At 40.7% G+C, this 144179-nt stretch overlaps 2 long non-coding RNA genes across 10 annotated transcripts; one reads left to right on the forward strand and one right to left on the reverse strand.

Moving 5' to 3' along the window:
- Positions 1 to 23077: 23077 nt before the first annotated feature.
- Positions 23078 to 51367, forward strand: LOC118969184 (uncharacterized). 4 transcript variants are annotated; one of them, XR_012129375.1, is made up of 5 exons: positions 23078 to 28803; positions 31500 to 31566; positions 33721 to 38899; positions 39149 to 47722; positions 50168 to 51367. It is a non-coding gene; the product is annotated as an uncharacterized lncRNA (long non-coding RNA). The 4 variants fall into 4 exon arrangements; XR_012129376.1 differs by having other exon boundaries at positions 39149 to 39403; positions 39538 to 51367; XR_012129377.1 differs by having other exon boundaries at positions 39149 to 39403; positions 47439 to 51367.
- A 278-nt stretch (positions 51368 to 51645) lies between these two features.
- Positions 51646 to 87664, reverse strand: LOC118969278 (uncharacterized). 6 transcript variants are annotated; one of them, XR_012129372.1, is made up of 10 exons: positions 87555 to 87645; positions 86601 to 86700; positions 69936 to 70088; positions 65051 to 65094; positions 64461 to 64824; positions 64055 to 64166; positions 59645 to 59754; positions 54363 to 54522; positions 52864 to 52980; positions 51646 to 52350 (listed from the first exon to the last, which is right to left on the reverse strand). It is a non-coding gene; the product is annotated as an uncharacterized lncRNA (long non-coding RNA). The 6 variants fall into 6 exon arrangements; XR_012129374.1 differs by lacking the exon at positions 64055 to 64166; XR_012129371.1 differs by having other exon boundaries at positions 64055 to 64824.
- Positions 87665 to 144179: the final 56515 nt, after the last annotated feature.

Genomic DNA, 144179 nt, shown 5'->3' on the forward strand with positions numbered 1-144179 from the left:
GGTAGAGCAGCTCACACACCCTAGATAAAGCAGGATGTCAACATGATGCCTATGGATACAGCACCACTTTGCAATCATCAGGCCAGAGAACGAAGACAACTGCCAAAGGCTAAGGAAGATGTAGGGAACCAGAAAGAGTCCGGAGTCTTTTGTGGCATCACTGAGATCCAATCCAACAATTACCTCTGGACTTTTTATGAGGAAGAAATCATAGCTGGTTAAGCTACAGTTAGTGGGACAATCTATTATTTACCCCCAACCACACCCCTAAGGGACTCTACCTTATAGGATCACTGTAAACAACAAACAGAAGTCATTTGTGTCAAACGTTCAGCACAGGACCAAACGTAAACATTCAATAAGAGGTCATTTTTAAGAGCACTTGAGTGTGCGTGACATGCTGGTGGGCGGCAAGGAGTTCTGGAGCACAGGGTAAGTGAGGATTTGTAACAAGGCACCAAAGAAGAAAGTGAGAGCAGGACAGGAGGGACCTTGTAGGCCACATTAAGACAGAAATAAAATAAAACAGTTTCAGAGGGCAATGGACCTGCAGCCTGTCAAGGAGAGAGAATGGAACTTGATGGTGCCTCACAGTCTCCTGTTTCTCCAGGCTCCTGGAAAGCAAATCCTCTTGACCACCAGTCCTCCCATCTGACCCCTGACCCAGAGTCAGATGTGCTTCAGAATTTGCACCTGATTTGAATGCTTTGTAGGAACACATGGAGTCTCATGTAAATCATTTCCAGCTTGGCTTCTATTAATAATCCACTCTTACTGTGATATACCAAGGTTTTATGTTGCTGTGTTCTACCCTAATGGCCAGGTGCATCCCCCTTAAAGCCACTCCCCTGAGGTCGGGTCCCCAAGATTACTCCTGGGCGCTGAAGATCTCTTACTTCTCCCTGGTAACTGCCTCGAATACCTTTATTAATCACCAGCCCTGAGCTTCATACAGAGGGCCTTTCAGGGACCTGGCTAACACACATGGATCTGATCTGTCCTCTCCCCTTTCCAGAACTACTCTCTGAATTTTCATATGCCTAGAATAGCACCACCCAAATGTGTAATATGGAATGCTAATTCTTCAAAATATTATTAAGTAACTCATAAAACAGTATGTCATGGTCAACTCAGAAAAATATTAGGGTAAAGAGAGTTAAATCACTTTCCTATATGACTTGTCAGAGTTTCTATAATACTGTAGTGTTACACACACACAGACTGTATAGTACTTCGTAGTGGTTCCCACACTTTTGTCTGCAAATCTTGGCTCATGAATATCTCAAGGGCTAGTGCTTCATGAGACATGCTTTGAGGAATTCTGTCTTTAAAAAAAACAGACTTTTGAGTTCCCTCCCACAGACACCTTCTCCCTCTGTCACTAAACATTCTTCATCATTCAGGTTTTGCCACATTCCTGGTCCAGGACTGGCATTCACTTTTGTCTTACCAATGGGTTTCAGCCCCAGGCAAGTTTGCTATGGATTCAGTGTGACCAAAGAAAATGGACAGCAAAACATTCTTTGGGTGAAAGGGTTATACCCAACTTTATTTCCAGGTGGCAGGTCAGTCACTAGAATCCCATTCACTCAGAGCGAGTCTGTATGCAGCAAGCCGGTCTTTGCTTCTGCACCCCTCTGTCCGCACAGCTGCCCTCTGGGCCTCTCTGCACAGTCGTCCTGCACAGCCGGCCTCTGGGCCTCTGTCCTCAGCACTACCACCACTCCAGCCTCTGCTCTGCTCTCCTGCAGCCTTGCAGCCCTGCCACGGTGTCGTGTGCAGAGCACTGGGCGGAGCTCTTTTTATAGAGTCAACAGCCATGTATTGCCCACAGGTGTGCAGTGAGCTAGTCAACCATGGCCAGGTGAGAATCCTGGCCACAGGAACTCTCATTTTATCCACAACTTTTCTTCTCATAGCCCTTGAGCCACAAACCTAGAGTCCAGCCCCACTGGCCTTTGCCAATCCCAATTCAAGCCAGGCTTCTCCCACCTCCAGGCCTTTGCATACATTATATCCCCTGCCCAGAAAGTTCTTCCACCTCTTCTGCACCAGGGAACTGTTATTTACATTTCAAGACCTAACTTGAACAGCATGTCCACTGTGAAATTTTCCCCAATTATTCAGGGCCAAATTCATTACCTCTGTGCTCCAAGAGAAGTTTGCAATTGCTCTGATTGCAGCACTTATTACATCTGATACAGCTGTATTCTCACTTTCTTTCCTCTCCAAGCAATTCTTCAAAGTGGGTTTGTCCATAAATCTGATCCAAGTACTCAGACCTTGAGTACTTGCAGTTTTGTGAATGAATGAACGAACAACTGTCTTGAAGTCCACAGGGACTTGGCTCTGTATCTTCATCAAAGATGTTATGGATTAGTGGCGTACAGATTACCACTGCAGTTACCAAGATCCTGCTACAAGCCCAGAGAACAAAATGAGAATGCCAAGTAAACTCCTACAGCCCCAATTCTATTTTTGCTTAAAAAGAAAAAATTTCATATTTAATGGCTAACAAAACAGAACCAAGCAATTCCAGTTTAAATATAAATTAACATCAGTCATCTGTTAGTATTTTACATATCATGTGAGTAGTGGGGGTTATCTTGTCTGGAATCATTCTCTACAAGTCCACTCGCCAGTAGAGAAGCAGGCTCCTCACACATAGCCATGGAAACCCACCCCCACTGAGCACTTAAAGCTACCAATGCCAGTCAACTGCAAGGCTTCAGTCTGAGCCTCACCAGCTCCCCTGGGGGAGGGGGAAAGCTTTCCCAACCATTAACTCTGTGATGAGTCCTGTTTTAAGCTCCCCATATCACATCGACCACAATCTCCAGGCTTGAACTCCAGCCTCTAATTCTGCCAAGGGAGAAGCTAATGCTTCCTCAGTCATAACCACTGGGCTGGTAAGAGAAGGATAGAGTCAGTCCTGCCAGGTCATTTTGCTATAGAATCACAACTTCAAACATGCCAAGGGAGGGACTGGTGCTTGCTATTCATGTGGAGTCCCAGAACCTGGTTTCTCTCCCAGAGACAGATTCCCAGAACTGCTGGATCAAAGGATGCTGCCCTGTGGTGCCAGCAGTGGGCGGCCCAACACCTGCCACAGCCCCCGGCAGTGAGAGGTGTCCTGAGGCCACTTGCCCTCATTTGCACTACAAAACGTTGTAACACCTTCTGTACTTAGTGAGGAGGAGTGTAGTCAGTTCCTCTCTTCCTTGGTCAGAAGCACCAGGAACACTGAGGAAGTGGTAGCCAAGCCTTCCCCCCCAGACATCAGCACTGCCCCCCTCCCCCATGAGCTGGGAAACCCCCCCCCCAACTCCCATGCTCTACTTCACACTTGGTAACCATACTAGCTTTAACTGACATCCACAACCACCAGGCAAACACATCACAATAGAGCAAGGCTGGACCAGTACCCCTGAGAGAGACTGACAAACCCAGAAAATACCTGGATATGTAACAGGGAAGGAGCTGAATCACTGAGAGGGCAGACTGCACTTCTGGACTTCCTGGGCTTACTGAAAACTAGAGGGATTGAACTTCTTCACCTGGAGACTGATTTGTACCTCAATCTATGAAGTTGGACATTCTGGAGTCATGTATTTGATCCCTAAGAAATGTGATGCTGAAATGTGAGAATGAAAGTGGCAAAATAATAAAAGTGATTTATTTAGCACCTATGTGTTTCAGGTACTATACTTAGCATCACTAAATATTACTCCATTTTATTCTAAAATAGCCCTTGGGTCTCTCTTTCCCATTCTATGAATGGGGAAATTGAAGCTCAGAGAAGTTGTATGTTCAAAGGTAAAACAGTAGTGAGTGAAGATTGATTAAATGTCACATCTGCCTGAATCCAAAATCCATGAGCCTCCCTAAAATTGTAACTGGTAGTAGTCTGACACAATCAACTTATTATGACCTTCTGGGACGTGCACTAGCCACAAAATACAGCTAACCAATGCAAGAAGCAACCCTAAACTTAATCATTTTCCAGTTGACTTTTTATGTAGGAGATGGCTGTACATCATTTCCATATGTTAGATTTACATGAATCTGTGAACCAAACCATCTATATCTTTTTCAGCATAAAATTTTAACCAATGCTGTTTTCTTTTTTCTTGCTTGTAATCCTACCTTCCCCATTGATGAAAATTGGTGATGCACATCTAAATATGAACAGCAGAAAAATGAAGAAAGGGCAAGGGCAAAGGAAACCAGATGATCTCAGAAACAGGAAAAACTGGTCTTCGTGTAATTAGAAATGAATGAAAACTTCTCTACTTTTAGATAAAATACCTGATGTTAATGTGATTGATGACTTTTGTGAAAATAACATCTGTTTACAACCCCATGTACTTGCCTGTGCAGAATTTTTTCCACCATCCTTTATTCAGCTCTTCCATATCCTTCAGGATGTTACTCAATTATCTCCCAGATGTCCAAGTTGAGTCACTTCCACCTCCTTTATTTCTTTAGCTCCCTGTGCATAATCATGTCACTGCTATGACCAATAAGGTTCCTTTCTCTAAAATGTGATTTCCTTGAGCACAGAGCCTTGATCTTCATTGTGACCTTCTTCCCTAGCATGCATCCAACATATGACACCAGTGAAAGCTGGATTACCCAAGTTGGATGTTTACATCTTTATAAATAAGTGCTCAGATAAATGATATTTGGATGTAAGGTGATGGTTTAATATTTTAATCTGCAAAAAACTATACTTATAATGATAATATCCAGGCACAAAATACCAAGACAGCCCAACCTCAGCTTGTGTAAATTATAGCCATTAATATTGAACCAATTATGCCTCAGACACCTACCCAACAGAAAAATCAAGAATTTTTGTTTGACATACAGAAAGGTAACATAATTAAGTCCTAGAAACTTCTCAAATGATTTCAGTGGTTGGTGTCATTCAGCACATACTGGACTCTAGATATGCAGACTCTTTCCTTAGTTTTAAATGACCCTGAATAATTCTAACATCACCATTTCCTGATCTCCCTATTTCTAATTTCTCCTGAAATTTGTTTTCTCAGTCTGGGACTTATAGAGTGGTATGGCCTTAAGCAATCATTTAACATCACTGAACCTCAGTTTTCTCTGTGTGACCACCTACAAACTCTGCTTCATAATTGCATGTGAGGAGGCACAGAACTCTAGAGCGGGCCCTGGTTGGCAGGACCTAGGCTGGGATCCAGGCAATAGCAATCCGGTTCTGGAGCATCCAAATACAATTCATGTAGATCAGAGAATATCACTTTTGAATAACAAATCAAGTCCTTACAGATGGTTGAAAATATTGTATCAAATGCAAACCAATCAGAAAAGAGCCAATTTACTATTAATATTAGTAAAGTTGTAAATATAAGAAAGATCTGACCCTGTTGTGAGTTTTACCTTCAGTCGTGGAGTATATACAAAGAAACATGGGAAGCAGAGGGAGACAGGACACAAGGAAGTCAAGGCAAAGGATCCATCTGTCTAGAATTCCTGAAACTTAGTCTGAGTTAAAGAGTCCTCCTTCCTTCACACTCTCAGAGCCTTGGGGAGGAGGTAACCTGCTAGGATCCTTTCTGAAGCCTCGTTTTGCTGAATCAGTACCAGGTACATCTGAGAAATTCCCAGAAAAGTTTCTTTCCCATTAGTTCCATTTATTTCCCCAAAGAAAATGAATGTCAAAACACCAACAATTATTCTAAGGCCTAAAAGTCTCCAACAAGAGACCTTGCTGCTGCATCCATTGTCCTGAAACATGAATTTTATCCTGTCATGCCCTGCTCAGGGCCTTAGAACATCTCCTTCCTGCTCCCAGGTCGTGTTATTGAACATTCCATTTAGTGCATAGCCAACTGCTACATACAGGAATAACCGAGTAATTTTATTTTCTTTCTTTACATGTTTACTGCATACCTAGTAAGTGGCTGAAGCCATTTTGGGCACTAGATGGGAGGCATAGGTTAACCAAGTATGGTCCTTGCCTTAGAGAAGCTCAAAGTTTCCTAGAGTTGGCAAATGGGTAAAAAGTAATTACATCACACTGTGGCTAAGCATTAAAGATATATATGCACAGCATTTTGTGAAACTTAAGAGAAAGCATCACAGAGAAGACCACACACCAACTCGGCTTTCCAGGGTAGTGTTTTCCAGAGGACAAGCAGGGAGAGGGTACCCCAGGCTGAGGAACAGCAGGTACTATGTTGACCTAAGTAACATGTAGAAAACAGTGAGGAGAGCAGACTATTAATAAAACACAAAATAATATATAGTAAGTGCTAGAGACTACGTAAACATAAGTATAGCAGAAAGCAAGAAGGCAGGACCTGGGATAGTCATGTTATTCCAAAGCTTCCTCCAGTAGGATGGAGGAGGAAACCCACAGCTGCAGAGAGATCCTAGTCAGAGTCACAGCTTCACTGAAAAGTGTATTGTAGCCAGATTAACAATGCAGAAATCCACAGTGCTTCCCCAACCCTCCCATTAAAACAGATTCTAGCTTGTCTTCCTTCCCCATAAGTCCAGTGAAAGTCTTACTCTTCAAGACCTGCTATTTGGGGCTTTGGAAGGCAGAGTCAGGATGGAGCAGGCAAGACAAAGACTGGAGGCCCACACACTCACGAGCATGGATGAGAGCACAGAAAGGTACAGGGTTTCATCATCTTGACATTCTAGAAACCCCAGGAAAAGAAATTCAATTATTCTGAAACTATTGTTATACATTAGTATGTTGTTTGTATTTGTTTGATTTTTTTCACCAAAACACAGACTGGGCTATATGGGTCACGGCTTTGGAAGAATCATTAACTGTGACAGAATCCTATTAGCTATTAAAGATGAAATTAACCTCCTCACTTCCCTTACCTGCAAAATGTGAGCATGCATGTCTGAGAGAATTGATGAAGGTGAAATGAATAGTCAACGTGAAATTGTGGTACTCAAAGAGGAGACTTTGTTTTCTGCCCTATTCATGCCCTTTCTTTCAATTGTTTATTCATTCAAGTCATATATTTTGTTTACCTGCTACTGACATACCCTGTTAAACTATCTACATAAATTCTGCCAAATTGAGGTGCTGATGTTGTTTTAGTCTACTCAGCACCCTTTTCTCCCCACAGCTTTGAGATATAATTGACATGTAACATTAAGGCATATATGACTTGACACAGGCATATACTACAAAATGTTTACCACAATAAGGCTAGTTAACACATCCTTCACCTCACATAACTACCATTTTTTTTTATTATTATTATTATGGTGAGAACATTTAAAACCTACTTTCTAGCAACTTCCAAGTAAACAATGCAGTGCTGTTAACCATGGTCACCAAGCTGTAAGTTAGACCCCTAGAACTTATTCATCACATAACTGGAAGTTCATCCCCTTTGACCAGCATCTCCACATTTCCCTGTCCCCTCAGCACTCGGCAATCAGTATTCCACTATTTCTGGGAGTTCAACTATTTCTTATTCTATATATAAGTGACTCTTTTCCCCTTTATTAAGGTAACAGCTCCAACGCCCTGACTATAGGTGTGAGCATTCAGCCAGCCGGCCAGCCGTGATGTGTCATCTTGGCCCAGAGCTGCTCCGTGTGCACGCCTATCACCAGCTGGCCCATCACCTGCAGGCCTGTCAGAATGCTGCTTAGATTTTTCATGCTGTTAACTGGGAGAGAGGGTTTTCACTCAGAATTTAGGACTTCAAAATTTAAGCATAAGCAGTTAGCAGGCCTAATTCTAGCCACCTACTTAGAGAATTTTCAGAGAATGCAGCCAACCCATGGAAAGAAAATTGGAAAAAGAGTCCCTGGCCTTCCTACGGGCTGATTATAGGAGTCAATAAATGTAACCCTATTCGCTAAGCTAATTTGAGGTTGTTTTCTCTCAGATGCTAAATCAAAAGGAGCTCTAGCTGATGTGGTACCTCCCAGGACCTCCCCTCATTCCCTCCTCCAGGCCTCTGGGCCAGCCTGATCTCTCTCAGTGCCCGTGGCCCTGCTGCCCAGCCCCCACAGCTTGTTTTTGACAACGCCTTTCCCACTGTGGTGGGAGCCTTCCCCCAAACACAGTGCTTCTCACCACCCAAGGCTTTATCACTCAGCACGCATTATGTACTCAAAAATGTGTTGAGACAAATCAAATACTCTCATGAGCTATTAGAGCTAAAAAAGATCTTAGAGAATCAGTTGGAAATTCACCAGACACTCAAATGTCTAGTGACTTTTTTTTATCACTCTTCCCTGGAAGGAAGAAGAAGGTCATATAAATATATACAAAATGGCATACCAAAACTGCTCCTGTCAATGTGTATGAGTGCACCCAGACAGAGATTATTATTATTATACAGGAGCATTCATGGTCAGGATTTCTGAGTCCAGCTGTCACTCATGGGCTTCCAAGGCCTTAGTGTATAATTTAGACTTTGTGAATTCAGCAACAGATATTAAACCTGTTAGAAAAATGCATACCTCTTGACCCAGCAATTCCACTTCAGACAATTTACCCTAAGAATTTGGAAATGTTTACCCCACAGAGACTTAATGAGAATTTTCATTATAACATTGTGAAAAACTGCAAGGGATTGAAAGATACCAAATTATCTATTCATAGGCAATTGGTTAGAGAAATTGATGGCTTAATCATACAGTGGGATTCCAGATTTAAAAAAACATGACAAAGAAAGATGTTCATACTACTATTATTGAAAAAAAGTAGGTAGTAAAATGTTGTTTATATAGAATGTTCCCATTTTGTGTGTGTATATTTAATATACATAGGTATATACATATGTGAACATGTAGACACTGGAAGAATACACATCAAAATGTTAACCATGTGTATCTCTTATAACATTAAATGTGAGATTTACTTTCTCTTCTTTTGCTTATCTTTATTTTGAAAGTTAACCATGAATACATATGTTATGCAATGAGAATAATAAGAATTGTCTTTTAAATATATAGGATGTTCTTAGAGAACATCTAACCCAAACCCTCATGTTACAGAGGAGAAAACTGAGGTCCAAGGAAGTTATGTGGCTTGCCCAAGGTCCTATAGTTAGTGAATGGCAAAACACCCCAAGCCAAGGCAGAGTTCTTTTCACCAAATGGGGCAACCACCACTATGGGTACTGTGTTTGCGAATTGCAGGTGATTTCATTTAACTCTGCATTTAGAAAGGACTGTCCCAACACAAGCACACATATGAATGGGAGCAGTTGCAAACAGAAATGCACCTTGAATTGCATCTCCTACATTGGTTTCAGTATTTTAAAAAGTAGTGCTGACATTACCTCTTGGTACTGTACTATAGAATAGGATTTATTATGGAACTGGACCAAATTCTTTAATTAATAGGCCAAATATAGGTTTAATATTAGTGAAGTCATATTTTTGCACCACTCCAGTTCAATTCTCCCACAGCTTAATTTGCTACCTGTGCGATTTTAACAAATGGAAAGATTGTGTGTTCATTTATAATAATTGGTTATATGCTTCCACTAAGTTGCAAAGATTTTATGACAGTCAGGAATCATAACAGACCATGACCTAGAAGTTCAATTTCCAATGGTAAAACTCCCCTGACCAAAGTGGATGTTGATGACGAACTAATATGCTCTGTAGCAATCTGTTTGGAGCATTGAATTGACCTGTAAGTGGTCCAGATACTGCCTGACGAAAGTGGGTTTTATTATTTTCCATTAGCAGCTGCTACAGCAAAATGAACGGCTAGTCCACAAGGGAAATAAAAGTGGTTCCCTTTTCATGGTATCCTCTGCTGAGAATGTAAACAAAGCCAGCTCCCCTCTCCTTCCCGCTGCGCCACAAGGAAATTTCCACACTTCAGGGCCATGGCTAGCAAATCCTGTGCGAGTCCATGGCATCTAATTAAAGCTTAATAGCACTTAATTGAAGAATTTTCAGTGTACCTACTATGCAGTCAGCATTTTGCTGGTGTTGGCTCCCAGGAAAATGGGGAGATAATGCCGGGGAAGTACAATATTGGAAAAAATGCTCCACGTCCAGAATACCATCCAAGTCCTCTAATTGGTTCTTTTTCATTAAAAGAGTAAGTGCCTGTGTTGTCAATACTTTATATACATATATCTATAATTTCCCAGTGGCCTCACAAAATAGGTTTTATTCCTGTTTTACGTATGTGAGAAAACGAAACCTGGAGAGGTCAGATGGGCACAGCTGACAAGTGATAGCACTAGGCTTCCACCTGTCTCACTGGCACAAAAGTCTGCACCTTTAGCAATACCCTGAATTGATCCTCAAGTCCACAGGTCATGGTTAATGAAATGCGGTTTTATGTGGTGGGAAAAACCTGAAATTTGTTATCAGGAGACCTGTGTTGCTGGTCTCAGCCCGACCACCTGTGAGCTCAGTTTGATTTAAGGCAAGTGTCCAAACCTCAATTTATTTACCCATGAAAAGGATTGATAACACCTCCCTTATATATATAGGTAAAAAACATACTGATACACAGTAGAACCAACAAGTTTCTAATATTTAAACAATTAATTAAGTGTTCTGAAGTTGACCCTCCAAAAGGGGGGTGGGGGAGGCAGTTTTGGAATGGCAAAAAAAAAGCGTACCCTACAACTGGATTTTAAGCATCTGAAGATATTCTGTGACTAACTTAGCCTACTACATATAGATCTTGTAGGAAGTCTCTTTTGCCATTGTAGGGCACTACTTTATCCTTGATTCTTGCATTTATGAAATTGTTCCATCCTGTTTCTACAAGTAAACCACAAGGCTCAGAGTCTCTCCACTTTGGACATTCGCATCCTAAAAAATAATCTTGTTGGCAAATGCATACATACATGCATGTAAGTTAGGTAACAACCATTTAATAATATCATTTCTCCATAGGATTACATTTCCCTCCAGAGAAACAGAAGAATCTAAGGTGTTATACAATCCTTCCCCACCACACCCCCCAAAAACACCTTATACCCCTCCTCTGGGGTCTTCTTGTCTGCTAAATGAAAGCATCACTCAAAGTCCTTTTCTGAGACCTCTCTTCTCTTGCAACTGTCTCCCTGAGTGACTCTATCAAATTCCCCAGGCTCAGCACTCATGGAGTATGTGTGATCCCTAAATCTTTCTCTCTCTCTATAACCTTTCTCTCCCAGCTCCTAATCCGCATTCTTAGCTATCATCCAACCAGCAATAGCCAGACACATCCCTGATGCCCTAAGCACAGAACTGCAAAACCAAAACTTGTCCCCCTCTGGTCCTTGTTCCTGTTCAAGGTGTCACCAAATTAACAGACACCTTCACCTCTTTCTTCCTTCATGCTCTTTACTCAAAGCTGTCAATCCTCCCTGCTACCTATCCCTTCCTTTCCAGCATCCCTACCACTATTCTAAAAGCTTATTATAGCTCATCTGGACTCTTACCATAGGCTCCTGACATCCTTGCTTTTAGTATCTCCACCATAATTCATTTTATACATTGAAGACCAATTAATATAATTCCTAAAATATAGTTCTGATGTCTTTCCACTACTCAACCTCCCAAAAGCCATTGCTTGCTGATGGGGGACAGCACAAACTCACAGATGACGCTCCATGGTCCAGGCGGCACTGCTTCACTAGTTGATGGCCACTCCTCTGAACACCCCCATATTTCAACTAAATAAGACTTTGCAATTAACACAGGCCCTTTATTCTTCTTCCATTAGTTTTTTACATGCTATTCCCTCACCCTGAAGGCCTTTGTCCTCAATAAGGGATCTTTTAAACGCTTCCATGTTTGGGCCCAGCTCAAATGTCTTTTCCTGAGATGCCATCTCCCCCGCTTGCACTCTCACTGAGCTGTCTCATTCTCAACTGTGCACCCCCCTAGTGCTCAGCAGACTGCTCGAGGGGGACCCCCGGCGGAGACTCAGGGAACCCCTCATTTCAGCTCTGCCCTTCCCCATGACCCACCCCCTAGATTCTAGGCACCACAGCCTCGCCAGGCTCCCAATTCATTTCTCAGCCCAAGGCAACTTCCAGATTCTGCCGAGCTTCCCTCTCCCTTCTCTTGGCCTAGAAATTCTCCACGCAGGGAGGTGAGGCAGCCAGAGGGCTTACTCACCTGTCTGTTTCTCATCTCTCGGGACTACTGCTCTTCCTTACCTCATCCTGAAGTCTTGAAAACTGCTTTTCCACGTATTTGATCCATTCCTTCTGTTGTTTCAAGCAGTAGAGGAAACCCAACACCTGGCAGTGCCTCCTGAGTGGAGGCAGCATTCTGTCTCGGAGAGTCCCGAATGCAAAGATCCCTTTCAGCTGTTACTTGAAGGAAGCTCCCCAATGAGTTGGATCCAGCTGACAGTTGCAAAGATTCAGATCCCAGGTATGAGTAGACTTACATTGCAGAGAGAGCAAAACTAGGGCCAGTACCGTCGGGGGATGCCACAGGTAAATCATCAGTTACAGTTTTCTCCAAGAAAATAGTTCATAGCTAAAAATGGCTCAAAAAAACTTTTGACATGCATCTGGAATTTTCTTGAGCCTCCAAATCTGTGAGATAAATTCCTTTGTATGATCTGAGGACTTGAAGATGCATTTCCTTAATTACATAGAACTTTAACCTTCCAACTCATTATTTCAAATCACTTTCAGATGTGTGTAGGAGGTGATCATATTTGTGATGCATGTATTTTCAATGAGCCAGAATCCAGAAAACAAAAATATATCTTTGTATACAGCTGTACAATGAATGGAAACATTTCCTCATTCCTTTCCTAACTCCCTTCCATCTTTCTTCTTTCCTTTGCATTTTAGCTCCCAATTTTATCCCAAATTCTAATTCTTTAACCTTTTCTCCAGGCACACCTGGGGTGGTTATAGTGGTTGAGTAGCACAAATACCCCTCTCATGTTCCATTCCCATCTTCAATCAGTTTAACAAGTTTTAAACCCAATTTTTAACAGATGAAAACCATTCTCTCATCTACTGCTCTCTTTCTGCAAATCTAACAAGTACCATGGCTGACACTTTGAAGAACACAAAGACTCAGGTCCTCACGATCGTAGTGGGAAGACAAGGGACAGAGGAAAAGAAGGGTAACCAGCAGGAAAAGAGAGCCAATGAGACATTACAAATCACAACCTCCCTAGGGCTTCAGAGCATGGGTAAGGGATTCCACAGTGTCTCACCAGTGGGTTTCAGCCCCGGGCAAGTTCGTTATAGATTCAGTGTGACCAAAGAAATGACACTAGAATGTTTCTTTGGGGTGAAAGGGTTTATTACCTGGCTTTTTCTCCCAGCATAGGTCGAGCACTAGCATCTCTACCTCCGCTCAGAGCACTGAGCCAAACTCTCTATATAGTGTAATAATAGCTTATTGCCTAAAGGTGTGGAAGCGGTAGCCTAGCAATAGGCCAATTACATCATCAGGTGGTTTAAGTTCAGTGAGGATCCTGGCCATAGGAACCCCAGATTCTGCACACACAGATGAGCGTTTGAGGATAAAAAAAAAGTAACTTTCCCCAAGTTAACACATAGTGAGTGTCAAATTAAGATTCTAGCCCAATTCTGTTGGTTGGTAGAGCCAATATAGCATACTGTCCCCAATTCCTACATTTCTACTATAATTTGGACCCAACTCCAGATGGTGTCAACTTCTAGATTCTTCACATATTTGCAAATGACAGGTGTGCAGACTTCACAGTTTAGGTGCCCAGTTTTGATGCTTAGAGGAGATTTAGAATTTTTGCTTTTGGGTTTTCGGTGGTGGTATTGATGTTCTTGATGTCCTGAGTTTAGCTATGAACCTGGCTAAGCTCACCATATTTCTGGCTAACGTGTATTCATTTGGAGAGACTCCTCTCTCTTCTCAATTATTTAATATTTCTTGATTAATGACATCATCCCAGGACTGAAATGGCTTCACCCCAAGGCTGCCAGGCTCCTCTGAGTCAGGAATGGAGGGCTGAGAACAGAAGGGAGAATGTGTTGCCACTGGAAAGCCTGTGCAATGGTTGTTCATTCAGACTGACTGACTTGAGTAGATCTATGTTTCAGTTCTACTGTATAGTTTGCTGAGAATTTCAAGGGACAAATCACAGTGTATTTATTAAGAAAAAAAGAAAATGAAAGGAAGGAAGACAGAGACATTAAAAAGAGACAGAAAAGAAATATTCCTATTCAAGGTTTCAGATTAAAAGGGAAAATCCCTAGGATCAGAGCCAATTGTCATGGGAGACATTTTTCTTCCTGATCTATTTTTGGCAGTCAGTTCAACTTCATGCATCATTGTTTTACTTATGGCATGTACAGTAGCCAGAGAGAAACCCATAATATCTTTTCTGTTTGGTGGGAATCTTATATTCCTATGCACAGTGATAAATGGCCTCATCACAACAATTTTTTTTTCCTCCAGGCATCACAGTGTTTAAATATCTCTGAATCTGTGGGACACATTTTAAAAGAATAGGACTGTTTCAGCACACCAAACACAGGGACCCCGGTACAAACGAGCAGAGCATGAACAGCTGGAGCAGCATCATTTTTACAGAGGCTGTCAGTGAGTTCAGAGCCATGGAGACTGAGGAAGCTGAAAGAACAAAGCATTTCTAGGCTACAGAAGCAACCGTTTGGAGGGACATTTTTTCCTCTTCAAGTAAGAATTGTCCTCGGATATTTAACAGCAGAAAATCAGATTTAATGGGGGAAAAATAATAAAGTGACGTGAGTCAGTTAAGGGTTTTCACCACTTTACCCTCTATTTTCATTTTAACCTTCTGAAAAAGGCCACGTTTTGTGGCAGTAGCTTTTGCATCACATTAATTCACTGCTTCAGTGGTTTTTATCCTTTAGTAAAGACTTTTTCAAAAACTTGAACTCTTCACAGGAAAATATCTGCGACATTAGAAATTGGCTCACGTTTCCTATTTTTTCATGAAACAATGACATTTTTTCCCTTTGATGCTCCCATCTAACTCCACAGGAAATTTTACTACCAAGCCACTTTCATCTTTTTCCTGGTTTGAAGATAAATGATCCTTGGTCTCCTTTAGACCTGCATAAATCACAAAGCAATCTACTAAGAGATGCCTGTGGCAAGCAGCCTCAGCTAGAATCAAAAGGACAGTCAGAAATACCCATACTGCTTGCACAAGGAGTAACAGGGGCAGAGTAATCCAAATACTGCATTCCCTTTCCTCATACATACAAAGCATGGCACACAGGGGTTGCTGAGAAGCAAAAATTAGCTCATCTCCGACATAAAGCACCATGACACCTGCTACAGGAAATTCTAAGTTCTCTGCTCTTCTTCAACAGAACACTGACTGCTGGAAACCAAATTCTTACAAGGAATACATTGATCAAAAAATCCATTTCCTTGGGGGATTTTTAAATTATTTTTTATTGTGTATCTTATTAAACAGACAACATTAATGGGATACCGAGTAGAAAAGAAAAAAAGTTTCCCCCATAATCCTGTCATCCAATGAATTAAATTACTTCCATTTGCCTGGGCATATGCATCATTTTTCTACAAGACCTATTGAGGCAGAGATATCATCATTCTCTTTTTTCACTTAACAAAGGCACTTTCTTTGTTACACACATAATCTTCCTATTTTTCAGGGATGAAATTGCACCAGGTGATTGTACCTATATTTATTTAACTTGTAGCCACTGTGTGCTCAATATAATGCAAGTTGATGTGGAAAATGAAAATGATGCAGAAAATGAAAACTTTAAAAGACAGCCTGAAGGACGGTTACTAGCTCAAGCTCTGAGAATGACCTGTGAGTTTGAACCCTAGTTCTGCCATATTGGTCCAGGGACTTTGGGTTGATTACTCTCTGTCTCTAGGCCTTGGATTTCATCTATTTCTAAAAAATGGGAATGATGCTTAGATCCCCTTTAAAGGACTGTTGTGAGAAGGAAAGGAGACAGTGCATGTAAAATCCATAGCATCTGGCATGGCTCATTGTCAACTCAAAAAATGTTGACCATTTTTATTATTAATAATAAAGAAATCTATTTTTTAGCTGATACAACTATGCAAGAAGAAAAAAGAAAAATCCTTAAATGTACTGAAGGGGGGAGATCTGATCTGAAATTTTGCCTATTCTTATGAAACCTCACTACCTCTTTTCTTCACAGACACAAGGTTAACAGCCAAAGGGGAAGCAGGGCCCTGAGCTTTGATCTTGCATAATAGAGAGGAGGTCTATTGGCCCGTTCATCTGGAAAGATGCAGCATCAAGAGGGAAAACACATCAGTTAACTCCAACTGCCACATTGAACCACAAGGAAATTGAGTCCTTGAGAACTAAAGCGGTGTGTCCAAGTCTGCGGTGAACAGGTCTCAACCGCGGTTTCCCAGCAACTTTTACCTTTGTTCATTGCTTCCATTCTGCCGCAAGTCTGGCCCTGTTTACAAAATATTGAGGCTATCTACAGAAATTCATGTGGCGAACTTAGCTCCCCAGCCCGGAAGTCTTTCTGGGCCTTCTCACCTCTGTGGTGAGGTCGCCATTCCTGGAAATCCCCTTCTCAGCAAGCCCTCAGCCAGGTGTGTAGCGATGAGCTCAGCTGAGCCAAAAATTAATGATGACATGTTAAGGAGAATAAGTGAAATCTTTGAGCTCAGTCAAAATCACATTATCTAGAATGTCTTTTTCTTACATTTCAAAAGCATGGGACCATAGTGTTCTTTATTTGCCATAGTGTTTTTTTTCCAGTTGCTTTCTATATCTGTATGTGTATTTAGTTATTCATTCCTTTCCTCTGCTGGAAGAACTGAAATGTTCCTAACAGATTGTTCAAGATAGTTACAATTGACCTAAAACAGTAAGTGCTCACAGTTTCATAGTAAGGAAATCTTTTCTCAAGAAGACAACCAAGAGGTTTTCCTAAAGTATGAGTAAGCATCTGAATTACAGTTTATCTACAAATCTGTCACTACTGTTAATCAGGAAAAAAACATGTTTCTGATAAAGTTTGTCACCTGAAATAATCTTTACAAAAACTAGAAAGATCAAGCTGGCTTCCACCCAATCAGTAGACTTTACTCTGTTGGCATCTGTGGTTTTGTTTTTACCCATCAATGTGTTAAAAAAATAATAATTTTTTTTAGGTTATGTCCATTTTTGACAGAGAACTGCAAGCTATGTGAACATAAAAATGTAGGATTTTAAAGAAATCTAGCTTCAGAAGTTTCTAACATCCTGCATCCACTAACTCAAATTAGCTTAGTTGAGTGTTGCCAACTAGAAAGAAATGAATAAAAATGATATGCAATTAGCCCAGCTTTAATATGAAACTAATTGCTTCAAGAATGGCAGTAAATGCATAGTTCTCTGGAAGAGGCTAAATGTTACCAAAGGACAAAATAGCTCAACTTACACCAAATTTCTACAGGTTTTAAATTTGTGTTAGTTGAAGTAACAAGAGGTTTCCTGGGTTTACTTTTTTCATTTTAGAACAGCATTATATTTGTAGGAAAAATTTTTTTTTCTCACACTTGTACTTGGACAGACTCATTTCTTCTTCTCTTTCCATATCTTCCATATCATCTGCCATGCAGACTCGCCTATTTCTATCCCTGACTCATAGCGAAGGAAGAAAAGCTGTGCCTTATACATTATAATTATATTTATCCTATAACCACTGTGTGCTCAATATAATGCAAGTTGATGTGGAAAATGAAAGACTGCCTATATCTTGGGATTTACAATTACATTTCCTCAAGACGTGGGAAGGGCAGTCTGAGCAGTGAGCTCAGTGGAAAGTGGAGCAGGACAGCAGAAGACAAGCATGGAGGTCTCGGCCAGGCCCTCCCTTTGAGAAGCCAGTTTCCAAACCCTTTATACAAGCACCAACCAAAAGTAGCTACCATTTACTGAGCTCTTGCACTGGGCCAAGAGAATCACATGCAGTCTTTGCAAGAATCTGATAAAGTAGGAATTATCGCCATTTTACAGATGTGGAAACTGTGGCACAGACAGGTTACATCGCTTTAAAAAAGTGACAAAGCAGGAACATGAACTCATGACTCACATCATTGCCAAGATATCTTGACCTCCTATCTCTGCCTTTGTCCATGCCTCCAAAGTCCTTCCATCTCCAGAAAGATGGGGCTCATTATAAAGAAACAGAACGAAAAAGCTTGGAGCCAGAATGTAAACGTTGGTTATAGCCATCAACAACCTTGCTTTTACCATTATTATTGCACTGAGCTATATAATATGAAATGTTGTTGCCCAGAGTTGTACTAAAGATATATTGACTAAATATAAAACTAGCCCATTAACTTTTAAGAATTTTCATCTCCAAATTCTGTATGGATTGTGCAAATTAATTAAGCTGTGGTGCTATAAACCAGAGATAATCAGTCTTAACCAGCTGAAGAGCCACTATGTCATCCAATAGTCAGAATACCACCAAATAATTAAGCACATTTATGATAAAAAAAAAAAAGGCACATAAACATTTTATTATAAAATAACAGTACATTCATCCAAAATGGCTAAATAAAGGTTGCTGCCTGATTCTCAATATTTTTCAATTCATAAAAGGTCTGAAATTACTATCAGCTTTCCAGGGCCCAACAATTTCTCTGCCACTGACTAGGCAGGTGACCTAATATCAGGGAAAACATTTGCTAACTAGGTTCAAAAATTGATTATTTCTAAAGGATAATAATAATAGTAATAATGTTACTTTTCACTTCTTTAGTAGTTAAGAGTATGATTTTGCTTTTCAACAAACCTGGATTTATATGTCAGCTCTGTAATAGGGTAGCAAATCATTTAATCCCTCTGAGTCTCACCTGTAAAATGGGGGTACTAAGGACTTTCTCACAGGGTCATTGCAAAAATCACTTAAGGAACTGCAGTTGTCACAATGACCCTATGCAATAAAAGGTAGATATTGCTCAGAGGTGTTTATGGAAAATAGAAAAAAGTCATTGGGGTTTAAGGTTTGGATTTCTTGGGAGGACAAGGATCGGCTTGATATTTGCATATTAATTTCTGTCAGAGGTGCTTGTATTCAGTATTCATCCATCATAACCCCATGCCCACACTCTAGGTCATTAACACATATGGTTCCAGCTCTGGCATGAGAATGGGGATGATTGCTCAATAGGAATCCTTGTGTTTTTATGTTTTAAGTGCTATTTTTCCCTGAGGCGTTCAGCATGTCACTCTATTTCTAAAATAAGTGGCTCACGTGTCTAGGAAGCCATGTGCTGAGGCTCACTGTCAGAGATTCTTTTTATTCACAAAAAGGTCATCAACTTGGAGAGAACATTGTTTTCACTCTGGGCTGGTCTGCCTAACTACAAAGAGTTTGGGTACTTAATGGTGCTTAATGCCAAGCCCATTTCACCATTTCAGCCATCCTTTCACCATTAATTCACAGGATTAACAGGCAGGATTTTAATATGCTGCATAGGAAACTCCTCTTGAATCTCTAAATGTACTGTGTTTAGTGCCACAGGACATGTAAACTGAAGCACTGAAGAAAATACTTTTTTTGTGCTTCCATCAGGAAGGACTGTGATTTTGCTTTTTGGTCTCTTGATTGCTATTATTAGGACCCCTCTTTGCTTTACTGTCAAGAGTCTGCCCAAAGTAATTGTTCAGTTGAATGACAGTTCCCTTAGGAGCTCACCAACCTAGGCAAAAGGAGACACTGGCTTTTCCAGCCAGGGCTTTGCAGTGCTTCAGTGAGTGAGCTGCACAAATTACCCAGGCTCTCAGCCTCAGTTTCCCCATTCATAACATGGCAACAACACAAACCATTACCTTTAAGATGCTCCGTCCCTATAATTTTACTACCCTTCCTTTTCAAATTTACCACTTTGTAAAGTATTTCATTTCTCTAATGATGAATAATATGGAATAGAATTAACAACCGCTACCTAGAAGATATAATTAAGCTTGTTTATTATTTTCTGTAACTAACATGCAATGGATTTTAATTTTATTCATAATTACTAAGTTCAGGCTTAAAATATCTGTGCATTAAGTAAGAATATTGCACCATTTTTTTATAGTCTCTTCTTCTCATATTAATAAAATAACATAATAAAACAACACCCACACACATTATAACCTCATTCTATCACCAGGAAGCATAATTAGCAAATTAAAGAGTTGGACTTACACTTACACTTAGATTTCCAAGGTTTTGTTCTCATTCAAGTATAGTCCATGACCTAAAGCACAGTGATTATATGGTACTAAGTAAATAAAAGTATGTCTGCCTCTCACAATTATGTTTTTAATTCCCATTTTGCATTTTCCCATCTTAAAGCTAGATTTTGTTTACACTTTGACTTACTGAAGCTCTTTCTTAAATAGTATCTTCTGAAAATAGAAGCACAAACATACACATGCAATGCACAGATTATTGCCCCCTGAAAACGTCAGTTTGTATCCAGTCTTTGATGATGGCATGCAAATAGAAATATCCATGTCTCGAATTCCAAATATTTTATACTTTCCCTATTACCTTCATCAAAAAAAATTTTGAAAGAAAGGTTACCATCTTTAATCTGGTTTCTCTGCATGTCTGTGAAATAACAGGATATATAAATCAGTTTCAGAAGTGTACTCCAGAGAACACAGGGAATTCTGAAATGAGAGGAAGACTATTTCCTAGGGAAAGAACTCACTCAGATCTAAAGGTCATCTGGCCAATTCCATGCGATATAAATGTATTGTGGCTGGAATGCCACATTGGACATGCCAATCGAAGTTCAAATCCTAGCTCTGCCATTAGTGGTGTGAGATCATTTAATTTTTGCAAGTGTCCATTTCTTCACTTCCAGAATGGAGAAAACATTACCTACTTCCTAGGATTGGTGCAAAAATTAAATATACTGATTTACAGAACATGCTGGTATATGAAATCACCCAATAAATCCTGGTGGTTACTAATATTCTTTTTATTATCCCTGTTATTTCTATTATTATTATTATTATTATTATTATTATTACTATTATTAAAGTGGAAAGAATGTGAACCTGGGGGTGAGCGCACACCATGGTTTCAACCATGACACTCAAGCAGCAGCATTCACTTCCCTCAACAGGTCCTGCTGTGCCCAGGGTGAAGGAACTGGCGTTCAAAGACACACAGAAAACTACCAGTATTGAAGACCTCTGAGGACACCCAAAACAGCCTTCCTAGCTCTGTCTGAGGCCACAGTACTTCCTGCCAGGCCTGTTTTTGTCCTTCAACACATACTCCGTTTCTGTTTACATGCCAGCTTTTGTCACTGACTTTGTGTCCCTCCTTCATGAGTCATGCTAACACCCCAGTCCAGTGACAGGTAAGTTAGATAAGTCTCATTAAGTCACTGCTCCTACATTTGGGAAAAGAGGCCAATTAAAAAATGGGACTCAAGCAGAGGATAAGGGTTGAACTTAGCAAGTCTCACACACACACACACACACACACACATACTTGATTATTTTATCAAAATGTAAAATCAATGTAGTGGCCAGGAATATTTCTCATGAAATAGAAAAGATCAGCATATACTCCATGCAGTAAGCAAAGTATTATTTCATTAAACTTTTATTTCAGTTAAATATATGTGTGCATGTCTGTGAACATATGTGTAAACTGGGTTGCAACATACAATATGCCTCTTGTTCCCATTTGGAATAGAAGACTTTTAAGGTTCCTTTAACTAGAATGCGTAAGATTTAATAACTCTTCAAAGTCTGTAGGACTAGGATCAAAATAGCAGTAGTTACAGAGGCTTTGGTTTTATTGGGTTGATCTAAGGGTTTTCTTCCACTAAGAAAATTAATTTTCTCCTTATCCATAAACAAATGTGTTAGGAGAGCATAACCAGGATCTATAATCAATCCCCCAGGAAGATGAGAGGTCTTCTGGGAATAAGATGACAGGGTAAAGTAAACACAGAGATTGGTGCCTGAAGCATGCTTTGGACTCCTGACTCCATAGCCCACTTTTGTATGCACGCTCCGCCATGGGAACTGGGCCTGCTTGTGAAGACCTGAAAGATGGAGGTAGGAGGAACCGCTAGGGAGCAGGGGATGGGGCATTCTTTCCCAGGGCGCACACATGAATGAGATCACACACTCACATCAGGGAACCCCAAGAAGCCAGAGATGTAAGATGTGTCTATCCATCTGCCAAGCTTTTATGGTCCAATGGCAGCATGTGATGGGCCAGGGATAGAGCAGGCCTGTGATTCCCAAGCTTTCTGAAGCCTTTTTTTCATTCTGCTTCTCCAGGGCATAGAATAAGTCACTTCACTCTCCCCTTCACCCAAGTAGTTAATTAATTTACAATGAGAACTTAACTGTCAAGATGATCAGACACTCCAAACACTAGTTGGTATAGATTCTCCCTGTGTGAAAACTTAAATAGGAAGCTTCTTTATAATCAGAAAGTGTTTGGCAACTATAAAATCAGAGAAAGGGGAACTAGTTAGGAGGATCTTACCTATTGGTTCTCCAAATTGTCACAGTCTGATGGGGCCAAAAGGGCCCAAAAGCTGAGGTTGTAGCCCAGGCTCTCTCTCTCTCCCTCTCCTGTCTCTTTGGCTCACCACACTCCTATTAATATATTAGTTCTTCTAATGATGAAATCAGGTCAGCTAGGGTCAAGCTACCAGACCCCATTGTCCCACACAGAGACCATACTCAAACCTCTTCAGCTGTCCTCCCAGGTTTCCAAACAGCAACCGTGTATGTGCATAGAAACCGGCCAGTCCCTTTCATTACCACTGAAGATGGTTAGTCTCAATCATTATTAGTGAAAATTCCATCTAAACCCCCAGATGTGCCCCATAATTCAAAGGTATCTGAAGATACCTTTCCGTTATCACCATGAATGCAAAGCCAACAAGGAGATTCCCAAATTCATCATCTCCTTTTTATTCTACTTGGTCTTATTCAGTGGGTTGGTACTAAGGGGACTATTTGCTCTTAGTATTATTTAGGTACTATTCTAGGTTACTTTCTATAGAAATGATGTATTCATAACTTGAACATATGCCCTGAGAGAGTTTTACAATTGAAACAATTTTTAAATCAAAGAAATAAACACTATAAACCAAGCATAGCTTTTTAAGGAGCTTTCCAAGGTTTGTTGGAATTAGTCACAGGCTTAAGAATGCAACTGCATTATCATTTATTTAACATGAGTCATGCATGCTTTGCAGTCATCATTTCAGGAATAAACACATTGTATCTTCCTTTGTATGTTTTCAATATTGGCAAAGTCCTCTGCCTAAAGAATTTGATTATTAATAATTTTCAAGTCAAAACTCTAGACACAGTTTCTGAACTTAAATTTGGTCTAATTTTATGATTTCTTATAGAATGTTTTATCCAATCAAATTTTAGCCACCCCTTAACATTCATTTTGATGTTAAAATAAAAATAAAAATTTAAAATAAAATAATTATGACCCTCTGAAACAACTTTGAACTCATTTCCAATTACATAACTACATCCAATAGCACTTGAGAAGATTCACTGTCTCCCACTCCCTTGCCGTCCATCACCTTTGTGTTGTTCTCAGTTTGGCAGAATTTTATAAGTATAATATTTCCCAACTGTACAATCCAAAGACAGCACATGCATACATATAATTGTATTGAATGTGGGCTGGCGTGCACACATGTCCTCATTAGTCCCTGAATTCCTTTAGCGGGTGACTCAATTTTCGTGACACATGTTTTTTACTTGACTGTATCACTGCTCTGAGTCATTCAGTTAGTATTTATCAAATACTGAAATTTCTCAGTTATTTTATTGATTTGTGGAGATAATGGGTCAGAATATTTGAAACTGAGGCTGTCTCAGAAAAAGAGACCTATGATCCAGGAAAGAAGCAGGCGTCCCTCAGCAGGAGGGAAGGCGGAACAGAAGGCAGGCCCAGAGCAGGCCAGGTGCAGCGGTCAGGTAAAGACAGGGGACAGCAGCGATCATCACCATCAAGGTTACAGTTCTGGACTATGTACTATGCCCAGGAATCATTCTAAGGGCTTTCTGTGCATGATTTCATCTAACACTCATAAAAGCCCTGACAGAAGCCTCTATGAGCCCTGTTTTATTGCTGAGGAAATGGGCTGGGAGCGGTCCCTTGGAACTGTTAGAGCAGGGATCCAAACCCAAGGCTTTCCAACTCCATAGACAGTGCTCTGGGGTTAGAATCTGCCCCAGAGACCTCTGGGAAGCCTCTCACCTTCTGCTGTCATTCCAGCCTGAGCCCCAACACCAGGTTTTGCAGCTGTCCCCCTGTCCCAGTGAAGCCGGGCCTCTGGGTTCTAAAACCGGGGAAATGCCTGCAGTGTGATGGACAGTCAGGAGGCATCTTTCCATTTTTTCCTTTAAATAATTCTCATAACTAGTGCAATTTGCCATTCCTGTCTCCTCACACTTCCCCCACCCCCAACATGTTCTTTTTTGATTATTTATTATCATAATTAACATTTATTGGACGTATCACTGTGCAAAATGTGGAGGAAGCCAGACTCTCCCACCCTTTTGGCTTAAGATCCAAATATTTAGATTGTAAACAAATGTTTTTGGCAACTTAATTCTGTATGAAGAAATAGACCATTTGCAGGAAATGTCAGATGCTTATTTTATGATCAGTGCAAGGAGTAATTTGCCCTACACAAAGATTTGGACTTGGCAAGCAAGCCCTGTCTACCTAACCACATGTGAGGGAGGCAGGGACAATGCTCCTTCCTTGCCACAGTTGTTAGGAAATGGGTACTTTTAAATCTTGGTAAAATGCAGTGGCAGAAAGGTGCAGGATTGGGGGTGCTGGTGGCCAGCAAGGGAGCTGGGCTAGAGGTGTTAATAGAAGTCTTTGCTTACCCCTTCTCATAGTAATGGATAAACCCAGGCCACATATTAATCTGTGCTAAATGTGTTTAAGAGACACGTAAAAAGTGACCAAATTAGCCTACTTCCTCATCTTTCACAATCTGCAGAATAAGACTGCCAGCACGCAGAGGAGGTAACTCAGTCCAGAACATTGGCTTCAGAACTTTCTGCCTGTGTGACAGTTCTCTCTCAGACATAGTGTAGAAGCCCAGACCTGCAGTGTTTTCCATTTGAGAAACTGCTGATTTCATGTGACATGATATTGAAGACTGTAAAATTGAAGAGAACACTAGATGCCCGACCTGACAAAATTGTTCACTTACTAGCACTAAACCACCAAAATACAAATTGCATGAAGGTAGGAGAAAGTCACATCTCTGGGGTGACACTGCAAAATGGCCACAAACTTCCCCTGGAAGAAGGCTATGCACTTTCCCAAGTCAGAGAGTTGGAAGGTCTTATTAGTGACTTATGAACAGGCATGAGTGTTAAGTCTCAATGTGCGATGGAACAAAAAGGAATTTTCATCCATCGTAATGCTCTTGGTAGGTAGCAGAGTTGGGATACGATTCAGATTTGTTTTGGTCATTTAATCCAAAGCTCTTGACAACATGCCATTCTGTCCAGGCTTTTTTAACCCATAACACCAAAAAATGCAGGAATAAATATACAACTCTGGAGCAAACCTGAGCATCTTCACAAAGTCAGTGGGCCTAGAGATGAGGACACATGAGTTCCAGTTGAGCCATTAGTCCCCCACGAATCCCAAAATATCTCAACAGAAGACACTTACAACAGGGCTTATATTCAGCCAGCAGGTTAAGCAGCCCAGCCAGGGTCCAGTAGAACTAGCCAGAATCTTGATCCTATTTGTTGTTAGATATTTTGAATACTACCCCTACTTACTAAGAGATCCTGCAGGTACCAGAGCATCACTGAATTTATATATAACATCAATATATTTGCAGGAGGCAAAATCTGCAGCTTGTTGTGTGCAAATTATTCAGGTAATACAGAGAAAATGTTAAAATTACCAGAAGAAAGCCTCAGAGCCACCCCCTTTTAAGCTGCCTTAGTGTTCTTTTCCCATAGCTGTAAATTCTGGCCATGTAAGAACAAGAAATCTGACAAAAGGTAGCCTTTTTAATGTTTGCTTTTTAGTCTCAAGCAACAAGCTACACCACTATTGGAAGCCATTAAAAGGGCATGCTCTTTCCACCCTATTCATCACATAATTCTGGCCCCTGGTTTACTGCACTAACAGAAATTATAAAAAGGGAGGGTCCATTGGATTGCTTCACACCTGATGTAGAATTCCATTATTGTAAACCAGTTGTTCAATTGAGAAAAATCTCCCAATCTCTCAGCCTATTGATGAAATAATGAACTCCCACTGCTCTGCAATAAATATTGTATGTGTTGAATGGATTATAGGAAAGCTTGGAATTGTGCCCCTTGGCATGTGGCATAGTACAGCCAGCTTAAGTTTCCCCATCTCACTTTGCTATAGCAAAACCATAGTATTGTGATCTAAGGGCCAAAAGCTTTTAATTAGCTTTTACGAACACACCCAAAATATTGGCAAATGCCTCTAATAGCAGGGGGCCTTTAGAGTTGATGCCACATTTTGCATGAGGAAATATTAGTTTCTGCTGTGATATAGTGTTTCTGCCATGACATTTAGGTGATTTTTTAAAACAGCTACTACATAAATTTTACAGTCTCTGACTAGTACCATATCTTGTTCTGAACATAAAGTTCTCTTTTTCTTTACATCCTTGATGTTTTGTTGTTTTTTTAATGACATGTTATTAGTGATGATTTTCAGTTGATTAATAAATGTAATGTGTTCTTGGCACATCATGTAAGCAAGCTGACAGTGACATGCCCCTCTAAATCAGCTACTATGTGGCCTTGGGGGAGGATGAATAACCCTGTTCAAGGATGAAAGCATAACTTCTGTAAAAGGCAGTCTAACCTTTTACACCGTAACATGCTCTGATACAAAGGTCATAAAACTTTCTTATACATTTCAATTAGTTAATTCTAATTGCAAACTTACTTCAGTTGTGTGGAGTGGCCTGCTGAAAGATACAATGCTGCTTCAGATTTTCAAACCATCTCCTATCTAAAATCAGTAATATTGTACCTTTTCTTCTCCATGTAACTATCAAAGCAATCCCTGAGAAAATGGCTCAGGGAAAGACTATCTAAAATTCATTTCAGAAAAGATAGTGTTTCTGACTATTCTGGGAATGGGGGCATCGTTGCTAACTATCTGAGCAGAGCATTGCACAATATGCTTTGCTTGTTTTCTAACTGAATATTAGCCTGACTTTACAAACAATTCAGGTCTACAGACTCCAGTGAGAACCAGAAAATGACCTAAATACATTCCCTAAGCAAAGGAAGAGGAAGAAAACAGGAAAACTTGGCAAGATTTCTGAAAGGAAATGTTACTGTTCTCTAGTAAAAGAGAGTTTATAATGTGTAAAGAAAATTAAGAAGTGGAGTGACGTCAATGCAAAGAGATGGGGGGCGTGGTCTCCTGCGGCAACGCGGAGCCAGTCGGGAGATCTGGTCCCGGCCCCTCCCCTAACCGGACCTGCCATGCGGGGCAAATTATGTCCCTTTCTGAGGCTCAATTTTCTCATCTGTAAAATTCCCTAAGGTCCCATTCAACACGAACATGTTGAGGCTGGAAGTCTATAAAAGATCTGAGATGGCTTAAATAGGAGGCGGCGGCAGATGGTCTGTGGGGCTCACGAGCTCTGAGAAGAGTAATCGGAGTCAGGAAGTGGGAAAAGAAAAGCAGACACGATTCTACTGAAAACAAGTAGAAAATTTGAGAAGACCTGGAAAAGTAACTGAAAAAGATAACAGCTAATAGTAAAGCCCATTTCCAAAGGTGTGGGAAGAAAATTTGGCAAACAAAACAATAAATTATAAGGAAGAGAGCATGGCAAAAATTAAAATATTGCTCATTAGTATGAGTAGAAAAAAGAAAGAGAATGTCTAGTGAGAATTCAGGCCATCATATAGTCATACGGCCAAATTCTTAAAAATGGAAATCATATCTAATGGTAAGTGTGCCTCTTTTTTAATGTAAACTAATATCATCCTTTATTTATCTATTTGTGATTTGAGGAAGGCTGGGAGCTTGGTCTTTAATGACATGTAGTAGGGAATCAACATTACATAGTAAAGTGACAAGATAAAACATTGTCTATTGCTATAGACTGAAAGTTTGTGGCTCCCCAAAACTCGTATGTTGAAATCCTAACCCCCAATGTGATGGTAATAAGAGGTGGGGCCTTTGGAAGGTGATTAGGTCCTGGGGGTAGAGCCCTCATGAATGGGGTCAGTACCCTGATTAAAGAGACCCCCAGAAAGTTCCCTTCCTCCTTCCACCCTGGAAGGACACAGCAAGAAGTAGGCAGTCTGCAACCAGGAAAAGGGCTTTCACCAGAACCCCAGCACGCTGGCAACATTTGAGCTCCTACTTCCAGCCTCCAGAACTACAGCGGTAAGTGTTTGCTGCTTGTGAGCCACCGAGTCTGTGATATTTCATTATAGCAGCCCAAATGCACTAAGACAGAGACAGAGAGAAGTTAAATAAATTGCCCAGCCTCACAAAGCAAGTAAGAGACAGAACCAAGATTTAAGTGTGAGCCTCTTTGCTGCTGCTTTGACACAGATGAGACTTTAATATGAATTAAGTGTTGCAAAGGGAAGTAACCTGGTGCAGGGGTCGGAGAAGGACTCCCTAAGGAGAGGGCGTCAGAACTGAGACCTGAAGAAGAGCAGGAGTTAAGCAGGCACAGAAGCATGAGGAGCCCGAGGTGGGAAGCTGCTCCAAGTGATTATCAGATCATTATACTGCACTTGACTCAGAAAGGCCGCTGCACCATTATCATATACAGATGCCTAAAATATCAGTAAGTGCACTTTTAAAATTTATTTTAGTACTCCCAGTGGAATGCATTATTATCTTTTTACATAAATTCAGGATTAGACAACCATTTTGATCTAGGCTATCAAAACATTCTTTGAGAATCTTTCTGGGTGGCAGTGCCAGGAACCTGGAGATTCTGGAAAGAAGCTCTCACTTGATGTGAGCCATGGGACCAGGGCATTGGGTTTTCAAGGAGTTTGGCTGTTCAGTATAAAGAGGATCCAAATTATCTAGATGAAGAATAACAGGAAACCATATACCTCTGACCTTGTCCCCAGTCACTAGCTCGCTGCTCACTGAGGGAAGGCAGGCAGGGTTCTTAGTCCTGATGGAGCTGTGCTTGGTCATGATGGAGCAAAGACAGCAAATGAAGTGGTCAGCTTTGGCCACGCTCCCACGGGGAGCAGCCGGCAACAGTTTGATGCCATTGGCTGGAAGCACGGATGCCCGTGGCTGTGCCATGTCCACGGAGAAGGAACAAATGTGGCATCCATTTTGTGTCAGGGGCACACATTGAAAGCTGGATCTAGACCAGTTCTAAAATACATCTCACAGTTCTGGGTCCAGGACAGTTTTTCTGTTTTGCACTGTTTCTTCCAGAAACCATCCTCCTATTACTCAAAGAGAAGGAAAAGGTCATGTCCATAATCCTATTCCTAGGGTTCTTTTTAAAAAGGATGCAGTGGCTCCATTAGCCCAAGCATTCCTAGGAACCTGCTCCCTTTGCAAGTTACTCTTTAACCATGATTTTGCTTCCCGGGAATGAATTTAGCGGGTGCTGTGTGACCACGATGTCATTTGGGAAGGCTTCACACCTGTCTTCCACTGGCCCACCTCTGAGAAATAATGTGGGGTTGGAATACTCACCTGGGGGAAGAAGGAGATTCATATTTATTGCTGCCTACTTTGTAACTAGCTCTTTCACATATACACTGAGTCCTCACATCACCCCCTCAATTGGAGCCCCCTCTACAGAGGACACCAAGGCTCAGGGGCCTCCACCATCCCACGACTCCCTCGTGCTAAGTCACTTTAATAAGTGTACATTAAGAAAGGCGGGTTGGAGAGCATTGAGGAATGTTATCAGCTCTTTCTATGCTCAGCATAGATTTGAGACACATGGAGTAAGGTTAACAGAAGCGCGCTGGTGCGGCCCTCAGTCCGCCCTCTGTGGGGCCTCACAGACTGTTGACTACACTGTGAAATGGGTGGATGCACAGAGAGAGGCCAGGCTCTGACTTTCAGAGGTGTAACGTTTGTGTCTCCTCAGTGAGCTCACCCACCATTGCACACCCAGCTTCAGAAGTCCCCTGGAGGAGGGAAAGGTGGAAGCGATCTAGACTGAGATGGGGTGGCCCAAGAACATTGGTGAAAAACAGTGGGTGAATGGGCATGGCACACACATGGCACAGGGGGGGGAGGATAGCTTCCAGCGGGACTGAGGCCCCCAGGGCCTTCTGCCAATGAAGTGAGTTTGGGGAGAAGGTTGACAGGAGTCTTGTTTTCCAAAGGAAACCTGCAAAATAGATTTTAATTGCCCTGTTACTTAATAATGAAGAATAACCATTTATTTATTCCACATCCCAAAGATAAATAAATAAATGACCCATGAAATCCCTTGGAGTGGAACTTGGCCTCACCTATTTCTTTGCCTCTAGATCCAGTCTTCGGTTCCTTTTTTTCACTAACAATCTAACCCAAAGAAAACCTTGTTCATGAAAACAAAGTATTAGCAAGCACTGACTGTTGGTTAGAATTACTTTTTAAGCATATTCATATGCAACATTTATCTTCAACATTTTATTTCCAGGATTTTTTTTTTAAGAATAAGTACACACACATACACTGAAAGGCTGTGCCCTGTTTTTTTCTCCTTGGGCATGGGTGGCAGCGCCAATAATAGAAATCAGCATTAGGAACATGACTTTTCTCTTCACTGGGATCATAAACATGTTATAAGTAAATGCTGCAATAATGTCTTTGGACATCTTTTTTAATTAGAGCTGAAAGAGTTTTAAAAAAATAATAACCACCTGGCCATCCAGCTCCTCTTTGAAAGCTGAATTAAAATCAAATGAGAGAAATAATTAGGACAGCTGGAAATAATAAAAACAATAGATACCAGACACATCTTTGACAAAACACAACAAACCAGAGACATTACAATATAAAATCTTAATGGTGTCATAGCTCACTAAATCTCTCTCCTTTTTCCCTCCTCAATTCTTGAGCACAATGAAAAACATGGTGTATCAGCATACAAAGCCAAAAAGCAGTAACATTGTTATAGCCTGAATGGGCATGACAATAAACAGAGGTAGCTCTTGTAGAATATTGTATCTAAATAGACACAATGTTGCAATTTGAATGAATTACTCTTTCTTCCTTTTTGTTCCTTGTAGGAGTGCTGATTTTTACTTCTTGCAAATTGTCTGGGACTAATACCTACTTTTTTTAGACATGTCTTAAATTTGGTTTTTCAAATGTGGGGCTTATTTGGATTCTATTATCCTGATTCAGAATTATTCCCGAACTACAGCCTGCCTAGGTGAAAGACAAAAACAAAAACAAACAAACAAAAATCTCCCCTGAGATGCATTATGCCATTCATCTAAAATATAGAAGCTTCTGTAGTCACTGCTAATCCAACGAGCATCTTTTTTCCTTTCTCTTTTGCAGTGGTGTTCCCAGGAAAGCCATCGGCCAGAACGCCAACAGTGGTTTTCTTAGGGAAATGCAATTTCTGGTAATTTTTACTTATATTTATGTTCTTCCCTGTATTTATTAAAATTTTCATAATTTAAAGCCAAACATAATTCTTCAACCCAGAAATGCATTGAAGAGGGGGGAAATGACCCAGAGAGTCATTAACAACATCTATACTAATAGACAGTAAATATAAGCTATAGGCAATGGGAATGGAACGCACAGAAATGAAGTTCCCAGACTTTGCAACTCCATTAAAGTGCAAATCACTGCACTGTAAGTTAAACTGTAAGGTAGGAAAGGTTCCCAGAGCAAATCAGTCCTGCTACTGACAGCGCAGAGTGGAGCCTATACCTCTGTGTGGATCTGGAAATCAGGTTATCTAGATATTCGGTGAATGACATCCTACATGGTGGTGTGAAAGCCACTTCATCTCAGTCTCTTTGCCATCAAAATATCTTCTTTTCCACAGGCAAGGCTTCTGCTTAAAGTTAATGGAAACTGAGAGAATTGGGACATTTCTCCCTTCACTTTTTCTCTCTGTCAAACCAAGATAAAGGTTTTATTTGAACTTTTTTATTTGAAGAGAAGTGCACCTGAATGAAGTTTGGTCATGATCAGAATCTTAAGAATTAGAAAAATTCCAGACACCACATAAGTGATACAATGCCTTGAAAAATGAGGGAAATCATTCTGAACAAAAATATAGCTACATAAGCAGTATTCCTTGAAATAATGTTTCCCACATATGTGCCTTCATAAAAGTAGTATCTACTAAGGAGAAAATAATTGAAAGAAATTTTAAATTAAAGATTTAGTTTAATCAAAAGGGTTTGAGTCTTACATTTCAGTACACTGGCACTGCAATTCTTCAAATTGAATAGCAATAAAAAATTCAACCACTTTGTGTGTGTGTGTGTGTGTGTGTGTGTGTGTGTGTGTGTGTGTGTGTGTGTGTCCTGGAGGCTTAATTTGGCTATGACACCTTCTCAGAAAAATCCAATTTAAAGTCTTGCTTCTATACGTTTAAAAATTGAAATTTGGAAGGTAGAAGGGGGTAAGTAAAAAGAATATTGATTTTTTTTTTACCCAATTGAGCAATTTTCTAAAATTAACTAGTACTCTTAGATGAGTTGTTTAATATCTATGAACCACATAGTGGTGTTCACCATATATTTGTTCAATAAAATAATGAATGAATGATGAAATGCACTGCCACTAGATGACTTCTGTAAACTTCTATGACCTATGTGCCTCCCTTTAAGCCACAGCAACAGTTTCCACAAGTCAGTCAATGAGTACTAACACACCTAGTGTTGCCTAAGATAAATTTTCAAGAGCTTGCATGCCGTGTGAGGGAGTAAGTAAAGACAATATAGTTGATTTTTCATAAGGCTAAACATATTCAATTTAAGGAATCTCCTGTAGTCCAAGAGTAAGTCTTTTGTATTGGGGATGGTAGGAAAGATCTTTTCTTTCATGAAATGATTTAAAGAGTAGTCATTGCTGGAGGTTTTCAGGGTAACATCCACAACTTATGTCAGTCCCCAACTTTTTCTAGTTTTACTGCGCTGTGAACTCTCATAGTCTGAAAAGATTGACTTATAGAATGTACATTATTTCAGACATAAAACAAGGACTTCCTATTTTTCCATCCTAGATTTGTTATTCCTGGGCAAATAGTCTGTTAGATCTTCTACATCAAACTTTTCAAACTCTTGCATCTCCCACCATTACCCTCCTAAATGTAAAAGAGTAGCCTGCTAACCACTTTCTGCATGCTCACCATCCATTACAGGGAACATCATGGACTAATGTCTTGCCATTGATAGGCTTCTCATAGTCCCTTCTAGAAAACAGCCCAGTTCTAGGGCGGATGTCTAACCCATGGCCAGCCAATTCATTTTCTAACCGATTACCAACAGGATCCCCTCTCTCTGACTCTGAGCTAACATGCATGAACTTCAGTCGGTGTGCTTAATTCTAGACAATGTTCTTTCAGAAAAGGAACAGATACCCACTAGCTCAAGTACATAAAGGGAGATAGTGAAGGAAGGGGTAAAAAGTGAATTCATAGAATTCAACTGTAGTTGGGAATTGGAAATAATTTTTAAAAAATGAATCCTTTAAATCTTTTCTTATGTTTATGTTGACCAACTTTCCCTGTTCACTCATCTTTCCTGTGCCTCTGCAGGACTCCATTAGGTAGGCTCCAGAAAGGCTCACATGGTAAGGAACTCATATCTCCAGCCAATAGCCAGAAAGGAACTGAACCCTGCCAGCAACTGCATGAATGAGCCTAGGAAAGAATCCTCCCCAGGTGACTGTTCAGATGAGACTGCAGCCCTGCAAACAGCTTTCATGCAGCCTCCTGAGAGACCTTGGACCAGAATCACTCAGCTAAACTGATCCCAGTTTCCTGATCTACAGGATAAGTAATTGCCCTTATAAGCTGCTATATTTAGGTATAATTTGTATGTAGCCATAGATACAAAATTCAAGCCCTGAGACTTTCTGCCAAGTAATAAATTATTTCTCCTACCTTGATGCACACAGGTTGTTCCCATTGAGAGAAGAAAAATTCTCCTCCTTCCCCTCCCATAAACATTCATGTCAACACACAAACTCCCCATCTCTGGCTGGGGAGTAAGTGCTATAGGTAACTCACAAATATTTTCACTACACAGATGTATATGGTTCTAGATAGTGAAACCTTCAGAAAGTCACTGCTTCACTCTTTCCTTGGCTCCATCATTTTTATGTTCACTTAATTTGTTTGGAATCTTTCATGAGTCAATAGAAGCCAGAGAATTCTAAGGAAGAATTTGACTCCTCCCCTGGGCAGAATATTTAAGTCATGCATTATTGTTTGTTTTTAGGCAAACCAGTACAATTATGCATCATAAATTCCTTTAAAGCATCTGGGACTTCAGTTCAATTTAAAATCCTGTGGGGTTTATTACCAGAATGAATAATTATAAAATATATGCATGCAAATGAAGAGATAAAAAAATTAAAGAGCCTATAAAATTTAGCACACACTACTTGTAATTCCATGCCGAATTGTTGCAAAAGACAGTGGCTACACAATACCACATAAAAATATGGTTTATAATATTTATGACTTGAGAATGTACCTTCAATATTCTATTGTCATGAACGTATATTATAAAACAGAGTTAAGAATTAGTTTCTTGTGTTAATAGGAGGGGGAAGGGAAAAAGAGTTTACCAAAGCTGTCATTGGTTGCACTATCAAAATAAAGAACTTGCTTTTACCCAAATTGTGCAAGCACAGTGAAAAGACAATGAAGAGCTCATGAACATGGAGTTTCTCTACTTTTCATTATTTTTATTCTGAGAGTGCATTTGGAGCCAATCTAATTCAATCAGTATTTATTAAGCATCAAAAGTAATATGTAATAAATTTGTAAAAAAGAATATATTTGCTACTCTGTGGGGTAGGGGTGGAGGGAATAAAAATTGAACCTTACATTCCCTACCCTTGATGAGATCACAATCTGGAGAGCTTTGCATAAAGAATTTGAACCAGGACTGCATAAATTGTTGCAGGAGCCAAGTAACAGGCTCCCACCTCCGGACTCCTCTTTCAATCCATCCTTTACTTTGCTGCCTCAGTTAGTTACCCATAATAAAAAATCCACTTGTTCTGCTTTCCTGTATGAAGTTTTCCATTGCTTAGAAAATACACTCCAGACTCCTTAGTATAAGGCCCTTCAACATTTGATCTGAAACCACCTTTACATATTCAGATAACACCCTGGAGAAAAATGGGTAAGAAAAACATGGATTCCACTTGAAAAGACTGAGGATTCCAGTGTGGTTCTTCAATTAGAGTGCAGACATCCACTGTTTCTGCAAGACTCATCCCTTCCTAATTTCTACCTTCAGCAAAAATTAACTTCTACTGAACATTAGAGTCATGACGGCCAGGAAGCAGCTGAAGCACCTCTTGCAGGGACTGGCACAGTAGGAGGAAACAAAAGGGTGTGTTATTATGAAAGAAACTAACTGATAGGAGCATCTCCCTTTTCCTAATTCCTCCTACCCCAGCCCCAGTCCCCCAGAGGAGAGCTTTGCACTTCCGAATGACTTAGGTCTCTGTACACTTCACCCAAGAAGCGAAATTGTTCTGGGACCACTCCTGTATGTGGAGGGGATGAGATTTAGAGATGGAGAAAATTGCTTGGAATTCATTAGGCTGAAGCAGCCAGAGATAGCAGTGTGGAGAAAAGAGTCACGGAGCCTGAGAATGGGAAGGCTTTCCCTTTGGGTTTGAGTTTTTCAGTGGGTGGGGAGTTCACGGATGGTGTACAGACAGGCCCATCTTGCATGCTTCACTCCACATACTGCAGTATGACTGTATAGGGGGGCTCTCTGAGAGCAGCGCAGGTGGTGGGGCCCCCAGCTGTCAGTGAGCACTGCTGGAAGATCAGCCTCAACACCAGAGACAAGCAGGAAGAGTAAGAGTAAAGACAAAGCCCGCTGGACTAGTGATGGGCATCTGCTTCATCATGCACCATGAGCACCAAATAAATTCAGTTTCTCATGTAATCCCAAAGAGCAGAGATCTCACTCTACCCCAGTTAGGTGAGCTCAGAGCAATTTATATTTGATTTAGAGATTTAAGGAACATGCCTTATACCAGGCTTTAATATCTTTATATACCAGACATAGTTTGGGGGCTGTTTCCAGATAAGAATGTTCAAACCACTGTGTTTCCAGAATCCTATAGACATTTTTGCATGTTGAGCTCCATATGCATGGGTCTACAGAGAAATACCAGACTACGTTTCATGGAAAAACCCATTTCCCCATTCCTCCCTTATTTCTATAGGCCACAGACCAGATCCAGTCTGCTGGCTGTTTTTATACAGCCTAAAATGGTTTATTCATTTTTTAAATGGTTGAAAGAATCAAAACAAGAATATTTGTGGCATATGAAATTCAAACACCCAGTGTCCAGAAAATCAAGTTTTATTTGAACACCCCTGTCCATTTATTTGTTTCCCTTGCATCACCTATGGTTGCTTTCACTACAATGGCAGAGCTGAGTAGTCGCAACAGAGACCCCACGGCCCACAAAGTCTAAAGCATTTATTATCTAGCCCTGAACAGAAAACGTCTGCTGCCCCCTGCTTTGTACATGTGGATAGAGAGGTAATACATAATATGTTGGCAGGAGTGTGACATGCTTTATTAGTAAACCAAGAGCCCAAGTAAGGGGCAGGAAGCAAATTCAAGCCCTCATCTCAAGCCTTCTCCTCCATCCTGTCCTAAGTGGGGCAAGGGCAACAGGCCCCAGTATCTTCCTGGCTGAAAAGCTCCTATTCCACAGAAGGACTCACAGCAATGGAACAGACAGGGAAGAGATATGCAAAGAAACCAGAGAAGGACTAGACAGTTCGCAGGTCTGCAGCCTCTCCTCGTTTCAGTGTTAACAACATGTCTGAATGAAGAATGTGAGCGTTGCCAGAGGAGGAAGTCAGCCAGCCGGGGATAGTAAAGGAGTCTCCCAGCTGCTGGCCCATTAGGCACCCCCTCCCTCCTTGCCACAGATCATGGGAGCGGAGAAGGGGAACAGTTTTAGGACAAAATGGCCTTCTGACTGAAAAATCGGAGAGGATGACCCAGGGAGAGCAGCCCCCCAAGTGCCCAGGGTGCTTTCCAGACCTGAAATGGGATACTGGGAAGTGTTCTCATCAAGCATGCCCTCAGAGCAGAGCAAGCCCGGCATCCTGAGTTTGCTGGTGTTCCTCAGTAATTCTATGCAACTGAGAGAGCAGCTTTTTTAAATATTTGGGGGCAAGGGAGAGAATGAAAATGATTTGGCAGTTAAAATATATGCCTCAAGAAACTGTTTCAAACCATGTTGAAGTTTGTCCTGTTGAACAAAAGTATTAGAAATTGATAGGAATTCTCACTAATGTCACTTTTCCACTCCTCTTTTGACCATCTTTTGTTTTAAATTGAATTAGGCAAGCTGCTGATTCAGAATAACACCTAATTGCTTTGTAGTCCTCTCATTCTACAAACATTTATTAAGCACTTATTAGTTGCAAGGCACTGTGCCAAATATAAGCAGGAGGAAGCAAAGTGAACAAAATCAAGTCTCAGCCCCAGAGAGATTTGCATTTCAGTGGGAGAGGTATAAAATATGATTAAAACTAACAAATCTTTAATACTGTGTAGAAGCCATATAGGTATGTGTGCAGCTTAAATGTTAATCTGCTGAGACATTTGGCCTATGCAAAGTGAGACGCTGAGCCTGGGTAACTCAAACAAAATGAACCTTCTCCTCAACTAACTGTGTGCTCCAACAAGAGGGGTTTTGGAGCCAGGTGCCTTAAGTCAGGGCTTTTCAAAGTCTGGTTGGAAAAGCGCCCCCACCAGAATAGCCTGGGATGCTTGCTAAAAGACACCCCAGCATCTTCTCAGTCCTGCTGAATCCAAATCTGCAACACTTTGCCCCATTACCAAGCTCTACAGGTAGTTCCTGTGATACTTTCCAGCTTGAGACAAAGGCTGGAGGAGCAGTTCTAAAGTTTTGTTGTTTAGAATTGCCTAGACCCTTAAATCAATGAAATCCAAATATCTGGGGGGTGGGGGGTCTCCAGCGTCAGTATTTTGTAACACTGTCCAGGTGACCCCAGTGTGCCACCACATTTGAGAACAGGTGTTCTAGCACCACAGTGCTCATAACTGTACACAAAGAGGAATTGACTCCACCTATTTTAAGGAAAAAAACATGTTTCCTTTTCATTTACCTAAGTAGACCTCTTCATTTAATCATTCTGAAACCTATTTTTTTTCTTTTGTCTAATACACCCTCCAAAGTCTTGGTTGGACTTTATAACTCAAACTTGATCCATTAATTTAACAGGCGTGCAGGCACGTGTCAGGCACCATGTGAAGAACTAGGAGGGAAAAAATGAAAAATATAGCCGAACAAAGGTAATAGCCAAGCAACAATTTAAAAAATGCTGATATTCAGTGTGTCCAAGGGGCTCTTGGGACACGGGAATGCCCGACCAGTCAGGAGTCAGGGTGCCAATGGTCGGCTGGAGCAAGGTCACTGCTGAGGGAAGCAGGCCCGTATGCTGAGTGTTGGATGAAATTATCCCCACAGAGAAGAAACGGCCAGCTGAGCAGACATCGATTGTGACAGCACAGTCATATCTGAGTCATGTGGAATTTCTGGGGTATGACGTGGCCGTGAGGTGACTCTGAGCTGAAAAATAGCCTGGGCCACTCTACCCACCCTGCCAGCGCTGAGAGAAGCGCTTCCCAGCCAACAACAGACTACTGAGCCTCTGTCTCGCTGCAGATTAGAATCACTTGGGGGTATTTTAAGTAAGTTTAGCCCTCACCCCAACAAATTCTGATTTAATGAAACTCAGGCACCTCTATTTTTAGCCAAGCTACTCCTGTGATTCCAGGAGTGAAGGTTGAGAGTCACAGGTGGGGTGTTGGTGAACAGAAAGCCGTCCGCAGCCACTGGGTACACAACTCTCCTGGTGGGCTGGAGTAGGCTGGAGTTGGAGTCTGCATGCTGCCCCTTGCCCCAGCCCTCCTGACCTGTTTGCCTTCCTTCCTGCCCAGGCATGTGACCACTTTATTGCCTTCAGAGGGGAGAAACCCAGCCTGCAGGCTTCCCACGCCTGCTGCTCACCTTGCACAAAGGGGCCAAGGGATCGCTGGCTGCTCCCAGGTGTCAGGCGGCCACTCCCGCATTCCTACATTCCTGCATTCCACGGAGCACAGCGGCCAGCACACCGTTTCCTGGTGGACAGGGCCTGTGCTGGCAATGGGGGAAGCCCTGTAGTGCACTAGACCCTAGATGCCCCAGGAAAACATGTGAGTACTTGTCAAACGCCTAGACTCATGAATTCTACTATAGCACATAACAGAATTTCTCTCATCAAATTCAGTGAAATGAACTAAAACATTGTAATCAGATGCTTAATGAAAATTATGGACTATGTAAACAGGAACAGAAATGGTGAACCTGCAAAAGAAGGATGTTGGCCGGTCAGCTAAGTTTACACACCAGCTGAGTGACTCCCCAACCACTGTGGCCAGACAGCATGCGACTCAAATCTGTGCTTCAACAGAAGAACAAATTGCTACAACTCATAAATCTTCCGGGTCATCTGCAAATAGTTGAAACCGGGAATGTTAAATCCATGAATGCCAAGGGCGCATTCATATATCAAAATGAACATTTGTGTAGACAACATGAGTCCAAGTGAGAGAAATGTGCAGTTGCATTTATGTGTGAATGGCATAGATAAAAATCTATCCATGAGTCTCTGAAACAATAGCTCTATAGTCCCCCATATTTCAAAGTCAGCAATAGGTATAAGAAACAGATTTTTCTGAATCAAAATCAAGGCATGGGATTTGAGAAAATATGTTTTTCCAAGTCGTAAATGTATTTACAAAGAAGGGTTGCCCTGGGCTCTTCAGAGGACAAAAAAGCTACAGACAAGCGATGCTGACAGACCTTCATCCATCTGAAGAAGGTGGGAGGTCTGGTTCACACAGCACCTCAGAGGCCCGCAGGCTGCATCTGAGCGGCAAGCCCTGAGAAGCCCATGGCTGCCCCACAGGCTGCCTGGGGCAAGGGCCCGAGTCTGGAGAGGAAGGGCAGCAGAAGTCCAGGACCAGTCAGATGGAAGCCCAGACAGTGTCCTCCGCCAAAGACACCAGGGCAACTGCATGACTATCTAGGAGATTAGAATCCACCCCAGGGAGGTGGGAGAGGAAGAAGAAAAAGACCTGAAGGGGTGTTTTAACTTGAATGTGACGGAATTGTAAAGCTGAACTTGCTGAGAAAATTCTGAATTGCACTGAGTTTACTTGGAAATGACTAAATTCAAAACTCTGCTCATCCAGAAATCACGTTTGTATAAAAAGATAAGGAAGACAGTTGTACACATCCCAGTGTGTGATGGGGAAAGAAAAGGCAGTCCCTTGGATGGTGGTTATTCTCTCCTCAAGTAAGCAAGGCCCCTCTTCTCATCAAGGCCAGGGCAAGAGTGGGGGCCACTCCCTGAGATCTCCTCCAAAGCCACTGGGGCTGGGAGTGGCCAGGCAAAGGCCACCCTCACAGGCAGGCGTATGTGTGCATTCACTCATTCACCTACCCAACAACTGTCTTCGTAGAGCTCCATGCCCTAGAGCCTTGGATTTCTGGATCAGGAAGCCAAGGGAAAGTTTGGGAAGCCAAGAGCCACAACACCAGACTTTGCTAGGTGGACAGCCCCCTTTAAAAACCTTCCTTAACAAAGACGGCTTTTTTATTATTATTATAAAAGCAGGTATTGCCATGTGTTAGGGAAATGAGCACACACACAACCTTGCACAGGGAGTAGAATGAAACTTGAGTGGCTTTTCTGAAAGGTAATTAGATAGTACATATCAAAAGTCTTTAAAATGTACATACTTTCTTACCCAGAAATTCCAGTTCTAGGAATTTGCCTAAGGCAGTAATTAAAAAGGTCGATATAATGCAGCAATTAAGAGCCAGTCCTTGATGTCAACAGAATCTGGGTTCAGGTCCTGATTCCACTGATTAGCTGAATGAAACTTTGGACAAATTATTGCATGTGTACTTCAACACTGGTGAGTGACACGGGGAGTACAGTAAAGCCATAGCACAAGGCTGGTCAGAGGTTAAATGAACTGAAATAAGGACATGCTCACACCTGCGTGCTTGGCGAGGTGGGAGCTTAATAAACATTCCTGCTGTCCTGGATGCCTACTGTTTTCTATACATAGAGATGATGTACAAGGATAGTCATCACACTATTGTTTGTAAAAGGGAAAAGATAAAGTGCAATGAAAATATTTAATAATAACTGATTTGGTTAAACAAATCATGACACATCCATTTAATGAGTATTAAGCTGTCCTTCAAAAATGCTATGGAAATGTATCTATTGCAATGCAGATGTCCACAATGTATCATTAAGTGAAAAAATAGATTTAGGATGCACAGCTTAATCTGCTTTTTTATTAAACATGCATATATGTGCATAGAAAGATATATAGAAAGATGGACTCTAAGATAATAACACTGTTGTCTATAAGTGAGTGTATGGATTTTTTTAACCTGTATTAACTTTGACTCTTTGTATTGACTATGTATTGCATTTATAATAAGCAAAAAAAAAATTTTTCTTTTTTTTATGGGAGTATCCCTTTTAAAATGAAAATGCTCCTTGGGAGGCATAGGTAAATTTTATCAAGTAATTATCAAAATCAAGATGATCCCTCACAGAAGAATTGCAATAAATAATGTAGAAAGGGTGAGGGGAAGAGAAAAAAAAATCACTCTCAGAACACCACAGTAATAGTTTACTGCAGGCAAGATGCAGGTTGATGGGTGCTGAAAGGCGTGGGTGAATTTGAGCAGTAGAATATTTGCGTCATCTCAGAGTATCTCCCTCAAGATAGTTATGCATAACCCAGGGGAAAATAGTAGCTCTACAATGGAGAGGACTGGCAGACAGAACCCTGACCACACCATCAAAGCTGGCATCGCCAGCAATAAGACACGTCAACATCGTGAACCCCGGATACGACGCCCTGCATGAAAAGCGCATATGGCTTCTCTGGTATTCTGCCCAAAAGGCAGGACTTCCATCTCACCGTGAGAACACATCGGACAAACCCAAACCGAAAGACAATCTGTAAGACACCTGACCAGTTCTCCTCAAGAGTGTCAAGGTCATGAAAGACAAGGTGAGGTGAAGAAACTCCTAGAAACTGGAAGACACAAAGGAGCTGTGACCCTCCAGCGTGAGGTCCTGGGCTGGCTCTTAGGACAACTAAACAACTACAGGACACTAATGGAGGAACTGGGGAAATCCAAATGAAGTCAATGTTGAGCTAACCAGATTGTCTGAATATTAATTTCTTAGTTTTGATCATGTTTATATGGTTAGGTAGGAGATTAACATTAGAAGAACCTGGGGGAGAGGCATATAGGAACTCTGTACTATTTTTGCAGTTTTTTCTGTAAGTCTAAAATTATTTCAAAATAAAAAGTTTAAATGTAAAGTAAGACTGCCCAAGCCCAGGTACTGGGGTTAGGCATTATTGGGAAGTCCCAAAAGGACCCAGAGGAACAGTCTCCTTCTCATGTTTAAATAGAAAATACGATTTTTACAACTTGTTAGGTTAAAATTAAATTAAAGCAAACATAGGGGAATGTAGGTATCATATCAGCTTTCAGGACATGACCATAGATAACATTCACAGATACAATCAATATTCAGCATTTCTCTTTTAAATTGTCACTCTTCAAAAGACTTAATTTTGCCCCATTCCAGTTAACTGGTTCAATTTCTTTTTAACTCAATCAGCTCTTTTTTTTCATGTCGTATCTGTGAAAATACAAAAATTAAAATCAAAGTCCTTTGAATATTAAATACCCCAAAAGTGTCTTTATTACTGGTCATGTCTTTTGCTTGCCTTTCAAAATCAGTTAGGAAACATTGGTATCCTCAGTGCCTTCTGAATTGGTATCCGCTGTAGAAAGGAAACCACCAGTCTAGACAGGGTAGTAGACATGCTTTCCAAGGGAACAGAGAGTCACTCTCCCAATCCCAGCCTCTTGGTAATTACAACAGGCAGCACCTGCAAATGCAATTAAATATCTTGGTGTTTATTTATACTACCTCATTAATCCTTAGCAACAACTGTCCAAGTGGTCAGTATACCATCTCCATTTTACAGCTGACAAAACTGAGGCTTAAGGCAGTGAATTCATTATTCTCTAGGTCACAGAATAAGTGGCAGAATCAGGTCTAAGGTACAAGATACATTGTGATTTATTGTGTGTTTTCAAAACTTTTGTAAAAGTTCATTGATGAATACCACGAGTATTAGTCTACCTGGAAACTTCTAGAATCCAAAACTCCTGGTTGAAGAAAGAATGTCTATTGCATGTAGGAGCCTGCAGGCATAGATCACCCTTTCAACCTTGTGTAGGGTATCTGAGATTACACAGATCTGATTAGAACAGGGCAAACAAAAACTGTACCATGCAAATCAATTCAAGCACCAAGTAGAAGCTTGCCAATGTAGAATTTCTCCTTCGCCATACAGATTCATTTTACATTTTAGTATGCAAAATGTCAGTTAACTTAAGGTGAAAACTGGATTCCCTAATCACTGTAATTCCATATGTGGAGACTGTGACTGGAGAGAGTGTACCACCTCCTTGCGGTCACTGTCCTCCCTGTTCTAAACCATCCCCTACACATCTGCCAGATTAATCTTCTTAAAATTTTAATTACTTCATTCCTCAGCCGAAAAACCTTAAATGGCTCCACATTGTCTTTGAATTATTGTCTGAATTCCTCAGCAGTCTGGCTCCAATCTCTCTTTCCAATAAAATTTTATCATCAGTTAGGATAATTTCCGTAACAACTAACAAAAATCTCAACTCAAACTGGCCTAAACAGAAGGAAATTTATTTTCTCATACAACTGTGAGGACAGAAATAGGACAGGCTTTGATGAGACTTAATCCTCAAAAAGCCAGGTTCTGGCCCCATGTCCCGAGGATCTGCTTGCTTACTCTCACCCCTTCTCCCTCTCTGTCTCCCTGCCCCACTTCCTCCCTTTCTCCATCCACTCATAGGACATTCTGTACACAAGTCAAATGAAAACACAAATCCTTGCTTTCCCACTTGGTCACAGAACATCCTCCCCACCATTTCTATCCATCCTTCAAGGCCCGCATCTTCCATGGCCCATCCCTGCTTTTCCCAACAGAGAGTCTTGCCCTCTTTCCCTGTAATTTTATTGCTCTCCACACCTGTGTCTTTGGCCCTTGCTATGACCTTTTGTGTAAAGTAGACACTCACATCTGTACTTTACCTGCTGTACTAAATAAGCTCGTTCACAGCTGAGTCCAAGTCAAGTCCCTCTTTCTATCTCCATTTCCTGACTAGCGCTTTGTACAGAGACTCGCAATAAATGAGCCAATCAATCAACAAACATGTCAACCTTGTGGGAAAATCTGTGCAGTTATTTGTCCTGAGGCTCCATGTCTCTCTCATTTGGTGGTCTTCAGGGCCTCAGCCATGTAAGAGAAGTTTTTGTTTTTTAGTTAAATGTGCAATTCTCATCAAATAATAAAAAGGATTTTCTTTCTCAAAAAAATCAAATTTCACAAAAACTCCTAAACCTTGGGTTGCAAACAATCAAAAGAAACTCAGGTTTGGAGGAGGAGGTTCCTGCAGAAAGAATGTTGAGCAGAAGAGTTTTTCCGTCTTAAACAATCACAGGGCCCAGGAGAGGTCCACCTCATGTCAGTGGTATTTCCTCTGTGTTCCCTACTCACCTCACATTATCCTTGTCTAAGTGAAACATCAGACAAAATCAGCTCTCTCTTGGTATTACTTCATTCAGAGGCCCAGAGCTTACCTGCTCTAAGATTTGCCTGCCCTGCAGTGGAGTCCCAGAGAAATCCTCAGGGAGTACGGCCGAGGGGAGACCTCACACGGTCACGTCAGTCTCTCCCTGACCACACACCCACCCAATACCATTGCTCATACACACCGCACTGGAATCTGTATTAGCTCAGAGAAAATCAGGCACTAGTTTCCTTTAGTTAATTACAACAGCAGAGAAGTCAGCAACAGGCAACTTGACGCCTGAGAGCTCTGAGGCAGAGGGTGAAAGTCTGTTTCATGGTGAGATGAGGTCTGTCACCAGATGAGGTCTGGTTTGGGATTCATTCACCCACTCATCCTAAGATATTTAATAAGTGTCTGTTAGGTGTTAGGTACTAGGTTACTAGTTATAAGCTTTAGACTTCTTTTGGACCAGCTAGAAAAGCCAGCTTTATCTTCTCCCGAATCCGCTCCCTTGTCCATGCCCAACAACTCAAGCTTTCCTCGAGGTGAGGAGCTCAGGCTGAGGAGCCCCCATGGAGGTTCTGCCCCGGGTCATAGGGCAGATGTGGCCAAGCCTCACCAAAGGCTGTGGTTTCAATAAGCCAGATGGCCATGCCCCACGGATCGCTAAATTTTGGGTGGGGAGTTCACCCTGTCATCCCTTGTGAAAAAGGCTGTGAGAACATATCATTTATGACTTGCAAATAATGCCTTATTCTAGAACATAGGCCAGAGAAGTCCTTTGACTATGCTGAGCCAGGGTGGCCATCCTAGCACCAAATTTTGGGGGTCTCCATGGTGGTGGACAGTGGCTCAGAAGGCAACTGCTGATGGAGAAATGGCTCACTCTTCATCACTCACTCATTCATTCATCCAACATACATTTATTGAGAACCTTCCAGTGGCCAGGTTCTCTGCCCACTAAGACATATAAGAAATAATTACCACATGCTAAGATCAGTGCCACAATAGAAATAAGCACAGAGTGGGAAGCAGAGGAAGGAAATGACAAACTCTGCCCGGAGTGTGAGAGAAGGCTCCGAGAGGAGGTGACATGGGATCAATTAAGCATCAGAGATGTTCCAGCCAACAAACCATTCCCGAGCATCCAAAGCAAATGCAAGCATGAGCAGAGATATGAATGGTTTTACTTTTGATAAAGGAAGAGTTGGGAAAAGGTCGAGATTTTTTCAGCTACATACTGGGATAAAATCATTGCATGACAACAATTCAGGTTGCTAATCACTTTATCGACAATAACTTCTTTCCTGGGGCCCTTCTGTCTCCTCAGTTCCCTGTTGTTTGTGGGTAAATATCCACCTGCTATTTTACAGTATTCCTGCTTAAATTGGCAACCAGCTGCCTCTAGGAAATAAGATATTATGTTCAAGTATAACTGTTTTTCCACCCCCATCTTATCACTGAGAAAAAGACTGAGTCGAGAAAGTATATTCTTAAAATAGCTTCTTTTAAAAATAAAACCATCAGTGTGATATAACAGTAGTGCTGAGAATTCATCTCTTCTAAGGTGTAAGCTTGAGGTAGACAAAGCATCCTTTGGTGAGTTTTAAGACATTTCACAAAGCAACAGGATCAGACCTAGTCTAACATCAGTGATCACTTCTCAGTCAAACTAAAGAATTAGCTGCTGAATTGCCTCTCTTGAGAGCGTTTTTATTTGAAACTTTTATGGCCGTTGGAACTTTTGAGACTCTTCTATAGCAAATTGCCATGGTCTGGGAGCTGAAATTTTTGGACCAGCTGGATGCTGCCTGTCTGCTCAGTAGAGTGCTGGTCGGATATGCCAGAAAGCAGGAGCACTTAGCAAGAAGGCCATGCACTTCTGATTGGATACACACATAAATAAGACCACCCTGACTGGTACAGGAAGAAAAACAAAACATCTAGGCATCCCTGGTCAAATAGCAGCCCAAAAGGAAAGGGAATCCCTAAGCCAAGAATAGGTGGTAGAATTTCAGGCACGCTGGTCCATGCATGGAGTGGAAGAGATTTGCCCAGGAGGTGGGGGTGGAGAATGTGGGGTAGGATACTGTTGTGTATAGCCTGCCAAGCGAACCCTATTTCACAGAGGCCCTGTCACTTACATTCGTGTTAACAGGTGAAACAAATAGTTAATTTTTTCATTCAGGAAACATCAAGATTGTGATACAGGCAAAAAACAGTATCTTATAGATGTAGCAGATTAAGGCCCAAAGAAGTTTGATGGCCTTCTTATAGTCCCAAAGAACTTAATAATGTAAGCAATTGCATAGTAGCAAACATTTCCAGACCGAAGGTGAAAATTTCCCTGCAGGCAGCTCTGATCCACAGCATTTTTCTGAACTTGAAAGGGGACAACAAGATATGCTTTATAGAAGCCCGTCTCTATTCCCTCCAGGTCAACATAAAAGTCATAACAAATCATAACATTTTGAAATTCAAGAAAATCTAATAAAGTTCAACTCCTCCTTTTCACAGATGAAGACGACAAGGCCTCAGGGAATACAGTGGCCTCCTTAAAGTGACCCAGCTATCAAAGTATATGAAAATGCTAAAACTTTCACCTGAGTCATCTGATCTCAACTTGATATATCTCCAACTCAAAAAAAATAAAAAAAGATAATAAGCAACAATAATAGAAATAAAATTTCCATTTATTCAAAGGTAGGGAACATTCATCAGCCACTACAATTTCATGGAAATACCAGCCTTGCATTTATCTTCTTGAAGCTATCGACAAGCCCAGGTGATCATTTCCCTTGGTGAGTACCTGCTATATATGGCTAGGATTTGTTTACTGACTCTAATGGGAGCCTGTAATTCTTTACTGACTCTAATGTAACTCTAAGCTTTCCAGGAATTGTGCCATATTCAATGCATCCTTCTCCTTGTTGGTTTTATAAATTCACAAGGTAAATTAGAAAATATCTTCCTTCTCCTACGGAAACCTGAGATTGCTGCTTGGTATATTTAAAGCACTGTGAGGAAAAAGCAGGAATAAATGCCAGATGGAGAACAACCAGGCCTCTAGAGGAATTCTCTAAGCCCATGTGTACTTCCTACATGCTCTACTCTACTGCTGCAACTCAGTGTTTGCTCTTGATTCTCACCTGTTTCCATTTCCTGGCACCTGCTTCCGGGTCTCTGCATCCACGAGAGCCTGTCCTAGTTGGACACACTGGAGTTGTTATGCTTCCATTATCTTGAGCACATGCCCACTTCCCTTTCGGCCACCTTCCTCAACTCCCACTGCCTGCCACAGACTTCCAGTTACCACTCATCCTAGTCTGTCCTAGGTATGAGGGACAACTAAGCTCCTGGAGCAGAGGTTCACACATGGATAAGATTTCCTGAAGTAAGTAGTTACTTATTTTTTTAATTGAGTCACCACATTTTAGTGGTGCCCCAAAATTACATGTTCAAAAAGCTACTACCACTTATTAGCTATTACCATCATTACTTTATTTAATGAATGATATTTCTTGCAGGTTCTCGGGGTTTTTTTAATAAATTGTATTTTAACTCAAAAAGAGTAAGAAAAGCATTAGCTTGTTATTTAAAATTAACTTAATGAAAAACTGAATATGCTGTCCTTCATTTTCTTATTTCTCCTCAGTTGAGTGAAAATTTCATCACAAAGTTTAGGGGAATGCCACAAACTCAGTAATCAAGATAAATTATATTTTAATGAAACCGAATTAATGCAAAAATCCATCCATTTTGAGCAAAGTATCACAATCATCAATAAAGACATGATCAGTATTATACTGAAGTTTCCTTTTGCTACAACACCAGCAAGGCTCTGCCCGCACTGGCTTGTGACTCAAGCTGGCAACCATGGTGGGGACAGTAGCAGTTAGATGGTGTTCACATTCAGCAGACAGTGCTGTGCTGACTTAACACAGGGGCCACAAGGGTACTCTCTGTCCCTAGTGTGGTCTACCAGCTCATTGATATCTAGTGTCTCAAAAGAAGGCATACTCTCAGGGCCCCTGTCAGGGGTGTAGGTTGGGCAAGGCAGACTAACCAGGGTTTTCCTTATTTAAAAAAAACTGATGAACTTCTTGAAGAATGAAGGGGGATGTGAGAACCAAAAACTCAGGTCTGAAAACTCTTCAAGGAGGAAAATAGGGCTGTCCCTTTAACACCTGCTGTGGGTGCCAAATGGATAAAGTGTCCATTCTGAGGGGATAAAAAGGGTCAAGCCCATGAGCTCAGGCTAGGGACCCTCTTTGGAAGTCAGCAAAAGGAGTCAATGCCTTAAGGTGGCATTCTGATTCTCTTCCTGCCATTGAGGGAAAAAAGAGGCATATAAAAAGCACACTATATCTCCCTGAGGGGTGTTGAGACTGTATTTATTGAGCACTCCCAATGCTCAGCACTTTGCAGGTATTATCTCAATTCATGTTGATAACATTGCTTTGAGAAATGCATTATCCTTTTTTCATGATAAAGAAACTAAGGGTCACTAAGGGTCATAGTAGTAGAGCTGGGACTTAAACTCCCGGGAGTCTGATTCCAGAGCCTCCATGCTTAACCACTGGCTAAACTGCCAGTGAAGGTAAGACAGGTAGGAAACACATACCCAAAATAATATTGATGGAAGGGTGTTTGAAGAACATGCAGTCTGTCAGTTCCTCTAGACATTTCAAATTTCAGCCTTGGATCAAACAAGAACACTAGCGAGCAGTACAGCCATCAGCTTGACATTGAAGGACATTATAAACCACCACTGAAGGACAAACAAATCTCACAGAAGATGCTGTTGAAGGCATCATCCACTGCCTTGACACAGCATCTTCCTTAGCAACACCCAAGGGCAAATACTTCCTGTTACTCTTAGCATCAGGAAAAGCTGCGTTCTCTTCAACAGTCACTTGGTTTGTAAATGCAAACAGAGCAAATTCTGCTCCTGTTTGGTGTCCATCTTTGTTATGGCTGCTAGGAGTTGTTAAGCCAAATTTGTATCCCACATCTAGAAACTCTCCAGAGCTATATACCCCTAACACACCTTTTGGTATATACTATGCTCACATCTTACTGTATTAGTTTCCTACCTATAATCTCCTGTGTTCCTGATTTTCACAGCTATTTATCTTTTCCTTCATTTATTACACTCTCTCTAATCTCTTATGGAATGAGGTGTATAAATGAATAATAAACAGTTTTCTTTTTTTTTAATTAATTGGAAATGACACCTATTCAAGTCCTTGGATCCCAGGTCAGAGGAAAGCCCCGACTTGGTCAACCAGGTAGTGCCTGTGGGACCCAACAATCAATGGAAGCATTGACAACACAGCACCCAGCAGAGCTACAGTATAAGTGGAAAGGGTGAGTGATGGCAGTGTTCATGTTCGCAAAGAGAGGAACATGAGTACTGCCCCAAAGAGCATTTGAACCACTCTGGGGACTCTACCAATGAGAAAGGGAGGACTTCAGAGGGCTGGGTTTCCATTCACAATTCTGGTACAGGCTCAAACCTGAGACTTCTGTTAGCAGAACCCACATACTCTTGAGACCATCATTCCAGGCTACAGTGTCCTGTAAGACACGATTATGTACATGAAAGATTGAGCTGTGTTTTTGCACTGGTTTGCCTCACTAGTTTGCAGTTTGTAGCCCCAAATCATAATTGTGCTTTTAGGTACTATGTTTATCTCAGGTCTACAAATCACTGGGTTATTTCAGTTTTGAGGGAGCCCTCAAAGCTACCAAAGCTATTCAAGGCACTCAAATCTTTAATTGTTGATTCAATGATATTGCCCTTGCAAAGCCAGATTGATTGGTCAGTTCCAAATAGAGAGGGATGCCAAAGGGGAAGGTAAGTTTGCCTAAAGAAGAACCACATAAAAAGAGTTTTGATCAGAGCCTTCCTCGCTCAGGGTGCAGAAGCAAGTACACTCTAAAGTCTGCATTCAGTGGTCCCCCACCCCCACCCCCACTGGACCCTGACTGACAGAATGATTAAGTCATGCCTGTGTAGGGGCTAGAGCTTAATGATGCATAATCATGTCAACACTTTTCCTAAATGATTATACCTGCCATAAGAAAATGCCCTATGCTAGATTGGAAATATCTGGAGAAGATTTTCATGTCTCTGAATCAATCAACCAACTAACAAGTATTTACCGTTCATCACCCATGAGTTCAGCACTGTGACAAATTTGTTGGAGAGGACACAAAAGAAACCAAGACCTGATTACCGTCCTCAAATAACTTACTCTTCAACTGGAAAGACAAGCCAGTTATTAAAAATTAAAGTATCTTTATTATCAAAGCATTTGACATTAGGGGTAAAAGCTTAAAAAAGGAAAGAAAGCACTGAGAGTGGGGGGTTCTTAAAGCAGAGGTAGAATTTGAGCTGACCTTGAAGAGGAGGTAAAATTTAAAGAAGAGCCAAAAATGAGCAAAAGCTCATTCCAGGTTGGGGAGAAGGGAAGGAAAGCTGAGAGCACAACCAGCCATGGTAGTTTTGGGGCTGCCCCTGGAGTCCTGCCGTCACTTTGGTTGGCTTAAGAGACACTGTCAGACACTCCAGGAAAGGAAGAGCATTTCTCCCGAGACCACCCAACCCATACAGCTGTGCAGGGGCAGCTCCAGGTTTCACTTTCCTTCTTTACCAGTTGGACTTCATTTGATTCCTTTCCCTTCCATGTGTGTCTTGCCTTCCCAGTTAACTTCTGAGTTAGAATTTTGAAAGCACATTTATTAGGGTTTGTAAAGAATGTTCAAAATAGAATTACTATGTATTTTTCAACAGCAAGCACTGCCCTTCCAGAGAGCTCTGCTGCAAGGAGTACCGCGCGTCGCGCTCTGCAGTGGGAAGAGGGTACACCTTCCAGTTAACAAATTAACACAATACGGCTCCATTTGCCCCTCTGCGTCTGGCCACCTGGGACATCTGCGTTTTCCTTGGAGATGACGATGGAATTCTCTTAAGGAATGGGGAACACATGTATTCTTGGGGATGCGGGCAGGGATATAAGGGACTCAGAGCCAGTCAACATGCAGTCCCAAAGCAGCCAGCGATGTTCCTGGAGCACTGCGAGCTGGGTGGAGCCTGCGTTCTCCCGCCAAGCGAAGGCCGTCAGGAAAACCCAGAAGGGGCAGCACATCCTGTTTCTTCGTAATGACTCTTCCACCGGATTGTCTGAGACATTTTGCTGTCCTGAGGATATAGGGCTTGTTTCTCAGCCTTTTCCAGTTGGGCTCTTCATTGCTTCCTGCCGGTTTCTATTAAAATGGTTTACTGGGATCCAAAAGCGGCAGCTTGCTGCATCCAGCTTTTTATTTCTTTTCTCCCACTCCCCTCTTCCCCTTCCGGTATTCCTAAATCATCCACCATTACCCAGGGGATCCCTTCCTGTAAGTCTTCAGAGAGAAACAATTCCTGGGTTGGATAGAGAAGCAAAGCATTATGTGGCTCTAACTCCATCTCAATTACTATTTGGCACTACATTTTATGAGTGAGAAATGCAATAAAGCAGCAATTTCTAAATTTAGCTAGCATTATGTAATGCAATAATTTATTCCATAAGACTGTTGTTGATATATCACCTGAACTATTGATTAGTATGAAAAGGCAGTGTACAGGAAGCCATATAAATCAATCATTATTTAAAGTGGTTAATCAAATATCTAATTTGTTTCCATGACTTTTCCTCCAGTAATCATGCTGCATTATCATACAATGCACCTAAGGACTGTAATCCAAATCCACAAACTAACACCAGAATACCACCTAACGAGAGAGGCAAAGAGATGACTTTCTCACCCTATTGTTTGAAATGTTGGAAAAGGCAATGAAAGTAGAATAAATCATATTTTTCTTCCATACATCTATCCTCACTTTGCTCTCTCCCGGAATAACAATGAGCTGACACCACTTAAGGATTACAATTACCTGTCATCATCATCACCATGTGATGAGGAGGCTACTGCCCATTGCAAACGCTGCTTCTGAAAGCAAAAGATGCTCTTCTCAGAGAATTTTTGTTTGTTTTTTTTGCTTTATAGGCTCCTTCAGGCAGAATGGGGCAGACAAAAAAAGAGATGGAAATTCAGTCAGGAAAACAATTAACCAGCACAGCTTCACTGCGCAGTAACATCAAATCATACAGCAATTAGAGCTCTGCAAAACCCCCATTTGGTTGCATGCACATTTAAGGACGAAAACTGATATGTACACTGAGCTAGCTGATGCTGGACTGCAAATGAAAAAATCAAAGAGGCAAACATTGGAAAACCTCATTCTCTGCCTAATCACAGCTCTAGAATGGTGATTTGAGCTAACAGTATTTCTAGTCTGTACATAAGAAAATCCATCTTCTCTCTCTTCAACCTTTGGTAGATTGCCAGAGAATTATCTACCATTCTTTTCTCACACATTGAATATAAAAAAGTTAATGTTCGCTGAAAAAACATACTGCACTTGTTGACTAATAAAGGGGTTAATTAGTCCATTGTCCTCACAGATTACCAAAGCTTCAATTGTTAAATCGGGGAAAGCAATAACTAAAGCTTTCCAAAAAGCAAGACAACAGTGCTTTTAATAGTGGAAAAATCTATAAGTCTTTGTGTTGCTGAGCTTTACTACACAAAAGAAGTTTACCTTTATCTTGTGAAAATGCCAGTGTCAATGTCATAATCTACAAAATATTCATGTTTTCTTTCCATATTTTTCCTAACTGATGTTTCTCTCTTGGAAAGATTTTGGTACAGTAGGAGCTAATTTGTAATACAGTAGGAATCTCCCCAAAAGAAGCAATCCACAAAGGCTCATTTTTCCTTGTCTGTTTTGGGAGGTATTTCTGTCATTTGACCATGAGTTGAAAAAAATAATAAAGTGATTAAGACATCTGCCTCCCTTACTTTTTTAAATAAATTTCATTTTAGAATAATTTTGATTTACAGAAAAGTTGCAAAGGTAATACACAGTTTCTGGATATACTTTACTGAGTTTCCCCATTTTTTACATCTTACATTACTATGGTACATTTGTTTAACACTAAGAGACCAGCATTGATAGATGGCTATTAACTAAACTCCAGACTTTATTTGGATTCCACCAGTTTTTGTATTACTGTCTTCTCTCTTGTTTGGGATCCAACCTATTGGTACCACACTGCATGTAGTTCCACGTCTCCCCATTCTCCCCTGGCCTGTGATGATTTTTCTTTCCTGGTTTTTCATGACCTTGACTGTCTTGAGTACTGATCAGGTATCCTATAGCATGTCCTCCAATCTGAGTTTCTTTCTTTCTTTTTTTTTTTTGCTCTCATGCCTAAAGTGGGGTTATGGGTTTTTAGAACCCATATGGATATCAGATGCCCCTGCTTTGAAACAACAATAAGGGCAATTCATCCCCTTATCACTTCATATCAGCGGGTATGTGGTACCTACCTGACGTCACAGGGAACAATAGCCTTCATCCTTGGTTAGGGTAGCATTTACCAAGGCTCACCACTCTAGATTGATTGTTTCTCCCTTTCCTTTATTTATTCTTTGGAAGAGAGTCACTAAGTCCAGTGCACACACAGAAAGGGTGGTAGGTGAGAACCATCTGGAGAGGGAAGTGTCTACATTAATTTTTTTGGAGGGGGGAGTATCTAGGAATTATACTGTAAGAAAGACTTGTATCTTCTCCCCAGTTTATTTATTCAATCAGCTGCTTCCCTTAATTTCAAAATAAGACAGATCATTGAAATGATGGACATCTTCACTGTGCAAAGCACTAAGAAAACACATTAATTTTAAAGAAATATTTCCAAGGCCTTTTCAACAAACCAAATATAATATTCATTTAATATGCCCAACAGAAAATGTACACATGAAGTTATACACCCACTCTCTGACTTCCAGCAGAGCTCAGTGAGCACTATACAAATCAATTTATCCCAAGCAGTTTATGAAGACAAGCAGCCATTTAAAACTTCGAAACATCTGGTTCAGCAAATATTCCTGTCACCTCTCAACCTTACTCAGCTACATAATTATCTCTGCAGAGGAAGCAGGTGTCCAAACCCTTGTTTGAAGGCCCCATTTGGCATCTTCTGGCTCCCAAAGACAACATGTGGGTCATTTCCTGTGTCAATGATCTCCATCACAACTACTCTCTACCTTTCTCCAGTCATTAGTTATTACTCAAGCCTTCAGCAAACATTTGTTTAGCACTTACTATATGCCAAATGCTGTGCTGGGTATTGGAGCACCAAATGGAAAGGAAAATTACATTAACAAATAAGCTTAGAGAATAGCAAGTTGTATATGAGACACATCAGTGGGGTACAAAGGGGACAGAGGAGGACTAATCCATTTGCCTGAGAGGGGAAAGAATGAATGGCTGAGTAAAGATGCTGCGGAAACCGGGTCCCAGGCATGATGCTATGCTAGAGAAGGGTAGGCCATGTGAGTGAAGGATGACCTAGGTCAAAGCAGAGCCTTGAGCAAAAGCACTGAGAACTTTCAAGAGCTGATGACATGAGATCACACACCTTCTGTCACCAGGTGATCAAAGAGATCATCTCTTTCTAAGAGGATCCTTGGAAAAGTCCTGTCCCCTGAAAGAGTCCATGGTTTGCTTGATCCTTTCAGTGGTTTAAAGAACAGAATAATTGACCAAATGATGTATGGAAAGTACTTTGACCCTTATTCTATGGACATGCCACAAGATTACACCTTACATCTCACCCAATGCAGAAGAGAAGGAAACAGAATAAGACACATATTTACCCAACATTAATCAAGCTTCTGTCATCTCTGAGTACTGTACTAGGTACCTGTATATGTTCTCTCATGTTTTGAGAGAATGTTTGTTGTTATTATTATCATCTTTTTACAGATGAAGAAATTCAGTCTTACAGGGTAACGTGCAGGTTAGACACCGGAAAGGGGTGAAAAATAAGGTTTGAATCCAGTTCTGATTTTGATTGAGCCTGATTTCCCCCTCTGATATTTCTTTTCTTTTTGGTAGGTGAAAGAAAGATTTAGTAAGCAAAGGGGACTTATATTTGAGGCTTGTCTTGGGTACCTGCAATTCAATCAGACCTCCACACCTGCCTGCAGAATCTTAAGCATAATTAACAGGGTTCAGTCACAACTGTAGTCCAGACAGTCTCAAATAGATATAAATCTCCCAAGGCTATGTCCTTGAAGTGTCTCCTAGTGCGCCAATAGTGGGCAGGATGTACATTCCAAGCACAGGGGAGATGGGTAAGAAGCCTTTGATTGCCCGGGTCCAGCTACCAGGTCAACCAGTGGTCATGTCCTTTCAATGACCTTCAACACTCGAACCCTCAAGACTGTTTACACATACCCCTCTTCCACAATGTGCAGTGAGCCGTCTGCAAGGGGTTTCCTTTGGGTGGAGGTGGCTCATTTGGCGGCTAACAGGCTACACCAGAGGCAGATGCCCCAGCAACAACATAGGCATGTGCAAAAGAAAACACAGATTGTGATAATGATTCACAGGGTAAGTAACAATTTTTCCACCAATGACCCCATGATTCAAACCACTGTTTTACTAAGTGCCCTAGGCTGGGGTTGGATCACTCAGGAATGCTGTGTCCCCATGTGATTTAATAAAGACAACACATTAGCAGACTCATCAGGAATGAGCGCACAGCATTCTGCATGGATGATGGCACAGGTGTCTCCTTGCGGCAATAATAACGTCCAAGGCCATCCTGTTTCAAAGGACAGCTTTTCTCATTAGAAATAGTTCAGAGTTCAGTAACGACAGGCTTTGCCGGCTATCATCTAAGGCTTGCTGTGTGAATTTAGTAAAGGCTTCTCTGTGCTCCAAGGTCCTCCAGGCCCAAGGAGGGAACAAACACAGCTGTCAGATGGCCATACCAGTGCAAAACTACACACCCACCTGGCCTTGAGGAGAGGGAAACGGGCAACCATCCAATCATCATTACTGTGGGGCAGATTCTCCCCTGAGCCCAAGAAAGCCAGGCAGTAGCCCAACCTCCCAGGTAGAAGCCACAGTCAAAGATCCTTGTCACACAACCAGTGGGCCCGGTTCAGGCTGCCCTGTCAACATCTGGGCAGCACGACCAGTCAGTGCCAAAGCTGTCACTATCCCTTAATGTGACAGAATGCCTGCGCAGTCCCTGTGGTATCCATCCCACATTCCCGGTACCGTTGGATTGGTTCTGTTTAGAGTGACTTTTCTGTCCTAACGCTGAGGGACCTGGTGCTCAAAGGTCCATAGCTTGGGGTAACCCACATAAACCCATCTCCAACCTGAGCGTGGCTGCTCATGGCTCTGATGGTGGTATTTTTCGGACCCTGTGTCCCATCGGCAGTTTGATGGCTGCCTGTGTCCTTTAATTGACAGAGAAGGGGTACCCATGCCCAGTGTTTGTGATGGCATGTGCAATGGGCCAGGTTTGGGGATTGGGACTGATGATGTCAGACAGTGAGGAGGACGCGTTCTATCTTGTTCTTCCTAATTGTGCTGATCAGGGCCCCCCAGTCCCCTCCCTAGAGCTAGGAAGCCCACTACGGCAGTCCCACCAAGCCCGCGATGGGCAGCCACCCACATCCTCAACAGCTGGATCCTATGCTGAGGGATCCATGATACCCACAAACCATTGCAGTACTGGAGCAAAACCATGCACATTTGCATGTTTATTTTCTACAAGGTGAGAGTACAGCAGTTGCTGCCACTGGGCCTACAGAAAGTGATGGGGGATGACAATTAGGGGAAAAAAATCAGTGTGAGGTTAGCAGGACTTGAGGAAATGGAAATCTGGAGTTCTGAGACCAAGTTTGAACAAAGTCGCTACACTTTGGCTCAAATATGAGTCAAACACCTAAGATCTAAGACATATTGATGCAGGGATGAAGAGGTGGGAGCATGACTTTAAGAAAAAAAAGAGTCAGTGGGAATAAGAAACAATGGTGACACTCAAATAGGCTGAGTGTCATGCACTTGAAAAGTCAAAATTAAAAATTCTGTCTGACAACAAGTCCAGGTAAATAACAGCGGGTCTCAGACCACAGAAAATAAGGCTGGTAGGAAGAAGAGAAGAGCTGCTCCCTGCCCACACCCCAGATATACGAGGGCTAACATGACAGGGCCTAGTCTCTTTTCCCTGGGTGACTGCCTTCTTTAGAAACAAAGAAACCCAATAGCAGTATCAGTTATTTTGAAACAAAAGTTAAGAGGAACAAAAATAAGTTAAAGAAAAACTAGAAGCAACCATATGTAATTATCTATATCATTTTTAAAATTACAGGGGACGCTCTAATAGAAGAGGGCTACTACAAACACACCCCCTCTTTCCCTGCCTTAGTTTGTAGTCAATCAAGATATAGACCCAGGAGTTAGAGAGATAATGAACATTTTCACTGAGAAAGCAGATATGGGGGAGTCCAGCGTAAGTCAGCAGTGGCCATGGACCTGCCAGCGCTCTGCCCCAGAAGCTGGCTGTCTCAGGGGCAGGCAGGGCTGACCATCTGCAGGCCTTCAGCTGGGGGGCTGCTCTTAAAAGAGGAACCAGAGGATGTGCTGTTTGCAGAAGGGGACAGATCCCATGAGATGGGTGAAAAGGGCTACCTCTTCTCCTAAATCCACAACTCAGGTAAGCATTAATCTGAAGAAAAGCCAGGTGCGGTACTCCAGTAGAGGTACCCCCCCGCATAGAAAACAGGAAGCGTAGAGAATGAATGTTCTCCCAAAACTAAGCACAACATCAAGACACAATCCTTAAAGAACAGACTGAAATATTTGACTGGATAAAAGCCATAAATGTCTACATGTGAAGAAGAAAAACTATATATGTATATAATTCTTGTTCTTCACTGTAGTTAGGGTCTATAAAGTCACCATGAGCACTGAATCAGCAAATACTGAAGCATTGTTCCTGGGGAAAACACAGGGCTGGGTTCCAGCAAGCCTCTGATTCTAATGTTTTAGTCACACAGTCAATACATAACCTTATTTTGTGTGTGTCCTACTTAAAGACACCTTATTTAATATACACTGTTGATTTACTAACACTGAATTCACAGCCAACAGCGCTATAACTCATGCTGCAGGAAGCTTATCTAACACATGTATTTTCTAAGGCACATCACAGCCATCTTGCACTTTGGGACACTACACAGCACTGCAGCACTGTCCTTGGGGGCCATTTTGAATAGCAAAATTGCAAAAAATATCCCACAAATATGTGAAAAACATGATATACTAAATATACTGTTAAAAAGCCACTTATTTGCAGCAACAGAGCTGAAACAAGAAGGCAGAGGACTGTCTTGTTAGACCTCAGCTAGGAATGTTCATGTCATGCAATTGCAATTTGTTCCCACTCTGTGCATGTCTACAAATGATCTCAAAACACCACGAGTATTGATTTGGGGTTACAAGTAAATTTTAGGGAGTATGCAGATTTGTAAACACAGAATCCACAAATAATGAAGATGGCTGCACACATACACTTCAAAGGCAAATGAAAAAATGAGAATTCCTTCACATATGTCAGATAAAAGATGTATTAATTCCTACATAAAGGTATTTTGTAAATTAAAACAAAAAGGCAAACATTCCAATAGGAAAAAAAAAATCAAAGGACTTAGGCAATATATGCTTAAAGAAAGACACATAATTTCTAGAAAAAAAACTCTCTGCAACTTTTAAGTGAAACACAAGCCCCTCCTTCATATACACTTACACGCTGTGGACAGGAATAGAGCTGGGCATAACCATTCTGGAAAACAGTGAGGCAAGGCTTTAGGAAACTCATCTCATTTAACCCAGTAATTCCAATTTCAGTAAGTAATCCTAAGGAAATACATTATTAGAGATAAACAAATAAATAAATTAGCGCAAAGATACGTTCATTGATATTCTTTTGCACATTGTTTATAATATATATAAAGTGGGGAAATCTTATATTTCAAAAACAAAACACCAGTTAAATAAATAATGATATACCCACAGAATAGAATACTATACAGACATTAAAATGATGTCTAAATATGTCTCAATAAGATGTTATACATATATACAATAGAATATTATTCAGCCATAAAAAAGAATGAAATCTTGTTATTTGCAACAACATCCTAAAGGGTATTATGCTAAATGACATAAGTCAGACAAAGACAAATACCATATGATTTCACTTATATATAGAATCTAAAAAACAAAACAAATGAAGTCACAAACAAAACAAAAATAAACTCATAAACTCATGAAGAGAACAGACTGGTGGTTGGGGAAGAGGGGTGGATGAAATAGGTGAAGGGGATAAAGAGATACAAACTTTCAATTATAAAATAAATAAATCACAGGGGAAGAAAAGTACAGCATAGAGAATATAGTCAATAATATTGTAATATCTTTGTATGTTGATAGATGGTAACTACACTTACTAGGGTGAGCACTTAATGTATTTAATTGTTGAATCACTATGTTATATAATTGAAGCCAATGTAATGTTGTGTGTCAACTATATTTCAATACAATAAAATACCTTGACATGACACATGTGTACTTTCCTTCTGTAATTTTATTTAATTAAAAGACACATATTGTCATCGAGAATTGTTCTCAATCTATAAGTGAAAAAATATTATAAAACAATATTCACACTATGATCTCATTTTCGTAAGTCTGCAAATATATGCACTAAAATGTTAAGAATAAACTACATCTTAGGGATGAGAATATCAGTATTTCTTAGAATTTCTTGTCTCTCTTTTCAAATTATTTCTATGATTACTACATACATCTTTTGAAGCAAAAATGTTTAACCTTAATGTCATATATCTGCAATGATCTCAGCATCCTTGATTTAAAAAGAAAGCTGGTCTTTTCTTCGGTGCTTCCAAGGAACTTAAGCATTTATATTTTTTCAAAAGAATTGGTAGCACTGAATAGATTAATAGGTTTGATAAGGAAAATAACCTTTTATGGCTGGTTTATGAGAAATTGTGTTTCTCTGTATATTTTCTTTCCTGCCTTCAGACATATGCCCAGTTCCCTTGGATTTCAGCTGCAGAAGCTCAGGCAGTAGACTGAACTTCACACACTCACAGGACAACACACAGGTGCCTTTACATTGTCAGCGGGATCTGCGCACTCTCTGCGCTCCAGGGCTTTTGTCGTTTTGCAGTGCGCTGCTGGCAGCCCTTCTCTTCAAGGCTATCGGTTTAGCTGTTGGGGAAGGTGTGGTAATCAAAGATGTCGTCTTCCCCTCTCACCATATGGAGCTATTGTAGAGAGTTTATGTCCTGCCATTTCGCTAACTATAAATAGAGCCATGTTGTTCTCTCTGTGATGTTAGAGTCTCTTTAAAATATAATGGCTATATTTTTTGCAGATATTCTGATTCCTGCAGCTTCTCCTGTCTCTCAACCATGCTGAGCATAGTCTGTGCCTTATTTTCAAATCTAGAGTAGTCTGCTCTCCTTATGACAATAGATGTTTCAGGGATATGGCTCCAACTGGTCTCTAAGAACAGTGAATAGTCCTTCATCAACAAAATCTTACTGAGTAAGTCTGGTGAGCACTGCACACTGTGAGGCAGGGATCATGGGGAGATGTCAGCCCTGCCGGGGAGGAGCTCTTTATCCAGAAGGAGCTAATCAGCTCCCTGAGTTGACATCCTCCATCCAAAGGCATTCTCCCACCAGTCCTTCTGTCCCCCTTGTTTATTGTCCAGGGGGGCATATCTCTTTCTATTGAGAGACTGAGAACTTACCTCAGGTTTTTCAGAGCTAATGTTTATCAGAATAAACACACTCAGATCTGCCTGTCATATCCATGAGGCACTTGGGCATCTTCCTCAACTTCCTTGACCCAAAATTCTCCACTTCTAAGGACATTTTAGGCCCTGGGTGTGCTCTTCTCTTCAGCATGCTAAAAGCTTGGTGGATACTGAGTGTATTGATTATTTACAATGGAAGGATACTGAGAAATTTTCTCTCCAACTATACAGTAACCGGTGACATGTACCCAGAGCTGGGGAAGTCAGTGTTTGTACAATATTATATGTTGTTGAAGAAAAATAAAGAAGCAAATAATGACATTGTAAGATACAGTCTCTGTGTAACTTAGAAGAATAAGAATGGCTTCAGAGTCAGGCAGACTAGGTTTCATTTCCTGTCCCACTACCCACTAACTCAGTGGCGTCAGGCTTGCTACTTAATATTTCTGAGCATAGTCTTATAAATGAAGAAGCCAATGAAATAACGCCAACCTGACAGAGTTGCAGTAAAATTAAATTAGATAATGTATGTAAAGTGTGCTCCATTAGTCCTACCTCTTAAAATTGTGAATGACTTTGAAAGAGAGTAACTTTCTGCTTCACTGGTATACAGCAATTCATGTATTGAGCAAGGTTTACTGAACTGCTACTAAGAGCAGGCTGATATAATCACTGGGGGATGAGTGAGTGTGGTTAGGGGTGGGAGGAGGCAAAGAGGAAGTAGTCCCTGTGGCACTGAAGTCAGTCTCACAGTCCAGCAAGAAGGGACAGGCATATTCACAGATAAACATGGTTAGTGGGTAAATTCTATAACAGATGTACTACAGACAGAAATTTACAGCAGGGGTTGATTAATGTCTGATCATTCGGCATTCGGAGGGGGCAAGGCTTCAAAGAAGAGACAAAGTACGGGCTGAATCTTAAAGTGTTATTAGGAGTTCCCAGACAGAAGCAGAAAAAGAAAGACTCAAAATTATTTGATCATGAAAAACTAATGGAAGTCCCCACTTTGGCAAATACCCACATGGTAAATACTCAGTGGTAGATACTCAGTGAGTATTTAATAAGCTTACCATCTAAACAAGGTAAAAACACATAAAGGCACATAGAAGGAAATACTAATTTCACAAATCTCAAACCACTGATACGCAAAAAATAAAATCTTTTTCTCCCGTAAAGCCTATCTTTGTTTCTTTGTCAATCTCCATATTTTTTGATGCAAGAAATGTGATCTAGTCACTTCTAGCTCATCACTTGCAGTTAATTCCATATTGTTTTCCACAGTCACTTCAGGAAATGACTGCACATTCATCTGTGCAAAGGATGCCCCTCCCCCATCCTTTTCCAAGGATCATTTTCTTAATCTGTGAAATGGGGCGAGTTACACCTACATTAATGGAAGTTTTAGAGGCACTGCTTGTATGTCTCATAATACTAAGCACAGAGTATGTGCCCTGTATGTGAGGCCAGTAGCTATTCTCCCCCTTCACACTGATCTGGACCAAGGACACTCTTGGCACCCTCTCAACCAACTAAAAAGAATTACTTTATACAAGGAAAATACATCATAACAGGTGGTAGAATGGTATAGAGAAATACACTCACTCTGATAACTGAACCCTAAACCCTGTAATTCTCTACAGCATGAGACTCTGAACAACATGCAGTTGTATGTACAGTTCCATGTACAACACCCCTCGGCCAAGCAGAGCCTCACTCACCATCGCTTGGAGGAGACCTGAAGCCACTTTTTTAAAGTGCAGTACAGTGAAACACAAGTTTGCTCAGCACTTCTCTGGATAATGATGAACTGTGTATCAGTAAAACTTCAACCACAGGTATTTTATCTGATCAATTTTACTTGATCCATTTAATACTTCTAAGGAATACCTCATGGTCAAGAAGGCTTTTGAGATTCCCTGAGTTACTTAAACAATCTGAACCCAGGCAGTCCAATGTTAGCAGAAATAAATCAGTACACGGTCACTGTCCAGGATGCTGGCCAGAGTTCTGTGGCAATGCTATCAGATTACCCTTATAATTGGCAGAAACAGTACCGCTCAAAGATAACCCTAGACTGTATTAACAAACATCTATGCAAACTATTTGTTACCTAATAAGGAGAGGTTCAAGGGAATAAGAGTCATAGAATTACTTTGCAAGCTTCACAGTCTTCAAGTAACCCAACTATGAGGTCTGTTCTGTGACCAGGTGGTCGAAGACCTAAACAGAGTCAGTAAGGTAATGGTGATGATGATTAGTGAGAAGAGTGGAAAGCAGAAAATGAGCACCAGCTGACAAACCAGAAAACTCCACCATTTGTGTTTTCTTCGGTCAGATCATGGTAAAGAGATGACTATAGGGATTTACCAAAATAATATTAGAACTTTAGGATTTCTCCAGGTTCCGTAGAATTAGGGACCAACAGGCCCAGGCTTGAGAAATCTCAGGTATGTAAGTCTTCTGTGGTTTCACTGAGGTCCTGTTGAAACCAAATTAAGTTGTAGGATGAGGTCTTTCTTTATTTGAATGATCCATCCTGTCTGGCTCTTCCTTTTCTAGATTATTTTTTTCTAAGCCTCAGAACCAAAGGGGGAAAAAAAAGGAACCAGTGCCTAGCTCAGGAGATGTGCCTGCTGAATATCCAGTCCTTCCATTTCAACCCAAAACCCTAACAATAGGATCATTTGACATTTGACACAGTTCTTTCAACCCTCTCTGCTTCTCATCTGTTCAATGGAAAACAAACACTAAGTGCTCCAGAAATCAGACTTACTCAAATTTTCTAGTAACTTGAGTCCTTAGAAAACAATGCAATAGCTTTCACAACTTCCATGTTTTTTAAAGGCTGTACAGCAAGAATCAACCAGTTCTCCTTTTTTTCTCTTTCTCCCAGACATATGAAGAGGAAGAATTTTAAAACAGAAAAAAGATTAAAAGCAAAGTCTGATCTATGACCCACTTACAACCACTATTCCTTACCACGGGGGTTAAGTACCTACCTTCATTTGCTCCTGCCTGTTAAGCTTGTTACTATATTACCTGATAAAATTACTTCTGGATTAAAGTAACCATTTTGGATATGGAATTTGGGTTAGAATAATGGCACCTGCAAACATACACACATCTGTAGTAACAACCTATGAAAAAAAAAGAAAAATAGCTAAATTCTTCACCTAAAGAAAAATTTGTCCAGCAGTGCAACTACTTGCAAGCTATGCTGAAAGTATGTCCAGATATTCCTGTAATTAAAATGTGATTCTGGAAACATCATTAGTACCATTTATACCCGTTATTGCACATACTAAGAGTTAAAATATATCAAATGTTGAAATATTAATGTTAACACTTTCTAAAAATCCATACCTGCCTCCTGTTAATTCAGGAGAGTCATGTAGACCTCAGACAACCTGAAAACAAAAAGAAATGCCAGTCGTCAAACTGAACCGTATTCTTGGTTGCCACACTTTGAAAACAGACTCAGAATCTGATCTCCAAACATTTTACCAATCGGAAGAAATAACAAGGAATGAAAAGAATCCTTTTTAGGAAAACATTGTCCAGCATTCTCATACATATGTGTATCTTTTAAATACTAAGAAAATGAATTTGGGCTATAAGAAGTTTGAATATAATCTATCATTTGTGTGACAGAAAGAAAAATTACTTCAGCTATTTCCAAAAATTGCTAAGTTCCATGTATAGGAGTTAAAAATTAATTTTTTCATTGAAACAAGATCTTAAAATAGCAGTTAGTCCTCCTAGACAAGCCTTCAGAAATCAATTTACCTTATCATATTGTTGAACTATTAGATATTTAAAAAGTATTAGCTAATGCTACCATATTTATCATTGCAATAGCATAGTAGCTACTACAATATTATCAAATCTCATGGCATAACTGGGCATGAAAAGTTGCATTGTAAATAGGACACAATAGACTAAAAGTAATACCAAGCATCATTTTTACTTCTAGAAGGCATATGTGGGTGATATTCTTTTTTCAAGCTTTTGCATTTCTATTTCTCTCACCTAGAAATGATTAGCTGGGTATTAAAATTCTGACTAATACCCAGAATTTGTCAGTACACAACTATAACCCCTCAAACCCCATAGACATTGTTTTATTGCTTTTAATTTCTTACCACTGGAAGATTGGAAATCCAAGGCAGCTTGCTTTTTAATCCATTGTTAATAAAATGTTGTTAATGCTGTGGCTGTTTGATGGAAGGAGGAGTGATGGCCAGATATAGGTCAGGATGTCTGTAGCACATAGTGTAAGAATATATCTGTGTGTTTGTATTGCAATTTTAAATCTGCAAACTCAGGTCTCTCTTCAGTTAAGAAATGTGATAATCACACTATATCTTTAATTATTTTCTGTTCATTTCACAAAAGGATTTTAGCAGAGAAGTTACATGGTTAGAATTTTTTTGTGAGCATTTCTGTGCAGGGAATGGATTTTGAACAGGACAAGATGAATACTGGAAAATAGATTAGAAGTCTCCTAAAAAACATCAAGAGTTGCAGAAAGCATTTCAAACAGAGGAACAGAGAAAAAGAAAGAGACAAAAGAAATATCTAAGAGGTAAAAATCTGAAACTACATAACTTAGTGATTAACTGAATATGCAGAAAGAGAGAAAAAGAAAAATTTGGAATGAATGTTCACATAATGTATGGGTGACAGTGTCACCGGTACCATCATTAATTATAATTGGGCATACAGGGGAAGGAGCAAACTGAAGTGTCCATGTGTTGTAGCTATCTATTGCTATGTAACAAACTACCCCAAATTTCAAGGTTTTAAAATCACAGTCATTTTTTTATCTTGTCAGTCTGTTATCTGGGCAGAGCTCAGTGGGGAAATCTCATCTATGCTCCCAGAGGTGTGAACTGTGGCCGCTTGACTGGGAGCTAGAGAATCTACTTCCAAGATGGCTGGCTGCTACTTGACATTTTTACAACAGGTTATCTGGCTTGCAAAAGCAAACTTTCCAAAACATGAGAAGGAGAAGCTGTCAACTTCTTAAGGCCCAGGTCCAGAACCTGACACCATGCCACTTCCACTGTTTCCTATTGGTCAAACAGTCACAAAGCCTGGACTCAAAAAGAAGGGCATAAACCCCATTGCTCCAGATGAGGCATGTCAAGTAATTTCAAGGCCATGTTTTAAAACCTCCACATTGTCGGACATCCTAAGTTCCACTGTGGGACAAATAAGTAATTAAACATACAAATGTTAAGTTTAGGAAAGAGGTCAGAGACATACTAACTCAGGAATCATCTATCTATAGATGTAAAGAGAAAACACAGTTCCTGTAATTTTAATGAAGGTTAAGTTTTAGACTCCTTACTTCCAAACTGAAGACCTGTACCTAATTTTGTATTCTTTTTCTTAGAGACCCCAAAATTGTATTCATTTCAGACTCCACAAAACCTGGATCTACCCCTGGGTGATGTTTAAATCTTAATAGTAGATAAGATTATCTGAAGAGACTATATAGAAGGAAAAGAACAATACATTAAAAATGAAAACCTGAAAATGCCAATATTCATAAGGTATGAGAGAAAGAGGAAGGAGTTTATGAATGAGATTTTTAATATGCAGAGAGATAGGAGGGGATCAGGAAGAATTTTGTGACAGAGGCCAATGAGTAGAAAGTTTCAGGAAGGAGTGGCTGGTAAACAGTCTCAAAAAAAGGCATGAAGATCAAAAGAACTAAAAGAAATCTTTTTAAGTGGCACAATGGAGAGCCGTGTGCAACCTTGTCAAAGCTGCTGGAGGGAAAGCAGAAGCCACCTTTCAGTTTGTAGAGAGTCAATGTTCATCAAAAAACTGGGACAGCAGGAACTGTGGCTGAAAAGGCATTTGAAATAGGTGGAGGAATAAGAGAGGCTGGGAAGTAGAAAAACACAACTTCCTGAGACTGTCTTAAGTAAAAATGCAAAGCCTGAACAGTGTTATAACTCTTGAAGAAATTAAAGCAATATTTTAAAATATTCCCACAATGAAAACACTAGGCTGAAATAGCTTCATACAAATTCTCCCAAACTTTCAAAAAAGAAATATCTTCCAAGAAATAGAAAAAGAGGCAATAATGCCCCCAAGTCATTTCAAAAATGAAACAGTGTAAATAAAAGACAATATACCATGACCAAGTTACTTTTAACCCAGGAATGCAGGGATAGTTCAATATTTGAAAATCTATGATACAATTCTCAGCACATTAACAGCTTTTTAAAAATGACCAATTTAAATGATGCAGGAAAAGCCTCTGATAAAATTCAATGCAATACAAACTCATAGAAGTTGATTGTAAACTCATAGAAGTTTGTATTTCAAGGCTAGAAGCTCAGTAACTCACAGGAAATGTTGAAAGAATACTCTTTAAAATTAGGAATGAGACACTATGGTTACTTCTTGTCAACACTGAATTAAAGGTTACACTGATATCAGATACCTAATGAAACAAGTCTCCCTGGTTTCCTTGATAAGCCTACCTCAGCTGGCTTTGCTAACTCAGTGTTTGCCTAATGCCCACATGCACTTCTTCGTTGGCATCTTCTCAGCATGGGCTGCACAATGCAGTCGCCTAGTCTAAGTCTCCTGATGTCTGAGCACCACCCCTAGAAAGTCTTATTTGATTGATCAAGAGGATAGGACGGGCATCTAGACTTTCAAACTCTCACCAGGTGACTCTAATGCACAGCTCAAGTTGAGGAGCACACAAGAAGGGCAGAGAAGGGTTGGGGAGGGAAGAGTGGAGCAGAGATTCTCAAACTTGGCTGCACACAAAAATCACCTAACCTAAGAAGCTTTCAAAGATCCTGATACCCATTTGGAAACTGGAGTTATAGTTTGTCCAAGAAAAGGTTGTTCCAAAGGTCTATAGCCTTGTTGTAATCTCTGCAGCAGAGATGGAGGAACCAGATTATCCTAACCTGACTCCAGCTGTCAAAACATGACAACCATTCTTGGTCTGAGCCCTTGTTCCCAGAAAATTAATCCCATTATAATTTGCTGTTAATGTGGATTTATTTGCCATCAGGTGTGTGAATGCAATGCCCAGCCAGTGTGAGCAGCTCCCTGAGAACTTGAAATAAAAGGAAATGCAGTTGTATTCAGAGAATTAAACCATAAACTCTACCACAGTAAAGGTGTTCATATACCATATCTGTAGCTATAAACTAGAAAATTGCCTGTAAATAAATGTATGACTAACATTTGGAAACATCTAAAACTTAAGTCAAGGTAACTTGAGTGTAATCTAAGGGAAGTCATACTGGAATGTGATTGTAAACTAAAACTGGCTCAGTTTTATCATATCTGTCCAGAGAAAAATTGTAAAAACAGAAGGGAAGTGGCAAGTGGGTACATAGAAAAGTCAAGTCTAAAGATCTGAAGGTTGTCAGTGTTTATCCAGCTCTGTCCAGAAAAGAGGCATTGAACCTATATACCACATGTATGTTGGTTGTGTAGAGATATATCTTATTGTAGGCTGGTATTAGTAACATCAACTGACATTTACAGAATGCTTACTATGTGCAGAGACCTGTATTAAACACAGTTTTAATACTTCTATAAATCTCTTCAGATTGACATTATACCCATTATAAAAATCAAAACACAGAACCTCAGAAAAATCAAGGTCGCACAAGTATTACCTGATGCATCTTTGATTCAAATCTCAGTGGCTTGAATATAAGAGTCCTGCCTCCACCACTCTGCTAAGCTGCTCCCCTTGCCTTGAAATATCCCTTTAAGGTTACTTAACTTCTTATGCTCTGGTTCTTTGCTCAACAGACAAGATTTTAATCATTAATTAGGATTCCAACATATGCTAATTCTAGAAAGAAATCATTCCATTACAAATGTACTTGCTTTCTCACGTATACATCATCTTTCTTGAGTTTCATAAAAAAAAACTTAAAAAAACTATGTATCTAGATCGCATCCTATACCTACTTTTAAACCAGAATCTCTGATTCAGTAAGATCTCCAAAGCTTTGTTATATGCAGCCAAGGCTGGGAACCACAGGTCTCTACTTTCTCCCTAGGTGATTTCATCAGCTCGCCTGGATTCAATTACTAAACATATGCCAATGGCTTCAAAATCTGTCTATCTTGCCTGTAGTTACCTTCTGAACAAGAATGCTTTGACTCCAACAGCCAGCTCTACCTCTGCTCTTGGAAGCACTAAGGCTCCCCAAAGGCTTAGAGCTTCTCCATCACAGTTGTGTCCACATACCTGATTCTTCCCAGTAGGCAGCAACCTCCACAAGGATATGATGAGAGGCTGTCTGTGAGGACTGAAGCAGAGTTTCTCAAGTCTCCCTTAGATGTAAATAGGAATGTGTCCATATTATTGGCATATCTTGCAAGTGGAAATTAAGAGCCATGGCTAAGAAGAGGAGAGGTACAAAAACAAGAATCCAGGAGAGTGGTGATATTACTGATTTTTAAAGGTTTCTGAGGGCAAAATACAGGGGGGGGATAGGGGTCTGATTCCAATGAAATATACATTAGAAACAAAACATCACTCCCCCCTCTAGAAGTACGAACATGATAGCAGGAACAGAGTCTGTCTCAGGTCCCATCGAACTCTGAACAACATTGCCCAGAAGTGACTTTCCTCACATTTTCTTTCCTCCTTTCCTATCAGTGTAAAAGAGGTAAAAAGGGACTCCCCTGACCCTCACTGGTGAGAAAAGAAATCTTCCCACAGCACTGAAAACCACATGATAAGAAGGGACTTTCCTGCCTAAGTGACAGGATGGGAATCCCCTGCCATAGAGGCATCTAGAAAGTAAGGGATGGCCATCACAAATGGGGTAGATAACACCCAGCCAAGGAAGCCAATCTTTTCTCAGCTCGATCTGTACTTTTCATAAGCTATTTCATTGAGTCTGCATTATTACTCCAATTTTGCAGATGAGAAAACTAAGCTTGTCCATGGTCACCAAGCCAGCAGGCGGTAGAACCCAGGTGTCAGCCCATATATATTAGAATAATTTCAGAATCATTTCTGTTTTCTCCGTGTTACAGGGCACTATCCTGTCTCTGTTATCCACTTATTTTAGAGTTATTTTCCCCTCTTATTCCTATAGTAAGAGCAAGAAGCTTCAAAGAAGGTGGTTTTAAAGGGAAAATTCAAATGACATGGTAAAGGTTGAAAAGTTGTTCTCAAAATGTTTCCAAAATATCCCTTAGTATCCTGAAATAAAAATGAAGCTCATCTTTGATCTCATATCGAAAGTACACAGAATATTACCATGAATTGTTTCCATCCACCACTACCGAGATGGAGGAACCTGGCATTCATGCCTGTAAGCAGTCTGTTACCCCGACTCTGGCCAGCTGGGGAGGCCCCGCAGCCTCCGCCCTGGGGCACACACTGCCCCACCGCTGCCTCAGGTTTCACCAAGCAAAGGTGAAGGCATGTAGCAGGTCCAGTGGCCCTTTATTTGGCCCACCAAATAAAGCCACCTTTTCAGGCCTTCTTAACTGGATCTAAAGTACAAGAGGGCGTCGCTTGCAAGTAAGCAGAAGGCTCTGCATGTCCGGACAAAGCCATGCCGACTCCTCAGTCGCTTCAGCTGGGATTACTCCCTGACTCACTGCTATGCCAATTTATTTTGTTGCTTATATTCATTAGATTAAAATGATATAATTAGGCAGCAAAATGTGGGCTTGTTTGGTGTGCAGCATCGCTCCTGCGTTTTTTGGTCACGTCCCTCTGTTTAAACCTCAGGGGGAAAGGAGACTATTTTTATTCCCATAGTACCTTTCTAGAACAAATTAAATATTGTTTTCTCTCGCTGCCTACTTCATGATCTCACTGCTTTGGGGCTGCATAATGGGAAAGGAACCATTTTAGTAATTGCCATATTGTGACGAGCCATGGGGAGTGTTACAGCTACTGTGTCACAGCACTTAAGTTCCAGTTTATAAGAATAAAAATAGTGATCGAGGGGCATTCACCAATGTATTGTTTTTCATGGTTGGCTCAGTGGTTGACTAAAATGGCCAACGATACACAGAAATAGTCTAAACCTTCATTTCTAATCCATGCACATTTCAGAAGAAGCAAAAGTGAACATAAGGGAAAAATACAGAATGTTCCAGTGCCTTATGAACAACTGGTGCTCAAAAAAATAGTTGTTGATTTGATCTTTAATATGATTTAAGATCCAGCTCTTTTCCAGTTCCCTCAACATTAAAGACTAATGCTTCTTAATGAAAGCAAGTTCTCCATTCCCCAGTGGTCCCCTAGGCACCCTCCGAGCCCCCATTCATCTTTCCACCACCCCGCCTGTCCAACCCTGTAACTAAAATATCATCTTCTTTCTGATTAAGATCTCATACTTCATCATTTAGCAGCTCCTGAAAGCCTACGTTCTCCTGAGAAATGCCTTTAATCTATCTCCCTACATACACACCCTATCAGGTAATTCCTGTGATTTCTTTTCTCACAACACCCCACAAAATTTATGTACTTCTTTACCCATGGGTAACAAAAAATGTATTCTGTATGTTTGTTCCTTGTTCTTCAATTGTTTTTCCCCATAACTATACAGGAGGAAATACAGTAAGAAAGCAGGAATCCATCTGCTGTGTTACAGAGAATCTCCACACCCAGTTTAGCATCACCACCTACAGTGTTAGTTGTATGGCATTTAAGAGAGGCTAGAGACTGAAAACTTGTTATTTCAGTATCACAAGCAAGAACAAGGTGTCCCTGCCTGCCTGTCGGTCCTCACTGGTTTTGTAGGCATAGGTCACCCTCATCTATGCCCTTAAGAAATTATCAGAGAATGGCTGAAGAGAGAATCAGGCAGAATAATCACTTTTTAGAAATGTAATTCACTCATCATACTCACCATATCAAGAATGCCATTAAGGGGCTCCCTGCCCAAACCAGCCAGGTTCTAGGGCTTTCACTTTGTTGTCATTGTTGTTCTGCTACATTACCTTGAGCTTTTATAAACTCATCTCAGTCCTTTCCAAAGTGAGTCAGCTTCTTCCGTCCCACTCGTGAATTGTGCGATTTATTGGGATCCAGGCCGAATGGCAGCCAGATGAACAAAGTCCCACATACGTCTTTTACATGCCCAAGAGGGGACCTGCCTGGTGTGCCCTGACCATCTGCCATCCACCCATCCATCCACACAATTATGTTAATAGCCTACAGTGCATTGCCTTGGGCATCAAGGGTACCATCTGAAGCAGGGCAGGTAAGGGCCCATTTTATAAAAATTACCCTGTAAGACATAAGCCCCCTTCCTGGTCTCTAGACAAAGTATCAGAAGAAACATAGCTGTGTCCTTTTATAGACTTTTTATCTTTATACACAGCTTCATTGGGACTATATTGGTTCCATTCATTAGCTCTCTCTTCCCCTCTGCAACATGAAAGAATCAGGCAAAATAATACCACTGGTTTGTACAAAGTGCCCACTTCTAGACTCTATTTCATAAATCTATGCCCAGCTCACATATGTGGGAATAGAATGTGACCACAAAGCCAGTCAAAACCAAGAGACATGTCCCAAATTCAACTGGATAATATTTTAATATGTGTAGAAATTGTGGATTGTCTAGAGAAGAAATGTGTTAGAAGAATGCATGATTCCCTCCAGTTCAAAGTCCTTTAGAGTGAGATGCAAATACATTTACATATTTTAAGAACCAAAGAAATAGAAAATCCAATCAAGCACGGTTGCTAAGCCCCTTCCTTAGCTTGGTACAAGTACATGGTACAGATTACATATCTAAAAATCTTAGTTAAATAGCAAGACTTTGTTTTAGCTTGGTACAGCTAGATCCTGCAGATTATACATCTAATGATCAGTTAATAACAGACTTTCCATATAAAAAAAACTAGGAAAATTTAGTTGAATCCAGTTGATATCTGCTATGAGATCACTCCATATGGGAGCCATTTATTTAGCAACCATGAAAAGGGGCTGCTCAATACCATTTCAGTCCTAGATGAGGACTTACTTATGCCCAAGCCAGGGTCTCCAGTCATTAAACATCTTCAAAAAGCTGAGAAGGCAAGTCTCAAAATCAAGTGGTAAGGGAACCCTCAAAATTCATCAGGATAGCACATTTTTTCCCATATGGATAAACATCTTTAATTCCCTGGAATTTTTTTAATTTAATAATTGTTCAATAAAATCAAATGTGTCATAGGTATAATTTTATATTAAGAGATATGAGTATATTTGGAACTTAAATATTCACATGAGAATTTGGCCTCTTCAAGTAATAGTTCCCTTGTAATTCCCATCTAAAATACACAACTGAGTTATTGGTTTAAAGTTGTAATTGTAAAAATACTACAACATTGGAAGATTTAAGAGATTTTCATGTTACCATATCTGTGATATGATTTGTTAGATTTATAACAGTTACTTATGCACTTAGGAAGGGTTTGTTAGTTAAAGTAATCAGTGTCTAAAAGGAAAATCAAGCATATTTAATTTTAAAGGAAACTTTTAATGTTTCAGTTTATTCAGTTAAGCTTGTAAATGGAACAAGTACTAGTCAAAGACCCCCTTAAAAGTGATGGTTAAAATTTACTGGATTTGTAAATAGAAAAATAAGATTTTAAAAATTGTTAACTGAATTTAAAAGCTTAAAAAAGAGTTACATTCATGGATTTATAACAATTAATTATTAATTTTTAAAACAAAAATTCAGTAATCTCTTCTGCTCACAAAAGCTATGTTAAAGGATATTTTTAAAACATTTAACAACATCCTTGAGAACTCAGGGCTTGAACTGGGAGAAAGAGTTATGCTCAACAGAAAAGGCAGAAAAAAGTATATGCTATATGGCTCAGAGTTAACACTAAATCAGACCTTTTCTGTTACCTTCTGTTATCTTCCAGTAAATGCAGGAGAAATGCTGCAAGATAATGTGCATGAAGCAGATCAGAATTATTTACCTATTTATTGACTGCCTACTCTGTGTTTAACATTATGGGAAAATACCAAAGTATATGAAGTTTGTTATCTAGTGAGGCAGGTAAAATGCACAAAACTGAAGCAATTAGAGAACAGAATGATTCCGTTCAATAAGCAGTTCTTGAGAACCAGCCTTGCAAGAGATACAGTGATTGGCTTGGGGAGGTGGTGGGGAGGGGTTGGGCTCAAAACAATGAGCTTTATAATTAAGTGCTAAATTGCATATTGCCAAAGTCAAGTGAGAAGCATTCAAAGAGAGATACCACAGTATATTAGAATAGCAGAGATTTAAAGAGGAGGAAAGAATTGATCTGGGCTTTGATGGATGAAAAGGACTGAAATAGGAAAAGGTGGGCAGGACTGGGAGGGAGGGAGCGGTGCTATGACCCTGCAGAGGAACAACAAAGAAGCCAGCAGAGCAGAGAGGCTTCATGCTGAGTGATAGTGGCAATAGACTATGGAATGATTTCTACATTATACGAGACTAAAACAAGAGTTACTAGTCCAAGTTACTGAGCACCAGAACTAAAAACAATAACTGCCACCAAGATTTGAAAGAAGTGTCATAACATAAGATAAATCAACTGTCATAGCAAGGAGCCAATAGATACTACTTAAACTAGATTAATCAAGAAAAAATATATAAGCATATATTTTTAGACTTTTGGGTGCAACTACCAGAGGAAAGAAAGTTAGAACAGCTTATCTGTGAGAATGGAACTAAGAATGAGGAGGGCGGGAGTTGAGAGAATGATGCTTTCATCCTAAGCACTTCTGTTCTATTTGAATTGATATCAGGTGAATATATTAGTTTGAGCTAAATATGAAAATTCAAGACAAATAAACTTTGTTATTAGGCCACATTTATTTGACCTAGAAGCACATTTACTATGAAGCTAATAAAGCTTAAGCTTCAAAGCCCCTCACTTGCACCAACTCCCCTTCCAAGACCTACAGCTAATTCTGTAATTACATATTTTCTATTCCTCTTTCTCAAAAAGAGTCCCCCAAGTCATGTAAGCTTCAGGCCCTGGCTGGCCCTGGTGAACTAAGACCTTTTTCATTTCTTACAGTTTCTAATTTCCTAGAACAAACCCACTCTTACCGTGTATTATATCACTTTTAATCGAGGTGCATGATCTTAGCTATCCTAGTAATTTTTTTCAAAATAAAAGCCCCTTCTTGATTCAGAAAGCAATATCAAGGAACTTTGATTTTTAAACAGGGAAATGACTCGAGGGAAGTGGTGATTTACAAAAACATTCCCTTCACATAGTTAGATTGAAACTGGAAGAGACCAGAAGCAGAGGGACCAGTTGAGAGTTGTGGCAGCAATTGGCAAGTGAGGTATGATGAGTTGAACTGGGTGGTAACAGAAAGAATGGAGAAAATGACATAGATGCAAGAGGCATTTTAAAACAGAATTGATCAGGCCTGGTTACCAGCTGATAAGCTGCCCCATAAACAGCAACAGTCAGGGTACTTCCAAATTGCATGTTGGGAGAGAGCCTGATTTTTTACTATCCATTTGGCAGACTTCTCATAGGCTTTAACCAAAAGTTTGATCAATAAAACCAATTTGAATGAACACATCCTGCCAGTCATTGTGTAACTCCAGCCAAATATTTATGGATGGAGTTCTATCAGCAAGGTTTAAAACCATGAACTTTATTTTAATAAACAATCATGAACTTTCTAGCTCTAGATATGTATTCGTATTCTGGCACACAGCCCTCAGGAATGTGTGCTGGCAAGAGAGGCTAATAAATGGATTCAATTAAGATCCCCGACAGTCCTTGGAACACGGGAGTTCTCACTTCGACACAGTTTCTATCGCTGCCCATACTCCTCCTGTGGCCGACTGATAATAGTCCACATACTGTAGGAGGAGATGCATAACAAAATTATTCTATGATGGTAAAGCCATTTGACACACAACAAACAAGTTAAAGAATTTTGTGCGAACATCAAACTATTTCTTATTGCCCTTGTGAGCTAGTACTATTTTTTTTTATTATCTCTACAGCTTATTTTGGGTGGTGTGTATGTAACTGGGGGATTCTGAATTCATAAACTGTCAGTTCCTGGATTTCTCTGTGGAAATGAGAATTTAAAATCATGTTTATAGGCAGCCAAACCAGCACAGCTGACCTGGAAAGTGAAGTCAGTTAAATGATGCACCGGGGTTGTTGCCTGATGGGTTGATCTGACTGCAATGCATCTGAGTAGATTAACAGCCAGGCCTGAAAAGGGGAAACTGCTTTTTCCTCATCCTCCAGCTGCACCACCCCCCACTCTACCCCAAGGTTGGGATTTTTTTCTCTTATAAATAAAGCCTAATGCTCTACCCTTTTGTCTAAAAATAAACATATTAGCTTTTTTGATGGCATAAATAAGGACTAAAATTCCACTTACTACTCCAAATGCCTGCTGAGTACAGAAAGTAAGTTAAGATGTGGAAATACAGAGCTAGGTATGTGTAGTGCTTTCCTGCAACAGCTCCAAAACTAGTGAGTAAATTAGACAAACAGCCAACCTGTCTAGGCAATGACAGCTGTCATCAGTTTCCAGGTTCAACAGTTCCACCAGTATATAAAAAGAAGAGGGGAGACGTTCAATGCACCATAAATTTTACTGCCCTCTAAATCCCATCCTTTGGGACATTTTCTCCCACCTTACCCTATTATTTGTCCCCACTCTCTTCACATCATTCAGCTGTCTGTCTCCATTGGCTTCTTGCCACCAGCACCATTGTAAACATGTTGATGTAGTCCTCCTCTTTAAAAAGCAAAATCAATTCCTCCTACAACCACTACCCTTGACAATTCAAACTTCATTAAAAAATTGTGTCCAACCACGGCGGCCTCCTCACCTTCTCATCCACTGGGAGGTCACACCTGCCCCTACTTCACCCCAGGATGGCTAGTTCTCCATGGCTAAATCCAGTGGCCTTTATGTCCGTGATCGCTCAGCAGCTTTTACTACTGGTGAACTCTCCCACCACCCTTAACTTCCTTGCAAAAAAAATCGGTCAGATTTTCACTCTTCTCTGACTATTTCTTCTCAATCTCTTTCGCTGGCTTGTCTTTGTATTAGTTTAATGTGATCCCTGGGGGCGTTTTCTGGCTCTCTTCTCCATGCACACAGTCTCCAGAGATCTCATCCTTTCCAAATCAGTCACCAGATCTACATCTGCATAACTGTAACTGGTTACAGTTTCAGAACCACAGATCCAATGGGCAGCACCATTCATTGGAGAAGCTCCTCAGGCATGGGTCTGAAAACAGGCTCATGTTTCCGCTCAAACTCGTTTTCTCTCCTGCGTCTATCACCTTGTTAGACAATGTCACAATCTACCTAGTTTTGCTGCTCTGAAGAACACTGTTGCCAGTATGGGCAAAGAGTTTGATGTCTTAAACGTTGTTCTCATTTATCTCTGTTCTGATCCAATTAGTCTAGATTCATTCCTTTCATCCTATTGTTCATGTAACTTTCAAAGTCAATCATGTTAGAAAAATAAAATGTCTCATTAACTACTTTGGAAGATATATAACAGGCCTAAGTGGTTCAGAAATCGTTTAACAGAATAGTTCAAAAGATATTATTAGTCTTTAATCTCTTGCTGAAGTGCCACCAGAAATCTAAATCAGTGTCTTGTATGGACCAGAAGGATTAGATGGACTACTATTTGGGATACCTTAACAATACCCTAGAAAAATTTATTCACAAGTAATTACATACATACTATTTTATAAGTAGATCTATACTCAACTTCTGCTCTTCTTTATATAGTAGGAAATTGTGCTTAATTAGTATTGCAATGGTCAGTCAGGCAAACACAGAGCAAAGGATGGCTCAAGTGTTTGGTTTCAATACTTTCTGAGACTTTCTTCACCTGAAGAATGGGATAATGACACCTACCTCACAGGCATGTTGGGAGGATGTACTGAGATAATGTGTGCAATATGCCTGGCATATTCTGGGCACTCAAATATTTCAACAATTTTTAAAAAATTTCCCACGATTCTCTTTCCTTTATTTTGAGGCAATTTAAGGATCCTGGTGCAGAATGAAATACATCTAGGAAAAAATCCAATATGATTACAGATCAGAACTATTCCAAAAGACCTGCAGGAGATTAAATTAGGTTTTAAATTATTTCAAGTGTTTCAAGTATCCCAGACATAATTCTTCAGGTGCCCTCTATAATGGACCCAAACCACTACAGCACCTTCAGAGTGGACCTGACTTCTTGAAGCCTACAAAATTCTCACTGGTAAGATTAGGTTAAATGGCCAGGCGCAGTGAGGACTGGCTTTCCCTCCATAGGTAACCACCTCATACTGAATTTCTCATAAATCCTCAGAACTAAGAAGGAGAATTGAAAGAACGTAGGGGATAAAGGAGGACTCTCAAACATTACCAGCTATCTGCTCTAAAAATTCTTATCTTCCTTTAAGCTACCTTCTTCAAAACAGCAGCAAACTGGGGAGATGGTTTATGCAATGAGAGAAGGGGAAGAGGTAGAGGGGTAGGGAGACAGCTGACCACACCTAGGAAGGAACAGGAATTGTTCTTTAAATCATTCCAGGGGGCGCAGCGTGACAGTGAGCCGGAGGGGAGCACGTTCTCACCAGACTCCCAGTGAAACAGAAAGAACCAAGCTCATGACATCTTTAGTTATAACTGTGTGAAAATGTGAAAAGTCCATGTTACTGGTGCTATAATCCAGCTACAAACCCCCAGCAACCTTCACAAGGAGCGAGAGGTTCTCAGCAAAGATCCCTTCACAATTTCTTTAGTGGAGCCCTGACAGGGAGCTCCCACAGAATGGGTCACAGATATAACTGGGCCTACAGTTCATACATAGTGAACATGTTATTAATGTGTTCACTGGCAACGTTGACCTCCTGGTATTTCCCTTTTACTGAAAAAATCCAGGTCTGACTTTTTTCTAGGACAGCCATCTTCAAACTGGGATACCCATACGCATCCGCTGTGGGTTATGAAGACTGTCCAAGGAGTACACAGAAAAGGATAGTTTTAGGAGAATCAATTTTCCCAACTTCTATGAGTACTAGCTGAGAAAGAGCCTGATGTCAAGGTGACTTACCTCCTGTTTTCTCACTTTACTAAAGAAATGCATACCAAATGTTATTCAGCCATAAAAAAGAAGGAAATTTGCAACACGGATGGACCTTGAGGGCATTCTGCTAAGTGAAATAAGTTAGACAGAGAAAGTCAAATGCAGTATGATCTCACTTATATATAGAATCTTAAACAAAACAAAACAAAACAAAACTGAGTTCATAGATCCAGAGAACAGATTGGTGGTTGCTGGGGCAGGGGAAGAAGGAATGAGCAAAATGGGTGAAGTGGGGGAAATAGGTAAAAGCTTCCAGTTATAAAATAAATCAGTACTGGGGAATGTAATAGACAGCATGGTGACTATAGTTAATAATACTGCATTTTATATTTGAAAGTTGCTAAGAGAGTAAATCTTAAGTGTTCTCATCACAAGAAAATAATTATAATTATGTATGGTGATGGATGTTAACTAGGCTTATTGTGGTGATCATTTCACAATATATACAAATATCAAATCATTATGTTGTACACCTGAAACTAATGTTTTATGCCAATTATATCTCAACTTAAAAATTAGGCAATATAGATAAGCAGGAATATAATAAATAAGTAAATAAATAAAATTTCCAGTACCCAGAAAAAAAAAAGAAAGAAATGCATTACTTATACCCATTCCTAATCTTACTGTACTCACTGCCCACGGCAAGAACATCTGCAGCACAAAGCAAAAATTAAGCCTTAGAGTAGATAGAGAGGAAGCAAATATTTTTAAAGACCTGAAATAAATACCTTTGCTAGTCAGGTGGTATCTTAGTTCAGACTGCTGTAATACCATAGATTGGGTGGCTTATAAACAACAGAAAATTATTTCTCACAGTTTTGGAGACTGAAAGTTTAAGATCAAGGCACTGACAGATTTGGTGTCTGGTGACAGCCTGCTGTAATTCATAGATGGCCATCTTTTTACTGTCTCCACATGGCTCAAGAGGAAAGGGACCCCTTCTGGGGTCTCTCTTATAAGAGTACTAATCCCACCCCTGAGGACTCTATCCTCCTGACCTGACCACCTCCCAAATGACCCACCTCCAGATACCATCCCATTGGCGATTAGGTTTCAACATACAAATGGGGGTGGGGGTATACAAACATTCAGTGTACAGCAGGTGGCTTCTTAGTCTTTGCTTCCCAGAAGACTGAAACAGGATCCAATCATGGCTGATTTTTGTCAAGTCATGAGGTCTTTGGCAAATGATTCAGTAAATGAAGAATGAAAGAAGAGCAAATGAATTTGGAGATGATACTGCTTTTAAAAAATACTTCCATTTCCATTTACTTGTTTACATGGTAACATTTCTTGTGTGCACACAAGTCGTTGCATAAACAAAAAATTGGAAATAGAATTAATGCTCATTCTAGCAATGGGTAACAGTATTCATCCATGGATACATATACTAATTGGAAGAAAAGCCATATTTACTTCATTAAGATATAAAATCAATAAAAGTTAATACTTAAAGCCATATAACCACACAGAATTTTAATTAAAATTTATATTTATTTACTTGTCTCTATAAGGATAGCTGTATGAATTCAAGGAGGAAAAAAAAAACATCTAAAAACCTGCCAGTGTTAAAGAATTTCAAGCTTGTTAATATATTTTTTAAGTGAATAATGATGGGTATCTGATAGCTGTGGTATTTACATCCCAGTGGATACATTTTCAAAAATGATGTAACAGTTTAATTCTAAAATATCAATTTTTGCAGTACACTGGATATTATATCCTTTGCAACAACTTGAATTTATAATGCAAAACTATAGCTGTCATTTTTAAAAGAAGCTGAGGCTGCATCATATTTCAACATTCTATTAAGGATACATGAATAACAGTCTAAATATGAAAACTATTATAGAACAATAGTCCCTAACCTTGTCATGAGGGACCATCCCCTCTAAAACATAAAAAAAGACAAAGGGGAAAAAAGGCAGTTGCAGTTTTACTTTCTGTATCTATTGACCAAGAAATATTAAATAATAAAACACTAGTAGTAACACCAGTAACACTTGTAAATTATTAAATTTTTATATTCATCACAAAAGCATGCATGCATCTAAAGACTTAACCTATTACAGACTTAAAGTGCATTATCCATTATAATCAAGAGAGAATGTTCGAGGCACCCAAGGATCCACAGAAACTGTTCTAACACCACAGCCTCCGGCCTCAAAGCCACATTGCCCCAGCTGGGTCCTTTGACCTTTGCAGAGTGGTCTTTCCCTGTGAGAAGGTCAGGAAAATACTCACAAGCCCATTTCAAAGGGACTACTTCAGAAGGGGTAAATAGATTAAAATGCCTTTTGCAGCCAAGCAGGTAGCTGCCTAGGGGTGAGCTGGGCTGAAAAGGGGCAGTGGCACTGTTGACATGCTTGTGTTGCCAAGAGCTTTTCACTTAGCAGGAAAAGCTGGATTTTTATGTGAAATCTCTGGGTTTTCAATCTGATTTTTTTTCTAATGGGGCCTACCTCCATTGTGGAAAGCAATATAGAGGTTCCTCAAAAAACTCAAAATAGAAATACCATTGACCCAAAAACTCCACTCCTAGGAATTTACCCTAAGAATGCAGCAGCCCAGTTTGAAAAAGACATATGCACCCCTATGTTTATCGCAGCACTATGTACAATAGCCAAGAAGTGGAAGCAACCTAAGTGTCCATCAGTAGCTGAATGGATAAAGAAGATGTGGTACATATACACAATGGAGTATTATTCAGCCATAAGAAGAAAACAAACTCTACCATTTGCAACAACATGGATGGAGCTAGAGGGTATTATGCTCAGTGAAATAAGCCAGGTGGAGAAAGACAAGTATCAGATGATTTCACTCATCTGTGGAGTATAAGAACAAAGAAAAAAACTGAAGGAACAAAACAGCCGCAGACTCACAGAACCCAAGAATGGACTAACAGTTACCAAAGGGAAAGGGACTGGGGAGGAGAGGTGGGGAGGGAGCCATAAGGGAAAAAAAAGGGAGGCATTACGATTAGCAGACATAAGATAGGAGGGGCGAGGGGCACAGGGAGGGCTGTACAACACAGAGAAGACAAGTGGTGATTCTATAGCATCTTACTATGCTGATGGACAGTGACTGTAACGGGGTATGTGGGGCAGACTTGGTGATGGGGGGAGTCTAGTAAACATAATGTTCCTCATGTAATTGTAGATTAATGATAACAAAATAAATTAATTAATTTAAAAAAATGGGGCCTACCTAAATACAAATGCGAGGTGAATTCAGCCCTCGGGCCTCCAGTGTGCAGCCTCTGCTCTAGTGCTACTACAGAGCATCTCCCAGATCCAAGGACTGTTTTATTGCCTCCAACAACCAGCTGCAAATAGCAACTGAGAATGAAATTTAGAAATACCCATAGTCATATGAGAGAGTAATTTTGTGAATATGATTTTCTGAATCTAAATTTTTAAATGGGGTTGTATATTTACATCTGCTTTTCAATATACTTCTCTAATTTTTTAAAACAAAAATTTCAGTCGTCGATGGATTGGAAAACTCAACCACACATAACTAAGCATGGCTGTGGTCTTCATCAAAGCCAAAGGTCTATTTGAAAATGCTGTCTTTTCTAAATCAACATTAGGGCTCATAACTGAGTGTCAGTTGCTGGAATCTTCACACTGAATGCCTGAAAAACTCAAGCCTGTGAATTAAAATGCACCCAGTTCTAACCAGCTGACATTTATTTGACAGTAAAGGCCTAGAGAGTGAACTTTTTTCCAAAGGAAAGGCGGAAAGAGCATGTCACTCTGCAGGACCGTGGCCAGACCCATCAGGCTGCCGTTTCCTCCAGGGCCAGCTGGGGGCAGAGGGGCCTGACGCCATCAGTCACGTGTTCTTCCTGCTTCCCCCAGCACCGGAGCACCAGCCCAAAGGCCCTCTCCTCAGGGTAAATGGCCTGCTCTCTGGCTCTGGCGGGGCGTGTCCAAATCTCCAAATACTGTACTGAGCTCCTCCCAGGCCAACACTCCTGCTTCTCCACCTCCAGCATGCTTCCTTTCCACTGAATTCCCCTGTTTCGGGTCACACATTGCTCCTTGCTAGACAAAGGTGTTAGCCATCTAGTTCTGGAGCTTTGATACCTGGCAACCAACTTCCTACCGTGCAGCTTCTGCCTAAGCAACCCACCCACCTTCACCCTCCACGGCTTAGGCCAAAGCTCCAGGATAGATAGTGGTTGCCAGGTATGAGTCTCAGCATCCAGAATGAGGGGGCTGATGCCTTGCCTAGCAAGGACTGCTATAACAAGTAGTCATGTCTAGGAGGGGCTCAGGCAAAGGCAGAGGGCCAGCAGATGAGGTAACAGAAGTGTGTGACAAGCAAAGAGACAAGCTCCCAGGTCTGCACACTAGTCTCTGCTGAGCTCAGGGAAAGCCCCTGAGCAAACAGTGGGTGGGTTTGCGGTGAGTCCTCACCACTCCCCTTCTACAGCTTCAAGCTTCACAGACCCAACACCGCCTGAACCATCTGGGGGGCTGGTATACCGGGCCCTGCCAGCTGCCTGTGCATAGGAAAGGGAACATGTCCAGGGCAAGGCTGGTTGGGGAGGGGTGTAGAACAGGCCTGGGGAGGTGGTTTTAGAAGTACAAATCTCGTGAAAGACCATCTGGAGGGAAGTGGTCATAATCTGTACAAATTCTCCTGAAATGATCTAGTGCACTAGGAAAATTGTTACATTGATGAGAAACATGGCTGCTTTGCTTTCTCCTTTGGAGGCCAGAGACTTTTCTATCAATCAGTGATCTCTCCCTGCCTGAGGTACAGAGGGAGCAGATGAGGCCAGGGAAGAACTGCTCTCCCCCTGTAATTCTCCAGTAGTCAAATTGGGGCTGTCTGCCATTTATTTCAATTTAAGACACTAAAGAGAATTTGAATGAATCAGCCTTGCATGTGTGTAAAGAAAGAAATAGCCTGTTGGGCCAAACAGAAAAGGAACCGTGTTATGTGAGTAACTGAGCTTTACGTATTTTAACTGAGGTCTGTGTGTGTGTCTGTTTGTGGGTGTGTGTAAACAGACCAAAAGTACAGTAATCCATACAATTAGTTATTTAAGCTATTACAAGTGCCATTACAGCACCGGGGAGGGAAAGAACGACTGAAAATCATAAAATTATTTTTACAAACTCATTCTAGGAAAAGGAAATGCCAGAGTAGTAAGATAAGGAGTCTTAATTAACAACAAATTCATCTATTTCCCTCCTTCAAAATGAGACTCTCTTCTAAGGCAATTTGCTTGGAGAGCAGTTTGTACCATAAATCTGGGACATGTTTTTATGTGTGTGTTTGCTCCGCATGAGGCTTAAGAAAAACACAGCAACCAAAGCAGCCAGTCCAGCCCTGGAGGAGGGACCTGGAAGACCTAATCACCCTGATGGTCATTACATAACAGACAATCGCACACACAAACCCCAAGCGTCGCAAAAGCATCAGACTTTGGCTTCTAGTCATAAAAGACGCCTTTTTTTTCCTTCGTGAGGATTACTAAAAATGCTTCTTAAAGACCAAATGAATGTCTTTGGTAGAAATAGAGGTCACTTAAGAATGATTTATAAGCGCACCCCAACCCAAAATGAAGCCTGTATGCATATCTAAAGTGATCTGTTTTTAGTGCAGCAAAAGCTCCTAATCTGTTTCTAATCGGTGTCCTGAAGATGCTCCCCACAGGGAAAAAGTCCTGCCTGGGGGGCAGCCGCCCCTCCCGAGGCCACCCAGCCCTGCGTCCAGGTCCCAACCGGAGTGCTCCTCTCTTAGATAATGCCAGGTACTCTGGAAAGTAGCCGTGTAATAATACACAAACCCCTGATGATGTCAGCGTGTTATTGACTTTCCAAGTCTGAATGACTGAGCAGAGGAGCGGGGGTGGGGCGCGATCCATCCGGCAGCGCAGGGACCGGCCAAGCGAAAATGGGCTCGCGGGCCCGGCGGGGGAGGGGCGGCTCGCAGGCGCGGCGGCAGCTCGGCACTCAGGCTCCGCCACGGCGGCGTCGGGGTCGCTGCAAACGAGCCCAGGCGCGACTCCCGGCTCCGGCTGCTCCGCTGTTTGCGTGCAGACACTCCTCAGGTAGACAGAACTGAGGCCGGCCCTTCGCCCCCGTCCACTGGAGGCTTCCACCACGTGGCAGAGCCGGGTTACAGAACGGGAGGTGAGGGCGAGAAGGGGGACGCCTCCCTGCCCCTCCCCCACCTCCCAGCGGCTCTTCCTCCCAAGCTGCAGTACGTTTCCAGTCCTGGGGGGTCATTTTCCCTGGTGTATTTCTTTATGCAGAAGGTCCCCTTGGAAACTGCACCCAGCGGTGGTGACATTTTATGGAACGGATTGGCTTCCTTTACGGCAATGGCTGTGGCAGTGGCAGGTGCAGAGCTGTAGGTTCCCATTCTCACCACCCAAATTGACCACAGGGCAATCTGTCATCCTTAAGACTAGGTGTGAACCGGACTGGGTTGCCCTTAAATGGAATTGCTTTCCACAGCCAGGGATCTGGAGGGAAGCTCTCCAGACTGGGGCGTGGCATTCCTCACCGGGCCTGGACTTTTCTTCCAGGCTGTGTAACCCTGTCTCCCGCACTCCCTTCGGCCCACCCGGCTTGCGGGTCGCACCTTTGGGATCAGGCCCGCAGCTCTGCAGACTGGCGGAGCCCCCTTGCGCCCTGCACTTGCCTGTGGAAATCCTCCGGGTAAGTCCAGGCCCGGCTCAGAACCTGTGCCCCACCCCCACCGCGAGGGCCTGGGCCTGGGCCTGCTCCGAGCTCGGCCACTCTCCCCCGGAGCTCTGTCTGTGGACGCACCTGGTGGCGCAGGCGGCACAAAGGTCGTTTCCAATACTCCCCTGCCACATGTCAGCTGTGCAAGCGTGGACAGGGTGCTCAACCTCTCTGTATCCAACATCTGTAAAAAGGGCATAGTAGCAATCCCTTAGATCACTTTTGTGAGGATTAAATGAAAGCTAGGTTTCATAGGGACTACTTTTTTCAAATATTTCAGTCCTTTGCCTTCATTAGTAGAGTTACACTTGTCAGGCCAGAGCCCCTGTAGTTATTTCTGAAAACAGCAGAAATACTGGGTCCCTTGCTTCCCCCTACCCTGCTGCCTTCGTGGGGCCCGCTGCCTGCCCCCTGCCAGTCCGTAGGATTGCCAGGAGAGCCATTTTATTGCACGGGTGAGGATGGGAGTGGGGAATGTGCCTCTGACCTAAACAGGACCTTTCGCAGCTGCTTCCCAAATCCCTGCGTTCTCCGCCTTGCCACATGAGATTGGTCCAGAGGTGAAGAGCTGACACATTTTAGTCCAATCAGAAGCCTTCTTGGGGAATTTTGGAACTGAAAGTGAAAAAGTCCATTTCTCCCCAGGGCTAACAGCCAGATATTATAAAGTTGGGAACCTTCTGTACAACCATGTTTCGCACCATGCTGTGAAGAGGCTAATCTGAAGACAGAGGTAGAGGCAGAGACAGAGACGAGACAGATGGAGACAGAGCTGAGAAGCCAAGAGAGGTCTGATGTGTCCCTGCTATGGGCCTGCCTGCCCCAGATTCCTGGTGACAATCCAGTATTTTTTTACAACAAATTTTCCTTATTAACTTAGTTTGCATTTTCATTACTTGGAAACAAAGCAGTCTTATTTAATACATCACAACGGCATTTATTCGTCTAACATGTACAGTATCTTAGTTGAGTTCAAGACTAACTCCCCACCCCCTACCATAAGCCCCAGAAGGCAGAGCTGTGTCTTTTATCCCCTACCTTATATGCGTCCTTGCCTCACAATAAGGTGCTCCATCAATGCTCTTCAGACTGAATTAAGCAAGGGGTGAGCGGACAGGAAGTGCCCTGGTGCCTGTTGGAACAAGAACCTTCAACTGATTCACTTAAAGGAAAAACATCGCCTATTGCTGCATCTTCTTTAAGCCCATTTATTTTGCCCTAGTGGTAATTAGGGTTTATTCGAGTGAATATTTCTGGGCTCAGAGAAAAGAGAGGAGAACTTTATCCCCTCGTGTGGATAAAAAAGAAAAGAGAAGAAACTTTATCCCCTCGAAATTGCATTTAATAAAAATCTTGGAGAAAAATGAGTGAATCGTCAGGCTTAATAACTCCCTCTGGGTTATTGTTGGAGAAAGGCTGAGGAAATGTGCAGTATTCAACATTTATAGGACAGTGGATCCACATGTTATCTCAGAATAAAATGCTGTAGTGATTTAACCTCCTTTTTCCCCCCCTCATTTATTTCCAAAAGGTTTTTTTCCAGCCCATGAGTCACTTCCAGTCAGATCCAAAGACAAAAGCGGGCTAATTGTGTGCCAGTGAGTCAGGTTCCCACCCTGCCTTATCATGAACACGCTCTGGAGCTCCAAGAAGACAGAGCGCTTCTCAGCCTATGAGGCACTGAGTGGAACCTATCATACTCCGCTTCTGGGCAGGGCTCCTAGGGAGCAGTGCTGGCCCTCCCACTCCTCCTGGCATCTGGCAGCAGATCTCCCAACTGATAGCACCTTAGGGTGTCTCCTTCCCAGGGTTATTTTCAATCTTGAACTTTTCATGCAAGCTACCCTGTTCCTGCCCAGAAATAAAAAGGTGAACATAAAACGAGTACCAAAACGTCTAGCCATCCTTCAAATAATGAAGGAGAAAAGGCAGAAAAGAATAGCTACTAGACTAGCTTCGAGGGCTCCGGAAGAGTAAGTGCTAAGACTGATGATGCTCAGTCTCAGTCCCTCGCTTTCTTTCAGCAGCATTTACCTAGTTGACTGTTTCCAACTTCTTGAAGCATTTCCCTAGAGGATTCCTTGATGCTGTTTTCTTGTTTTCCAACCAGCTCTCTATTTCTCACCCTCACAACATCTCCCACCCCTCTTCTAGGTATCTTTCTCTTCTAGATGGTGGTACTACATCCACCTGACTCCTCATGTCAAAGAAGCAATCCTCGGTTTGTTCTTTTCTCTCGTTTACCACATCCAATGCATCAACCTGTTTACCTCCAAAAGATATCTCCACCCATGTACTTCTCCCTATCACCACTGCCACCATGCACAAAGCCACCCCCATCTCTCCACACTCAACCCCCTGCCCAGGCCTCCCAGACCTTACCTAATCTGCTCCCTTTATGCATTCACATCACCTTCCCTCAGCTCTCCCCACTCTAGCCACATAAGACCTCTGTTTCTTCTTCTACTGCCCCACCCCGTCCTACTTTAATGCTCCTGCTCTTGGAGCAGATTTCCTCCACCTGGAAGACTCCTCTGGCCCTTCTGCAGCTGGTTCCTCCATATTAAGTCCATTCTGGCTGCTATAACAAACATACCACAGACTCGGTGGCTTACACACCAGGAATTTATTTCTCACATTTCTGGCTGTTGGGAAGTCCAAGATCAGGGTGTCTGGTGAGAGCCCACTTCCTGGTTTGCTGACAGATACCCACCTTCTTGCTGTGTCCTTACACAGTAGAGAAAGAGATCATCTCTCTCATGTCTTTTCTTATAAATGCACTAAACCCATTCATGAGGGCTTCACACTCATGATCTAATTACCTCCCAAAGGCCCCATCTCCAAATACTCATGTTGGAGATTAGAGCCTCAGCATTGACTGTGGGGGGTTACAGACACTCCGGCCACATTAGTTTACTCAGATCATGTCAGTGGTCACCTGCCTAGAGAGACCACCACACCTCACCTTCTCTCGCATCACCCAGTTGATGACCTGCACAACGCTTATCATAATCTGTAGTGATCGATTACCTCATTTCTTTATTTGTTGGCTTCTGTATTCTCTATGTCCCCATTGGAAAATAACCTCAGGAAGGCACAGATCTTACCAGGCTTGCTCACTGAGCTCCATGATCAGTCTACTTCATAGCAGGTATACACAGTAAGGCCTTTTTGATGAATGAGTGCAGACAGGGGAGAAAGTTCAGTGTAGACATAGATAAATCAGCCCCTCAACAGTGGAAGTTCACTAGGGAGACTCTAGAAGCATCTCAGAAGGGCACAAAGGCCTGAGACCACCCAGTGTGTTCATGGAACCCTGTCTTGACCCCACTTATCCTCCAGTTATTCCTTCTTTACTATGCTTCCTTTATTACTAAACGGGGCTCAGAAGAGTAGTCGTGGCTCATTGTCTTCAACTCCTCTTCTCCCATTCTCTCCCACTTCTCACCAATTAGACACCTGTGCCCCATCACTCCACTGAAATGCCTCTTCTTGGTGTTACCAACAATCTCCATATTGCTAAATTCAACTGTCAGTGTTCAGGCTCATCTTAGTGAGTTTAGCAGAAGCATCTGATATCACTGATCACTGGTTCCTTCTGAAAATACTTTCTTTACTTGGCATCTGGGGCACTACCCTCTACTGGTTTTTCCCCCTTCTTCCTGACTGCACCATCCCAATATCCTTGCAGCCTTCTCCACTCTGCCATCTTTTGTCTTCTGAATGTTGAAGCACTCCACATCCAAATCCTGTAGGCTCTATTTTTAAAATAGATTCCTAATCTGATTAGTTCTTACCACTCGCTTCCACGGCTGTTGCCCTGGTCTAAATCATAATCCTCTCTCACCTGATTATTCCAACAGTTTCCCAGCAGGTCTCCCCACTTCTGCACTTGAAACTGTTCACAGCACAGCAGCCAGAGGGGCCCTTTGAAAATATAAATCAGGTCATGTCACCCTCCTTCACAAACCCCTCCAATGGCTTTCCATTTCACTCAGAGTCAAAGCCAAGTCCTCACAGTGGCATGTAAGACCTGACCATATCTCCTTATATTAAGACCCAGCCCTCCCAATTTCCTTCCACTCTCTAGCTTTCTCATTGCATTCCCGTGGCAGGAGTCTCTTTGCTGATTCTCAAATATAATAACCATTTCCTGTGTCAAAACATTTGAGCTAGCCATTGCCTCTGCTTGGGAGACCGTTCTCCAAGATGTTTGCATGGCTGGCTCCTATGTCAGCTAGCTATTTTTATCATGATGCTCCATAACTGAAACAGTCCCTTACCTTCTCGGAGAGGCCCAGCCTGACAGCTATATAAAGTGCAGCCCCCATTCCCATTCCCAGCACAACTAAGGCACTCTGTCTTGCTCTATTTTTCCCATAGTTCTCATCACTTTTTCAAGTGCTATATAATGCTTGTTATCTGTCTCCCCCTACAATGCAGGCTCTGTTTTATATTCCCAGCACTGAGAACCGTGCCTGATATATTAGTAGGCATGCATTAAATATTTGCTGAATAAATATGGAATTTGAGAATGAAAGTTTGCAGACTGGAGCCTAGAACTGTGCAGAAGAGTGGACAATAATCACAGCTGAGACAACTGGAGAACTAAGTGGAAGCCATATATTTCAAAAGCCTTGTAGGCTGTACTAAGTTATTTGGATGTTATCTTACATGCAATGGAGTAGCACTGAATCCTTTTAAGCAGTGCACCCTCATGACAGTGAATGTGCTTAAAGCAGCTCTGGAGGCATTGTGGAGGGGAATAAGCTAGAGCCTGGTGGCCCAGAGCCCAGATGGCAGGCAGTGGGCAGTTGGACTGATGACCAAGAAGCCTTGTCTGAGCCTCTCAATTCATTATGTGAGCAGTTACCAACTGCTCACTGTCCTACCTGACAAGGGTGCCCCCTGTGCACCAAAAAGAATAGCTGGAACTCAAATGATGAAAAGGATGCTCTTTTAGCCAGACTTATTTCACCTAAACCCAAAACTACGGTAGCACTTGAGTGTATATTGTAAGAATAAAAATCACTTACCCTTACATAGCACCACAGAGCTTACAAAGGATTTTTCCAACTATTTCATCTGAAAACTCAAAGACCCAGAGTACTCTAGCCAGTATATTTAAGTATCTAGCCATTTCACTGGTTAAGAAAGGAAATAACACTTATGTCCTAAAATACATGAGGGAACTTTTCTGGTGAGCTGCTAAGATTATAGTTAAAACACAATCTGGGGCACTTCTGTTCTTCTGATGAATACCAGATTGGACCTTAACTTTTCAAAGATTGAAGGTTAGTGTTGTTCTTCACCCCTATCCCATAGGTTCTTCAGAATCCATCAAATGACTCTCCTCTCTGCTGTTTAATCCCTTGACGTGCACAGAGACACACACAGAGGCCCTGACAGGTAAAGTAGGTGCTTTCCCCACTTACTTCTGCAGAGCATAAGTAATCGCTCTTTGCTTCCCCTAAGCCCTGAGAAAGCATTCAGGCTTGTGAAAATATTTATAGGGCTGTCAGGAGTTCCCCTTTAGTCCCCCTAACTCTCTGCACATCCCTGAGAGGGTGTGTTTCTACATAAATAGTCTTTGTATACCCTACATGTCTTTCTTCCTTGGCAGAAACCCAATTTGGCCATGACTGTACTTGAATGTTCTGGCTCCAGAGATGAGTTTCATATAGATACATAGATGTTCATAGCTGGAAGCAGCTTTAGGAATTGCCAAGTGAGTCCAATGTCTTCAGTTTCAGGATGATAAAACCGAGGCTCAACTAGCAAAGAAGACAAAGGAAAAAAACAGATGCTTCCTAAGCCGAGGCCATGACCCAGAACTGTGGCCAGCCATGTTCCACATGGGGCTTCCAAAAGCCTTGGAGATGGGTGGATTAGCCAGGGTTCTCCAGAGAAACAGAACCAGTGGGGTATTCTCCAGAGAAACAGAACCAGAGGTTTATTTTAGAGAATTCACTTAGGTGGTTATAAAGGCTGGCAAGTCCCAGATCTCCAGGGTAGGCCATCAGACCCGAAACTCAGGAAGGAATGATGTTGCTGTTCAAGCCCAAAGGCCGTCTGCCAGTAGAATTCCTTCTCGCCCGGAGGAGGTCAGTCTTTCTGTCTTCTCAGGGCAAATCATAGAATAAGGCCAACCTACATTTATGGAGGGCAACCTGCATTTCTCAGCATATAATTCAGATGTTAATCCCATCCAAAAACACCCTCACAGGAACATCCAGAATAATGTTTGACCAAGTATCTGAGTGCAGTGATCCAGCTTGGTTATCACATAAAATTAACCATCACAATAGATTATACCATGATTTTACAAATATAGACTGAAACTGTTTCCCAGAAAGTTTGACTGACTTGTTCAAAGTCACCTCTTGATTAGCTGGGACTAGAACTTGGGACTTTTAAGTCCTAGAGAGTCTTTTTTCTGCTAAATTATGTTGTGTTCTGCAAGGTAAAGAAGGAGAATAACAATTTTTCCATGCCTGATGTCCTACTACTTGCTATGCTCTGTAGTAAATAATTTACATAATAGATCACCATTGTATAGACGAGGAAGCAGAATCTTAGAAAGGTGAAATAAGGAGTTCAAAGTCACAAACAAGCACTGGTAATGCAGAGATTTAAATCTAGGTCTATATGGTTCTAATACTTCCCACCATCTGGCATTGTGTAATGATGTTTTCTCTGTGACTCTGTCTTTCAGTTTGGTGGGATATAATTTCTCCCCAAATTTTTAAGAAATGGCCCAGAATCTTTATCCATGAAGACCAATTCCTCAAGTTCAACATGAATTTTCAAATTTCAGGTGTGTATACAAGGAGACTGATTTAAAATAAAAAATATGAACTGTGCCACAGCAAAATTATTGTGATCGCAGTTTAAAAAGCTACCCCAGGCAATAATACACTCATTCCATTACTCAAAATTCTTTTGTGGCTCCTCTTTTGAAATTGCCTGCAGGTCTGTATCACTTGTTTTTCTGAAATAGTTCTAATGCGGCCAAATGTTTGTCATTAGATCTGATTTTTGGGAAACAGCCCAAAATTATTTCATGCCAAATCTGGTGAATGAGGTACATGATCAAACTAACCCAGTTTAGATTCAGAGTGAAAATATCAAGTGTGACCATAAAAGAATGAGTGATTTTTTTTACATAGCTAGAAGAGTGGCTTCAAAGGCAAACCAGTCTCATTTTGAGCAGTAACAGAAAAGTTGGACTACATGTTGAAGTTAGAGAAAGGGGTCTCTCAAGTAACTACACAGGACAGACAATAATCTTTCTGGTTCACCTTATTTCATGGTCTAGCCTCATTAAGATTATTGTAAAAATAATCAATGTCTTTAGAACTGTTTTGGAATGAGACCCTCTATACACTCACTGGTTAGTTTTGACTAGATGAAGACAACAATGTCAGGAGTTACAGCTTAGCAGTCATAGTTCAGAGAAAGTGATTGAGAGTTTGCCATTATTTTTTCAAATTCTAATGATGCAGAGAGCTAACCAGACAAAGGTTATCTCTAGAAAATAGCCTCTCCTTTTGCAATAAGAACTGATATGTCTGAGAGAAAAGGTCTCTCCTCCCAAATGCAAATTAGAGAACCATAGGTCTTCGAAAGTTTAGAAAGAACATCTTCCTGCTGTACAGCTGTCTCTTAATGTCCCCTCATAACATCCCTTGTAACTTATACGTGCAAGTCCCCTTAGATTCCACACGTAATTAACATGGCAAAAATAAGGAAAGTGAGCCTGAGGCACTCTTAAATTTCATTTAAGAAATTCCATGAAGGTGACTGGGGGAGGGGAATGTAGCCCTCACTTCCACAGTATTCCCAGCTGTTGAATTTTACATGAATTTATAGAGATGTCCTCAACCAGTCAAAGGGTATTTATTGAGTGTCTGCTATGTTGTAGGGCACCGTAAGTGCTGAGGGAGCTGCAACCTGGCATAAAACAGAAGTCCACTCATTCATGTTACTGAGGTATAATATCTGGGTGTTAAGAAGGGAAGAAATGACTGAGCAGTTGGAAAGGATAGAAAAAACTTAGCACAGAGGCAAGAAAGGTGCTGTCATGAAGAATGGCTAGGGATTCAGGTCTTGGGAGTTGGGGGTGTCCCAGTCCAGCTATGGAAATGGACAATTTGTAGTCTGGACAGCACGTGGAGACTGGTCCGGGAAGACATACCAGGTAGCCCCAGAGTGGAAGCCTAGGAGGCTCAGAAAGCGTTGGCCATTCAGCATACATTTAGAGAGCTGATGCCATGTTTCAGGAACCATGTTAGGCACTGAGTGACTACAGGCATCTGAGGAAAGCCTTTTCTCCCCAAAGTAAAAGACAAGGTCATCAGCTGAGAATATGGATTGGGGAATAAGTGTTGGGGCTATTTAATTTCATTTTGAATAGGTAATGCTTGTATATGGTATTAAATAAAAATGGTGTGAAAGGACAGAGGAAAAAATGTCCCTTATTCCTCTGTCTGCCAGCTATCTTGTTCCCCTGCACGGAAACAAGACTCCTGGTCAGGACGGCCTCTGAGCAGAAGGGGGCATTATGTTAATCACAAAGAATCAGAAGGTTATTGGGGCACCTAATTTTTTGATCCTGGGCATCAGCTGACTTTTTGCCCAGAGCAACAATTAAGAGAATATTTAAACCTGTTCCTGTATCCTTGATATTCATAGGATTTTACTTTTCCACAGATTGGTATTATAGCTTTGTTCTGCTTCTTTAACATATTAAAAATACTTTGCAGGACCACTTCACCCAACACCAGTTACTACCTTTTTGGTTGCCCTGGGCCAGTCCCTAGGATGCCCAGAGCTCAGTCACTTCTGGCAGAGTTCTTTCTGAGCTACATGCTGGGAGGCCTGGAGTTCTGGAAGCAAGTGGACATGGACTGGTCCCTTCTGGCTGAGTCCCAGCCCATGTCACCAACGAGAGCCAGGAGAGGGTGGGGGAGTTCTCAAGGAGTTTGCTAGGATGGCTCAAGCACAGATTTTCCCCTCTGCTTCCCAGAACATGTTGTGGAACCAGAAAAAGTCAGGAACCCCCAAATATATACTCACATCTTACAGTTTTATCTTGTCATTATTAAAGAGGGTACAGGGGAGTACCTGAAAAAACATAGGAAGAAGCTGTCAGTTGAAATAAAAGGCCATGTATCTTTCTCTCTGCAACTAACAACTTAAAAAAAGAAAATCTATAAACATTTGTTCTGCCTGATGAGCAGCAGGACAGATGTTCTACATATAGAAAAGACCCCTCTAGATAGTTTAAACAGGAAGGAATGAAAAAGATTATTGAAAATGCTAGAGGTAAAGCTCTAGGCCAGATGTTCTTTAACTTTTGTGACTAAAACTCACAACTAGAAATCCTTTTTACACTGTGACTCATAATACATAAACGTATGTACACATATGCATAAAACTGAAAATGAGTTGCATTAAAAAAATTAACCTTTATTAGGGACAATGTACTTATATAGTTTTTCTATTCCATTTTATTCTCCCATCCCTTCCCTTTCCTTTCAATGCTTGTCCCAATGCACTAAATAGATGTCATTTCCTATAGTTTGAGAAACATTGCTCTAGGCTGATCCCCAGGCACAACTTCCAGACCCAGAACCAACTGCAGCTGCCACATGGGAGAAACCTGCTCCATTGGTTCAGAAGCTGCTGAATCAGGAGATTTCCCGTGAGATCAGCAAGCCACAGCTCAGCGGCTAGTTCCAGAACCAGGCCACCTCCACCACAAACCTGCATCTCTCACCTCTAAATTAAAGTTTCAAAGGAGTTTATCTAATTGGTGGAACCCTAGCTGCAAGGGACTCAGAGATGTAGTTTTAGCTTCTGAGTCTCAGCACGCAGTGAGATTTTTAGAATGAGAATGAATGAATGGTATTGAGTAAGCCAATGCTTCTGCAAGGCTGAGGGTACGCATTCCATACTTCAGCCATCTGCAGACCTCTGGGCCACCTTATTCCCTAGTCTTTACAGGGAGAAATTGTGAGTCCAGGGTATTCTTAGTGTCTCTGAAATTTTGGGAGTCCAAAAACTCTATGACCCTGGAATGCACTGAGCACACTAAAAAATAATTTTAACCAGTTTGATGGTGTAGATATGGTCATTAATAAACCTGCTTGCTTATCTGTAGCCATTCATATTACATTTGTGTTTGTGTCAAAAAAATTTGGGACTGAACTTTAGATTTAACTTGAAAATAGTGGTTTCACATAAACTTGGACTTCCAAAGAGATGCATTCTACATTCACAAATCATTTGGGTAACATTTATCAACCACCATTCTGTGTTCAGTATTGTTCTGGGTGCCACAATTTACAGTTAATTAACTTGTGATCTCTGCCCTCAAGGAACTTAGCGTCTGATGGAGTGACAAATGCATAAATCACATTAGTAACATAGTGTGACAAAGGTCAGCCTGGGTCAGTCACAGGCTGCTCAGGGAATAGAGAGGAGAAAGACTTGAACAAGAATGTAGACTCATGGAAGAATTTTGGAGGTAATGAACCCTGAACTGAGTTTTCCAAGACCAGAAGGTGAAGAAGCAAAATATGGAAATACCAGGCAGAAGACACAGCCCAGCAGCACAGGTTCATGAAACACAGTGCAGAGCGTGAGGGGGTCTATACCATTCCACGTGACTGAATGAAGGTCCTGTGAGGGGACATGCTGGTATATGAAGCTGGAGAAATAGGCAGGTAGACCCCCGGCTATGCCTACTTTGCTAAATAAATATTCAAAAAGTAATAATAATGATTAACTTGAACACTATAGGATTACTGCCTCTGCTTTGCTGTTGTTTCATGAGATTTCTAGTGAAGAACACATGAACTTGGTGTTTCTTCCTCATTTATTTATTAAACGTCCTGTACTCAACATTGTTAACTATATTGGGGGTGGTGGGGTTGGGAAGCATGTTACATGGTCATATATTATGCTGCAATACCACACCACATTTTCCTTCTGGAAAATGGGTCATTTATAACAGCACTATTATAGGTAAGTGAATGGTTTTGTAGGGTATTCCAAGGAATTCATATCTACATATAGTTTATAAAAATACTCTTAAAAGAACAAATAAGTGGACCCATTTGTAATTGTGCTCTTGTTATCAGTAAGAAAATTTCTTCATATAAATTCACAGTGGTCACTTCTAAAGAAATGCTCTAAGGCTGAACTCTTTTATATTAGCATCATAATTTGAGACTGCCTCCTGAGCTCCAAATCACTTAGAAACTTTTTGCCAGCTCTGGAATAGATAACAAGCAGGGTAATAGTCATTTAATTCCTTTGCACAGTGATCTGCTGGCTGAATATGAATATGCTTCAGAGATTCTCTTAGGACTAGCTGGGGAATGAAATCAATCACTGTGCATAAATTACAAGAAAAGTGCTGTTGGTGTCAATTACCTAAATTCTGTGAATATAAGTCTTCTAATTTCCTGCTAAATCAGTAATGTTACCAGTCTCAGTCTCTGATTTTAAACAGGACTGTAACCACAGTTGCTAGGAGTTGAATGAGAGCAGACAAATGTGAATAGTTAATGAGTCATACCAACTAATAACAAGTTGAAGCCATCGATAACAGTGATATTATAACACAGCTCTCAAAGCTCCACCCTGATGTCTGCAAAAGAAGAGCTAATTCTGTTTCATTTTTAAATTGTGCCCCTGTACCCTCTGTAAAGCCATTTTGTACACAGCCAGTGCCAGGTGAGTATGGGGTGTTCCCGTTGTAATAGTGAGTCCCTCTCTTCGCCAAAGATAATGACCCTGAGTTGGTACAGGACATCTTGGCTGCACTATCCCTCATAATCTACCCACCCCCAATGCTTGCGGCTACATTTCACTGACTCATAATTTCCAAGTATGATCAGCATGCTAACAGGAAAGATCCAGTCACTGGGCAGAGCAGCAGCCCTAGAGAGCTGCCCGGGCCTCGCCAACAGCCTCTGCCCCTACTGATGGCAAAACACAAATAAAGCCAAGGACGGGCACAGCAGCAACTAGAGCCCCAGAGCATTTGAGTCTCAGCCCCTGCTTGTTTCACTGCTTGCTCAGCACACCACACATCTCCCATTACCCACCCAACTGATGGGGGGAGGGCGGCTTTATTTACTACTTGCCTAGTGGTTTGCTTCCCATTCTCCAAAAATAATACAATGAGCAAGTGGTATGCCACACTAGGTAATACTACAGGAATCAAGCTGGCTGGGAACCAGGCTGCACCTGTAAGTTTGGACAGACCTGGATTCGAGTCCAGGGGTGTCACGTCCTGATGGCCAGGTTGGATTTTGCATGCATTGCAGCCCTCCTCCTGTTATGAAACAGTGTCTTAGATGGCACACAGGCTACACTATACAGCCAGTTCTTGAACAGGAAACCCAACTCCACCCTTTTACTTTCCTTGGTAAAGCTTTATCCTCTTTGAGTCAAAGAAATCCAACTTCCTAAACCACCCATTCTTTTCAATTTGCGTTCTTCTGTCTGTCAGCATCTTGCAAACTTAAAGGTACCTACAGTTATCTAAATCCATTTTCCAGTGCCCCTTTATTTCCAATTTCACCCACAAAATACTAGATGAATGAAGGGGATTCCTATGACAAAGGATAACTAATAATGAGTCAATTGTCAACCGGTCAGAAAAACCAAATAGCTGAATTCTAAATAGATTTAAGGAACTGATAGGGAGCTCCAGGGAAGTGGTGTCTTACGGTTGTAGTTAGTCACGTGGTCAGCTCACCTCTTGCCTCATAGACATTCTCAGAAGAGAAGTTTCTATTAGTACTATGGGAATTAAATGCAAAGATGAATGAATGAAGAAAGAAAGGAATGAGTGAGGGGGAGAGGGAGAAAGAGAAAGAGAGAAAGGAAGGAAAAGAAGGAAAGAAGGGAGGGAAGGAGGAAGGCTGGAAGGGAGGAAGGGAGAGAGCATAAAGAAATAAAGAAAAAGAAAGAGAAAGAGAATGGATGGGATGGGATGATGGGATGGGAGGAAAGCAGCCCAGGTCACCTCCTGTCTATGTTGTTGCTCTGGGAGCATTTGGTAGAACTGAGGAGGATTAAGAATAAGCAAACTGGCAGGTCTCCATGTATGTCTAGGTTCAGAAAAAGCCACAGCAATCCTATACGTGGCCCTGGTCTGCCTTGTATCATGAGGGAAGATACTATTGTAAATTAAGCTGAAGTACTTAAAATTATGGTATTCATTCTACTGTATAAGGATTAGAGAGATACTGAGAAAAACAAACTCAACATGCACCTACAGAAACTGGGTCACAGAGAAGTGGAGGACCTGTGGGAAGTCACAGTCCTCATTAATCACTGACTAGAAGCAGGGTCTACCAGTCCAGGGCCCCTGCAATGCCTTACATGGCTTCCAGTCTAGCCATATCTGGTTTACTTTACAGATTGTCAGGTACTTAAATGCTGATTAATTATCTATTTTCAACCTCTGTGACTGTAAATGAGATTAGAAAGGTAGTATGATAGGAAATTCAGTGGTGCATCATGTGATAGTGAGAGAAGAACAGTACTCATGATAAAATCCTTCTGACACAAATAACTCAGCAAGCTGCTGAGGAAGGCCAGGTCTGTACACACCGTGATGTTATTATTAGCCAAGATTCTAGCTGTGTTTATATTTCCAGTCAGGGGCAAAGGAAAAAGACACTAAATTCCTCAGGAAAGATTTACCTAGCACATAGTCTTTCACTCCGAAATCGAGCTATTTCCTGTTTCAATACAAAAATGTCATTTTTTGTGAAATGACCTTTCCAGAAACATACCTTATCAAGGAATATTTAAGATTTTCCGATATAAAAAAATGCACTGATAGATTCATCATAAGCTTTTCCAGCGGCAGGGGAAAAAAAAAGAACTTCATATACTCAAAAGCCTACACTTACTATCGGGAATTATTATGTTGTGGTTATTTCATCCTCTTTTACCTGAAGGACCATGTGAAAGTTTTTCCAACATTTCAGATGGATTGAACACATCTCAGATTGTGGCAGCTTGGTTCAAAGTCTGAAGGAAGAACGGGGTATTGCTTGAATTGACAAAGGAGGGAAGGGCTCAAAGGTGAGGTAGGAAGGAGGGGAGCCAGGCTGTTCTGAGCTGCTCTGCTGCTAGAAACTCAGCCAACTTTGCACAGCTAGTCCTGCCTTGGGCCTTCCACATGGAAGTCAAACAAATGAGTGCACATTTCTAAGGAACAGTAACATTGCTCATTAACATTATTCTTGTGCTTGCCACATACTAATTCTAGGTTTGAGCATTTCTTCCTGTGAGAGCAGGTCCTGTTACTCTCCCCATTTTATAGACATAGGATCTGAGGCTTAGAGAGGTAGGGTTACTTGCCCAGGGCACACAGATGGCAAAGTTAGGGTTCAAGCCCCACACTTGCTACAGACTAATGGAAGTTAAGTGGCATAGCCTTGAAAAGTAATACTTTTGGCAGTGCTTTTTTCAACGTAAAGAGGAGTGATTGGATTATCTAGCTATTGAGGACATCTGCCTCATCAGTGTGATTTACAGTTTGAAAAATTTGAAGATTATATTTTTTAATATAACGCTGCCTGCTGAAAAAGACACCCTAAACCTCAATAAATACAATAAAAGCTTAATGTATTTGCTCATGTCAGAGTCTGTTGTAGATTAGTCATAGACTCTACTCTTCACAGTCATTCAGAGACCCAGGCTCCTTCCATATTGTAACCCTGGACTCCCCCAGATCCCCCAAAGTCCTCTGAGTTCAAAGGGTACCTGGGAGAAGAAAGTGAGAATGGTGGAAGAGTGGGCCAGGCCTGTTCATATTTCATTGGCCCAAGTTAGTCACATGGCCACACCTAACTGCAGAGACCATCGGGAAACGCAGTCTAGCTGTGGCCCAAAAAAGCAGCAGAGAGTGTGGATTTTGAAAAGCATTAGTAGCCTTTGCCTCAGGAACCAGTATCTTCATTGGGTTATTTAATTCCTTCTCCCTCTGCTGCCCAACAATTATTCTAAAAAACAGTTTTAAGGAATAGTAGCTACAGAACATTTCCTGAAGGACACATAATTTACTGTTTTCTCAGCACTGCAGCTTATACTTAGATCCATTGTTTTGCTCCCATACTCAGTATCCTGGAAACACATTTTCTGACTCGCATTAGTTGCTGTGCCTCTGGTTTGCACTGAGGAATACAATGAGAAATAGCTGTATGAAATCCACTGCATATTAACTGAGAGGATGTTACTAAGAAAACAATTTCTCTCCATTCTTAATATGAGTAAAAACTACACTTCTCTTGAACTGATTTTTTTTAATTGTATGAATATTCTGAATCTTAGGATAGATCATCAATCCCACTTTGCAAAACTTAGCAAACTCAGAGCCAAAGTTGACACCCTTCTGCAGACACTGAACAAGAACTCAAGAACTTTGTAATATTTATTTCTGTGTATAAATTTTTATCATTTTGCTTCAAAAACAAAACTGTTTCCCTTCCCCCCAACTGTTCCTACTGCTTATTATTTATTTTTGTACTTTGTATATAGAGAGAACCTTGTGGTACAAAATAGGTAAAGCACATGAGTTTGGTCATATTTACAATTTGGAATCTATTCTAAATTCCAGCTTAGTTATGGGGGTTATTCAGAAAGACAAATGTGCTAAGATATTCCCCAGCTGCCAGACTGCCTCAGCACACAGGAAACTGTGAGCAGCTGACCCTCCAAGCTGATCTCAGGTCAGTGGCATTCTTAGTGGTATCCCCACAAAGTGAGAGATCAAAAGTTCTGCGCATAGAACGTGTGGAAAAACTGCTCCCTTAGTTGGTACCTTTGCTTAATGTGGAGCTGCGAACACATGGAGCCTGTGGGAATCATTTAGTAATTGACCATATGCTCACATTGCAAATCTACCAGGGCCAACTAGCCGAGGGACCTTGAGCACAGCCCTTAGCCTCTCTGGGCTTCTCATGTCTTTAGCTGTAAAATAAAAAGCACTGGACAATTGGCCTCTTCTAGCACAATAAATCTGTGATGAGTTATTTATACAAATTAAAAGGATTATGATTTCAAAAATTTCCCCAAGCACTTTAGAAATCAATGGCAATATGTAGAGAAAAAAGAGCTAGTGGGCAACCCACAAAGGGTGAAGCAGGCTCATAGTAAAGGTCTTTAGAAATCACTGTGGCAAAATGTAGGGGCTTCTTATTGTTCTGTGAACAATAGGAGGTCACAGTTCCACCATACAGAGGTAAAAGACGCATTAATGTGAATTTGAGTTTGGCTGGGGCACCTGGACAGTTAATCCATCTCTCGGCTTCAGGAAGCTGATACTCCTCAAAGAACGCTGTGGCAGAATTCACAGGGCAGGCTGGACATAGAACCGGCTTGCTTCTCCATGGGCTACAGAGAGGCTCACACCAACCCAGCACAACCTCAAGAACCATCCCAGTTTCCTGATCGCCCAAGTCAACATGAACAACATAAAGCATCCCCCAACTGCAATCCAGGGAGTGTGAGCCTGCCTCACCGAGTTGTTGCTCACAGTTCAGGACCTTGTGCTGAAAATGCATTTCATGGTGAAACAAGGGATTTCACCATAACTACTCTTTGGGCTAACGGAGGGCAAGCTGCAAATGCTTCCTGTATGTATTGTGAAACCCTGAGTTGACAGAGAAGTTCCTCATTGCTCTCTCAATTTCCCTTCCCCCATGACTTCCACTGGCCACACAAGCCATTATCTGAGGCAAGCAGGCCAGAGCATGATGTTGTAATTTTTCTTGGTTTTTGCTTCTAAATTAGATCTGCTTGGAAAGAGAAGATTACAAACTTATTTAAATCTTGTCTTGAATCATGGAGGAGCTCTCTAATTTTTTTCATCTACTGGCTAGTTTTGTTGTTTGTTAACAAACTCATTGTTTGAATGTTCAAGGGACAAAAACAAAGGGAAAAGAAAAAAAACAGAAACAAAACACCCTAGAAACTGGGCACTTAAAACAATAAGAACTCGGGAACTTGTGGTTTGATACAAATGCACTGAGAGAGAACACACACTGCCACCCTTAAATTTCACATATGCAGCCAAGACTAACCATCCACTTGGATGAATAAATATTGATACTACTTTCTTTGACTCAAAGTGTATGCATTTAATATTCTCTTTGGCCTGACCTAACAGGAGAATTTCTTTTTCTTTTTTTTTCAAAGTAAAGGTGTGGGAATTTCCCAACCACATTGTTCCACTTCATATCTTCTTCTTTCTCTTCTGATTTTATTTTCACTGAAGACCAGAATGAAGACAAATGCATGTTATTTGGTAGCCTGAGGGAACTAAGGAAAACCTGATTAGGGACTGCTGCCGCAAGGCATGTGTCTGTACCCACCAGGACACCATGTTTAGACAGTACTGACTAGCCAGAGTGTAGGCTTAAAACATCCACTCTCTTATAGCTGTCTCATTATTTAAGCACAGCTATAAAATGTCCAATGTAAGAGAGTAGTTGCCTTACCTTTAGTGAAGGAAAGGGGAAAAATATGAATATGCATTTGTATTTGCTTATATTTGTAAAAAAATATTGGATGCACAAGAAACTGCCAAACTTGTTTTCCTGTGTTAAAAGAAGGAATAAATGACTGTCTTCCCATGATCAACAGATGATTTTTGCCTGACCTCTATTTCTCCAATAATAAATCTATTGTCATGCGTTTAATTAGAGAAGACTGAACTGCCCCAAAACTTAGACTGAATATACACTCACCTTTCCCAACAGCATATGGGTGTTTCTCATTAGTTTCATCAATGCCATGAAAATTCCAAAACGATACTGAAGGAGAATAGTATTTTTACCCACTACCACCTGAGAAATTTCAATGTACATTGTTAATTCACTGACACTAGCCACACAGCAAAGCGAACATGGCATTTCAAAACTGAGAAAATTAAGCCTCATAAGATAAGTTGGTAGGCACAGCTCCCCAAGTCCCATTTACACATCTCATTTGTTAAATCAGATTCCTCCCAGAACTCATCTCTCACCAGAGTTCATGTTTCATTGCACTTTGGTTTGCACTTTGGTTTCCTCAGAGTTATGGATCAATTTGCAGCTTGTACAGAATTTCCTATGCATTCTCTCAGCGAACCTCAGAGCGGCCCATGCAGCAAACAGGGGTGCTGCTTTTAATGCTGTTTCACAGATAAGAGCACCAAGGCTTGGGAGATGAAATAGCTCATCCCTTTGAACCAGACACAAGTGGTGAGTGGCAGGCTGGGGCTCCCCCCTAGGTTTTCTGAGGCTACGTTCCACTGAGCAGGAGCCTCAAGGCCTCAAAGCTACACACTTGATCAGGGAGTTTGCCCACTTAGCCAACTTTCCATCTGACAAATATGAGAGTCCTTTTAATGTAGTATTGAACTCCTATTAGGTGCTTTACATTGTACCAAAGACAAATTCTTACCAGTGAGTCATGTGATGAAATGTTAGATCTCTTTCCCCTCTCCTGCCTGGGTTCCCATTTCATTTTTTTTATTGTTTTTATAACTTAGGTTGTATTAGAAATCAGGGGAAGGTTGAAACCAGGTATATGGTACCCAAGGTGTAGAGGGTGGAATGCAGCCCCTCATTTCCAGGCTTTTACATGGAAGATCTGATGATAGGAGGGATCATGTCACTGTGTCCTGTGCAGTGTCACTTGATTTTCCTGAAAACATTTGTCCTTGCTAAAAATGGATTAGAGGTTAGAATGCAGGACTGGCGGGCAGGATTTGTGGTTTCTATTATTAGCCCCACCACAGTTTTATCACACGAGGGTGAGCCCTAAGCAGCATGGCTCACTGGAGAGAACTGCTGGGATGCCAGCCCCAGGCATCCCATGAATGAGACACGGTGAGCACCACAGTGAGTGTCAGCTCATGGTGATGGTGCGGGGGACAATGTCACCAAATGTAAAGGTTGTAGTGTCTAAGTATATGAGTCACCTCTGTGCAAGGAGAAGTACAGAAGAATCCTATTAGGCCTCTCTCCACAAGTTTCTATGGTGGGAACAGAGCCACTCTTTTATGAAGGCCTGCTCAGTGAAGGGGAAGGACCCAGCATGCCTCAGAGTCTCTGCACAGACCTATAAGCTTCCACTCAGTGACAGAGAAGGAGACAGAGAGAGAGAGAGAGAGAGAGAGTGTGTGTGTGTGTGTGTGTGTGTGTAGCCAGAAGAAAACTGAAATTAAAATTAGAGAAGTAGGGTGAGGGTGGTGGTGTGTTTTCAGATGATTGCTGGTATTTCCTTGACTTCAGATATCATAATCCAGTCGGGTCCAAATAATTAGGTAGGAAAGAGGAGAGGAAGCATCTTCTCTATACTCAATGCCGAGAGAGATACTACAATAGCCTTCTGAGTTTAAAGGGATGAACTGAACCAAATACATTGAAACACATTGCATCAGTCCTGCATTGCTTCCAGACAACATAGCCCCAAGACCTCTCCTGTGGGCACATGTGCTCAGTCCTAACCCAAAGCCCCAGGACCCAATATTACTTCAGGCAGGAGAAACAAAGTACAGTGGTCCTGGATTCCAAGTCTCAGCATCTATGGCTTACTCTGGCTCCAACCCATCTTCATTTAATAACTGTGCTTTTTACTTTCACCATCGATGAGTCCACTGTGACTACTGTGCCAGCTACCTGGACTTCAGGATGTTGCCCACATTCAGTGTTTCCATTCCTGGGTTCTTCCCACTTCTAAGGAAATCTTGCTCTAGAACTAGGCCTCCTCCTAGAGCACACAGTGGGCACCTCTCACTCCCAAGCGATGACCCCATCAGTGTCTGCCCTATTTAGCTGCACTGACCATAGTGACCCCACCTAAACTCGGTTATGAGGTTCTGACACTTAGGCGCTTAGCAACTGGCCCTAATACAAGAGAAAGTCTTCATTCTTTTTCAAAGATAAAATTTTAAGACAAAACTAGTCATGACTTTGTGGATGTGGAACAAATCCCTTGAGGAAAGGAGGTGAGTCCTGAGGCAGCACGGGGCTGGTCCTCAGCAGATGCCTCCTCTCTGCTCTCCCTTCAAGATGGCAGGTGTCAGGGACAGAATGTGTCCCTCTTGAGTTCACATGTTGAAGCCCTAGCCCCCAGTGTCATGGTACTGGAGACAGGGCCATGGGAGGCAATTAGGACTACATGAGGCCATGAAGGTGTAGCCTCCAGGATGGGGTTAGTGCCCTTCTAAGAGGAAGAGAGCAGAGCACACTGTCTCTCTCCACACCACGTAAGGATACAGTGAGAGAGTGGCCATCTGCCTGCCAGGAAGCGGGCCCTCAGACACTGAATCTGCCAGCACCTCTGTCTTGGGCTTCCCAGCCACCAGAACTGCCAAGACTGTGAAAAATAAGTATCTGTTGTTTAAGCCATCCAGTATATGGTATGTTGTGAGGGCAGCCCAAGCTGCTAAGACAGTGGGGCCCTCAGAAGGCCCTGCTGGGAGGAGTAGGAAACCTGGGCCCTGGCTCAACCACTAACCTGTCGCCTGTGCCACTGAGAAGGTTTGATTTGCTTCAGTTCAAGGTGAGGTACAGCTGCAGGGTGGGAGTGTCTGTTGAGCACATGCACTGATTCGTTTTTGAAACCTAAAAGTTTAGTGGTTTGATTTTTATGCTGTATCAAAAAGTTGCTTCTCTGTCAAAACTACTGTGTATATAGTTTGCCATGTACATTTTGTACACTATCTGTGACAGCCCGGCCTCATGCCACTGTAAGTCATCTACTCTGGTTCCAGGATAAAAAGCAAAGAACCAGCTAGGAAAGAGTCAGGGCTAACTCTAGAAGGGGGAGGATACAGAAAGGTAGAGGGTCCAAGGTATGGGACTGTATTTGTAACTGTGAATACATTTTTCCTTGATTCTCCTTTTTTGTACTAGTAACATTCCATTCAACCGAAATTAGTATTTAGTGAATAATAATCATGGGTCAGGCTCTTGGATAGGAACTGGAAATGAAATGATAAACAAGATTGCCATGGTCCCAGGCTCCAAAGAGCACAGAATCTTCCAGAGAAAATACAATGAAGCATATAAATCTAATAGGACACTAGAACAAATGGTTCTAAAATTCAAGTGGAACTACAAAAGACCCCAAATAGCCAAAGCAATCCTGAGAAGGAAGAATAAAACTGGTAGGATCATGCTCCCCAATTTCAAGCTGTACTAGAAAGCCATAGTAACCAAGACAATTTGGTACTGGCACAAGAACAGACCCATAGACCAATGGAACAGACTAGAGAGCTCAGATATAAACCCAAGCATACATGGTCAATTAATATATGATAAAGGAGCCATGGACATACAATGGGGGAAACGACAGCCTCTTCAACAACTGGTGTTGGCAAAGCTGGACAGCTACATGCAAGAGAATGAAACTGGATTATTGTCTAACCCCATACACAAAAGTAAACTCGAAATGGATCAAAGACCTGAATGTAAGTCATGAAACCATAAAACTCTTAGACGAAAACATAGCAAAAATCTCTAGAATATCAACATGAGCAACCTTTTTTGAACACATCTCCTCGGACAAAGGAAACAAAAGCAAAAATGAACAAATGGGACTACATCAAACTAAAAATCTTCTGTACAGCAAAGGACACCATCGGTAGAGCAAAAAGGCATTCTAAAGTAAGGGAGAATATATTTGCAAATGAAAAATCCAACAAGGGATTAACATCCAAAATATATAAAGAACTCACACACCTCCACACCAAAAAAAACAAATGACCTGATTAAAATATGGGCAGAGGATATGAACAGACACTTCTCCAGAGAAGAAATTCAGATGGCCAACAGGCATGTGAAAAGATGCTCCACATCACTAATTATCAGGGAAATGCAAAACCACAATGAGATATCACCTCACACCAGTTAGGATGGCCAACATCCAAATGACAAACAACAACAAATGCTGGCATGGATGTGGAGAAAGGGGAACCCACCTACACTGCTGGTGGGAGTGTAAATTAATTCAACCATTGTGGAAAGCAATATGGAGGTGCCTCAAAAAACTAAAAATAGAAATACCATTTGACCCAGAATTCCACTGCCAGGAATTTACCCAAAGAAAATAAGATCCCAGATTCAAAAAGACATATGCACCCATATGTTTATCACAGCACTATTTACAATAGCCAAGATATGGAAGCAAACTAAGTGCCCATCAGTAGATGAATGGATAAAGAAAAGGTGGTATATATACACAATGGAATATTACTTAGCCATAAGAAGAGAACAAATCCTACCATTTGCAACAGCATGGATGGAGCTAGTGGGTACTATGCTCTGTAAAATAAGCCAGGCAGAGAAAAACAAGTACCAAATGATTTTACTCATTTGTGGAATAGAACAACAAAGCATTACTGAAGGAACAAAACAGCAGCAAACTCACAGACTCCAAGAAGGGACCAGCAGTTACTAAAGGGGAGAGGTGGGGGAGAATGGATGAGGAGGGAGGGAGAAGGGGATTGAGGGACACATATGGTGTGCTGGGGGGCAGGGGTCACAGGGAAAACAGTGTAGCACAATGAAGACAAGTAGTGACTCTGTGGCATCTTGATACCCTGATGGACAGTGACTGTGGTAGGGTGTAGGGGGGGACTCGATAATATGGGTGAATGTTGAAACCACAATGTTGTTCATGTCAAACCTACATAAGATTGTATATCAATGATACCTTAATAAAAAATATAAAATAAAATAAAGTACATAACTTAAAAATAAGTAAATAAATAAATATAATGGGACATATTCTATCTCAAAGGCAGAATCCAGCAGAGACATCCAACCCAGATATGGGAGATCGAAAAGGACCCAGACTAAAAGAAGAAAGGATATCTCAGTCGAGGCTGTTGCAACCGACTTATAATTTATAATTTTTTAATGGTAGTTGAATGACGTAAGTTTGATGGGCCATAATTTGCTCACTCATTCTTCAGTTGTGGAAAGTTTAGCGCTCTCTCACTCTCGTCCCCATTATAAATAATAATGTTATTAACCAGTCCTAACAAGTCATTTGCTGCTATAGTGGGCTTCATGTTAAACTGGGTTCATGCTGATGTAATTTACCTAGGAGGAGAACTCTCCCATCTCTACAGTAATCTGAAATGCAACTTTATTAGGTGATTTCACTTTGAATATTGTAAACAGGTAAAAACACACACCTGTCCACTCCTGACACATAGCCTGACAAATAGATATCTCTTCCTTCCAGTAATCAGCATACATACAAAGAAATTGAATTCATTTTGATTCCATTTAAATAAAACATAATTGTGATAGTATATTTCCCTATGGGTTAATGAAAAATTTACAAATGCATTCTAAGGTCAAATACAAATTATTTTGGATTAGCTCCATTTTTAAAAGTATTTGTGCCATTGTTCATTGAGCGGAAATGGTTTGGTATTATCTGTGGTTTGTATTATCTGTGATTTTTCTCTACTGGGATACACAGTAATTGAATGTTGAGTACAGACTTTATGACTATGTTTTTGAATTGATCGAATCATCTTAGAGTTACTTTGTAAAGCTTAATTAATGTTTCTTAAATGCCTTACGATCTTATTAGAGGCATGGAAAGAAAGTTTTATTCAGAATTCTGAAATATGAGACTTCTGCATTTTATCTATAAAGAAGATGAGATTTCTTTTATGTCAAAATCTGCTAAAGCAAAGTAGGGAAGGAAAGAATTGAGGAGATGATCTTCTCCAAAATAAAACATAAATGATGACATTTCTACTCTGCTCCTCTGTGCAATGCATTCCCTAGGAGACTCACTCCTGTCTTCAAAGCTCCTGTAATGTACATCTTAGAATTAAAAATGCCTACAATCATTATGTGCCATGCTTACCAAAAGATGGCCTCCAACATTCAATCAGAAAAGATTCCTATGCAATTTACTCAAAGCCTGTAAGCATAAAGAGAAAAAGTGCAATGCTGAAATACTCTTCCTGAGTCCTTATATATAGTTTCCACTTTTCTGATACATGTGAAATAAAAAGATTCTAATTTCCTTGTTAATAATATTCTCTTTGAATAAATGGGATACATACTCTTCAACAAAAATTAAATTGGCTAGATTTGATTATCTATAATAAAGAAGAAATCATTTAATTTTTTTCATTATTTGAAAAATAGATCATCTGTCAAAAATAGATTATTCTTCTACCTAGAAAGGGAAAAAATCATAATAATAACAATTCCCTTTATTCATTTTATTCAGGATAAAAGCCTTTGTTGAAATGTTAGGCAACTATTTTGTTTGTGTCATACTCTTCTTTTATATGTAAAGCATTCAACAGAAAAATTGTTTAAAGAAATGACAAGAACATAATCTTTCATAAGAAAAAAATCTTGGCTCAGGACCATTTTGCTATGTAAATGTGTATGCAGTAAGGGCTTTTTAAAAGTTAATTAAAAACTGAATTGCTAAAAGCAATTGAAAATCATGATGGTGATTCAGGAATATCAAATGTGAACATTTTTCAAGAGAGAAAACAATAAATACCTGAAGGACCTCCACAGACCAAATTGTTTCTTGCTGTTTGGAATACTGTCTCCCAGCCCCCAGCCTCCATCACCCCCAGCGTCCCGTCCCCTAGGCCCATCTCAAACACCTCTTTTCCTGAGTCAGGTTTTGGGCAAACCTAGTCAGAGTTTGTGACTCCCTCTGAGTATCAGGCCATTGACTAAGTGCTGGAAATACCAAGACTAATAGGAAACAGTCTCTGTTCTACCCTTGAAATGGGGCAAAAAGCCATACTTATATGAATTGCAGTCCAACAGGGAGCGCATCCTTAGAGCAATGTGATCAAGTGGGCTCTAGGTAGACAGAGGAATATATACTTAAAATCTTCATATTTCCACAATCCTCTCTCCATACTTCTACCATACCAGTTCATTTACATTCGGGTAAATCCCTACACTAAACTGGGAGTTCATTCATTCATTCAAACATATACATTTAGTTTCCCTTAAGTGTCAGGCATTGTGCTAGACACACCAAGCATCACCTGGGTTCTGATGCAAACATAACTCTTACATTGTGTACACAGAGCCCAGAACAAGCCCAATAAATATATAATAAGAGTTTGATAAATTTCTGTTGAATAAAGCTACCAATAATGAATTACTGACTCACACTGGCAAACAGGAGAGACCTTGGCAAGTAGAACACAAAAGCATACACGTTTGGATTTCCCTGGGCATGCCTCAGGACATGGAAGCTGATGCACACCTGGATGCAGGGAAAGTGCTTTTCTGTTTTGTCCTCTTCAGTACTGTACCTATAACTTATCAGCCACTTCGGAAATTTTAACTTTTTTAAACTGTTGAATCTTAATAACAAAGAAAATCAAAGCAAAGTAAAGAACCAGGAAATAGTTTGAAGTCACTATAAAGAACTTTTTCTGCCTTCAGAGACTTAGCATGAGTTTTAATAATTTTAGGATAATGTTTATAACAGCCTTAGTCATAAAAGGTGAAAACAAGAGACAGTCCGAGTGCCCATCAACAGGAGGATGGATAATTTGTAATGTCTTCACACCAACATAAAAAGGAATAAATTTCTGATACAACATGCATGAGCCTCAAAAATGTTGTATTGAGTGAAAAATGCCAGACACAAAAAAATGTATACTGATTGATTACATCTGTATCAAGTTCAAGAAAAGGTTAAACTAATCCATGGTGACAGAACAGTGTGGTCCCTTGATAAGGTGGAAGAGGAACTGACTGGGAAAGAGCAGAAGGGAAATTTCTGGACTATATCTTGTTTTGTGTGATGATTACATGGTTATATGCATTTGTCAAAATTCACTGAACTGAAGACCAGTGCATTGCATGTAAATTCTATCCCAATAATAGAAAAAAAATCATAGGAATATGGCATATGTTCTAATTATGGTTTCTTTTTCAGAACTTATATTTAAAATGTACTCTTAGAATCCTCATTGCCATTTTGCAGAACTTTAAAGTTGCTTCTTAAGCATCTGTATTATTTCTACAAATTACACTACCCTGTGTGTATACTACAGGTAAAATGTTCACTGCAACTAATGACAGAGCCTTTTGCCATATCAGACTCTATTCAGAAACTAAAGGAACTTGCTTTGATATATTTCCTTTTGATGACTTAGTTCAGATGGCAGCAGTGTGCTCTCTCCTTCATAAGCACTCACACAGATTTCAGGGGTATCTACAGGACACTGAGTTTTTGCCCTTGGAACTGGTGAGGTTTTATGCTGACTCATTCACACCCTCTCACCTGGCCTCCCATAACCCAGCACGTGTATTTGTAAGGCAGTTGGTACAGGTTAGGGATCTTAATCTGGGGTGACTGGAGCTGAGCTGCCTCTCACTAAGTGTATTTGACTGTATGGGAATGAAAACCCTGACCTTGGCCTCATTAGCCCTCTTCCCCGAACAGCAAGTGAATCAGCTGCTGGCACACAGCAACACTAAACTGAAAACACACTAGGTTGGTAGTGATATTAAGGTGTACAAAAGGCCATCCTTTTCCCTTTCAGTCCATGGTGATAAAAAGAAAATTCTCAAGCTCTCTAATTCCAGAACCACAGTCCCATAATCACTGCTGCCCGGCCTTGTCCTCTGTGACCGAAAATAAGCATACAAGTAGGAAGGATGACTTTTACTCCACAAACAAGCATTTATGAGAAATGTCACAATACTTCATTTTGTTCCAAATGTCAAAATAGATTTGAGTATAAATCGTCATCTTCCTGAACCTCCCAGTGTTGTACAAAAGCCCCTGGGCACGTACCTAGACCGCATCATTTGGACCAATCCCTCTTGTCTTCAGTCCGAACCAATCGCCACCATGCGCTCATTGTCCAAGCTCTCACACTCACTAAAGTTCAGACAGCTCTACTGATCCTGCCAGGTTTGGCATGGAACTCTTTGCCAGGGCTGAAAGGCCCAGAGTCTAATGTCCAGCCTCTCAGTATACCACATAGTCACTCCCCTCCAAGTTTCTCCCAGATGCTTCCAGGAGCTGGGCATGGGTCTTTGCTATTTGAAGAACAAATTGAAGCCCACCATCCTTTCTCAGTCTTCTCTCTGCTTCTATCCCACTTGGGATAGGGTTTGGGAGGGGAAAAAAGAGAGAGAAAAATAAAACAAGAATATGTAAATTAGTATTTCAATTATGCAAACATATGCACATCTCCTTAAAAAATCACTTATATGGACATATCAATCAATATAGTTTTATTTGAAACTCTATTACTGATCAGCTGTGAAAACTCAGACGAGTTACCTTAAGTACCGAAATTGTCACTTTCCTCATCTATACAATGGAAATAAGCTTTAGCCTGATCATTTTACAAGTCTTTTTTAAGGACAAAACAAACAGCAATGATCTGGTATCACATACACAGTCTATTTTTCATTACTAACTCATGTATCTTCCTTATAATCCTTAAAATATATGATAGTATTTTATAATGAGCAAAGAACAACACAAAAGTTATATAATCCTGTGCCTTTTAAATGAAGACCCAGTAATCATAACTTGCTATATTTTTTAAAGTTTCTTCCATGCCTACTCCCAGCCACCACATAACATGTTACATACTCCCACATTCTATTAATGGTGAAAAACTTTATTCCAATTATTTTTCTACCATCAGCCCAGGCCCAAATACAACCTTCTATATGATGGTCTTATATTTGGGCAACTGTTAACCTAATATATGCTTTTCTTCAATATAAAAGGAATACCTGAAAATACCTTCACCATCTGTCTTAGGGCTATGTCAAGTCTCTTGGCAAAATCTAATCAGGAGGGACCTTGATCCCACAAAAGATCTAAGTGGTTCCCTGCATTTAGGACATCACCATGTTTGAATCTGGTGAACAACAGGTAGCATGTATGTTAGATGCCTAAGACACATGCCTATCAGAGAGTAGAAGTGGTAACCCATGAAATCCAGGAGCTCACCATTTGGATGAGGTTTCACATAGGTTCAAGTCCACAAGACACAACCTTGAACCAACCATAACCATGAACAACTTTCACCATTCTGTCGACCTCGGTATTTTGGAGGCAACATTACAGCACATGGATGTGCTGCTCTGCCCCTTTGGTGCAAAACTCATATGCAGACAGATTTGAATGGTGACCAGTAAAAGAAGGCTGTACAACTAGTCCAGCATGTAGGCTGTCGACTAATTCAGTGTCCGGCTCCTCTGGCACCTTCTTCTGCCACACTGCCATCATTCCTTCATCCAGTGCTAGGTTTTTATGGAGATCTCCCTGAAAACAAATGCCTGAAGAAGGGTCTCGTTTACAAATGTTTCTCCTCAATATACTGGCAGACTAGGAATAGAGTGCTATAGCCACAATCAGGACTGTTCTAAAAAGCAAAACAAACAAGCAGAAGTGTTAGGGAAGGGAATCCTCTCCACAGGCATAAACTGAGGCACTGTGACTCACTGTCCACTTTGGCTGGATTGAGTGGCAGCCCAAGACATGGATGGTCCTATACTGCTCCACGGGTAATGGCTTATGGTTTGGTTGGATTATCAGGGATTTGGAGTGAAAGGATCAGAAGGTTACTGCAAAGCAGTATGTAGTAAATTGCTACAGAGCATGAGGATATTTATGTGAATGTTAAATGTTATGAGAATGCTCATAAAGGCATCTGTCATAGACAAAGCTCTTCATAATAGAGAAGAGAGCCTGTTCAATGGACATCTCCAAACACCCCGGTACTTGGTCAACAGGTTCAAGTCCACAAGACATGACAGCAAGAAAACAGCAGAAGCCAACACTGGCTCCTGCTATGGCACTATTTGGTGAGGAAGGGGGACAGTTTAGCCACCTGCTACATGGGACCCCTTCTGTAATGGAGGGGCTGCAATTGCCTTCCCCAGAATATGCACTTATTCTGGATATTGATTTGTCTTCTCTGCTCACAATATTTCTGTGAAGTATTTAGTGACATTAACATCACTTGGAGATGGATATGAAGAGAGTTAGAGGTTGTGTACCCATTTTGGAGAGAGAAGGTAAAAGCATGTTTTCCCAAAGGGAAGTCACACCTTGCTGGACAGAGCATGAAGTTACTATTGTAGGATAGAAGTCTTAAAATGGGTAGAAAAGTGTGGGGAAAATTGGTAGCCATGGTGTGGATCTGTGAGAGTCGATTCACCTATTGTCTCTCACCTGTCTACATTGCTCTGTGACCCTGGGGCTAGGGAATGAGGACCACCTTTCTAAGACTTTTTTCTAAGCTCATTCCAGTTAGATTCTACCAGTGAGAGGCACAGCAGGGATAATAGAAGAGAGAAGAGATTTTTTTCCTGCCTCCAGCAGCTGTTAGCATCTCTTCAGCACAAATAGACAGCAAAGACTCTAGCACCTTCTAGCTAGACAGCCATGCAGAACCCCCCAGGGATCTGCATTCCGGCCAAGCAGTTCCCTCTCAGAAGCCCCAGCAGCCCTGGCACCAGCCGTGAAGCACCCTTCAGAGGACTGAGCACAGCTGATGGTGCCCTCTCAGTCCACAGCTCAGGAAAGCTAAGCAGTGGCCTCTCCCCACACCCCACTCCTCACCTCTGCAGCTCATTCTGGTTTCTCCACTTCTTTCTTTTTTGTTTCCCAGCCCTAGGGGTGGCAGCTACTTCTGATGTACTAATCTCTGGATTAGTTTACCAATCCTCTTTTTTTCTTTCAGGCTATTAATTCCTTGTATTGAATCCCCTCTGTTCAAAATACCTAGTGTGGTTTCTGTTTTCCTAACTGGACCCTGACAGACGTTGGCATTTATTTTAAAAGTTGTTGATAAAATATTTCTAAACACATAGCTACAATAAAATATTTAATATTTTTGAACATCTTTATTGTTCTGAGTTTTCTAGAATTAAACCTCCTGTAGAATTCAATCTCTTCGTGTCCCTGAATAGTGTGAAACCTCAATTTCCCTTGGGGTCACAACTATATGCCAGTCTACCAAGTGGCATTTTGCCCAGTTTCTAGTCTTTTTTCCCCAAACACAACAATAGGATATATAGCCCTTGAGTGAGTGCTGAGATCAGACTAAAAGCATTACTTAGATGTGAGTGTCGGGAAGTCAAAACAATGACTTTTTTTCAAAATTGCAGTCTCAGCATAAGTCCATTGCACAGAACACTCCCCACTCCTCAGTTCATGTGCCGCAGACACAGTGATTCACTTTCTCTCTTTGGGTAGAGGGGTCACAAGGGTCAGCCTTTAGACTGACATGCACTTCTTAGTTCTGTCACATACCATAATGAAAACGAGAATTTAAGCACACACATTTGTGCCAATGCTACTTGAAATTTTTTACAGGACTGGTTCCTTAAAAAACTCTCTTCCCTGAGAATGCGACATTTATAGGCTTTGAGACAATGAGCAGGACAATAATATGTTCCTTTGCGTTCCATTCTCTTTCTGTGACCCATCCCCCATCAGTGTCTCAGCGTACTAACGCAACGCTGTTCTCCACTTGGGGTCCTGTGTCGGCTGTGGTGATGAAGAGTCTCTAGAACAAAAGGAAGGCTCCCACTACTACAAGGGATTGGAATTCCTACTGGGGATAAACAAGCAATGGCAAACTTTTTAGAAATAGGCTCTTCTATCACCTATTCAGTTCATCCCACAGAGGTGGAGGTGCCAACTGTCCACCTCACAGGGAGACCCAACTTGGTTTCCGCGCCAGCCCTGCTCATGCAGACAGGCACCAAGCTGATACAGGGCAATGCGGTCCTTCACACTGTCTCCATAGGCCTCCCTCCTCTTAGCCTATTCCCAATGGGTTCTTATTTTAAAAAGATATTCCAACCCTCCTCTAATTTGAGTCATGTTATTAGTCATACCAGCCTTTGTAATTGCCAGGGTACCAAAAAAAGAGCAGAGTGAGGAAAAAAAATCCAGCCATTTTTAAATATTTTGAAGTACAAAAAAGGGGACAATGAGATCATTTTGAACATGAACTGCTGCTTATTATAAGAACTGTCTTTCTGGCAGTCGCCCTACAGCTGACGTAGAAGCTGAAAGATATTTTTGTTTAAGGAAACAACACAGGAATATTGAGAAAGGGCTCTGTTGTTTTCTCACAGGTTAGTTGTTCTAGAGGTATTTTGCCTAAACCTTGTTTTTCTTGCCCTAAACCACAGAAACAGAATAAACTGCCCCACTGAGAGTGGAGATATAATATGGGCGAACCAAAAGAATCACTGCAATCCAATAGAAATACCACCTCCTCCAGGGAGAGTTAGTTTCTCCTGCTCTGTGTACAAGGTTGTAATTATTTGCTTAGGTCTGTCTCTTTGCTGGAAGGCAAGAAGCAGGTCTTAATCACCATGGTGTATGCGCAGCCTCAGCCAGTGCCTGGCACAAGAGGCTTCAATGACTGTTTGTCAAGTTAATGATTGACCAAAGGAGCCATGCTTGGAAACTAGGTCTTAAATAAACCTTAGTAATGAATCTGCTTGGATATTCAGAATGAAATTTTCAGCAGAGGTTGGTTCAGAACATTCTTAAAGCACATTACCCAAAGTTTCAGGATTTTAGCAATAAGATAAAGAATGATAAAGAATCTGGAGGCCCCCAGGGCAAGAACACAGTGAAAGAAGGGAAAGGTAGTGGGAAAGACTTCCTGCTGACTTGATGTGTCCCAAAGCCCCAGATACCTTACCTCTGAAAGCCACCTCCCCCATCTCTCCCCCTTTGAGCCTCAGGACATCAACTGTTGAGATAACCCCAAGTGCACGATTATATGCACATACACACATTTGTGCAAAATATGTCTTACCTGTCAAGGAGTCAGCCTTCTGACAATGAGAAATATTTCTTACAGTATCTACCAGCAAAGAAAAAACAAAACAAAACAAAACCTCCTGGCAGCAGTGAGAAAAACATGACAAAGCGTTCAAGTCCTGAAAGAACACCCATTTGAAATGATTGACTGTTATCTAGACAGAAAGAAATGCTCTTTTATTTTTCTGGGCATGAAGAGGGTAGCTAGGCTGGAGGCAGCTTTGCAGCACTCTTCCCCTCAGAGTCCCTTAATACTAACGAGGTCTGGAAGCCCAGACCCCAGCGACTAGCAGGAGACAGAAGTGCATCCTGAACATGCAACGGCACTCCAAACAGTGTTCCCTTTTCTCAAGACAGGCATCTGCTGTGATTCTGATCATCTTCTTGCCAGGTTCTCCCTCAGGCCTTCAATAGAGTCCTGTGCCTTTCTCAGACAGGTGACCAGAGACTGCTGACATGGTAACCAGCTTGCCTGAAGTCAAAGTACCACCCTCTTTGGATCCCCTGCTCTTTAACCCTGTACCTGACAAAGAGAATGCACAGAAAGAAATCAGAACTAGCTTCCTTCTAAACTGCGGACTTTTTAAAAACTAAATATAATAGTGGCCAAACAAATCCCGCCCTGGGTTGAAGAGATACACAAATGACGGGGAGCTTTGTAGTGATGGGTCAGACTGCAGCATGGGAAACCACTGCTCCATCCTGACATCACCAAGTGTAGGACAACCGGATTTTATATGCCTCTTAATATGGCACCAAGGCTACAGCACCACCTCTGAAATATTCTTGCCTAAAATTTGAACTTCAGTCTAATCAAGGCTCTAACTACTAGTTATAGGAAATGCAGGGGAAAGGAGACTGTGCTTACAACCACAGGGATGCTATCAATCAAATTTAAATGCAGAAGATTCAACAAATGACCTCATGTTTCCAACAAAGCATGGAAAAAAGATAAAGAAAAAGAAAGGGAAAGCTGAGAGACTGCTTTCAAAAAAACATTTAAAAAAAAGAATTTTGAAGCAATTGAAGAAAATTGAACTTGGGCAGGATATTAGATGACTCTGAGAAATGTATAATAATTGGTACTAGATATCATAATGTCACTTGTGTTTCTCTTTTTAAAGCCTTTATATGTTAGAGATCCCTATTAAAGTATTTGTGGGCAAAATGATAGATCGTCCTAGGATTCTCACTACACCAGAGGGGAGGAGGAAAGAAGAGGTGAAATAAGAATGTTGATAATTATGGAATTTGGGTGTAGGTTATATGAGAATTTGTTATGTTATTTGCTACACTTTGAACATTTTTATAACTAAAATGAAATAATAATAAACACCATGACCAAATCAGAGGGCTTCCAGAAGTGCAAAAATGACTTGACATTAAAAATACTTCACCAAGACAAAGTTAAAGAAGAAAAAGTATTCAAGAAACTTAATGGATAATACCTTTTACAAAAGTCCTTTGAAAAATTCAGTATGTAGTCCTAATTTTGTTAAAAATATTGGAAACAACAACAGGATGTGTTCTCTGTATTAGGATAGCTTCACCTGATGACATACCTTGCATTTGTTCAAAATGATGCTGTGGAAGAGTAGAGAAATGGAAATATGCTCATGATGTACTAAGTTACAAAAAAAAAGTGTCCCTAGAGATAAGGTATGATTTCATTTTATATTAACAAGTATATTGATATGTGAAGACTTGTCAGATGTGGGTTTGAGTTTGGGTTTCTTTGTGATTTTCATTTTCTTTCTGTACTTAGCTGTATTTTCCAAAACAACCACAATTAATGCATGTTACTTTTTTAATAAAAGGAAAACGCATAAAGTTAATTTTTTAATTTGAAAAGCTTGTGGTCATTTCTTCAGTTACAAATAGGCCTAAATGAACTCTCTTCTTACCAACATTCTCCATTTTTCCAAAAAGATAATCTTAAAATAATCACCAAATGTCTTATTGGAATTAAAACCCATAGAGTTTACAAGGTCCCCAGTGAAATAACATTATCAGAATGAAAAATTCGGAGGCCTTATTGAAAATGGTGTTCACATTAAACACCTTGAAATACCCTGATAGTTAAGTTATATCAATTATATTTTAAAATAATTTCTATTTTACAACTGCATGCATATGGCATGAAATCTGAGAAAACACAAAAATGGAATCCATTTTTACACAGCAGGAGATTTAGGAATGTATTCTCATTTTCATAATGATGTTATAAAGGACAAAAAAAACTACATAGTCCACTTTAGAATAATTTGCATTCAAAGTAATTAAATTGTTAAAATTTCAGTAAAAGTAAAAGCTTTGGTTATTACACACACATGTAGTACTTCATGAGCTACTATGTGGCAAGAATATGACAGATAAACACATAATTTTCTTAACCAAATAATAAATGAATTATTAGGAAATAGAATAAAGCTTTATTGTGAACTGCATTTCTAAAACTCTTGTTGTAAGTACCGTGTACTGATAGTTCTGGAGTACTGAAGAGACAAAAAAATCAGGCAAATTAAAAGAAAATCAAACATCCTCCTAAATTACATCTTTTCCAAAGTTCTGTCAGTTAGCCTGACACTTCCGTTCCATTTGTAAATCAGATTGAGCTTCTCTCTATGAGTGGATTTGGTTTATTTTCAGTCTAATTATTAAATTTGCATGGTGTGATATAAACATGCTTACAAAAGGGCATTCCCTAAGAAAAGTTAAAGTTTTATAATTAACCTTTAAAAATAAGCTTCAAATATATTATTAAGCCGAAGGAACACAATGTAGGCTTCTATCTTCATTCAATAACTAAAATCCCCCAATCAACACTGAGTATTGTGACATCGAAGGGAGCTTGGCCTAGTGATCAGCTGGCCCGCATGCTAGATGAAGTGCAGGAATATTATTTAGCACTGACTATTGACCTGCCTCCTATATTTAGTTTTTGGCCTCCCTGAAAATACAAAACTGTCTTTAAAAATGCTCATTTTCCACTTAGACTTATTTGAGCTGATCCTTGACTGGTGTGGCCTAACAGCTATATGATGCTATGTCCTGTACTTTTCTTCTAACAACAAAACTACACTGGTCCAAGTTTTCATTTAATCTAAATCAAATGTATCTGATTTCAGCAAAAATTGTTGAACTGCTATTTTAGATGAAGAGGTTTTACCCTGTTTTCTCATCCTTTTGAAACAAGTTCCAGACCACTGACTGGAGGAATACATAATACTGAAAGTAAAAATTTATAATACTGAAAGTTTCAGCTTGAGGCAAGTTTTGAAATACCATAAGACTAATATTAATAAAAGTATCATTTTATGTATCTCATTCTGGTGAATTCAAGAGCTACATGATATATCAAAGAACCTACCAAACTGCCATTTTTTCAGTATTACAAAACTTTGTATATATATTATATTGGTGTGCAAACATGAAACTTCAGAAACTTGGGGAAAAGAAGAGCATTTAGCCTACTCTTTCTTTCAATTGTAATAAATTCTAAAGTAGAATAGTAGATGCTACTCCAAATGATAGGACATTGCAAAACATTATTCTTCAGGGTTGAAGGTTTATTTTCTGACAATCTAAAATTTAATTGGAGAAAAGAAAATGCATACACACACACACACACACACACACACACACTACAGTGAATAAAACCCAGTGTTGACATAACATTCTTTTAGAATGAAATTATTGTATCCATACCAAGTTGTTCATATTTCTATTCATAAAATTTAGGATAAATAGTTCTTTTGAATTGCGCACTAGCCTTCCTAGAAGCATATCTCCAGAATCTATAGCTCTAGCCATGCTTTCTCTTTCCTGAGCTCCAGACCCATATTTCTACCTGCCTCCCAGTCATATCCATCTGGGTGACTCATAGGTCATATACAAACCTGGAACTCATTTTCCCCCCTACACCCAACCCACTCCTTCCCCCAGGACTCTTAAATTCAAAAAACGGCTTTGCCATCCTCATAGTCACATGATCATGAAGGCTGGAAGTTTTCTCTCATTGCCCATGCTTAATTAGGCACCAAGTCCCAGAGAGTACATGAAACCTTCCTCAAATTTATATATTCTATTACATTACCCAGGGCTTTGTCCTATTCAGGTCATTCTTTCCTCTCAGGAATAATATTTTAAAGGACTCTGAACAGACTTCTGTTTCTGACCAACATGAAATACCAGCAGCTGAATTTATTCTCCCTGCTGAAATGTCCAAACAACTAAACAAATATATGAAACAATGGTTCACAAAGCTTTGATCATCAGGCAACAAAGCACAGTCCCCGGAAGGTGGGAACTAAAGAAAGTCAGCCCTGTGATCACCCTAGCTCCTCACCTAGAAAAAGGGTTCAGACGTGGCACAGGGAGGGGAAAATCAAATAAAGCCTGACTGTCTCTGTCTCCCGGAGTTGAGGAGACAGAATTGTGAGTGTGCAGAGGCGAAAGCATGTAGTATTCACAGGCAGATGGCCAGAGGGAAAGAACTGGACATCTGCAGAGTGTAGCCCTTGATGTTCAGCTGATACTGATCACTGCATGCAGGTGAGGAGACTACCTGTGGACAAGTCAGAAAAACAAAACAAACTGAAAATATTCAAGGGAACAAAACCCCAGTCTCACATAGACTGAAAAAACTGCCTGTTCCCTTTAGACAATTAAGAAAACCTCATAATTCACGGCATCAGTTAGAGTATTTAAACGGGGTTTGCCTCAGTGAGGGAGAAAAACTAGTGTGAGGCTAAACATTGCTTTGGTCCATTGCTTAACAAAGTTTGGAAGCCAGACATAAAAAGAGCTGCTGTTTCCAAAAATTTTGGCACAACACAGAACAAAGCTCAAGAATATTTATAGGAAAATAAACATATCCAACAAGATAAAATATCACATGTCTGGAATCCAACCAAAAGTTATAAGGCAAGAAAAAAAGAAGGAAAAAATGATGACTAGAAAAACAATCAATCAAAATTGACCCACAATTCATTTAGATGATATAGCTGGTGGATAGGAATATTAAAACCGCTATTATTATAATTGTATACTATGTGTTCAACAAGCTAGAGGAAAGAGTAAACATGTTAACTGGAGATAGGGAATACAGAGAGAGACTCAGGTTGACAGAAACTCTAAGAGATGAAGACTATGATGTCCAAGATGAAGTATTTATGAGACAGAATTAATGACAGATTAGCCATTGCAGAAGAAAACACTGGTGAATTTGAATACAGAGCAACAGAAACTACCCAAAATGAAACAGTGAAATAAAAAGAGCTTCACTGAGCTGTGGAAAACTTCAAGACCCCTGATATAAATGTAAGTGGAATTCCCAAAAGGAAGGGGAACGAGGCAGGGCAGAAAAGATACTTGGAGTATTAATGGCTAAAACTTTTCCAAATTTGAGGAAAACTACTAACTTACAAATGCAGAAACTGAAAAAAACTGAAGCATAGACACAAGAATAAAACTACACCAAGGTGTATCATAATCAAATTACTTAAAACCAGTGATAACTAGAAAATCTTAAAAAAGAGCCAGGGACAAAAGAGACATTACATGCAGAAGAATTTTATGTACACACTAAAGCAGATTTTATGTTGGAAACAACACGATCTAGAAGATACTGGGGCATCTTAATGTACTGAAAGAAAAAAATTGTCAACCTAGAATACTTTACCAGTGAAAATATCTTTCAAAAATGAAGGGAAGATAAAGACTTTTCAATCACAAAAAAAAGCTTTAAGAATTTATCATCAGCATACATGCACTGTAATAAATGTTAAAAGGGATACTTTGTTTTGACAAGAAGGAAAACAATACTATATGGAAACCTATGTCTATACAAAAAAATGAAGAACACAATAAATGGAAACTATATTGGTAAATATGAAGAATTTTTGTCATATTTTTTAAGTATCTTTAAAATATAATTGATTACTTAAAGCAAAAATAATAACGATGTATGATGGGTATATAATATATGGAAACCTTAAATGTATGACATCAAAGCATATAACCTGGGAAAGAAGAAATGGAAGTAAGATTTGTACTATATGTGAAGTGGAATAATGTCACTTGAAGATAGATGGTAGTAAGATAAAGATGTATACTTATAAACCATAAAAAAAGCCTTTAAATAACATAGGTATACAGCTAATAAGCCCATAAAGGAAATAAATTGTCATAAAAAATACTCAGTCAACTAAAAGAAGGCAGTAAAAACAGAACCAAAAACAGGTAAGAGTGGGTTTCAAATTTTACTAAATTTTTTCTCAGCAAAACCGCTGATACATACAGAATTTCATGGTTAAATTGAATATAATAAACAGATAAAAGTAAGACTTTCCTGTTTAAAGTGGGAATGGGAGAGCCTAGATTCCTTCCTGCTGAGTCCCTGAGTGGGTTCTTGAGGCCCAAGTGATTCCAAGGCACCTCTGCATGACATGCTCCACCTTAGGATTTCTCCTTTCCCAGGTGGAGACCTGAGGACAAATCGACTGTGACACACACAGGTTACTTACCTGGGACTGATTTGTAAGTTTCTCTACTCACAATTAACTCCATGCTGCTGAGAATAGAAAAATATGGGAAGTATATGCAAACTACCAATTGTTAAATCAGAGGAAAAGGGTGAAGAAAGAAAAGCATAATGTGTTTATCTTGACAAACCTAACCACGAATCAAACTTTTTATCCAAGATGAAAGCAAATATTAAGTTTTTGTTCAGATATTTCCACCACTATTCATAAGTATTTGTTTTCCTCTGTCTGTGTTGGCCATTTTGAGGTTTGTGATACATGAAGACAACCCCAGGAATAAATATCAGATATGCTGGGTCTGGAATAGAAACAACTTATTAATTTTACTGTATAAAAAGACCACACCCTGCATTTTCTGCCAAATTAGCTGAAAAGGCTGAAGAATATCCAGTGCTTTTGAAGAGGCCTCTTTCTCCCTTTTCTCTTTTTGTTCTAATGGTGCAAAGATGACATAATAAATTCTGTGATAATGGCATTCCTTATAGTATATCGAGATCAAATGCTTCATTTTCAATCTCTGTTGCAGTTTTGGAATGATTATGCTGATAAGTATTAAAGAAATAGATCTATAAAAGATACTTCCAAATAATGTGATGGATTTATTTTTCAATATAATATGAGTCCTAAAAACAAACACAGACAAAATAATGCTGCAGAACTTGACTATAAATTTCTGTGGATGGGTCCCCGAACTATAGCAGTAGGAATAATGTTTCTGTGATAAACATTTAAGTACTGAGTGGAGAGGACATTTCATGAACACAGGTATAACAGGATGGCAGCAGAGCTAAATCCATGTACAGTGAAGCTGCCATTCTCCAAGTACAAGAAGTCGTAGGTTTTGATCAGCTTTGACGTTTCATCTCAGGATAATATGGCAAATATTTGGTCTCCTTTTGGTATCTTACCACCCCATTTCTGTGGCAGACATTGAATTCCAAAGTTACACAGCAAGAAATATTTTCTAGAATTTTTATTAGAGTGGGCTAAATGAGTGGAGAAGCAATATATCAACCTTTTAAACTAAAATTAAAAATCACAATCACTATATAAATTATCTCTTTCAAAGTTCTTCCAATACTACTTCTAGCCAAACCGAGATTATTGTGACAGTGTGAATAAAGTGGAATGCAAAATCAGTGATGTTAGTGAGCTTATTTTACATGCCAGCATGTGAGAGGGTATGAAACCTAGTCCTGTGTATCAACTGCTTTTTAAAAATATGCATATTAAATTTTTTTTAATCAGTAATGTAGAGGTTGAGTAAATAAATTTTAGTTTTCAAAATAAAACTCATATATAAATAAATCATTTGGTTTGCATGATTCAGGTTTAGTACTATTATAAACAAGGTTTATTACTCAGTCTTTGTGGTCAAAGCTTTCACACAGCTTTTCTCCTTCAAGTCAGTAGAGAATATATTTCTCATGCCTATGATTTGAAAATAATCATAATCAAAATTAAAACGATAGTGCAAGTCTCTTGAAATCCAAAAAGAACCATAAAAGATATAACTATGATTAATATATTAACTCTTTAAGGCAAAAATTGCTTGGACATTTTATCAATATTTATAAAAATATTGAGCTATAAGAGAAATTTAGTCACTTAGTCTTCAGGTGGGTGAATGTCTAAACCTATTACCTCTCAATGGAGATGAGAGACAGAATACAGAAATAAGCTAAAAACATCCTTCAGACTATGCACATTCCCTCCTCCACTATCAGAATAGGGACAGAGGAAATATAAATGGGAAAACTCCCTTGCCTAACCCCCTCATCTTACCAAAACCCCTTCCTAAGAACTCTCACCTCACCATCTTCATAGTGATCTATAGAAATAAAGATTCAATAATAGTAATAATAAAATAATAACATCTTATTTTGAATGTCACTTTGCTATTTACAAAACCTTTTAATTATCTCATCTGAACCTCATAATAGCTCTATGAAGAAGTCATGGAGGATGCTATCATTCCATTTCACAGCTGAAGGAAATGAGGGTTTCCCCAGTTTCAGCTATATATGTTATAGCTGGAGGCTAGAATTTAAGGTTATCTGAAATTATCCCAGTTCAGTTCTCCTTCCCTGTACAATACAGTCTCCTGTGTCATAATGAGATGATGCTCGCTAAATTAAAGTAATAAAAAGTTGCTCTGACTTAAATATAAGTCCATTTCTTCATTTATTGCCCTCTCACATCATTTCAACTTCTGGATTAAGACTTCTAAAAACATATGAAAAGAAACAAGAGAAATAATTTCTCTCCCCCAACACATAAAACTTAAGCAAAATATAGATTTAAGAACATTCTTAGGCACAGATTCAACAAAGGCAACAAATCAACGAAAGGGGTGTGACCTGATGCCATATTTCAAAAATTAAGGCTAGGTAAAGAAAGAGAAGATTCTGGGAGAAACAAGAGAGAGCTGGTCTCAATCAGCTATTAACTCTAAGATCAGACTTCCAAAGTCATATTAACTTCGTAAAATAAATAGAAGAAAAAGTACTCAGCATCAAAGCCTTACTCAGAGAGGAAATCACATAGGAGTTACTGGAATCAAGTCAAGAAGTCTTCCACACCCTAACAGAGGCAAGCCTGGACAGAACTGACCAGGCAAGGCAGAATGAAAATAAATGTAATGGGAACTTTAAAAACCTAACACAGGGAGAGAAAGAAGGAAGAAGGGAGAAAGGGAGGCAGGAGGAAAGGACAAGAAGGAAGAAGAAAGGACAGGAAGGACCTAGAAGGAAATCATGAACATTTGCTTCATGCCACAGCATAAATTCATCAGAATAGGAATTCAATAAAGTACGAACTCAAAGATGATAAGACAACAGAACCAAAGGAAGATTTGACTGAAGCTATGTCATCACAGAACTAATAGATGAACTAAAGTCAGCAAGGAAGAATAGGCACCACTGAATATGAACTTTTACAAGATAAAATATGGATTCAGTTAGATAACACGAATGAATATAGAGAAAATAGAAGATTAAAATCCCAAATAATGGTCATTGGCATCCCTGTGCTAGAGAAACTACAAATGAAGCAAAAGCCATAAAGATACAATGGCAGCAGAATCCCCCACACCCTCACGGTCAATGAAGGACATGCAAATCAGTTCCAAAAAAATTTGATACAGAAGGCTCAACATAGACACTACCTGTTTTAGATACTGAACATCAAGAAAGAATTCTTTAGATGTCCAGGAAAGCATAGTACTACTGTGATGGTTAATATTATGGGTCAATTTAACTGGACCCCAGGGTGCCCAGACATTTGGCTAAACATGATTGAGGGTGTGTCTGTGAGGGTGTTTCTGAAGAGACTGGCCTTTGAATCGGTAGATGGAGCAAAGCAGGTGACCCTCCTCAGTATGGGTGGCTCTCATCAATCAGGTTCTCCCAAAGGCCTGAATAGAACAAAAAGGCTGACTAAGAGGGAACTCCTCCTGACTGCCTGAGCTGACATCTGTCTTTTTGGGCGTTTGGGCTATTTGGACCAGGACTGAAACACTGGCTTTTCTTCAGTCTTGAGGCTGCCAGCTTTCAGACTGGACCTTACACCATCAGTTCTTCTGCTTCTCAGGCCTTTGGACACAGGAACTACACACAGGCTCTCCTGGGGCTCCAACTTGCCAACAACAGGTCTTGGGACTTCTCAGACCCCATAGTCCCATGAGCCAATTCACTGTAATGAATCTTTACAGAATACATACATACATATATATATATATATATAGGCTGATTGTTCTCTGGAGAACTCTGAGTAATACACCAGCAAAGATGAACAGAATCAGACTGGCCTCACCTCATGTCTTCACAATAACATACAATGGCAGAATACTAGAGAAATAGCCACAAAATTCTGGCAAAAAAAAAAATGACAAAAGAGCATTAATTTAGTCATGACATCATTCTAAAAACAGATTTTAAACATGAAAAAACTAGGGAACATGGTACCAATATTCCCATTTTGGAAAAATATCTGATTTGAAATCCAAACAAATAAGAGAGGAAATCAAAGTAAAGGTCAAAGAAACTATAGGACAGAGACAGGTGGGGAACAACACTTCAAGTTATCAAACAAGTTACACTAAAGCAATGAAATTATAATTACACAATGTAAACATTATAAATCTGGATAATTTGAAAATCATAATACAACTAACACCCTTTGAGAGATGGGATGGAAAAGTGTGGAAGAGTGACTGCTAATGTCCTCATTTTATACCATTTAAAATTGTGTGTGGGCAGGGGGGATGGCTCTTAGACTCTTAAATGTTCTTTGTAACCTCTTTTATGACCTTAGAGGGATATTTAGGAAATATCCCTAGTGAAGAAAACACATTTACTTGATGTTCAACAATTCCTTCAGTGGTGTTTCATTTTATTTTTCTTCTATTAAATTCAAAGCTTTTTTATTGAGAAAGAACACTTATATCATGATGCCATTTTTATACAGTGCATTTATCTGAGTCCATGCATAGAAAATGCATATCCATCCAGCATTACTTGTAGCAATTTCTGAATGATTCACTTTTAGTTTTCATTTTTAGTTTCCTAAATAGTTGAATTATTTATTTTAAAAAAAGAGCACTAGAAGATGATATTACAACGATCTTAACAGTAATGAGAATGTACCCAATTACTCTTTAGTTTTTATATAAATTCTCAGTTTCTAAAAATACCAAAGTCACTTCCTAGCTATTATCTTTCTATTAAAATTTTGACTCAGTGCTTAGAAAGGATATCTCAAAATTCTTTCATGTACTTTTTCCTGCACCCCCTCTCAATGGAGAGAGATAGAGAATCTTTAAAGGAAGAAAATTAAACTCTTATCCCCTTCCACTTGAAACTGACTGTGGTAACTGCATTTTACCTTAACAGTAAATAAGTAAAAATGACCCAGATATTGCCTTAAATAAGGTGGAATTCATACAAGTGTGGTCAGTGGCAGTAAGTGGGTAGCTCTAGATCTGTATACAGACTCCCTCATTTTCTAGCTGTGTGAGCTTGGCAATTTCTGCTTTCTGGTTTGTAAGGCATAATACCACTGGCCATATGTGATGGTAACAATTAAACAACATGTAAATCCATTGGTGTATATTAGGTCCATACTAAATCTAGCTCTTATAACTTTCAAAATAATTTTTTCACTTAATTAAAAGGAGGGACTGGAAGGAAGAGCAAATTGGGGAACACTCTAGAAACCTCTCAGAAGGCAGTTTTCCCCATTTCCATGACATCTATTGAGCTATGTGTGTCAATGGGGGGAGTGTGAGGGACTTTCCCAGGGAGCTCGGCGTTGCCAGCCACAGCAAGGAGAAGCCATGGAAGCTGCCCCTTTCCTCCCCAGGGCATTGTGGACCCACATGCAGCTTTGCCCCTCCTGGACTCAAATAGAAAGGAGGCCTCTGCTCATTCTTTCATTTTATGGCATCAGATTTATAGCATGTGTCTGGATTAACTTTTATGAGCCCTTAGAATATATCATTTACTAAGTTGTGAAGGGCAACCAGGTTGCCTGACTTCTCGCACACCAGGTTGGTGAGATAGCACTGAACATTTCCGGGTGAATGAATGACTGAAATGAAAACTCCTCCCAGCCCTTCGCTGAGCCATATCACTTGGGGTGTAACTCTGCTTATATCACTGGGCTGCAGAAATGCTTTACAGGCCAGCTCTTAGAGTATGCACACCCTTCCCCTGCCATGTCTTCCACTTTGGAGGAGGGCATGTTTAATGCACACAGCTGTTCCTTCATAAAACAGGCATCTCACCCTAGGTTTAGTTTTTATAACAGAAGAGTAAACACACACTTTGTGGAGATTAGCAATAACACAATATTGTGTTCTGGCTAGAGGTCCAAGTCCAATCTCTTTTGCTCAGAAGTACTTCCCTTGGATCATGAACACTGAGTTTACCTGGTGTAAGGGCATTCTCTCAGGCTCTGGGCCAATCCAGAGTGCCTAGAAAGCAAACTTCCTTCCGCAAGAGCTGAAGGGAGATACATATATATATTTACTATAATTATTTCCCCCCATTTCCAATTTCGACCTTTGTCTTCTGTTATTTTGAAACAATGTATGAACAAGGTACAAATGTACTTTGTTTCATTCTATTAGGCACATGAAAATACCTGAAATTTTTAGTTCTGTGTCAAAATCTGATGTGGGCCAGGCCCCAGGAAATACTTCCACAAGCATTTGCTTACATTTCGTTCACCACATGCATCTCCTCCACAAAAGGTGAACTCTTCAGAGGCACAGTCACCATTTTATTTCTCTTTAAGCTATGACAATACCTGGCATGATCAGGGGCTCTATAAATGACCAGTGAATAAAAGAATAAAGGTTAATATAGAGATAATTATAATACCTTTCCAAATGAATTCCTTATTCCCAGTCTTTCCCTTTCATATCACTCCATGTTGCATGGCCAGCTCCCTCACCTCCAAATATTTCACTTCATCATTCAGAAATCCTGCCTGGCTTCTGTCTGCCTATGTAGACAGGGCCTAACACTTTAGACCAGCAATCAGGCCATGTAAACCTTTTCCAATATAATATTTTTGCAATTCCCTTCACATTTCCTGGGCACATACCAGATGTACCCACTCCCTCCTCATAACCCTGTGTACCCCTACATGCCCCCAGTACAAGTTGTTCTGTTCTACACATCCAAATTCTGCCTTGCTGGGGCTTACGACCTAGCTGAAAGAGGCCCTCAATGCATGGCAAACAGTCATGGAAGTTTGGGAAATTAATTTCTTCTCTTGTGTTATATACTCTTCAAGTACAGGCCTATGTGCAGCAACAGCCTGCATGATTTAAGAAGAGCTCTGACTGGTTAAACTGTGTAAAGTGTGGTTGTAGGAATAGCTTCTGTAGTAGTAGGTTCCTCGACAGAAACAGATCCAACAGGACATGTATGTCTCTGGGTGCACACACGTGTGTGTGTGTGTGTGTGTGTGCCTCTGTGTGTGTGTGTACACATAGAGAAAGTGAGAGAGATTTATCTTAAGGAATCCGACCATGCAATTGTGGAAGCTTGGAAAATCCAAAACTTGTAGGGCAGGCCAAAGACCGCAGGGAAATGTCCCAAGGCAGTCCCAAGGGGGCCAGTCTTTGTTCTGTTCAGGCCTTCAACTGAGGGATGAGGCCTACACAGGTTAAAAAGGGGTATTTGCTTTAACTATTTGAATGTTGACCTTGTCCAAAAACACCTTCAAAGAAACATAGAACATAGAACAATGTTTTACCAACTCTCTTGGCCTTGTGGCCCAAGCAGTTTGACACATAAAATTACCCATTATGTCTTCTAAACACCTAATACAGTGGCCTCACACTACCACATTACCAGCCACTAAAGGGGGGATTTCTATTCACTATTGGAATTTTCTCACCTTCATTCTAGAGCCATTGTCAAAACTAGCCCCATGGGTATTAGGCTCCTCCCATAAATACGGGCACAGAAATGCAGAGTGTTTGGGGGAATGGGTGGGGTGGAAGTTCCCCTTAACACAGATGAAATATGTCCTTGCTTTTGAGAACAATACTAAGATAAATAAAAGGAACTGACTACAGAAAATTCAAATAGAACAAGTCACTAAGCTCCAAAAGAACAGATCTCTGATTCTGCGATTGCAAACTCCTTTACAGCTGTGTAGGCCTGGCTACACCTGATACCTGCCTGGGAACCAACTAATTCTTACCCAAACAATTCCTCTTTTTAATCCCAACTTGTTGCCTTCCTTTCGCACACCTTTTCTCACCCCTCCTCCCTCCTGGAAGAGGGGTAAGGGACATGCAGGCAGGCCTCCCTGAGAAGGCTGGGGAGGAGGGTAAAGCCCAGCTGAAACCTTTATCCTGATCTCACTAACAATCATCATATCAGGAAATAGTCCAGGTACAGAGACACCTCTCCTTCTCCAGGTTATGAGTTATTTTCTCAAAGTTCTCTTCTATCAGTTCTATCCTTTAAATAGGAGTTCAAGAACAAACCTCTGCCATGTTTACACCAGGCCCAAATAAAAAGACCATAGTTTACCTTCTTTTGGTGTGAGATGGGGAAGATTTGGCCTCCTTAATAATAATTACCTATATAGTTTCCATTAATATACAGTCATTCTGCTGAAGTCATTGAGCAAAATTTAACTACTGTAGGCTTGGGGGTCCTGTTGACTGACAGGCCACCAGTGCATAATAGGGACTACATACCTACCAAATTATCTGCCTATACATCTTTTCTAAAAATAGATTCCCCCCACCCCTACTCTCACAACTCCTCCTCATCTACATTGGTCCACAGGATCCACCATATGCATCCATTAGGGCCCTAAACCCTGGATATTGTCCACAGGTCAGCACCAGACTTAAGCTGAGCCCCAGTACTTCTTTGTGGCTTGTGGCCTTGGAACGAAGTATGAGTTGAACTTACCAGTGGCTCTATATTCAGATTTAAAACTCATATGCTTCTGCTAAGCATGTCTTCCACCTAGTAGATAAAGCCAGACTTAAATGAGAGAATGAAGCACATGAGATTGAGAAGACTCCTGACCAAATTTTAGAGCTTGGCTCAAAGTGTGCATAATTCAGCTCTATCTGTGCTCTTCCTGTGTCTTGATTATTTGACATTTCCTAGAAATCTACAAAAAAAGTCTCCCAGTATCCTTCCAATATATTGCTCTTCTCATCTAAGATAGTTTATGTTGGAGTTTCTAACATTTGCAACCAAAAGGACCCAAAAATGTGGCACAGTTCAGTACCACTTTGTGTACTGATAACAGCATTATCTGATTACTGGGAAGACTAAGTGAGATGATTAATGTAGAAATGCTTTGTCATCTATGAAACTCGATGTATGGATATGATTTTACTCAAGTCCTTATATTCAATTAACTGTGAATAAAAACTTCTGCTTTAAGACCAAAAGGTTTGTCATGCTTCACCACTTACTTTTTCATACTTTTTGTAATATGTTACCATTTTTTGTGATCTTAAGGGTTACCTAATGTGAAACCATCTTTAGATTAATAGAACTCTGAACACAAAAGCAATGTATATCATAAGCACAATAAGTAGCATTTGTAAAATGGCCTATTTAACATCTCAATCTGTAATACCTGGATGCTTAAGGATTGTGAAGTTGCAAGTCATCCTAGGGCTTTTAAAAATACTTTCAAACTTCTAAAGACAGTGAGACCTCCACCAGGAATTTGTTTACACAAGTTAATTATAACATCTTATTCCTTTGCTTTGGGCTAAAATTATTTCAGTTCAGTCTGGCAACTGACTAGGTCACGTTGCTCAAAATGACTGATTGGCTATTGATGATCTGATGAAATTGGGGGGTCAGACTATTATCAGGTTGTAATATCCAAACCGAATCCCACAGCAGAACGGACTGAGGGACAAATACAGGTGGAGAGCCCAAATCTAAGAAACTGCACAGTGAACACTGTTTATACATTCCTATGCTTACATAACTTCATTTGACATGATTATGAGTGAGATAACTATGCTTTTATTTACTAGAAAAAATGTTCAAAACATGAGATATAAGGAGAAAAAAAAGAGGCCATGGGTAAGAAAAGATTGGCAACTTCTGGTCTATAATATAGTATGGTGTTCCTCTAGGCATGTTCCCTGGAATAGTAACTCTAAGTTACAATAATAGAGTTAGCCATTTTAAAAGGATCCACTATATTTGGGCAACACTGGATCAAACAAACTTTTTATTTTACTGCACAATTTCTCAGAGGCATTAACATCTTTGTACTTTGTGAATCTCTAAGAGGGCGTCTCCCAAACTTATCCAACCAGGGTGCTCTTCTTTTTTGAGGCATTTTACAAAACTAGTATGCCATGAAACATACTTGGGAAAAGCTGGCCCAGTAAACTCACATTAAACCCCTCCTATTTTTATTACCTGGGTCACAGATTTATAAACAGAGTGAGCCCCATCAATTAGCAGAATAGATTAAATTAGAATTGCTTCACACACCCACCAAAAGTTCTCTTCCATCCCCTCAAACTGCCTTCATTTCTATCATGAAAGTGCCATTTCTTCAGCTTTTGAGTACTTTGTGTTAATTCACTGCAATTACTCCTGAGAAGAGACACAAATCAGGCCAAATTTCCTGAACCATTTCCAGGAAAACAGCTCTAATAGCAAAGCAGGATGGACCACAAACACTGCGCATCTGAATGAATGAAGCCTGAAGCAGCTGAAAGTTCAGCATTTGCATCAAGTCTCCTGTTTGGATTTAGCTTTCGTACAAATTTTACGGTCTGTACTACAATATACCCAACATAAAACTTTTAAACTGCTTGGCAGCGAATAGAACCCCCACTGTAAAAAGATGCACTACATTATAGCCTGCAGCTGAAGGTGACCCTGGGCACCAGTGGGATGAGGAACAAGCCTTGGGGAAGAGACACTAGTAAGACCCCGAGGAGGAAGTCAGAGAGAGAAAGGACACTGAGAGGCTGGTAGGTGAGCACCAAAGCGACTGTACAAAGCTAGAGGCCATGTTTGTGATTGTGGGCAGGCTCATTCAAGAGGAGTGTTCGGCACACCCTCCAGGACACAGATAAGGGGGCAGTGCCCGGGAAGGGCACTGTGGAGCCTGGGAATGAAGAGGCCATCCCTCGGGAGGCTCTGGTCCTTCTTCCCTCTCATCGAGAAGGCTGCTCTGTGCCCACAGGAGCCTCTCCCTCCCCTTCCTCTTTCCTTTTCTGCTCCTTAACCTAATGTTTGCTATTCATCCTATTCATTTTCTTTATTTCTTCTTCCACCTCCCGCAATCCAAAGGTAAGGTTAACTGTCCATGTGTTGGGCGCAGGGGGTTGGGAGGGACCAGGATTGACATTGCGTCATCTCTTGCGGAGAAGGAAACTATTTCAGTTCCTTTAATTTCGTGCCAGAGAGCTGAACGGATGTGAACACAATGAGGAAGAGTTAAGAACATTCGGCCACGTTTTTTTCCCTCTGTGTCCTAACTGGTATTAATGTGGACGCTGGAAATGGCTTTCAACATCACTGCATTTTAGCAATTTTCAAGAGTTTAATTGAGGAACTCTTGTTCAAATCAACTTACCAGGAACAAAGAAAAATAGTGTTTTTTAGTGTATAGATGTAACCATTTATGTTCCATATTCAGGACCTATGAAAAGTAACAGAAAAAAACCTCTTCCTCATCCCCACTGCCAGCGCCCACTCATTCTTTGGGGCTGGTGCTCCGTTTCTGTGGAGGCAACTTAGTGCCAGCCTTTTCTGAAAAAAGAAAGTCCTTTGCTCAGTGTATTTGTCCAAACAATCTGAGTTCAGTTATTAGTCTAATGTGTCCAAAGTAACCAAAACTCTGATCCCTTTTCAGAGTTTACACTCCTCCCCACCCAGAGCGCTGCTCTAAGTGGGATACCCGCAGTGCAGAAGCGGGTCTGGGCTGACAGTTTCTTAAGCTTCCCACCTTCCCACCTTCTTCTTTTACTTGGCTGCCCAGCTAATTAATAGAGTTTCTGGCTCCTTCAGGATTAAAGGGTTAGGAGAAAGGAGGAGGCAGAGGGGCCAGAAGAGGCCCCCCAGCAAGTGCTGCCACGGGCCTTTGGCACTGGGTGGGTCCAGGAAGTGCTCACAGTTCACTCTCTCTTTCAAGGGGTGCTGTCAGAGGTCTGGGGCACTCTCACTTCTACAGACTTTCACTTGCCATTCTGGTGACAAAGGTAAGTGAGTGTCTTTAGGTTGGTGACTAATGAGTCTTCCATCCGTCTCAGTCTCCAAACTTTCTCTACTGAGGTCTCCTTGTTATCCCAAGTAGCTCTCTCTCTCAGGTAGAATGTAAGGCAACCCCAAACTAGCTCTTTCTTAGCCTGCACCTTCAACCTTTCAAAGTGAAGGCTCTTACCTCCCTAAGCCACAGTCCTCCACACCACATGGGGTGTGCCAGCTAGCCACTCGCTCTAGCTCTTTGAACGTGGAGTCAGATACAGGTCCATGGGGTCTCTGCAGGAGTACAAATCAAGTATTCTAGTGGTCTCCCTGAATCCCTGCTCATTGATCATGGGGTAAGGGAAAAACACCGCCTCCCCCCATCCATGGATAAAAGATATGCACAAAGAGCTAATTGATAACTCTCTCTAAAGAAACTTCCAATTCCATCCATTCTTGGCCTCTTCAACTTTAATCGCTTTGTATTCCAAAGTGGCTGAGGGATAAAGTTGCAAAACCAGTTTTCATCATCTCTTTGTTTGTGTGTATAGTGATCTGGTTTCTCCTGCAAGACATTTTAAGTTCCCAGTTATAACATTCAAACTAAGGTGCTATTTAGATAAACTCAGAAATTTGAAAACAAGAGTAAGAACAGTCAAAGGTCAGCCTCAAGCTCCATGCAGCCAGGCATTTGCAGAGCCTCTGCACGAAGCCACCCCACCGACAAGCACTGGTCTGGCCAAGCTCTTTCTGCTGGAAATGAGGAACTTGAGGCCTTGCCAAGTTAAGGGATTTACTCAGGATCACACAATTACAGGCGGCAAAAGGACAGTCAAATCACAGTCCCTCCATGCCTACTCAGTCCCGTAAATGTATCTCAACACAGTCTCAGCCAGCTCCCATGATTCGGAGGAAGGTAGGGAACTTGCATAGGCTGGGCAGCCCCTGAGCCTCTACAGTCAAAGCCTGGCCTCACAGCCTGGCTCCTCACATGCCCACTGAGTGGGCCTGCGCAAATCTCTTCTCTGTTCTAATCCTCGGGTTTCTATCTATAAAATGACATAGATAATGGTATGAAGAACATAATGGGTAATTTATAGGAAAGTCTTTCCCAAAGTGCTATGTCTTGGGGAAATGTTAATTATCATTACTACAAAATCAGTGGGGAGGGCATGTCACAGTTTATTCGGGATAACCTTAGTCTTAGAATTAATGCGAGATTTATTATAAGATCACTAATTTGTGATAGTGTTTGTTCTTCAGAAATGCATGACCTTAACAAATTCCAAACGTTTTTCACATAACCTTTATGCAACTATAAGACCATTACCTACCCTATTAAAAATACATGTATTTTAAAGAGAATAGCACACATGTTATACTAATGTTACAGTGTTAAAGAACAGAAACATTTCATCTATATCCAGGCACTCTAAAAAACAGCAAGATGAACAGAGATTACGAAGCACCATAGAACAAAGGCCCAGATGCCAGTACAGCATAACCGAGCCCGGAGCGAGAGGATGTTTGCCTCCCAGGGCTGTGATTTCTCTGAAGAGTCATTCAATCACAAGCCGCAAGGCACCCACTTCAACACGACGTGGTGCTCGATAGCTTTCCTGACATGCAGAGGAAACATACACACCAGGGAATGGCAGGGAATGGCAGGGAACGCCAAGGAGCACCCTACCGAGGCTCAGAGGGAAGGCGCTGGCAGCCAGGGCTCCATGCAGGAAACTCCGCCCTCTTATCCTTCCTTGACCTCTTAGATTGCAAAATAGATGCAGTGCTCCTGTTTGACCCAAGAGCCTTTCAAGCTCTTTTATATTTTCTCAGAAGCAGTGAAAGGGGGCAGGGAAAGGAGTCCTCTGTAGGGGAAAACTTTAATCATCAGTCACCATTTCCTGAGAAAAGTGACAGAGATCAAAGCAAAGGGCTTCAATTAGGCTGGAAAGCTCTAGTAGTTACCATCCAATTTCAGCCTTACAATAAGGGATTATAATGGCCAAGCTTATATTTGTTTTTAATGACATTTATTGAAAGCAAGAAAAGCAAGTTTGGGATTACCCGAGTGTAAGTAAAAGCACTGATCTGAACGATCAGTTTGTGGGAGACTCACACCTGGGACAGGATGTAACACAAAGGGTGTGGTGGCCCAGTTAGTTCTCCAACAGGCAGCCCAGACCCATTTATTTCTGCTACTTAAAGCTATTTCATTGTGCATATTTTCTCCACATAATCATACATGTACATGCTCAATCATTTACATTTTCTACTACAGTTTAAAAGAACATGTTCAATGGAGGCACAACTTTATTTTATGTTTTATAGAAAAAGTCAGTTTTTCCTTCAGTACTGCATTAGAGAGGCTCTGAGAACCATCACTCTACTAGTCTATGAGTCTACAAGTCTGGTCCTTCTACTCTGAAAGGCCAAATTGGCCTCAGCCCTGAAGAGACACTACAATTTATTCAGATCATTTGGGAGACTCCTAAGCACCCAGGCAAGATATGGCTGAATGTGGTTATATGGGAAATGGGGAAAGCAATGAACATTCTGGAAAGTGGCCTTAAGATTAAAACTCTTAAGATAAAATCTGTGTTCAGTCAGCATCCATTTGCCAAGTTGGGGGCCAGCTCTGGATGCCCTCTGGACTTCCTAGAGTTACTAAGTGACTAGGTCCCTTCTGCACCCCTCCAATGGAGAAATAGCATTCTTAACAAAGTATATTCCCACAGGGAGGAGGCTAGTTCCAGAAATAGAGTACTGGCTCAGTAGACATCGAGCTGTATGATCATCAAACCCTAAATATATTTTTTATTTAACCATCCCCCTTCATTTTTTTTTATCTCCCACGGGGATTAGTGCTGTGCAAGCAACTACTGAGTGAACAAATGAATAAATGGATGTGTTAATAAATGCATACTCTCTGATTATGCAGAAAAAGAATTTGTATAGCTTATGATTGTAATAGTGTTTTTTTCATAACGGTGTTTGCTTGAATACAGTGCCATTATTTATTATAATAAATGCACCTTTATGTTTGTAAGGCTTTGTACTATTTACAAAATGCTTTCATATGCATTATCTTATTTAATCCTCACAGCAGTACTGCAAAGTAGATATTATTATCTCCCACTTTAGATAAGATGGGTGATTTATCCCAAGTACATAGTCATCGCAGAGCTGAACTTGAACCCAACTTTTGCCACATATACTTAGCAGTCTTTTTTCCTTGGGTTGAAGGATGAGTAAGAAGGCAAAGGTTACATTCATTTGTAAACAGATGTTTGTTTCTGAAGATGTACTAGTTGTAGTATCCAAATAGGAAAAACTGACACCTCTAAACCCCTGACAGGCTTTCCCCAGGCGCCTGGCTTGCCACTGGCTACATCTGCTTTTGAATGCCCAGCAGGCCTTATGCCAGGTCACTCAACAGGACTTCCATTTGATCATAGTTACTTGATACTAAAATAACTCATGAAAGGGAGAAACTCAGGTAATTAACTAGTTGTTATTTTGTCCACACGATGACAACCTTTGGGGTAGATTTTTGTCTTCGAGTTGAGTTGCTATATTCATGGAGATACCACAATATTTCCACTCCAGTTAAATGACAGCCTGCAACAAAGAAGCCAGCAGGCTTTAACAGCAGGAGGCAATATAAAAACACTAGGCTTCAAATGCAGCCTGATGCCTGGGGCCCCGGAATCTCTTTCCCAGCTAGTGATCCCTGCTTGTTGGCGTTGCTTCTGCAGCTAACATCCCAGAGCTCTAAGGACATTAGAAATCATTTAAGTGTGGTAGTTTTCAAACTTTGAAAACATGGTACTGAACATTTCATCGAAATGAAATCTAAATCAAAGCCCAGTGAGCAAAGCAGGTCCACATAGATTACTCTGGTTGACAAGGAGATTGTGATTAGCCTGAGGAGGCCCCTCCCAACAGCGCTCTCAATGTAGGGTCACCCATCATTTTGCCTGTGAGGTAAGAGGCCCTGAGAGCAAAATGACTAACGTAAAGGACAAGGAAGACCACTTACATAGTTCTGCTACTGTTTGAATATCTACAACCCTTATTTCAGCTGAACTTGCATTTCTGCTTGGATTCCAGTCTCCTCCCAAGTCCCTTCCCCAGTCCCTGCACTCACGGCTGCCCTGCACAAAGAACTTCTCAGCAGTCTGACTGTGCCACCCCTGTTTAGACATACTTGCCACATATTTCCCAAATGTGCCTGGATGCTGAATATAATTCTCTCTAGAGTCCAATGAGAGGGGATTTTAAACCCATGTTAGGGGTCTCCTCAGGGACAAACTGCAGTTGCTAGCCTTGCTTCTGTCTTTTGAGGTCTTTAGAGAAACACCCCACCACAATCCTCTGCTGTACAGAAAAGTACCCTCTGCCCACAGATAAATCTATTTACCGTAGAATTTTTCCCAGCCACACCCACATTGCCCCCAACACACACACACACACACACACACACAATGACACACACACATATATCAGGACAGGCAAAGGATAAACAACAACAGCAGCACTGTGAGAATATCACCCACTCTGGAGTGCAGGGAAGATAAGGAGAGTTTGGGGCAGCCTTCAGGGCTCCATATCTTGTCTATTTCAGAGTCACTGGGCATGTGCAAGGTGAGCTATATCTCCTTTCTTTCCCTACTCTTGCTTGTCTCTGGGTCACTTTTAAAACATACCCACATGCACACACACACACACACACTACTTAACTGAAGACCACCACCATATCTAGCCATTCTTGCAACCAGAAGCAGCCATGTGACCACTGTTTCTGACCAATGGAATAAGAGAAAGTGACATGCCATTTTCTCAATTTTGCCTTGAAAAGATTGAGAATATGCTCCTAGATCTTTATTTCCTTCCTCCTGGCTATGAGATGGCTAGAACAAACACAGGCATCTTAAACCCAGAGATGGACTTCTGCACAGAAAGAAAGAAGCATCTACTTTGTTTAAGTCCACATATTTTGGGTACTACTTGTTACAGAAGTTAGGTGGACCCCTGACAAATACCATGCCCATCCTTATGGATGCTAAGTTCCTTGAAGGAGACATACACAATGAGAGGCAGATCTGGGCCTTGGCCCCAGTGCTCCAACCCCAGCTTTCCTGGACTATAGTAAAGCTGTCTTTGTCAGAACTTGGACACTTTTTATAACAGAGTAGATATATCATATTATTAATGTAACACTTTATTCCAAGACCTTTCATGGTTTCCTTGTTTAGAATAGTTACTAATTTTGCTTCTGTTAAGATAATGCTGTCCGATGATGGTCAACATCTCTTCCATCTAAACAAGAAATTTAAAAGCATAACACATTTTCCGGCAGTAATTTGTTTCTTTTTAGTAGGTTCAGCAGGGAATTTACAGTCTGGAAACTAAAGGCAAAAACTTATAGCTAACAAGGATAAGAGAGGCTTTACAAATAAGTCAAGGAAATGGAGAGGTCAGATAATGAGAGCTACATCCTACTGACCAGCGAATGTCACTCCTGCCCTTCATTGTTCTCCAACAGACCCGCTAAGACCACAGTGAATAAAAATGACCTTATCATTGCCAACAAAAACCCTCAGAGGCAGAAATGCAATTTTAAACTACCATTTCTCATCCTTACCAAGAAGAATAAATCATCATTTGACACCCTATACTAACTCCTACACTCAAAGAATGGATATTACTAACACTGTTTGTGGATTTGCCTTAATAACTAATAATAGTAAACACATACAGCACTTACTAGTGGACCAATACCACCCTACGTGATTTTCACATGGTAACTCTTCTAATTCTTAAAACTCTGTAAAGTAAGAACAATTGTTTTTCCCATTTTACAGACAAGGGAAACAAAGGAACAAATGTATTTTACATATTTGTTAATAGACTAAGTATATTTTAGTAGGTTTGAAAAATGCCAAGGGATTTTTGTTGTTCATGAAATGCTGAATAACAGTTGTTGAAATGAGAACATTCACATTTTCACTCACCATTTTTCCCTCCCCACCTCAAAAATTATATTCTGAAACTAACCTGCTTCTTCAATGGGCAAAAATAAATTATCCAACTGTACTGAGCTTATACCTAAAAGATTATTCTCATCTTGATTACTCTTCTCCCATTCAAGAAAATGGTATATTCACGCTTTGTAAATGTACATCCCAGTGTTGAGCATTTTCACCATGTTCTTCATCTATTATCACTCCACAGGTTTTTTTTTCCCTTAGAACATTTAGTTTACTGCTATGTAAATGTTTACAAGAACTGGAATACTAATATTTATCTTTGTTTCAGAAAAAAAATGAGTATTTCAGTACTTTTCTTTCTAAATCTGCACTTAATGAGAATCAACAGTTAACAAAGAACCCACAAGATGTATATTGGATTTTGATCATTTTAGTTATGAGCCATTTCTTCCAATGGCATTTATTTAGAACTACCTGTTTTCTTTGAGTAATTCCAAAGATTTCTGTAATTTTTTAGTGTCAAGATATACTACTGTGCTGTACTGCCATAGTTTTATAGTATCCAACTCTACCATGAAATGTTGGTGTGATTTCGTTGTTTTCCAATTCAAAGTTAGAGTTCAAATGGCTTTTCTTCTCTAAATAATACTAACATGTATCCATGCTGTATGTGGCAAAAATTCATAATTTCCCATTTTTACCTTCCTCTATTTGGTACAGCCAAGTAATGGACTAAAAAACAAAACAAACTAAGCTTCTTAACAATATGCCCCTTCGGAGATAAGTGGCCATGTGTTCTGACCAGTGATATATTAAGTGGATATCACTGGGTGATCCTTTTAGGAAACCTCTTTAAAAACAGTATAGACTCAGCTACCAAGTATTTTCCCTTGTCCTCCCTTGTCTTCCTTCCTGGAGAGCAGATGTGATGTCAGAGTGCTGCAGCGAACTTGGGCTCATGAGGCGACGAGCATCCACTAAGGGTGGCTGAATGCAAGCACAGAAGGAGCCTGGATTATACTGGTAGCAGGGAACCACCATACCAGCCCCATAACGCCTCACTCCAGATAGCACATAATGTGAAAAAAATTAAATTGTTCAAGCTTCTGTTCTTCTGGTGTCTGTTACTCACAGCCAAGGAGAATTTCTAACTTCTAAGTGATCTGATAAACAGTAGCAGAGAATATAAAGGTTTTCAACATCTTGAAGCTTAAAAATTGGGATAGGTCTACAAAGCATGGTTAAACATTCTGTTATATAGCCATTAGGTATTTTCAAACAATATTTGAAATCAAATCATCTGTTGTTGAATCAGATCAATCATTTGAAAATATGATCCAGTTATTAAGAAAGATAAAAATACCAATGCTACGCTTCCATCTCCATTTATTTCAGTAAAATAAATTTGGACATGAAAAAGAAGATAGGCAGTACATTTTTTTTCCTTTGAAGATTGACAGGAAGTACATTGCAAAGTTTTGGGTTTTTTAACATGAAGAAGTCATGTGCTCAAGGATATGCATACATACAATATTGTTC

Source organism: Manis javanica, chromosome 3 (assembly GCF_040802235.1).
Source record: "Manis javanica isolate MJ-LG chromosome 3, MJ_LKY, whole genome shotgun sequence".
Lineage (NCBI taxonomy): Eukaryota > Metazoa > Chordata > Mammalia > Pholidota > Manidae > Manis > Manis javanica.